General features: G+C 46.5%; 1 pseudogene; it reads right to left on the reverse strand.

Annotated features, from left to right (window-relative positions):
- Nucleotides 1-99968: 99968 nt before the first annotated feature.
- Nucleotides 99969-101321, reverse strand: LOC144753989 (keratin, type I cytoskeletal 18-A pseudogene; annotated as a pseudogene).
- Nucleotides 101322-144179: the final 42858 nt, after the last annotated feature.

Below are 144179 nucleotides of genomic sequence, written 5' to 3' on the forward strand. Positions count from 1 at the left end.
CTATTATTGGATCTGTTGCGCCGGGAAACCCTTTGTTGGGTAGCTGTGCGCCCTATAAATGTAATAAATAAAATAAATAAATAAATACATATGGGAGACCTGGGGAGGGGGGAGTCTCCCGAATCTATCGTGCCCTAATCAATAACAGCCCTGCGACCCCTGGAGGAGGCTGACTGGAGAGACGCCTTGATGGCCCCACGCACCATGACGACGTCCTCCAAGTTGAGGCTGGTACAGATGAACTACCTACACACGTCCTACCTCATCCCAGAGAGACTTTTTCAGGCCCATTTGAGAGCCGCCCCAGATTGCCCTAGATGCGGATGCTCCCTGGCTGATTTTTTCCACATGGTGTGGACATGCCCGGGACTGGAGAGGTTCTGGAGAGGAGTGGAAAGGGAGTTAACACAGGACTTGGATTGGGAGGTCCCACATTACCCACTCCGGCTGCTCCTAGGGGTTTTTGATGGCCTTGATGGCAATAGATCTGATAAGCGCCTGCTAGGGACGGCGGTAGCCGTGGCCAAGCGAGATATAGCTCGTCATTTGCTCCGAGACTCCCCTCCAACGGTAAAGGGCTGGAGGAGGGAGGTGGACTGGTGCGGGGTCCAGGAGGAGGCCCTTTGCAAATCCCGGGGTGCGCCAGAACAATTTACCAAAATTTGGGGGAAATGGTTTAACCTACTGCCACCATGAGCGTTGATATTTGTTCTGTGTCTCGCTCCATTGCAACATTTGTGCTGCCGGACTGGAACATGGCTCAACCTTCTATGTACGCTGCTGAATGTTTTCACCTGTATCTAATAATTGCTGAGCTGCCTTCGTTGATTTTCCTTGCTGTTTTTGAAATGCCAATAAAGTTGATTATCAAAAAAAAGGAGTAGTAAAAGCATGGGTGTCTGCAGGGGGGGCAAGGAGGGGTGCTCTGGGGGGGGGGGGAAGCACCCCTCCTTGCCCCCCTGCGGACGCCCATGCCATGCGCTATACAAAAACTACAGAATAGAATAGAATCTCCTGGTTCCTTTTTGCAAGTCACACGTGTACGAGAGATACAAAATGGATTCCTGCCCCACACAGACTAACTATCCATGTCAAACATGGCTGGGTCGAAGGCTCCGGTTAAGGTATACTAGGTAGGCCTTTAGTAGGTGAGGACACTGAGCATAGTAGTTACATCGGTATGCCTCTGCCCACAACCTCCCCCCAACCAAATGACACACAGACAAGCATGTTGGGATGAAGAAGTTGCAGGTTTATTTGTAGTACAAATAACAGAATGGGTTAACTGACAGGCGACCCCCTACACCCCGCAACCCCTTGTTGCAGGGTGCCTGAAGTTGAGCCAAAGAAGGGACACCAGGGCCATAGCCCGGTGTGGTACTTGGGAGGAAATCCTCCCACCGGCGGACCTATCGTCCAACCGCCCCGCCCTCTGGACAAGGGAGAGTCAACTCACACCTTCTCCATCCAGGCGGGGCGTTATCGGCGAGCCCCCGGTTGCTCAGGCTTACAACCGCCCTAAGGACTAACGGGGCGCCGTCGAAACCAAGTCCCCAAGAAGGGCCCCCTGGATTATGTATGACTCAGCACGGTGGGTTTCGCACTGGGGCTTCAGGTCCTGTTCCTGCGCCTGTCCTGTATGGGGATCGCCTTGTAACTCCTCCTGCAACCTAGAACCTAGAAAACATAAATACATTGTTAATAACCCCCCCTCCCCACTTCCCCCCTTTCAGCGGGTGAGCGGCAGGGAGGGTAGCTGAAAGCGCGAGCCTCGCGTCCGTCGGGAGGGGGTGAGAGGGGGGGGGGGGGCTGGGAGTCCTAAGGACCCTAAGGCTGGCGAGGAGCAGCCCAAGGCACGACCGGCTAGTGAGGTGGCAGCAGCAAAGAGGGCGCAAGGAGGGAGGGGCTCCCCATATATCTTGTCCCAAGGGGGACGGCCTAACTCTCAATTGTCCCCGCCCCCCAGCACCTCCCTCCACAGGAATGGGCGATCGGCTCCCCACGTCCTACTACGGGGTTTGCCCTCCTAGGGGGGGTCCCCTACAGGGACCGCGGGCATCCTGCATAGTAGTTACATCGGTACGCCTCTGCCCACAACCTCCCCCCAACCAAATGACACACAGACAAGCATGTTGGGATGAAGAAGTTGCAGGTTTATTTGTAGTACAAATAACAGAATGGGTTAACTGACAGGCGACCCCCTACACCCCGCAACCCCTTGTTGCAGGGCGCCTGAAGTTGAGCCAAAGAAGGGACACCAGCGACCATAGCCCGGTGTGGTACTTGGGAGGAAATCCTCCCACCGGCGGACCTATCGTCCACCCGCCCCGCCCTCCGGACAAGGGAGAGTCAACTAACACCTTCTCCATCCAGGCGGGGCGTTATCGGCAAGCCCCCGGTTGCTCAGGCTTACAACCGCCCTAAGGACTAACGGGGCGCCGTTGAAACCAAGTCCCCAAGAAGGGCCCCCTGGATTATGTATGACTCAGCACGTTGCGTTTCGCACTGGGGCTTCAGGTCATGTTCCTGCGCCTGTCCTGTATGGGGATCGCCTTGTACCTCCTCCACAGCCCTGGGCGTGGCACCCGCTGCGCCCAGAGCCCCCACTACCTAGCCCTTAGTCCTCTTCTATCTGCATCCGGCTGTTTCTAACGCCTCCCCTAGATCTAATAGGAATATTGCCATGCCTACCTTGGACAAATGTACCCCGTCAGATTCCCAGCAGCCAATGGATTTAGCGTGCAGCAAGCCGTGTCTGATGAAACCTACCCCTCGCTGTTCACTGAACTTGCGCATCGCTGCGTTTACGCACCTACGGGTGACCTCTAGTGCCTCCTGTGATATCGCCCCATGCCAAATTGGTCTTGGAGTTATTTCTGACCATAATATGTTGCATTGTCCCAATTCGGCGCTCATAATGCTCAAGTCTTTCCTCATTGTATCTAGCAAACGCCTCTTCCCCAACGTTACCAGGTCGTTCCCCCCTAGGTGCACCACTAGGATGTTTGGCGTTCGCCTGTTCTCCCTCAATAACCTACGCAGCGTCGCTAGAAGTGCCACCCAGCGCATCCCGGGGGAGCCAAACCAAGATATATTAGTGTTGGTGAAGCCGTGCTTCCAGGTGTTTGCATTCACCCATCTCGCCAGTCTCTTGACATAAGAGTGCCCCATCACCCATACCTCTGTCCCTGCAATGAAGCACAATAGGTTGCAAAATTTTAGTTTATTTAACACTTCAAAGCACTGCAAAATAAAACAACCACCAAGATGTGGCAACTGCAATTTGTAACACACATTGTATCATCTACTGCCATCTAAGCATGGCCTACGTATTTATTCTTCTTTGTTTACACTTTGTAAACCATTGTTCTGCTAACCGGGCGTATTACACTCATTGGTCTCACATATCTCTTGTAGCAGTTGGAGTCCCACCTCCCTACTCTCCTAATCGCCTCGGCTGGGAGCCCTTCCTTGAAGGCTGTGGTAGCCGCACCTATCCTGAAAGAGTGGGAGCTGAACTTGGCCCCTTTTGTTGTGTAGCCTGCTAAGAATAGGCACCCCTGCATCACATGTTCCACATGATATTTCGTGACCGGAGAGCCGTCCAAATGTATCAGTAGTAACCCTTCTGTAAGTGGACGGCAGGACAGGAAGGCGGCCAGCAGAGCCACCGGGCAGTAGCTGTCGTTGCCCAGGCGCTGCAATGAAATGCTCCTACCCTTGCCTGCCTGGTCTGTCTTTAATGATTGTAAGAAAATCTCTACTGATTCCGCTGTCAGCCGTACATCCTTCATCAACAGCGCCCTCGAGTTCATCTCTTTCTTTGAGCGAGCTACCAATTCACCTATCCTAAATGCTCCAAATAATGCTAGGCTGAATGTCACTGCAAACAGGGCTGCTTCGTATGTAGAGAGGGTGACCGTTGGGAGGGCGTCTATCATGTTTCTTAATGTCTCGTAGTCTATGGGGGCCCTTTGGTCTGCCTGTTTGGGCATCACTCTCGCCCAGCCTTTGAGCGCCGCCCTAGTTGCAAATAATGTGGTTGGGTCATTCTGACCTAACAGCCGGGCATCGTGCCCGATGGCAGATAGGTGACCGGCCATCCACAAGTGGCTCTTCCCCTCATCTTTCGCCCAGGCCATAAATGCCTGCACTTTTTCAACCTGTCTCGAGGCCTCCTGCTCCCAAGGGCCCATGATGTCGCAAAACGTTTTCACACAAGTCTGATATCTTCTCATAGTCCGGGGTGCCAGGGACATCTCGTCTAGTTCTCTAATGCGCTGCGCCACCGCAGCAGGTGCCATAGCTGAGCCGGGAAAGGGGTCATCTCTTCCCTCACTCTCGGCCAAGCCTCTCGAAACCGCTGCCAATGGAAACGTGAAAGTGCGTCAGCAGCAGTATTTTGGACTCCTGGGATGTGCCTAGCCCTACATTCCACGTTATTGTACAGACATACTTTGACAAGTTCCCTAAGTAAGCATAACACAAGTACACAAGAGGCTGACTGGGTGTTGATGGCCTGGACCACCGCCATGTTGTCGGACCACAGGACCACCCTTTTTGCAGTTAACAAGGCAGGCCAAAGGTGGTAAGCCACTACGATTGGGAAGAGCTCCAATACTGTTATGTTGGCAGTTATCTTCTTCTTCCTCCATGCATTGGGCCATTCCGCAGCGCACCACTCCCTGTCGAGGATTGCGCCAAAACCCTCCCTGCCCGACGCGTCAGTAAACAACGTCAGCTCCTGGCTGCTTGTCCAGGGATCCCTCCATATCACGGAGCCATTAAACTGATCAAGGAAGTCGCCCCACAACTTCAGGTCTTCTTTGACCCCCAAGCACAACCTCACTTGATGGTGTCTGCGCTTTATTTTTGCTGCTGTCCTGGCTAACCTGCACGCAAAGGCTCTACCCGCTGGAATCACCTTTGTGGCGAAGCTTAGTCTTCCATGAAGGCTTTGTATGTCATCCAGTGACACCTTATCCTGACCCAGTACCACTTTGATCTGAGCTGCCAGTTCGGAGACTTTGTCTGCTGGAAGCCTGGCCTCACCTGCTTTCGTGTCTATTTCTATGCCTTGGAAAACTAACACCTGCGCTGGCCCCACAGTCTTCCCCGGAGCTAGTGGTACTCCCAGATACGTTGTCATTTCCTGAAATTTCGCCAGCGCCTTCGCGCAGTCTAGTGTTTCTGCTCTGCCTACAAAAAGGAAGTCATCCAGATAATGGGTCACGCTCTCAACCCCTCCCATCTCTTGAAGTACCCATTGCAGGAAGGTGCTAAAGGCCTCAAAGAATGCGCATGAGATGGAGCAACCCATGGGCATGCACTTGTCATAGTAATATTCATTGCCCAGCCTAAAATCCAGCAGGTTTTGGCTGCTGGGATGCACTGGCAGGAGGCGAAAAGCTGACTCAATGTCAGCTTTCGCCAACCAGGCCCCCTTACCAGCTCTACGTACGAGGTCCATGGCCACATCGAATGAGCAATACGAGACTGAGCACACCCCTTCCTCTAAGTTGTGATTGACTGACTCCCCTTCGGGGTAAGACAGATGGTGTATCAGCCTGAACCCCCCAGGCTCTATTTTGGGCACTATCCCCAGGGGAGATACAATGAAATTTTCGAGCGGTGGTTGTGAAAATGGGCCAGCAACCCTCCCCAGCTCTAGCTCCTTTGAAACCTTTGCTCTCACCACATCCGGATTGTCCTTTGCTGATTTCAAGTTCTCTGCATCTTGAGCCACGGGTACCCCTACGTATGGTATAACAAAACCTTCCGCAAACCCTCCCAGGAGCAGTTTCCCGTCCAATCTGTTGGGATATTTATTCAGCAGGCCAATCAATCGGTCCAATATTATCGGTGAGGGCCCTTTCACTGCGCCTAGCCTTGAATCTAACAGACTGGAGTGAGCAGCGCTTGGGCAGTACGGGGCTGGTGATGACTTGGCAGGCAGCGGAGCAGCGCTTGGGCTGTACGGGGCTGGTGATGACTTGGCAGGCAGCGGAGTGGGGGGGAATGGGTGCGGGAGGGGGGTATGTTGTTGACGGCCCTGTGTTACTTATTCTGCCAGGACCCGCCTCTCCCCCCGTGATGACTACCTTGCTTGTGTCCCTTGGGCGTCCTGCATGTTCCTGCCTGGTGCTGTCCTCCACAGTTGCTGCATGTATGTGTAAACTTGCAGGATCTCCCCCAGTGGCAGTGCCCGCTGTTAAACAATCTGCACGATCCTGCCGATGACTTCCCGCCTCCCCTTCTTTGACCCCTCCCCCTTTGGCCCCCCCGAAAGGGCGGGATCCTTTCTTCTGCCTGGACTGTTGTGCTGCTCTTTTCATTTGACCCTACCTGTGCTTCTCCCCCTTTACTGTTCGTGGCTACACCTTGTAGCGCCCTGGACCCCATATGGTCCATCCACAGCTGAACCTCTTTGTGACATTTTTTTCCTGAATTCCCTATCGTACTCTAACAAACCTACACCTCCCCACTTCTACGCCTCTTTATGAATTAGTCTCCCGTACTGGACTAACGCTGGTCCCTGATCTCCAAACTTCTCCATGATAACAGAAGACAGTATCGCAAATGCTTCCAACCATGTGTCAATGGTTTTTTCCGGCCAGGGCTGAAACTTAACCTTCTTGTCATCTTCTTTCAAACCCGCCCTGCGTACATCCGCACCTTGCTGCCCTAACATGAGTAATGAGAAAATATCTATGAACTCCCGTTTCCATATTAATTCTTATGCTGCTAGCGGGACCTCCCAGGCCAAGGAGGATCGGCCTGACAACAACGGAGCGTCCAGCACCACTTCTTCCTCATCGCTTGGCAGCGCTGGGGAAGTGGCTGGACTCGTGGGTGAGGGAATCGTTGTATTCGCAAGAGGCGTTGGCACCACCAAGGGGGGGGGGGGACTGTGTTCAATGGCTGAGGTGCCGGTGTAGCTGGCTGCGCTGGAATAAGGGGTGACATGTGAGGTGTGGCAGGTAACGTTGGTAGTGCTGGCACAGGCGCTGGCAGGGCTAGAGGCAAGTTGGACAGGTCAGTGCCCTCAGGCCCCCCACCGGCCGCTCCCGATGAACCCGGAACTGAAGCACCGTTCCCCCACACATTGGAAGGGACCCCCACTAGCGCCGTGCGACACATTTTCCCTCATCTCCTTCATAAACACTTCCAAGGTAGACATGATCTTACCAAGATTTCTTCTAGTGGCGTATTCCACCGGTGGTTGCCTGATATCAGGCAGGTTTGATGGACCAGGCACCTCATGTACCACTGCAGGCAAGTTTGAAGGACCAGGCAACTCATGCACTACTGCGACAGTTGTTTTTGCACCGCCTTTCTTTTTCGACGGCGGCGGGAATTCTTTGTTCGTAGGAACCCTCAACCTTTTGGACGCTATAGCGTGTCCCGCACCATTTGTGTCATCATCATCCAGTGCAATAATGTCATTGTTAACACAGGAGTTCGCCGTGCTGCCCTTAAGTAAATCAGTCGCCCATGCCAGGCCATTCGTTTCCACCAGTTGTAAGAAGATCGCCGCGTGAGCCGCTTGTGCGTCCGAAACCGACCCTGATCCTGCGCCAGCTGTTCTCCATTCTGACATCTTGCCTGGCCTTATTCCCTGCAAGAAAAATTGTAGTAACCATCTGAGCGAATCTCCCGTGGATCCGTAGACCCCTAACTTCATTCGAACTACTGGCGTTCTATTTATCATTCTCATACTTACTTTGCCTACACGGCTTACGGCTTCGGTTATAATTTTGACCTCACTATTCCACGAATACGGGCGGCGACGACGGCCGTTTGCCACGCTCCTGTATTGATTAATATAAAGATCATTTAAGTGTAGCCCCACCCATCGTCCCGTAACTCCCAGAAGACACGGGGAGACCAGACCATAAACACCGGTCCCCCGGTCGCTGTCAGGGACCCCTCTTTTTCTTAATTCAGCGCCCCCCCATTTGTTTTTCTTTCTTACCTTCTGGTTGAGGAGGGGGGGGGGGCACCGTGCTCTCGCTGCTTTAGTGTATTGTCAATTCCTGTTTGCCTGAAAATGGGGAACACGCATTATACATGTAGCTAGGCGACTTTCATGGCTCAATGAATAGCGACAAAAACGCTTTATTTGGCAGCTAACCTATCATCGTACCCCCCCGATATATTTAAAAGCTGGAGTGCGGCCGGCTGAACACTGGCTATGAAGGCGATGCCATCCCACAACCCCAGGCTATTGTAGGCAACAACGGCCTGCACCGCATCTGTAGGCCCTCCCCGTGACAGTGGCACCTTTGCCTGAGTGAACGCCCCACAATGACGCCCCATGCCTGCTTGCTACTGTATTCCGTTCCGTGCAAAACCGCATGCCTCCCTGCTGCTGCTGCATTCCGTGCAGTGTGTAACGAGGTCCCGCTACCCTTCGGGACATTGACGCAGTTACCAAAACCGCACCCCCCGGCAAGCAAGCCCCTGCTTTACGAAAAGCGATATTCTGGCCCTGCTACCAGGACTGCTTGCCGGGCGGAAATGCCTGCCAACCGGAAGTCAGCATCACGTTTATTGTAAAACATGGCGTGCCTCTGTCACCGCCCATAAACAAAGGCTATACGCAAAGCCTACTATTGTAAAACGTGTTCGTTACACTAAGGACCTCTTAAAATAACACGGTAACCGGAAGTCAGCTCCACGGTGATTTTAAAACATGGCGTGCCTCTGTCGCCGCCCATAAACACAGGCTATATGCAAGACTTATTATTTGTAAAGTGTGTCCGTTACACTAAGGGCCTCCTAAAATAACACGATGTACTTTACTGTTGAAAAGGGACATTTAAACTATGACTTCTGGTCCCACATCCCTACTTGCATGTATTCAACGGCGATACGATAAACCTAAACCTCGCCGCCCGGACTGCTCCGTCCTTGAGAGGCTTAGACTAGTAAGCAAGCTACTGCACGTTGTGCTCACTGCACGTTGCGCTCCGCCGCTGCTAAAGTGCACCACTAAATCACTAATAAATGTTTTCGCGCCCAGCCCGGTCAAAGTGACCGCGGAAAACGCAAACGCAGCTCACGCTCCTTGGCCCTTCACCGGTTTGGCCTGCTACTGCCGACGAGCCCGCTTTTAACCCGAAGGTTAACCCGGCCATAACCTCTGCTCCGCCCGCACACGCAGCCAGTAACCCCGTACAATCTGCCGCGCGGATTTGGCCCGGCTCAAGTCTTCAACGGGCCATAACCTCTGATCTGCCCCACTCAAAGCCGATCCCCCGGTTCAGATACGCAGCGAGGGTGATCTCCGGCTCCAATCCTAACCCCCGCCATAATCTCCGCTCCACACAACACTCGGAGCCAGTCCCCCCGTTCAGACCGCCACGTGGATGCGGCTGATATCCTAAGGCCCCTTATTACCCCGCACCGGCTGCCAATAGACACAATCGGTGGCCCCGACCCGCTACAGCCCCCATACTACACAAATTAAACGGATCTCCAGACTCCCCCGTGGTATAGCCAAGGAGCCCCTGTCGACTCGGGTTCTACCCAAGGACAGGGTCCGGGGGGAGGCCTCATATCCGCCTACCTGAATGTGAGCTGAAAGCGCGGGCCTCGCGTCCGTCGGTGGGGGGGGTGGTGAGTGGGGGGGGGCTGGGAGGCCTAAGTACCTTAAGGCTGGCGAGGAGCAGCCTAAGGCACGACCGGCTAGTGAGGGGGCAGCAGCAAAGAGGGCGCGAGGAGGGAGGGGCTCCCCATATATCTTGTCCCAAGGGGGACGGCCTAACTCTCAATTGTCCCCGCCCCCCAGCACCTCCCTCCACAGGAATGGGCGATCGACTCCCCACGTCCTACCACGGGGTCTGCCCTCCTAGGGGGGGTCCCCTGCAGGGACCGCGGGCATCCTGCAATTCTTCATGGCGAGGAGCCTCTACCAGTCAGTTACAAGCACTGCCATCAGTCTCTATCAGTCTGGTGAGATGACAGCAGTCTTTGGGTAACCCATCAACCCCCAAAACCATGCTCCCGGGTCGCCCAGCATTACATGGGAGGCTCCTGCCATGCACATGCATGGTTGTCACACGCATGTTGTCAGCAATTCAGACGATGGTGATGCATCCAATGACTTTCCTAGCAGTCTGAGGCAGAGGAGGCTCCATGCTCTCCTGAGTCGTGCAGGGGACATTCCTTTGTGACAGACCTCAAGGTTTCCCACTATGAAAAGCGGAAGCGCCAGGAGCATTGGAAGTCAGGCTACAGGAAATGACGACATAAACAGATTCAAAAACACAGAGCGATCAGAAGTTATTTAAAAAGTTTCACGCTGAAGGCAGACCGAAATCTCTCCTGAATCAGACCAAAAGCTCTCTTGATCTGAGTCACAGATATCGTATCTGCAGTAATCACCCCAGATCACATGCACGTCGAGTCATTACACTTTTCAATCCTAAAAGATCATTTAAAATGATGTTCTGACTCACACGTGGGTCATGGCCATGCAGCCTGCATGCTTTCAGGAGAAACTATGATAAACCAGGGGACACCATAGAATGCAAATCAAATTCCAGAACAAAGTATGGGAGAAGAAATGGGGTGCTGGGTGAAAATAAAGAGGTGAAACAACACACTCTAACAAGCATTGACAAAGCCAATAGGTCTCGCCTATGAGGTCCATAGCACCCTGGCTTCGCTGCGTGGGACATTTCATGAACACTGATTGTTTGCTTACAGCACTTGCTGCTACACCACTGCATCTTCCCAGGACCATAAACAATTTGTGTCACTGTTACCTAAGTGGACCACCTTAGACCAAGGCAGCCCTGCGATGGCTGATAAGTTGCAAACACATTTTCGTAGAACATTTAATAACCTTCTAAGGTAACTTTGAACTTGCTGATCAGAGCCAGGAAGAAATCAACTTGTAAAACAGTAGTTTTCTTAAAGTTGTTTGTTTACAATATTGCAGCTAGAAAAAAACATAGCTGTTGTGGAAACTCCAGTTTTGCAAGATCCCTTTCCAGAGGCACTGCATCAGTAGTGATGGCCATGCAGAAAAAAACATTAAATCCCACCAAATCCAAGCAAAGGACAGGCAGTATGTGGTCAGCCAGTCTCCCATCAAACTGTCGAGTTATAGAAGATTAGCCAAGAAAAATAGACCAGATGAAGGCTGGAAAGATCTCAGTGGTTTGATGTGTCTGTTCTGCAAGTTACAGGCTCAAACCCCAGCAGAGCGGATTCAGTCTACCACTTCTAATGAAGCTCGGATGCTCTTTAAACACAATCAAGGGTTTATTTGGCATTGGTCTGTGTCCCGCTAAATTAACACCAGAGCACTCCAACATTCTGTCGATTGAATGCTGAATTGAACAGGAGAGCTTAGGTCTGTGGCTGGAAGCCTCAATTGAGCTGTGTGCAGCACTATACCAGCACCTAAAACCCTGTGCGGGTTTCACTCAGGTAAACTGAATGTGCAGCTACCTCCAAACAATAAGCCTGCAAGAGCCGAGGGTTAATCTCTGCGGCTTGTGGCGCTCAAATGTCCACACAAACATCCAATTAATTTCTCATGCTTATTCCAGTGAACCGGAAGTGCACTGACACTGGTTAAAGATGAACCTGATGAAAGTACTGTTTTAATTTCTAGGCCCTGCCTATAATTTTCCTACATTGATATGGGATTGTATTGTGAGCGATCATTGTAGGTGTAATGTTACTAGTTTTAAATAACTAGATGAATGGGCAGAAGCAGCAAAATACCTGACGGGTAGGACACTAAGCTAAGTACAGATTTCTAGCTTAAGTGTTTTAGGCCGCGCCCTTTATTACATCGGCCACGCCTCTATAAAAATACAAAACAGTTTTTTAATCCCACTTAAAGCCCTAGTGTTTGGAAATAACAATGGTCAGTCTGCTCGGGAGTGGGCTGACTAGTGACTGTCATTGACCTTCTGAAGCGCGAAGTGCTTTTCGAAACTCGTAAGCCACCACCCCTCTGAATACTAGCTTTGCTTTGTTAATATTTCATAGAGATCTTAGACTTGCTAAAACCTTCAAATAAAAATCACCGTTTGAGGAGTGGGGCTTGGGGGGAGTCTGTGACTTCTAAACAGCTGATAACCCATGACCTCTCCTCTGCTCTGGGCATGTTCACAGAGCCGCAGAACAGACATCATTAGTAACATGCAAAGCGCATTGCCAGCACAGTAATTCAACCAAGTACTAGCACTTTGAATTGCGTGACTGAATATTTTGAGGGAATGCGATAATAGCAAATATGCATTAGTGCTGAGTGACCATTGGCAGGGCTGTGGTCGTACCGGGAGCACTTACCTCTATATCCCACACCACTCACGGATCCTCGACATGCCAGCATGGTGAACTATGAGGAAGTGAAGCTTATTGCACTAAGCAGCCATGCCCTGTACTCAACAGTGCTCACGAGGAAACAAGAAGGGCCGGACTGGGAACTGAAAGTAGCCGTGGCAAATTTTTCCAGACCAGCCCCCGTCCGGCCTGTAGCGAGTAAGCACAGCGAGCGAGCCCGACAGCTTTTAGGGGGGTTTGGGGAGGTTCTCCCCACAAGAAAAGTTTGGAAAAAGACAGACTAAAATGGTGAATTTTACAGCACATTTTTCATTACATATTCAATTGTATCAACTTTAAAAACACAGTAAATAGTAGATGATGACCATAAAGAGCACCAGGTTACCCACCAAGTCATATGTACCATTAGACCTTCTTTCAGAGAGCACCAAAAATAGACGCAAGCAGTGAATCATAGAGAATAAAGTAAAAATGAGACCAGCCCCCCATAGTGTGTAGCGAGCAAGCGCAGTGAGCAACCACTACTAGGGGGAGTTTGGGGGGTTTTCCCCCAAGAAAATTTGAGACAGAAAGGCCAAAACAAAGCATTTTTCAACACATTTTTCATTACATATTAGATTGTATTAACTTTTAAAGCATAGTAAATGATTACCTTATGGAGCACCAGGATACCCAGTGATAAATCACAGACATTCCTACAGCGAACACTAAAAAATGAAATGTCGAGCAGGAAACATGAATTTAAATATAACCAATGTATTCTTCATATAAAATAGCATGAAGTCATTTAAAAACACACTTAACTTCACAGAATTGTGCAAAGGTTCATAGTAAAAAGTGTACAAGACAATGTGTACTTCAACCCTTGTGGTACCAACACTTTTGCAAAGAGCTGCTACTCTTTAGTGCGACCGGCAGGTCACTGCCAGGGTGTAATAACTGTGATAGGTCAGTGACTGCACTTCTGAGGTGAATGCAGCAATATAGGACAGTGAGCACCCACTTTATTTATTTTAAACATTTGCTAACCCATTTGCAGCAATGCTGTGTGTGGGCTGAGGCATTTTTTGTTTGCTTTTTATAAAGAATGACTGATCTTTGTAGCGGTCTGGTGCAACTGCAAGATTTGGGTGCTGATAGAGCGCGGGTTCAACTGCTCAGGATTTTACCATACTCACCTGGGCCCAAAAAAACATACACACTTTGAACAGGTAAACCTACACTTTAAATCAGTAATTTTAATTTTAACCTTTTAGGACCTATACCTTGACTTACCAATCCTTGTCACCGGTACCTAGAGTCCTAAGGGATCAAGGGAGTTAGCATAATAGGCAGTAAAATAAACATTTGCACTAAAATAACCACAGACTTGAGAGATTTTAACACTTTATCTAAATATTTTCTTTAAATATCAAAGTCCAGACTACGTTAATGAGAGCCTGATCAATTAGAAAGAATAAAATCAAAGTAAGATGATGTGAAAGTATCATGAAACGTTTCTTTAAGCATTGAATTATAGGAAGGGTAAGAAGAGGGAAACAGCACAATGACATGCCCAGGCAACTTTATATTTACCTAGAATGGTGTGAAGACCAACCGTGGCCACGGGCTGGGATAAAGGACAGGACCCCCTATAGTGCAGGTGCCAACAGGAAAGAACAGGTGCAGACAAGAATCAGGATAAGTACGGACCAAATTGGATCAGGACAGGACCACCATAGGTCAGGACGGGCACCCACAGCTAAAGTACAACGCCAGCGTCACACCTCTCTCTGCAGCTAACAGTCGGACCCCGATTGGGTTAGCGAATCTTCTCCCTCAGGAACCCCGATTGGGTTATCAAACTCCTTCCCAGAACCCCGATTGGGGTATCGATTCTTCGACAGAGTGCTCCGCCAGCACCTCTGCTCCCGAATCTTCTGACAGAGTGCTCCTCCAGCACCTCTGCTCTCGATCGCCTATTGAGTGCGTTGGGTCAGTGACAGGTCAGCTATTCGGACAAGTCGGACAATCTAACTAACTAAGCCTACCTTAGATATACCATTTTCCAGGGCAGTGTACCACCCCCCAATGTTGCAAATGTGTGAGTTCCCTTAATTGCATTGGTCAAAAGACGAGGAGAGGTCATCACACCATACCAGTCATGAGGTCATGCTCTTTAATATTCAAGTCAATGTTCCCGACTGATATTTTATTTTCCCATGCACTTTTATTCCACCCAGCAATGAATGTTCCAATAGTAAATAGAATGTATAATTTGACATCCTCTTGAAAGTTCAGGAGGTCGAGTTCACATGAGCATCTTCTCGCAAGTCAGGAGTTGGCATGGATTCAATGCCATGGCTTGTAGACTCTTGAGCTCTTCTGCGCAGTCGCAGGATTGCAAGATGGAGTGCAGCAAGATTACATCAGGCCCAAATACGAGGTAATAGCAAAGTCAAAGAAAAACAGTTTTAGAAACTTTTATAAATGAATGCCCTGTATACCACTTATCTCTACTCATACCCATTACTTTGTTTTAACTACAGCATTAGGGATTATGCAGAACGAACAACTTAGTAAAAGCAGGAATGCAAGCATTAACGCATGAGAACATAGAGCAGCCATCTTTAGTTCTAGTGCGCAGAAGCAAAGTTTTCCCACCAAAGCAGTAAGTACGTCATGTCACGTGAGTATGACAGACGCATGTGCAGAAAAGTTCCCGCGTTGCGGCGGCCATTTTAATGCATTAGAGTTACGGTTAGTAAAAGCACATATGCAAACTTCCCTGGCTTACTAGAAATGTTGTGTTTTGCATTGTTAATAAGACGAAACATGTTCATTAGTGTATTACAGTTTATTTCGAGATGGCTGGGTCCAAGCAAGTCGCTTTACGTGCAGAACCATGCTCCATCAGTGCCCTTTGGGGTGAGTTGTCCTGCCATAAGGGTGCACTCACTAAATAGTTCTTGAAAAGGGAAATGTCTGAATTTCTCAGTTCATTGAGGAAAAAAAGGCCCATAATAATAATATATATTTTTTTAAAGTAACAGAAGACCAGTTAGGTTTCCCCTGAGTGAGGCAATGTACGTTTTGCCAATTAGTTTTGCTGTGTATGTATTCTCTAATGAGTTCTAGTAAAGGCCCGAGTGATGCTTTAGCCGAAATATAGCGAAGGCTCTCCGCCTCCTCCTGCCCCCTGCTCACCACATGCCCTCGAGGTCCTCCTGGATTCCAGGTTGATGCATGTAGCATGTTTTGACCTCTGAGGTGTGGTGATGCCTCATGGCTGGCTAAGTTATATGGAGGGTCGGGGTCCGGAATAGCCGCTCCCCGAGTCATCAAACAGAGCCTTCCTGGCCTAGAGCCTGGGGCCAGCCACCACCTCGCTCCGCCCCTGCTCACAACAAACAAAAACACTACGCTGCGGAACCGGGCCGGGGCATAGCCCTGCTGCCCCTCGTCGCATTAGGCCCTTTTTGCTGTTAATTCATTTCTCTGGCCTAGTCGCGACACCCCCATACGGTGCAGCCCAGCGCCCACCACCCAGTGGTCGAAGTGGAGGAAAAAAGTAGGGGAACAGTGGGCGATGTTTCCTATTTCACTAACCGGTTACAGCTTATTACGTTATTTAATTTAACCAATGGATACACATGTTTATTTAAGGTTTAATATTAGTTATTGACATTAAAATACATTCACAAAGTGGGATACGTTTTCAATCATAGAAAGTCCCAAATATCCTTAAAAATGGAATCGCAAGCCTTTTGTCTCCCAGCCGTGGAGTTTCTGTCATCAGCACTTCTCTCTTTTCCACAATTGCAGTTCAAACATGAATTGCAAAATATCCTAGTTTGCAAATGTTTTCCACATAATTATGGCTCTGTCATATTTGCCACATAATACATCATCTGCTGCATAATCGGATGATTTTAACTAATAAATTGTTTATACCTCAAACGTATCAAAAGAAACTGTGAGGAAGAGGACGCAGGGCTCACCTTCAGGTTGCTATGGAATGAGCATTCCGACGTCCAAAGTCAGCGGAATGCATCTTGGAACTTAAAGGACAACACGAACCGCCAACAAACATCCAGTATACTGTCTATTCACAGAGGGACTACGAAATGAGACCAGAAGTGGGCGGAGTCAAAGCCGGAAGTTGTTTTCCCGCTCCTATGATAGGAGGGCGAGACAGGAAGGAGTTGTCATGAGCCAATTGCGAAGAAGGAGCGAGAGTGAAGGTGGAGGAAGACGGAGACTACCGAGGACCAGGCGAGGACGACGCGGAGAACAAGGACCATGCGGAGGCTGAGGAGTGCCGTGGTGGAGACGAGGATCCTGACGAGCGGTGGAGCGAGGAGTGGTGGTGCCCACCGGAGGAGGCTGGAGAGCGGCTGCAACTCAGGAGAGTTACGGCGGAGCCGGTGAGTGCTGGCGTCGTAGGGTACAAGGGGGAGGAGGAGGGGGAGCGGGAGGTGTACACGGGGTAGGGCACGGGTAGCGAATTTGCGGACTCCGCCTCTGAAGTTCTCGTGTGTGGCACGTTATTTCCATTCCCTGAAGAAGTGGCACTTTCTAGGTACAGGCACTAAGCGCTATTTGCACCTTCTTTTTCCTTTCTCGGCACATGTCCGACTACGGACTATTAAGGCACTATATCCCCTGTTATGTCAAGCCCTGTTCTGTTAAAACTGACCCTGAGCACTCCCTTGCACCGGACCCCTAAGCAATTCCAGGTGTGGTGACTGGTACAACCTAAATACCTGACTGAACAGAGTAACTGACGGCTCCCATTTCTCTCCTCTCCTCGAGCCTCCAGGGAGACACCATCAAGACCGAGGAGGAGCCGAGAACATCTACCTCAAAATCCCCATCCAGATCAAACAAGAGCGAATTTGGAGAAGAGCAGGAGGAAATACACTCTGAACAACTTGACAAACCCCTCCCTGATAATAAAAAAAGTTATTTGGGAAAATATATTCAACCTCCTCGCCTGTTTATTAAACCTGCCTTCCCACAGTTACTAAGAAATGTGACTTGTGCTGCTGTGAAGTGGAGGGCCCCATGAAAAGATTGACGGGTCACCTTTCTCACTGCTGCAGTTGTTTGTTCCACTGGTACTAATAAGTAAAAATCTTTGCAGAGGCTGTTACCATGTGTAAAAATGTCAAAATAATAAAGTATTAGAAAATTTACAGCACCACCTATACCCATGTAGGGTGTCAGAGAGATTTACATCACACATTTTACACAGAGACAATCAATCATACGTGTGTAAATCACTGTATAGGAAATGTTAAAAAAGAAAAAGGACTACAAGGTGTAGGAGTCACATAACAACCATACTGGTAAACAGCATAGCTTAATAGTAATTGGTCTGGAGAAACACAAACTCAGAATTTAAAACGTAATACCATGGTTGGGGGTTCTCTTTAATAATCAGAATTGATTCCTACCCAAATTAACGCTTTTTGTAACATTAGGATAATCAAAGACTGGGGAAAAACCATAACACTCTAATTTATACCTTGCAGTTTGCATTCAGCTCTTACATGACAGTTAGTAGCTCACTGTTCTATGTTAGGATTTTAACTTATTAACTGCAAGTAACAATAGGGCGAATCTGGCAAAAACAGGAACCCACTGACCTATTTACATTATGCAAAAACAACAATTGATGAACAGAATGCATAACAATGTCATGCATTCACCCCAGTACAGAGAACTGGGCCTAAATCCATTGTTTTTTTTGCTCACCATGCCTTTCCAGTTTGAACCCAGCCATATGCAAGTCAGTCTTGACCCTGTGCCCAATGGGAACAGTCCAGCCCTAACTGCCAGGCCAGGTCCTCCATGAACTGGAAACAAGCATCCTAGGACCAGTTTCATTTGTTGCAGTTACACTATTTACATTATGTGCACTTTGTGATCTGTATGGTAAATGTTCTTAGCACAAAGCACATTAACCCTCTTTCCATGAGTCAAAACGTCCACTAAACTAAACACCTTCTGTCTCTACTAAGAACATGAATCACTGGAGTTATAATGACATTTTTATTGTTGTCGAAAATTGTTGGAGGCCAGGAAGGAGGCAGCAAGTGCTTTAAAAACCATATTATACTTGCAAACACAACGCCCCCACCTAAAGTCAGCGCCAGCTGCGGTCCGTGTAGGTAAGAGCAGTGGGTGGTGGGGCTGGGTAAAGGGGGATTTTGAGGAACAATGCAGAGGGAAAATTATTTATTTTTTAATTTTCCCTCTTCATCCTCCCTCGAAATCCCCCCTTATTCGGCCCCTGTGCCCCACTACTGTTACCTGCACGGACCGCGGCTGGTCAGCGCCTGGTGTGGTCGCACTGCCCTAGAGCTACCCTGCTCAAGGGTCGTGTGACCTCAGTGACAGAGTCACTGTCACTCTATGGTGTGCTGCTTCATAGGCCTGCCTGCAAGACTGAAGGTGAACTTCAGAATGAATTGTGGCGGACAGTCCTTCTAGGTTAACCCACACTTGCCACTGCTACAGTCCTCCTGCTGGTGCTAAGACACCAGGGCTTCTAAGGTCTTGTGGGGCCTTCAGAGGTCGAGCATGGGAATGTGCTCCCTCAGGAGAATGGTCTGGTGGACTGGTCATGAAGGCTGAACCTGGTTCTCCAGTTCCAAATTCAGCAGATCTGACCATAGTGAACACCATACTGCCCCACTGAGAGAAACTTGTACTGCACTGACCCGCTATAAACACCTGGATGTGACTCAATTCAAATCACGCACTAGACAAGACCAATATGCTGCATAAAAACAAAACTAACAAGATTCTAGAAAAAGCAAACACTCATAGGGAATACAATCTATACTACTATTATAAAGAGAGAACAGAAACATTTTGGCAAGGTAAACTCGGGAACCACAGCGCCAATCCACACACCCAATACATTGTTGTAATCCTCAGGGTGTGTAGATGGACATAGGCTGCATTAAAAAAAAAACATAAATTACAAAATTAAACTTTAAAAACAAAGTAGTCCCCTAAAAGTAGCGCCGGCCGCGACGTAGCGCTGGCTGCAACCTAGCGATGTCTGCAACGTGCGTGATGACGACAGGCGGGGAGGAGCGGTGACGAGCAGCGAGGAGTGGCGGTGAAGTCCGGAGCGCGGGGAAGAGCGGCGGCTCAGGTAAGGCAAAGGCAAAGGCGAGGCCGGAGGCGGGAGGGAGGCGGGAGGGAGGCGGGAGGGAGGCGGGAGGCGGGAGGCGGTCTGGGCAATGTCGGGGCGGGCGGGGCCGGGGCGGGAGTGCACCCAAGCCTGAAATGTTGCCCCCAGCCCCCTTCTGCCCCGGGCAACGCTGCCGCAATCCGGAAATGCTGCCCCCAGCCCCCTTCTGCCCCAGGCAACGCTGGGGCGGCTGCTAGTATTAAGTAAAGCATGTGAAATATAGAAGGAAACATGGTTACCTTTTTCTTTTTACACTCATTATTCAGAAATTAGCGAGTGCTTTTGCCTGAAAAGTTAAGGCCATGACTACAGGGCATAGAAGGGACCCGTTTCAATACCCATTGCTTATATCCTTACAAAACATAAGCAGTATGGTTTAAAAAGACCATGTTTGTGATTTTGTTTTCCAATTCACCCATCAAGCAGGTATTTCAGTTCCTCCAGAAATAGTGCACTTTCCCACCCAGGGTAAGCAATGCTGAGAGATGTGAAAACAAAAGTAGCGCTTCACTGGCATTCACTGTAAAGTGGCATTAATGGGTTTAGGTGTGAATAAATCAATATGGCCACCTTGCAACCACCCTGTCAGGCTTTAGTTTGTTAGTTAGTTAGTTATTTTTCATATTCTGAATGTTTTCTCTCCACACTGAGGCTGCACACTTAGAAATTGAAAAATGTCAGAAAACGTGATGTTTACAGCAAACGTGTTTTTCTTTTTTGGATCCAATTCCCAGGGGAGCAAATAAACGAAAGGAGGAAAGAGAAGGTAAAGCCTGGCTGTTCTTAATGCAATGACTGTCTCTTACTCACACAGGGGTCAGTTCCACACTGGCCAAATCGGCCCCAGCAACAGAACCGGCCACCTGTCACAAAACCGGACCCCACCACCTCCATCCTACCGGGGGATTGCCCGATGCCCGGTTACCAGTCTGGCCCTTGAAACAAGACAATGATCTGAAGCGCGGCTTCCCTGAAGCGGGCGCCCTGTTGTTATTCAAATAAAACCCATGTGGAATCCAAAACTATATAAACACATTTTTTACAATTTAAACAGCAACATGTGCGGAAAGTCAGAAAGCAGTAAAAATGTAATAGTAAGGGAAACGCAAGGACATGTGTGAACACAAGCCTAAGGCAGACCCTAACAAACAAACAGTGCCAGGAAGGAATGTACGTTAAAAAAAATTTAAGACCGCGTGTGACATGGGCAGTCGCAGGGAGAATCTAAAACAACAAAGAGGCGGGAGTAACTAAGCATGCTGACCAAACAGAAGCATGCCTTTCTAAAGGGCAGGGAGGGAAACAAATGAAAAAAGTGGCAGGGCTTCACCCCACAGTATACATTACATCATGCCTCGCAGCGCAGCGCATACGCTGCCCAGGCTCAACTTAAAAAGGACACAGCAGGCTGGTAATTACTCCTTAAAAGAGAGAATGCAATGTTCTTGTATTACATTTAATTGGTATTTATACGAATGTGTGTGGTATTTCTGTGATTCAAACCTACTCAAGAAATAGAGAAGGAATATAGCATGTTACTACGCACGCTATTACATTGCGTTCTATTACAACGCAGTCATTGTAACGACCGCGTTGTAAAAGCACCGCAACGTAATGGCAGCATTGAATATGCTGTTTCCCGTAGTGAAGCACTGTACAGGGTCAAAGACAAAGCACAAGGGAAAAGGTGATTGGAGAGGAAGCTTGGTTCTAAGTGCGTGAGCCTAGTGCTTTCAGACTCTTCAAAACTCGAGGCGCAAAGGCAACTTCTGGAAGGGAGAAAGGAGAAAAGATGCAGTGACTCAGATGAGACCAAGAAATAGAAGCAAGAGATACAGGGGCATATTTACAAGCCCCTATCGCCACAGGAATGTCACTTTTCTCAACATTGTGGTGGCGATAGGGCCTTCGCCTGTTTCACAAGGCAGCGTTAAGCCGCAGCCTTGTAAATAAGGCACCCTTTCACGCTATACTTAGCAATGGGTGTTGCAATGAGCGTTGCGCCGCAACACCCATATTTACACGGGTGGTGTAAATATGGGGCCTTTGTTGTTAGAAGGATTGTCTTTGTGCTAGAAGGGAGACCTTCCTGCACAAAAACAATCCCCTGGGGCATGTTCCTCTTTCTATGTGTGCAGCAGAATGCAGCACGCACAGAAAGAGGAAGTAACAAAGGGGCAGATGTATCATCCGTATTTTTTGTCGCAACCGCTGCGATTCGCAAAAAAGCAGCGTTTGCGACAAATAAAATCGGCAAATGCGAAGTATCAAAAAATCGCACCGCTAAATTAAGGAATCGCAAAATTTGCGATTCCTTAATTTTGCGCAAGCATTTAAGGAATCGCAAATTGCGATTCCTTAAATGCTATGTATGTAGCATTTAAGCTTTGCAAATTTAGGCTAAGAAATCGCAAATTACCACCAACTTGCAGTTGGTGGTAATTTGCTAATTCTTTTAAAAATGCACTTTTTTAAAATTCTAAAGGTACCAAGTGACGCTCATACATGCCCTTAGGGCATGTATGTGTGCCATATGCGCACACATGTCAAATTCAGGGGTGCAGCAGGGTGTCCTTAAGACACCCTTGCACCCTTGAAATTATTCTCAATTTGGGATTAGCAAATGTCGAATCGCAAACTGAGAATAATTTCACATTCATTCCTATGGGCCTCCTGGCCCATAGAAATGAATGGGAAATGATTCCTTAATTGCGATTAGCAAATTGCTAATCGCAAATAAGGAATTTTAAGAAATCTCTAAAAAAATAGCAAATTTCTACATACATCCCAATTTGCAATTCTTAAATAGCGATTCCTTAAAAATCGCTATTTGGGAATCGCAAATGATGGGGATGATACATCTGCCCCAAAGAGAAATAGAAATATTTTTAAATAAAAATATTTCTCCTGGTGACGCCTCACCTAGGGAGGCAAATTCACAGGTTTACCACTCATGATGAATCTGAGAATGCGCCAAAATCAATGGGTGGTGTGTGAGAACACCCACAAACCACTCAAGGAACTTCTCCCTGTGGCAGAGCAAAGCAACGCAGCGACTTCGAGTGCATTGCTTTACTCTGGGGGGCATAATTACTAGAAAATAATGCAGCACAAGTTATCTTTCTGAGCCGCACTGTGTTATTAGGAAAGTGCAGGAAAGCGTTGTTTTTACAGCATAACAATGCTTGCCTGTGCTTTCCTCTGTGCTGGTGCACAATTGGCTACCTAGCGCTAACGCAGGCACCCTTGCACCAAGGAGCAACGGTGCCTGCATTGCAGGGATGATTGTTTTTGTGTGGGAAGGGACACCTTCCTGCACAAAAACAATCATTGATGGCGTTTTCCTCCCTCGATCTGTGTGCAGCACCCAAAGAAAGAGCAAAAAAATGAGGAAAAATAAAGGTTATTTCTCCTCGTTGTGGAATCAGACGCATTCCCAGGTTTACGAAACCTTGTAAATCTGGGAATGTGTCAGAATCCACGGGTGTTGCTTGGGAACACCCACAGCAACACCCAACGAACGCCCATTTCAAGCAGATTTATGAGTGAATGGAGGCAATATTTACAAGGCCATGAGAAGCCACGCAGGGTGTCTTTACGTAGCCTTGTAAATATGGTGACGCTTTGCGCGCCACCTGAGTGTCAAAAAAATTGACGCTCCGTCGGCACTAGCGGCTTGTAAATATGAACCTGGATTTATGAAGCCACACAAGGCCACGTTTGATAAATCAAAGTTAGGAGTTGTTTTGCTCTTGCGCTCTGTTGCGTGACGCAAGGGCGATGCAACTCCTACACATATATGCACCTACATTTACTCAACCCTGCAGTACTGGGAAACATTACACCTGCAGCCTGCACACAGATCACAACAGCAAGCGTGCAACCCACTGAGCGTGACAGTTTATTGCACTCAGCACAAACTGAACTGTACACAGGTACCTAATTACTAGATGGCATTACCACCAGTAATGCTAACTTTCATCAGCACCAGAAGAATGAAAGGTTAAGTTTTCCCCATCAGGAATCAAACCTGTTATGTGCAGACGAATTCCTGCAGCAGTAGGCGCGCAACCCACTGATCTACCACACGGTATATGGAGATCCAGACATGGATTGAATGTGTGGCTTGAGTAGAGTATGGCGAGATAGTGAAGCCTCGCGCCTGGCTCGAGCCGAGTGCTGAATCTGTCCCAGCTCGATGTCCTCTTAGAGCCCCGAGCCAAACAACGAGCCGAGCCTTTCCCTGACAGCGTCCAACCCTGTGTCTCTCACTGCTCCCAGTGCCCAATTTAATGGTTAACTAAGAAAAACAAGGGGAAATAGGAGCCCCCATAACACAAACAATTTGGCAGAAAAACATCTGAGCTGCATTAAATCCAGACATTCAGCCGGGGAACGTCACGCACAAGAGCACAAACACAGTGAAGTTGGTGAAAGGCCTTGTGCTCGGTGTCGGCCATGGCCCTTTCCCTCAGCGCCTCCAGCTGCTGCACGTGACGCAAGCAGCTCGAGCCATGTTTACTACCTGTCCAGCTCTGCAAATTCCACCCCTCCCCCAGCCGCCATCTTGGTGGTAGAAGATGAAGGAGGCCTGGGGGGCTGTAATTAACTCTTGGTGTGAAGAGTGCGTGATAGACAGCAACGAGGTCATCCCCACTGCCCCGGGCGTGGGTGCACCACCTAATATGTACTTGTAGGATGTCACTGCCCAGGAGCTCTGCAGCCAAAGCCCTCACAGAGACCCACAGAAGAGCAGGCCCAAACCGGTCCAGCCAGTTCACACCATCCGGAGCATCGAGGGTGGAGAGATCCTGCCACTGGGGGGATCAAGTGCAGGAGCACAGAGGATGTGTCATCTATGGGGGAGGGGAGAACGTGGTGTAAAAATGTCAGGTGGTACCCATTGTAAAAAAATATCGTCCGTCCCCCCACACATTGAAATCATTAAAGAAAATTGGAATAATAAGATACTTACAGTTGCAAGTGTAATTTTTTTATTTTAAAAACCCATCTTTTTGCCATTTTGTCACCCCCATCGGTGATGACACCAGGAGCGGCCCGCACCCACTGCATCCTCCTTCCTACACCACTGGCGAAAGTAGCTTAGTGTGTTTTCAAGTAATTAAATGAAATTATAGTACAATTCGGGGAAATGCAAACCCATCATTTTGTGCTCTATTTTAGCTCAAATGTGTTCTTGCAAGAACACATTTTCGGCATGATCGAGGACGCGTTTAAACAAAAGCACTGGGTCCCGCAGGCCCTTGTGCTCTTGTTTCACGCTTTTGCAGAAAATGGCAGGAATGCCTGTTAATTACGCAAAGTAGCCTGATGCCATAATTTGGGGAATTTGACAAGCATAATGTGAAATTCACAGGAATTATGCCAGTGTTATTAAAATTTTGCCCAGGCCTAATCCGAGCACTGGATGTCAGCTTTCACTTCTATGGCTATGGACTGCCGGAGGACCCCCACCCTTCCGTTAACCAACATAACATTATTAACAGGACATGAGAAGGCTTTCTTTGGAAGGCGGGGGATCTTTCGACCCCCGGCCGTATTTATTAAAATATACAAAATAAATCAAAATTGAAATAAACAATATTACAATTACGCAGAAAATTTTACAATTGATATATGCAGGTATTCAGATGGCTAACCTTAACATATTTCTAGTACAAGGTATTTCCTATCCAAAACTAACATATCAATTCACATTATACATTTGTTACTTTACTGCGTACCTATTTGGGCCTACGGCAAGGTCAATAACTGGTGTCAGATCCTTATCACTAAACCACGCTCTCCTGAAGGAGTGCGCATGCGCAGGAGGGCCCGTTTACTGTGGAGGCATGTCCCCTCCTCCATTACCCCCGTACGCCCAATTTAACCATGCCCTCCCGTAGAGGTGCACGTGCCCAGGAGGGCCCGTTTACCGTGGGGGCACATCCCCTCCCCGGTTACCCCCGTACGCCCTATTTTAACCACGCCCTCCCATAGAGGTGCGCGTGCGCAGGAGGGCTCGTTTACCGTGGGGGCACATCACCTCCCCGATTACCCCCGTACGCCCTATTAAACCACGCCCTTCTGTTGAAGTGCGCATGCGCAGAGGGCCCGCTTACCGTGAGGGTACTTTGGTCCCCCGGTTACCCTGTACGCTCCATTAACTCCATTAAAAGAGGCCCTTGCATCTCTGCGCCGTTTACTGGCGTCATTGTGCACATGGGGGGTGGCCAAAGAGCCTAGAGAAAGCGTGACTGTCTCCCCCGCACCCATGTACCCAACAGGCTGTACCTGCCCCATAAGTTCTATTAGAGACCACTTGTCTCTCCCTTTGGGCGACCCCATTCGAGAATGGTGCCGCTTACCTAAGGACCTTAAATTAACTGCTCACCAATCATGACCTTACCGCCACAGGCCAGCGTAGTTGACCGACTATCTGCCCCCCCCACCCTCCTACACTGAAAGGTCATGCCCTAACCTTAAATCCTCAAACCTAGCCCTCATATGTTTAGTCCAACTATCAGGCCCTACCAACTTGTTGCAAGATCATATCTTCTACCTATACTCCCTTTCGTGGGCAAGAAATGCTCTGCAATGGTTTCAACCCCAGACGTGTACCACAGACCCCTCTTTCAAGAATCACGACTCCCCCCAGATGCACCCTGGGCTACGGTCTACAATTAGCAAGCCTCACTACTGTTGTTACGAGGTATTTGCTTCCATGGGCACAATATGGCATCACAGACTCGCTTCCCCCCTTCGGGAGATCTGAAATGTCCGCGCCAGGGTGTACCCAGAGTACGGACATGTCGACCCCCCTTCTACCCAGGCGTCCGGGTGTACCTGTTCATTCAGCCCCCCCCCCACAAAATGCATGCTAATTATGCTAGGGCTGACTGATACAGGGGAATTAAACGTGCTGCCATAGGCCAACAGATGGGCTTAATTGAATGGCATTACGCTGCGCCCGATAATACATGGCGCTCCTGACGCTGCCACCTACTGTCTGTGCATCTGAAAAGGCTACCCGTCATTGTATGTCTACCCCCTACTATGGGAATCCCCAAACGCGCTGTGTCTACTAAAATGGCAACTGGGAGCTCGGGCCCCGGTAAGGGCAGAGACCAGCTTCCAGACAAGCGGTGCTGAGGTGTTGCATAGGCCTATTACTCCTGAGTTTGGCCAGGCTGGCCAGGCACACCCCTGTGCACTGCCACATCACTATCGTTGTCCCTACCGATTGTTAACCTACGAAAAATATTATGACGATCACGGTGGCCCTGCGAGCACAGGCGCCGTTACTGTAGAAATACTGTTTCCTGATAAGGAACATACTGCCATCTTATGTGAAGCAACATCCCACTACATTACTGCGGCCAGCCAAATCTAGGGTTAACACACAAATAAATAATCAACCCAGTGTTGGCACCTCTTGAGTCCTTGATCGATCGCCCATCACACTCGACGTCGTTGCCTGCCATTCCTGTACCTGACATGCGCGTCCCTTTGGCTGTCCACCTGTTGCATTTGTTGCGGTGTGGAGCACTTCCCAGATATCCGCCATGGACCCGGCCATACATAAATGGAAAAGACAAACACAAATGATTAGTGTTTCTGGCTTCCTGACGAAAGCTGCAGCACACATGCCCGTATTACATTGCCGACACATGCTAAGCCTTTCTAAGATTAGCACCAGACGCAGACCCATAGAGCTTGCAACTGCAAGTGGTTTAGCATAGCATCGGTCTGTGTCACATGCGGAGTATTTGGATTAGTGTCACACATAGGGTGTCCGGTAGTATGACTCTTATTAAAATAGTAGACCTGGGGTCCACAGTGAATACAATAGTGCCTTCATGACTCCTTAAGGACGATACACAGTGTGAAGTGCAGTGACACAGCGCATTCCTTGTTACTAAAATTATGCTGCAGACAAGGACATTTCTAGCCAGGCCCATGCTTTAGACCCAGACCCCGAAATTCTTAAGTACCGCCGTACTGTGCGCAGGGATACCCCTAAACGGTATGACACCATGGCCTGAGGTGTACTGCTTTGACGTCATCATTGTTGGGAGTGTACCTGAGTGACCCTCCCCGCTATTTCTCTTCCCGCCACTGTCCCTAAGATTACACATCACAGTACCCTAGTGGGGGATCTAATCCTATCACTGCATCTGCAATAGCACGGAATACATATAGGTGGCGTAGCCCTGTCCTCTGTTAGTAATAGTGCGTCGGCATCCTGTGCATCATCCATGCCTCTAAACCCACACAACATTTTTCTAAGGCTTCATCCTAATCAAGGCAAAGTCTGACATGATGGGTTAAGCTTGTGCTTGCAGTACCTGGGGGCTGATTGAAATCAGGCTTTCAATGTGAGCACCTAGCCTCGTAGCCATTCCATCACCCTCAGATTACCTTCAGACCCCCCCACTGAGGAAGCTTAGTATTGCACCAGTCGCATGCTTCGCGAAACTTTCACATTAGGCTTACAGTGACAGTGCTTAGTAAAGCACCAGCCAGAATACATGGGGATCCCTCCTTTTACCGCTGCAAGCGATTCACAGACTTGCCCAACCTCACCTGAGGTCACCTAAGGAAAAGCTGATGCCACAAACGTTTGGTCAAACTCAAAGCAGAATCCCTAAAGCATATCAGAGTTGAGCATAATCGCACTTTAGTAATACTTAAATAGTGCTGAAGCTAAAAACTTTTATATTGGAAAACTGCAAAAGGGGGACATCACCAGTTATATTCCCGCTACCTAATTGTGAACCATTTCAGATATGAAGAAACTGTGTAAAAGGGGAATAGAGGTCAAATGTAGATCAGAAGCAAAATGAATAATCGGTCCAGCCAAGGTTACATTGCTCCAAAGCGAGGCCCTAAAATTCCTCAACACCTATCCCCTTATGTATTTCACTCTGGTAGTGACTCCTCATAAACAGTTCCCGAAATAAGCACTTTCCTACAAAATCACCTCTGCTTAAGATGAGCCTGTGAATGCCATATCTAAGATTAAAGGTCCTTTACTTACCAAAAAAAGAATCAAGAGGACGCAGGCATGTGGCCTCGCTCTAACACAGCGCACGTATGGTAAAATTGCTTACCGACAACAGTGCTAAATCTCATAGGAACCCAGCTGCTGGTATTTATTTATTAATGTAAGGGTTCACTTCCCGCATATATACATCACACTGAATTCATTCCTATGCCCATCACGGTGTTATTTGCCTTTGAATGAAATATTATCATCCCTTAATGGCTTTCCGCTGTAGTAACAACTAACGTTAAGAAGGTGCAGCGACTGTATACGACAAAACTGGGGTCTAGCCTATTGTGCTGCACACTTTAGTCTTTCTGTCATTTCCCCCAGCTATATATTACAAATATCATACCTGTAGTCAGGAATATTGGCTTTGTCAGTGGCTGATCGCTGCCTAAGATAAATCAGCAGCAACCATGACTTGTAGATAATGTTGAAAAAAGCTTACACCTGAAGCCCTGGGGACACAACGACAATATTGCTGCTACAAGTATCGTCCCTATAAGTCCGGACTATTGGCTTTGTCAGTGGCTGTTTGCTGCCTAACATAAATGAACAGCAACCATGGCCTCTAAATAATAATGAAAAACGCTAACATTTGAAACCCTGGGGATATCACGACAATATTGCTGCTACAAGTATCATAACTATAAGTCAGGACTATTGGCTTTGTCAGTGGCGGTTTGCTGCCTAACATTTATGAGCAGCAACCTTGGCCTTTATATAATATTGAAAAATGCTAACATTTGAAACCCTGTGGACACCACGACGATATTGCTGCTACAAGTATCATACTTATTCATCAGGACTATTGGCTTTGACAGTGGCTGTTCGCTGCCTGCGATAAATAAGCAGCAACCATAGCCTGTAATAATATTGAAACCCGCTAACATCTGAAGCCCTGGGCACACCACGACAATATTGCTGCTCCTAAGTGTCAAAAAGAAAGTTGAAAACTAAATGGAACATCACTCTTGAAAGGACTTCCCTCCCTCTACAACGCTCCACCCGCACATGATGTGTCTGCAGCCCAGGGGTCCGACAGAGTACCGTTTCGAGGCCCCCCTTTACCAACCAACTACACACGTAACTGTCGGTGATACAGCATCAAAGAGTAATGCAAATTTTGCTGGATTGCGTTTTAATTCTATTGTGTTCATGCATTATACTTTGCTGAAAAGTTGCCCATTTCGAACTGTTCAAGTGCATTTTCATTAAAGCACACTACACCTATTACTTAAAGCCAAAAGAGGAGCGCTCTGCTCAGGATCAAGTAAATGGCAACCATAATCGTAGTTACACCACAGATGAGTTAAAGACTAGCAAAGGAAGCCACATGTTTTCGAGCGCTGAAAGGAATGTAATTATAAAATCCTTTCCGAAATTGTCTGACATGACCACTAGATGGTAGCAAATGCAGCTAGATCTAGACTCCTGTATTTCGAAGGATCTCAAAACCTGTTGCACCGATTTCCTCGGTATGCATTCAGTTCGCTGGGTTTGCAAATAGCTGGTATTTTCTTCCCACTAAATGACATGCTTTCAGCAAGCCATATGACCTAATGCTAAAGCAAAACAAGAGGCTCAGTAATGTGCCCTTTTAAATACAGCATTTTTATTTATTTACTGCGATTTTATATAGCGCGAACTTTACCCGAAGGCGCCAGAGCGCTTTACATAAGAACCAGTTGCAAAACATAAGGACTTAGGATTACATGCGTTACATAAAAGATACAAACAGAAAAATTGCAAATGTACAAGATGTAAAGTCACACAAATAAGAGACTGGTGATTATAGTTATCTCTATATACATAGGGAAGGGATATAAATGGATATACTCTAAGCGTCACATAGGAATGGTAGAGAGTACAAAGGTCTACTGCATATACTAGTGATCAGAGTTATCTCTATATACATAGGGAAGGGATACAAATGGATATACTCTAAGAGTCACATAGGAATGGTAGAGAGTACAAGGTCTACTGCATATACTAGTGATCAGAGTTATCTCTATATACATAGGGAAGGGATACAAATGGATATACTCTAAGAGTCACATAGGAATGGTAGAAAGTACAAAGGTCTACTACATATACTAGTGATTAGAGTTATCTCTATATACATAGGGAAGGGATATGAATGGATATACTCTAAGAGTCACATAGGAATGGTAGAGAGTACAAAGGTCTACTACATATACTAGTGATCAGAGTTATCTCTATATACATAGGGAAGGGATACGAATGGATATACTCTAAGAGTCACATAGGAATGGTAGAAAGTACAAAGGTCTACTGCATATACTAGTGATCAGAGTTATCTCTATATACATAGGGAAGGGATATGAATGGATATACTCTAAGAGTCACATAGGAATGGTAGAAAGTACAAAGGTCTACTGCATATACTAGTGATTAGAGTTATCTCTATATACATAGGGAAGGGATATGAATGGATATACTCTAAGAGTCACATAGGAATGGTAGAAAGTACAAAGGTCTACTGCATATACTAGTGATTAGAGTTATCTCTATATACATAGGGAAGGGATATGAATGGATATACTCTAAGAGTCACATAGGAATGGTAGAAAGTACAAAGGTCTACTGCATATACTAGTGATCAGAGTTATCTCTATATACATAGGGAAGGGATACAAATGGATATACTCTAAGAGTCACATAGGAATGGTAGAGAGTACAAGGTCTACTGCATATACTAGTGATCAGAGTTATCTCTATATACATAGGGAAGGGATACAAATGGATATACTCTAAGAGTCACATAGGAATGGTAGAGAGTACAAAGGTCTACTGCATATACTAGTGATCAGAGTTATCTCTATATACATAGGGAAGGGATACAAATGGATATACTCTAAGAGTCACATAGGAATGGTAGAGAGTACAAAGGTCTACTGCATATACTAGTGATCAGAGTTATCTCTATATACATAGGGAAGGGATACAAATGGATATACTCTAAGAGTCACATAGGAATGGTAGAGAGTACAAGGTCTACTGCATATACTAGTGATCAGAGTTATCTCTATATACATAGGGAAGGGATACGAATGGATATACTCTAAGAGTCACATAGGAATGGTAGAAAGTACAAAGGTCTACTGCATATACTAGTGATCAGAGTTATCTCTATATACATAGGGAAGGGATACAAATGGATATACTCTAAGAGTCACATAGGAATGGTAGAGAGTACAAGGTCTACTGCATATACTAGTGATCAGAGTTATCTCTATATACATAGGGAAGGGATACGAATGGATATACTCTAAGAGTCACATAGGAATGGTAGAAAGTACAAAGGTCTACTGCATATACTAGTGATCAGAGTTATCTCTATATACATAGGGAAGGGATACGAATGGATATACTCCAAGAGTCACATAGGAATGGTAGAAAGTACAAAGGTCTACTGCATATACTAGTGATCAGAGTTATCTCTATATACATAGGGAAGGGATACGAATGGATATACTCTAAGAGTCACATAGGAATGGTAGAGAGTACAAAGGTCTACTGCATATACTAGTGATCAGAGTTATCTCTATATACATAGGGAAGGGATATGAATGGATATACTCTAAGAGTCACATAGGAATGGTAGAAAGTACAAAGGTCTACTGCATATACTAGTGATCAGAGTTATCTCTATATACATAGGGAAGGGATATGAATGGATATACTCTAAGAGTCACATAGGAATGGTAGAAAGTACAAAGGTCTACTGCATATACTAGTGATTAGAGTTATCTCTATATACATAGGGAAGGGATATGAATGGATATACTCTAAGAGTCACATAGGAATGGTAGAGAGTACAAAGGTCTACTGCATATACTAGTGATTAGAGTTATCTCTATATACATAGGGAAGGGATATGAATGGATATACTCTAAGAGTCACATAGGAATGGTAGAGAGTACAAAGGTCTACTGCATATACTAGTGATTAGAGTTATCTCTATATACATAGGGAAGGGATATGAATGGATATACTCTAAGAGTCACATAGGAATGGTAGAAAGTACAAAGGTCTACTGCATATACTAGTGATTAGAGTTATCTCTATATACATAGGGAAGGGATATGAATGGATATACTCTAAGAGTCACATAGGAATGGTAGAAAGTACAAAGGTCTACTGCATATACTAGTGATTAGAGTTATCTCTATATACATAGGGAAGGGATATGAATGGATATACTCTAAGAGTCACATAGGAATGGTAGAGTACAAAGGTCTACTGCATATACTAGTGATTAGAGTTATCTCTATATACATAGGAAATGGATATGAATGGATATACTCTAAGAGTCACATAGGAATAGTAGAGTACAAAGGTCTACTGCATATACTAGTGATTAGAGTTATCTCTATATACATAGGGAAGGGATATGAATGGATATACTCTAAGAGTCACATAGGGGTGGTAGAGAGTCCAAAGGTCTACTGCATATACTAGTGATCAGAGTTATCTCTATATACATAGGGAAGGGATATGAATGGATATACTCTAAGAGTCACATAGGAATAGTAGAGTACAAAGGTCTACTGCATATATTAGTGATTAAAGCTATCTCTATATACATAGGAAATGGATATGAATGGATATACTCTAAGAGTCACATAGGAATAGTAGAGTACAAAGGTCTACTGCATATACTAGTGATTAGAGTTATCTCTATATACATAGGGAAGGGATATGAATGGATATACTCTAAGAGTCACATAGGGGTGGTAGAGAGTCCAAAGGTCTACTGCATATACTAGTGATCAGAGTTATCTCTATATACATAGGGAAGGGATATGAATGGATATACTCTAAGAGTCACATAGGAATGGTAGAGAGTACAAAGGTCTACTGCATATACTAGTGATTAGAGTTATCTCTATATACATAGGGAAGGGATACAAATGGATATACTCTAAGAGTCACATAGGAATGGTAGAGAGTACAGAGGTCTAATGCATATACTAGTGATTAGAGTTATCTCTATTTACAGAAAAGCAGAGTTCCATTAAGTGGGGTCGGAGGGGGGATGCAGTCACATCACCAAGGGAGGGACAGAGAAGGGCAGGAAAGTGAGACACATGAGAGAGGGAAGCAGATAGTAATGAGTAAGACAGCGAGGAGTGTGTCAGAGGCAACAGGAGAGACAATAAAAAGGTCGCTAGGACAGAGGGGAGGTCAGAGATCGCTAAAATGGCATCTGAGCTTGAGGTGGGCAACTCGAGAATGGAGCGATGAATGAGGGTAACTCCCTCCGATTCATTTTTTAGTAATCATGCAGGCAGGAAATAACCTAAGGTACACAGATGTTTTCCTATGACTTTTCGAGTGCCCAAATGAAAACCTTAACTGCAGTCAAAGCATGCTCTCCACAACTGAGCTGCATCCCCCACCCCACAAAAGCTGTCATGTTAATTTGTTATGCCTTAAAACATGTTAATGCTAATCTTTTGCTTAACACGAGCGCGTGTGTACCCACCGCATGTTTTAACAAATTGGACCGACTTCCTCTAGGCCCTACTATGATCTTCAGAATAGCACCAACCTCAGGGTGCTCACGCTGGGGGCGCAGAATGTGTTACTGTATTTAAAACAACATTGCAGATCGCACCCCGATCGCGCACTGCGTTCAGCTGTTCTCCTACAAAGGAGACTGCCCCCACCAGCGCCGTTCAAGCACACATTAATTTACCATTCGCGCTGTTCCAGGCGCTGTCCCAAGGCTCACCGACCGTCCCGCTGTTTCCCGGGGCACTTCCCACGCACGATGACCACACCAGCCGCACTGATCTCCGCCATTCATTCACGTTGTCCGGGGGTACTCCCAAGCAGAACTGTAGACGCGCCAACTGCGCTGTTCCAGACATGCTCCTACAAGACAAAGAAGATATTGAAAAAAGGTCCCCCAACGCGAGGCCGCCGAATTCCAAGACCTCCGTCGCGACGCCGATCGGTTTCATACACCTGAGAAGACAAAACGGAAAAATTCATTACAGCCTCCTAAAGGCTGGAAGAGGAAGGCCGTGGAGCGCAGGAGCCCAAAGAGGCCGACTCCCGCGCTGCATGGCCTTTCTGCCCCGGCCAGGCCGGATCTAACCGGCCTGGCCTGTTTCCTTGGTGACCCGGAAGTGACTCAATCACTTCCGGGTCACCAGCGAACCCGGGGGCGAGTGGGGACCGGTGCGCCCCGCCATAAGTGCGGTGGGGCCGATGTCGCCCGCCTTTCCATTCTCTCTCCCTTTGACCCAAACTCAGTGCAACAAGTTGTCTTGCTTCAGTGCATTGCGTGAAATGTTAGTAATGTGGCCTTCATTGTGTATCTCTTTCTCTCGCCTGTTTTGCATCAAAGGTGATTGCTTTGTGTTTAATTCTTTGAGGAAGGAAGAAAGTCTACTCTGCTTTAATTCTGATATCCACTGCTCCCGCTGACTTAACAAAGAGTCCAGTTTCAGAGGATGTCAACACCGAAGGCAATTACAGGCACTAACAAAGCGAAGGTCTGGGAGAGCCTAGAAATTACAGTATGTCACATGACACCACATAACTTAACGTGTATATGTAAAGTGCACGTTCACCCAGAAGGGTATCTTGGTGCAGAAAAACAGAGGTTTATTGTTACACAACTCAAACGTACTTAATTTATCAGCCTCAGAAGGATGAAAGGCTGAGTGGACCTACTGGGGTTTGAACCTGTGACCACAAGGTCAAACACAGGCCCCTACAATGGACGCATTAGTCCAGTAAGACACCAGACCAGGAAACAGTGGCGTAACATAGGTCCCCACAAATATGACTCTTTACTACGCATGCGAAAACATCGCATGCCATTACAACGCGGTCGTTACAACGACCGCGTTATTACCACGTGAACCAGTACATCGCAAGTCATTACAACGACTTGCTGTAGGGGGCGCGCTGGACTTAGGAATAGTATTATTTACTATTCCTACTCCAGTTTGGGCAAAAGCAGGAAGGTGTTGGACTGTAAATCCAACACCAGCGCGCCCCCTGCATCAAGTCATTGGAATGACTTGTGAAGTACTGGTACACGTGGTAACAACGCGGTCGTTGTAATGACTGCGTTGTAAAGGTACCGCATTGTGGAGACAGCATTGTAAACGCTGTTTCCCGTCCCCACAGCCCCTGCTGCGCAGAGGGGGGCAAACTCTAGGGGGCCCCCTCAGCACAGTCCTCTGGCCTGAGAGCTCCTGATTGAGTCCGGAGAAGGCCCCTCCATGTACCTTGAAGGGAGGCCCCCTCAAGTTTTGCTACGCCACTGCCCGGCAAGCGGAGTGTACAAGTGAAGTGCAGCACTCAGCTGTAGAGTCACAGAGATTCCAATGTGTGTGGACGTTTTACCCCTTCTACAAGGGCAGCAGTTCGGTAGGGCTGCTCATTAAGACCTTGTAGAGTTCTGTTAAGGCGCATGAAGAGAGGTGTATAGTCAAAAGAAAGTTTTGTTTTTTTACAACCAGATTTTATTAGTTTTGTAAAACAACATTGACATACATGAATAGTATTCTCGTCAGATATTGTACATATTACTAAACATACCTACCCTATGGCGTGCTTTATGTAACATCCCCTGTAACAAAACTGTCCCCCTCAGCCCCCTTGAGTTGCGCTTAAGTTAATGTAATGGGATCTCTGGGTGTTGCTAGGTGTTTATAAATCAAGTGTTTAATTGTAATGAGTTGAAGCACCTGCTGTCTCTGGTCCTACTGTTCTTCTCTTCCCCTCTCCTGTTCCAACACTGCCGGTTGTGGGTAGCCCATTTTACTAGATCCCTGTTTATCTGCCTTCAGCTCACCTACGAGGTTTTCCTATGCCCTCGCCCTATCTATTTTACCTATCCCTCTGCTGGCTTCCCTGAGCAAAAGTCTGCCCTCTGCTCCCGACCACTTTTCAAGTTCTCTTCTCCAAGTCTCTATCCTTGGTCCTCCCGGTGCCATCCAATTCCTAACTATCTCTCTCTTAGCCAGAACGTAAGTGAGATCCTGAAACTTCCAGGTCGTCATGTTTTTGCCCGTGTGTGGGAACCATCCTAATAAGAAATGCTGTGGGGTTTGTGGGACCTCTTTGTCAATGAGATCGCCGATTATCTTTCTTATCTTCTCCCAAAAGATTTGCAGTGTGGGGCAGCTCCAGAACATGTGAATGATATGTACCTTCCTCTCTCCGCATCTTGGGCATGCCGCAGTCTCTGTCCTAAAGTATCTCCTAACGCGGAATGGGGTGAGGTACGCTCTATGAAGTATATCAAAATTAATTAATTTAAATTGCGCTTTTCTAGATGCCTTTGGGGCTCGCTCTAGTATCCTGTCCCAATCCTTCTTTGGGATCTGCTTCCCCAGGTCTTCCTCCCACTGTAACCGTTGGCGCTACTGCGGCTTCTGCATATCTTGGCTCATCGCCTTGTAGAGGCACTAGACCGTTTTGATCCTTCCTGCTCATAACGCAACGTAACTGCATCCTGCCAGTGCCAGGGGTTCTGTTCCACCCATGCCCCTGTGATTTCTAATCCTTTAAGCCCCATATTTCAGGAACTGACCTCCTGGCAAGTTAGATGCCGCTTTTAGTTCCTCGAAGGAGAGTAGTGCAGAGTCTTGGTATAGGTCCCACATTACTTTGAGACCTGCCTCTTCCCAGTCTTCTAGTCCCGCCCAGTGTTCTCCTTGGGGCAGATAGCAAAGCATTGTTATCGGCAAGTCCGGGGAGAAAGGGATCTTTGCGCCCACCCGCCTCAGGTACCTAGCCCAGCCGCGCAACACCACTCTGGTTTCCGCTGTGTCTCCCGATGGGTTCCTTCGTACCTGCAGCAGGATCTTTGCAAGGGTTGCGGCATCTGGCGCAGCCGGGTACTGCTCCCTATCCGGGTTTTGCTCCGCCGCTAGCCACTGAATCAGCCAGTAAAGCTGGGCGGCTATATAATATCCCTTGAAATCGGGGACCCCCAGGCCACCCTCCACTAAGGCGAGCTGTAGGGAGGCCAGTGCTAACCTTCTGCACCCAGCTTCCCAAATAAAGGATATTATCATCGAGTCAAGATCATTGAATGTTGCCCACGGGATCCACACCGGGAGAGCCCCGAAATAATACAGAAGCCGCAAAAGTGCCACCATTTTCAATGCCGCTATCCGCCCAGCTACTGATAGTGGCAATATTTCCCAGAATTCCATCGCAGATCATAGTGATCTCATCGCTCTACTCACATTACCCTCTTACAGATTAGCTGAGCCGTGGTATATTTTGACTCTAGGTACGGCAGGCAGTCAGGTTCCCACTTCAGCGTCCCTAGATCAGGTGGTGGGGGGGTATTGGGCACCATTTGATATAGTCTTGATTTCTGCCAGTTGACTTTGAGGCCGGATATACTACCGAACTGGGCCAGCATGCTCCGCGCCCCTCTCAACTCGCCTGCTGAATCACTGAGGAATAGCAGAAGGCCATCTGCGTATAAAGCTATAGAGTGTTTCACCTCCCCCACCCATAGGCCATTATATTCCTGTCCACTCCTTGCCCTGCATGCCAAAGGCTCTATGGTAAGAGCAAACAGCAGCTGGGAGAGAGGGCATCCCTGTTTCGTGCTCCTCTCCACCTTCTGCCTGGGTGAGATGGTTGTCCTGGTACATACCCGGGCCATGGTGGTCTCATATAATACATTACCAAAACCGGGAGGATGAGGGTCTAAGGGACGGTTTTACGACCCAACAATGCTACTATCCCTAGGAACAGTCACTACAACAACAAATAGCAAGGGGTCAGAGCAAATGCAAACTAAGTTAAATTCATATGTGGTGAATAGAGGGCAAAACAAGGGGTAGAACTACTAATGTGTTGTGAAAAATACACATAGGGTCTCTCATCTCTGTGAAAAGATTCCCATCAGTCACCACTCGAATCCGCCCTTCATCATCTGGGATCCTTCACTCATGAAGGTAGATTATGAGACCCACTGTGGATTGGCAGATGTTTGTAGAGCCTAATCCTACATGTGATGCCCAGTGTGAGGAGAACACATGATGTATAGTGTGGTGACTGGAAGCAGTGCTCAAAGAAAAAGTGCAAAGTGAAGTTGAGGGTAAGACTATAAAATTAGGTAAGGAAGGGAAAAAAATTATTTATTAAGATTCTCTTCAATCCTAAAGTAAAAATAAAAAGAGTGCATAGTGGTGTAAACAAATAACCACTAATAGGGATGTTAGGTCGACATGTTTCTGCAGACTAATCAGATCCACGTGGTATCTAGCTGCTTCCTCAGGACCATTACCGCTACTGCTTATGAAAAAATAAGTGAAAAGAGATAAAATATCACCTGAGATGTAGTGATAAAATCCTTCTCCTGACTGTGTAATTCAAACCAGGATGTAGATCCATACCCAAGGAGACACACATATAGGGAAAAATGAACAAAGTGCATACAAAGTTGGATACAGAACACTGTAATGAAACAAATCTTTCTAATACAGAGTGATCTCATTTCATGACGGAAGTGTGGTATCTTTCATTTAAATATCACACACATCTGTCCTCAGGCACAAATATTGTAGCTGCTCACTTACCAATTGAGCAGGAGAGAAAAGTCCCACCTCACCTGGCTACAGCGCAGGTAAAACAGGGCACCGCTCTGAGTAGTGAAAAAACAAATGAAAAGAAAGTTAGGACACACAAGGTGTCACTCGCTCCCAATCAGAGCTATTAAGTCCAAACAAAATTAAGGAAGTGCACTGTTGGAGGTTTGTACAGTGTTGTCACTTTATAGTAGAGCCAATACTAAGGGTTTAACACCATTCCTCTCATTATCAAAGACCGTTGTATGGATCTTATATGTGAGCACTGAGATAGAGTATTCCAGTGCATCTGGTTATTAGAACCGTTCATCGTGCCTTCGCTGCAACCCGACACAGAAACTATATTTGGAGGTCAGTTATGGCGTATAAATACTAAATGAACACATTCCAGCCTCAAGCCTCCTAGTTTACAAAGAGAGCGTCCAAGACGCATTCTGTAACTACGGGGACGACAAGCAGATAGGTATCTTGTAGTTGTGAGAGCCCTCTAGTACTCACACGTATCTTCCGCACCGTCTACCAAACAACCCAAAAAGGCAAGAGATCTTAAGCCTAAACGTTAAGCGGTTAGTGCAAGCGCTTACCTGTCCGTCGGTACCCTGGGCGTCCCTCTGGGCTGACGTGGGAGGTACCGACGCGGCGCGCAGGCACACATTATATTTCCTCTTCGTCGGCGTCTAGAGGGCGCCCGGATGACGTTAATCAACACGCGACGCGCGTAGTATCATGGGAAAGGTAGTTTTTAGTGAAAAAACTACACGTTTGTGTCATTAATCGACCATTTGTCCATCGTATTTTAATGTGTCAATTGAGTAAGGAATTATAAACAAACAGCTCTATCTCATGTATCGCACTCTTGTGCTCTGAAATTCTTGTTTTGACTTTGCGTGTAGTCATCCCTACATGCTGTTTGTTGCAGGGGCATGTAATGAGATAGATTACATTTTTAATACAGTAATTTCTACTACAGTGGATCTCCTGTACATCGAAATGCTATATTACTACAAATGCATTGATCCATGTATTTTGGTACTTTGTCTCTTGGAGATATCAATAGAGCGACCCCTGGCTGATATAGTCTTCTCAGGGTGCCATAGTTGCCCTCTTAATGGAGGTGAGAATCGATTTTGAGATACATTACATAGAGCTGTTTGTTTATAATTCCTTACTCAATTGACACATTAAAATACGATGGACAAAAGGTCGATTAATGACACAAACGTGTAGTTTTTTCACTAAAAACTACCTTTCCCATGATGCTACGCACGTCGCGCATTGATTAACGTCATCCGGGCGCCCTCTAGACGCCGACGAAGCGGAAATATAATGTGTGCCTGCGCGCCGCGTCGGTACCTCCCACGTCAGCCCAGAGGGACGCCAAGGGTACCGACGGACAGGTAAGCGCTTGCACTAACCGCTTAACGTTTAGGCTTAAGAGCTCTTGCCTTTTTGGGTTGTTTGGTAGACGGTGCGGAAGATACGTGTGAGTACTAGAGGACTCTCACAACTACGAGATACCTATATGCTTGTCGTCCCCGTAGTTACAGAATGCGTCTTGGACGCTCTCTTTGTAAACTAGGAGGCTTGAGGCTGGAATGTGTTCATTTAGTATTTATACGCCATAACTGACCTCCAAATATAGTTTCTGTGTCGGGTTGCAGCGAAGACACGATGAACGGTTCTAATAACCAGATGCACTGGAATACTTCTATCTCAGTGCTCACATATAAGATCCATACAACGGTCTTTGATAATGAGAGGAATGGTGTTAAACCCTTAGTATTGGCTCTACTATAAAGTGACAACACTGTACAAACCTCCAACAGTGCACTTCCTTAATTTTGTTTGGACTTAATAGCTCTGATTGGGAGCGAGTGACACCTTGTGTGTCCTAACTTTCTTTTCATTTGTTTTTTCGCTACTCAGAGCGGTGCCCTGTTTTACCTGCGCTGTAGCCAGGTGAGGTGGGACTTTTCTCTCCTGCCCAATTGGTAAGTGAGCACTACAATATTTGTGCCTGAGGACAGATGTGTGTGATATTTAAATGAAAGATACCACACTTCCGTCATGAAATGAGATCACTCTGTATTAGAAAGATTTGTTTCATTACAGTGTTCTGTATCCAACTTTGTATGCACTTTGTTCATTTTTCCCTATATGTGTGTCTCCTTGGGTATGGATCTACATCCTGGTTTGAATTACACAGTCAGGAGAAGGATTTTATCACTACATCTCAGGTGATATTTTATCTCTTTTCACTTATTTTTTCATAAGCAGTAGCGGTAATGGTCCTGAGGAAGCAGCTAGATACCACGTGGATCTGATTAGTCTGCAGAAACATGTCGACCTAACATCCCTATTAGTGGTTATTTGTTTACACCACTATGCACTCTTTTTATTTTTACTTTAGGATTGAAGAGAATCTTAATAAATACTTTTTTTCCCTTCCTTACCTAATTTTATAGTCATACCCTCAACTTCACTTTGCACTTTTTCTTTGAGCACTGCTTCCAGTCACCACACTATACATCATGTGTTCTCCTCACACTGGGCACCACATGTAGGATTAGGCTCTACAAACATCTGCCAATCCACAGTGGGTCTCATAGTCTACCTTCATGAGTGAAGGATCCCAGATGATGAAGGGCGGATTCGAGTGGTGACTGATGGGAATCTTTTCACAGAGATGAGAGACCCTATGTGTATTTTTCACAACACATTAGTAGTTCTACCCCTTGTTTTGCCCTCTATTCACCACATATGAATTTAACTTAGTTTGCATTTGCTCTGACCCCTTGCTATTTGTTGTTGTAGTGACTGGTCTCATATAATAGCCATAGCCACGCAAGAACTCCCCCTCCCAGTCCCATCCAAGACAACACTTCATAGAGGTAAGGCCAATTAAGGCTGTCAAAGGCCTTCTTAATGTCCACTGCGAACACCGCCACCTCTTGCCTGACAGCCTGCAGCCACTGAATATGTATGGGTGTGTTTCGCCCCGGAATAAACCCTACTTGGTCTGCATGGACCAGTTCTGGCATGTGGGGGAGGAGGCGCACCGCCAGTATCTTGCTTAGGATTTTAGAATCCATGTTCAGCATGATTAGGGGTCTGTAGGCTCTTTCCCAGGTTTAGGCACCGGGACAATGAGAGCCTCCCTAGTGCTCTCCAGCTGTACTCCCGCTTCTTGGGCCTCTTGGTATAGCGTAACTGGTCTGGGTGCCAAATCCTCCACATATACTGTGTAAAATTTGGCCGGTAGGCCATCTGTGCCCGGGGTCTTATTCCTTGCCATACCTTGATGGCGGCTCGCACCTCCTGCTGCGCAATGTCCGCTGCTAACTCCTCAGCCTCCTCAAGGCGCAGCCTCGCCATCTGCAAACCTGTAAGGTACTCCCTAGCTTCTGCATTGTCGCCCTCTAGTGACCTTTTATATAACCTCGCATAGAAGCGGGTGAAGACCTCATTGTTCTTTGCCTGTGTGTAATGCCTAACCCTTTCCTCGTCCTCTATTTCCACCAGCGGCGGGCTCCTGCTCACCAGGTTTGCCAGCCATGCCAGCACGCGCTCCTGATTTATCGCTCTCTGCATGAGTGTGCTCCAGTTACTTCTTGTAATCGAAGCATCTAAGCCTCTCAGTCTGTCTTGCCACTTCCTCCTTGGCCTCTAATACTGCTTGCTGGAGCTCTGGGTGTTCAGGCCATCTACGTTCTAGTCCACTAAGGGTCACCTCCGCCTCCTCAACCTCTCCCAGTATGGTGCGCCTAACCCCTGTGGTGCGTGTTATACATTGACCTCTCAGGACCGCCTTGAAAGAGTCCCACTCTGCATTTGCTGCCGCATTCGCTGACGAGGCCATCCCCTAATTGGCTGCAAAGTAGTGCACAATTTCGCCCCATATCTCTTCCCGGAAGACCTGGTCCTCTAGGGTGTGCGGCCGGTGCCTCCATGTGGGGATCAACGGTATAGGGTGCATCTATTTCAAGGACAGGACCACTGGATTATGATCCAGTATCGTGTGTGAAAGATATTCTGCAGCAACAACGTGTTACTGGATGTCTGTATGCATAAGAAGGCATCTAAGCACGAGTGTACCTCATGTACCACAGAAAAATAGGAATAATATCTATCTCAGGGTGCAATGTCCTCCAGGCATCTATAAGTCCTCAGCTCTGTCTCCAGGTAGTGAATGAGTGTGAGGCTAGTGCTGTGGAATTTTAGATCGTGAACTAAACATCATCTGCGCCATCTTGTCCATTCCTCAGACTCACGTATGAACATACACGACAGCCATTTTAGGTACCATGATCTCCCTGTTCACGATCGATCATCAGCGCACTTCCCTGACCCTGCAAGCCTCCCCCATGCACTCTGGCTGACCCCGCATGGCCACATGCTCCACATGCGTAAGTCATGAACCCTCCTCTTCCACATGACTCTGTCTCTAGGAATCACACCCCGCGCCTGACCAACACCTCCTTCCGATTATCCACACCGATCACACTGATCCTTTCCTTCCATGAATACCTCTCCTTTGATGACCCCTTCCTCTGAGCCCGATTGTCTGTACGAACCGCTGGTCATCCCTTGGCCTGAGGGTACAGTTTATTGCCCACTACTGCATGCACTCGACCCTTTTCAAAGGAGCTACTATTGATCATGACCTCCCCACCCCTTGAGATTCGATCAGGCGCACACATTCCAAAGGAATCGGCGAAACACTCAGCTGCGTGATAGCCCCCTCCTGTTGTATGGGGGGTGAGGACCTCTACTGTAGCCACGTGTTGGAATGAGCCGGAACTGGGGGGGGGGGGTACCGAGGATGTCATCCTCATACTTCACAATGTCTTTGTTGTAATAAAGAACGGTCACATGTCATAAACCAGTGTATAAAAGACCAGGTCTCAGAGAAGCTGTCAGAGAGCACCTCGAGACGATACCTTGTTGTCCGATCTGATGTGTTCTGCTCCGTCGGAATAAAACGTGTTTCCTGTCTTCCTGTCTCCAGCGCCTGCCTCTTTATTTGATAATCTTTGTAAGGTATTAGAGGCGTTTAACGCCGGGCAAAATTACTGAAGAGACATCGATTAAATTGCCTGACCATTTTTGCTGATCTTCTTCAATTGGCGCCCCACGTGGGGCCCATCAGCGACACGTGGATCCGGTGGGAGAGGTCCCAACGACAGAGTGAACGACTGCAACGATCGGAAGAGCTCCTGTCCAATAGACCCTCGTCTGACAGCCGATCATCTGAACTTCACTGGTTCCGAGCAGACCTCTCCCCGAGTGATCTTCGGTCCTGACTGGGAACCATCAGGAGTGCCACGGTAGCAGCAGAGAGTAGAGGACGATCGGGCGCTGGAAGCGGAAGACAAGAAACTGTCCATGCGGTCCGGGTAAGGTCGTGTAACACGACAAACTAAGAAATATTTGATTGTTTGATTGAAAATACTAGTATTACTCTCCGAATTGTTGGTTCTCTTGGAGATTCTCTGTCTGCAAACTAAGAGGGATAAAAGTATTCTCTCTTCCTTTGCATGCAGCGAAGGGTAGGTAACGCAGGCTTTTGCCCCCGTTGTAATCCGTCGTGCCTATCTTTTCTCCCCCACTGATTGATTGTTTGCCCGAACAGTGTTTGTTCGAGGATTGTTTTTCTCGAGAATTCTCTGTCTACAAACGGGGAAGGGTAAAAAGTATTCTGTCCTCCTTTGCGGATAGTGAAGAATAGGTAGTGCAGGCTTTTGCCCCCGTTGTAACCCGTCGCGCCTATTTCTTTCTCGCCACTGATTGTTTGATTGAACGAACATTAATTGTTCGATATTGGTTCTCTCTTTGGGTATTCCCTATTTGCGAATACTGCAGAATAAAAATATTCTGTCTAGTCTTCGCGAAGTAGTGAAGGATAGGTAGTGCAGACTTTTGTCTCCGTTGTAACCCGTCATGCCTATCTTCTCCCCATTGGTCAGTAGTTGGATCAACCCGGACCGCTTATTAGAGATGAACCATCCAGCTCCATTGGAAGGCACCCCTAATAAGGACATGTTCACTAAACAAGGACTAGTCGCCATAGCTTATAGTAAACTATGGCATAAATATACGAAAAGGGACCCCAAAAATCAGTGGCCACTGATAGGTTCTTTTGATGATCATAAAATAAAAGCGCTAGAAGCAGCTGTTAGAATAAATAAGGCAACACCCACTATGCTCGATAGTATCGGCATGTGGCGCAAAGAAGCAGAGCAACGAAGAAAAAGAGAAGAAAAAAAAATAGGGAAAGAATTACGAAAGGCAGCCCACCTGGCAGCGAAGGAACTAGATGAAGAGATAAAAAGGAGAGAGGAAGTTAGACAAACGCAAGAATTAGGGTCGACAGGCCAATGCCCTGTTAGGACCCCCTCTACGCTCTACCCAGAGATGCCCTCCAAACAACGGGCGAACGACGAGTTACTGCTAGGTCCTCCGATCATCTACATGCCCCCTCCTTATGCCCCCTGCCAGCCACTGGCACGGCACCTACCAGTCCTGAGCACGGGCGAGGGTGACTCTAGCGCTAGTGCCCCGGCCCTTACGGCCTTCGCACCAGCCACATCGGTAACAACATCAAATGAACTTGAGACTAGCAAGGAACTAACGGCAAGACCAAATAGGTTGAGCAAAGACGAACGGGATGGGATTGATAAGATAGCAAAGACACTGGTAGAACGGAAAGAGAGCGAAGAATATGCGATGGATATGTGCAATTCACATGCCGGTAGCCACAAACGGCATTTCATTTTACGGTTCAGCTTCCACACTCTGAACGCATATGAGGATAGGTATCAAACTAAGGGTCCTGCTAAGCTGACGACTCTATATAGAAAGATCGATGTTGGAGATGGGACTGAGCATGACGTGACGGACCTCTTCATGCAAACGCTTGAGGTCTTCCGCCACATCACTGAACAGAAATCAGAGGTCAAGCTCACTGTCTCAGTCCCGGATGAGCCCCCATTAGAAGTAGCCAACACTATGATGCCTATCAGAGAAGCCGCCCCCTACTGGGTTCCCCCAAGAGGTCAGGGAACAAACGACGATATTAACCACGCAGATGCAAAAGGGAGGGTTGTGTACAACTGGGTTTATCAACCATGGGATCGACAAGATATTTTAACCTTTAGGCAAACCCTGCCCGATTTAAGAAAGAACCCGACAGCCTTTTATACCGAACTAAGTACAGCCTTAGGCTCGACCATAATGACTCTAGCGGACATTGATTTGTTTTTTGGGTTATGTCTGCCGGCTGACGTGTGGAAGCAAATCCGGAAGGCCAACCACACAGATCTGTTTGGACATACCTGGAATCAACTCGGTGAACTAGATAGGCAGCGAGAGCCCGGTAAGAAACCTGTAAAAGACATACTGGAACTCCCGGACAAAATAGTGCAGAAGTTAAAGACATTGATCCCAGAGAGAAAGGTAGACTGGTCGATAGTCACGGCTTGCCGTCAGAAACCCCAGGAAGACGTATCAGAATATTTCTCCCGATTTGAGACAGTGTTCTCCGACTACAGTGGCCAAGACATGACCACCGCAACCGGACAACACCTATTCGTGCAAAACTACGTAAAGGGGCTATTACAGGAGGTCTCCCAGAAGTTACAGACAAGCGAGAGTAGTTGGGGGGCCTCAAACCCTGCAGCTATCCTTCAGATGGCTCAGTATTACGAACACCAAAAGAACGAGAACGAGAGGGCAACTGAGAAAAAGAAAAAGGACTTAAAAGAACGAGTGATGATTGCTCAATTACAGGGAGTGACTCGAGGAAGGGAGCAGTATAGGAGAAATTACCGGTCAAATGCCCCTAGAAATCCACCCCCTAGAGACCGCACACCCACACCTGGCGCTCCACGAACAGACCTCGATGAGAACCAGTGTGCGTTTTGCAAAGGATTTGGCCACTGGAAGTCTCAATGCCCGGTCCTCCGAGAAGCGATTAAGAATAACGAGACAAGGGACATGGCAAATGGCCCCAGGGCAAGAGGGCAGGGACGAGGACACACCCACGACACCAACAGTAACCAACCTGACAGACCGAACACATTTGACCGCCCCCGACAGAATCAGTGCCAACAGTCCGGCTGCGACAATGCTCACGACTTTGCATAGGACTGCCAAGGGCGAGGGAGGGATCCAGTCGAGCTCTGTGTTGACCAGCAAGGTCCTTACGTCACCGCTAAGGTCCTGGGTACAAAGTCTCCATTTTTGGTAGATACTGGAGCGACACGTAGTGTATTATCAAAACGACTGATTCCAAGGGCACCCTTGTCTGGCTCACACATTACATCGATAGGTTTCGATGGAACGCCCTCCACTAACCCCCTGTCTGTACCTATCTCCTTTGACCTATGAAACAACCCCACGGACACAACATTTCTGCTCTACTCCAACTCCCCTGACGCCATTATGGGTATTGATCTACTAAAACATTTCCGAGCTACTATTAGGTGTTCCCCAGATGGAGTCCGAGTCATCCTGTACGACAACCCGAGCATGTCCATACCCTACCCCGCACGACATATGTACACCATAACAGATGCCGACCTATCCTTGCTCGATACCCTACCCCTGTACTTATGGGCCAGAAACGACTCGGATGTAGGACGAATGATGATCGATCCTGTACATATAACTGTTCGACCAGATGCAATACTCCCGAAACTCCCACAGTACCGGATATCGCCCGAAGGCGAGAAGGCATTGGTAGCGATTATTCAGTCCCTGGTAGATGCAGGAGTGGTAGAGGAAGTGGTTAGTAATGTTTGCAACAGCCCTATCCTACCCATTGTTAAGAAGCAAGGTGAGGGAGATGAGAAAGCGTACCGCTTCATCATCGACCTGCGAGAAATCAACAAAGTGGTAGTGCCACAGTACCCCGTAGTCTCAGACATCACCACCATTCTGACCCTCATCCCGTCCACTGCCACCACCTTCACCGTTATTGATCTCAAGAATGCATTTTTCTCTATCCCATCCATCCAGACAGCCGTTATCTCTTCGGCTTCACCTTAAAAAACCGTTCGTACCGATTTTGTAGAGCTCCTCAGGGCTACACTGAAAGTCCCAGCATCTACAGCCAGGCCCTCAAAAGACAGCTGGACACCGTCCAGCTACCAGATGGAGTGGTGTTGATCCAATATGTCGATGATATCCTTTTGGCGGCCGACACCACTCCTCTTGCAATCGCAGCCACTATCCAACTATTGCACTTTCTTGCGGAGAATGGCCACAAAGTCTCCAAGAAGAAACTGCAGTTCTGCCAACCTCAAGTAACCTACCTAGGCCATCTCCTGTCCAAAGAAGGGAGGAAACTTACACCCGACCGAATCCAGACCATCCTAGACACCCCCATCCCAAGAACACAGAAGCAAGTCCGTTCATTGGTGGGCCTTACCTCTTTTTGCCGACAATGGTTGCCAAATTTCAGTCTCATCATAAAACCCCTACTTTCCCTGTTGGCCAAAGATGTTCCTTTCCCACTCCCTTGGACCCCCGAATGCCAAACGTCCTTTAAAGAGTTACGGGATGCCCTTTGCTCGGCACCCGTCCTAGGAACACCAGATTACTCCAAGCCCTTCTCTCTCTTCACTCACGAAAGGGAGGGATGCGCATTGTCTGTTCTAACTCAGCCCATCGGCTTCAAACAACGCCCTTGTGCCTACTTCTCTGCCACTCTCGACCCAGTCACCAGAGCTTTACCTGCCTGCCTCCGAGCAGTAGCCGCTGCTGCTGTCTCTATCCGTCAGAGTGAGGGAATCGTACTTTCGAACTCTCTCACGGTGGGGGGAATATATCTAGAAATACAACATCTACACTATTGAAGTCGCCTCCCATTAGGGTAGTTTCAGTCAAGTATTGCATCAGATAATGATTCAGTCTTGTGATGAATGCTGGTTGTTCTGAGTTGGGGGTGTAAATACTAACTATACTTATCTCCCGGCCCTCTAACCGCCCCCTGATGGCCACATAACGACTCTCCGGATCTACCAGCGAATCTGTTAATTGGAATGGGACCCCTGCTTGGATCCATAGTAACACTCCTCGTGCATACACCAAGTATGTTGTGTAAAAAAGTTGACCCCTCCACTGTCTCTGTACAGCCTGTCCGTCTTTCTGCGTTAAGTGTGTCTCTTGCAATAGAGCTATCTGGGCTCCCTGCCTTCTGATATATGAGAGGACTTTATATTGTTTCGTCATTGTGTGCATACATCTAATTTTCCATGTCATGCATTTGTATTTCTGTAAATCAGCCATTGGGTTACTTCACAATTCTCAGCCCTCCTCCCTCCAAACGCGTTGTCAACAACCTGCTCCCCCCGCTCATTCCCATTCGGGTCTTTGTGCTCTGCAATTCAAGGTGTGTCCCCCCATATCAATAATAAACATTCCCCTGAACTCCGATTTCCTACTAGTGTTCTAAGTCCACAAGTGACTGCTTGCAGTTCAATCAGTCCATTGCAAAGAGGGGAAGGGCGTCCGTCCACCGCTGTCCCAGTCTCTGCGGCCACCTTTCAGTTCCAGGGTCCCAGAGGGAACCCCGGCAGTGCCCTCCCGCATCAACCCCAGTACCTTATCATTTGATCAGGTGGTTCTAGTGTCTCTCCAACCCTGCTTACAATTGTTCCCATCCCTTTCCGTCTAGGCGATGTCGTCCGCCGTCTGTGGCGATACGTCCGGGAGTACCACACACTGCGCCTCAGAGTCACTAGACCCCTGCTCCGAGCCAGAGTCTGCTGTGGCTTCGTTGCCTTCCGGCGGTACATAGTTTCTTCCTTTGCCGCTCATCAGTGCCACCATTTGCATCGCGTTCCGACGTTCCTTTTGCACTTCCTCTTGTGTGGGGGCTAAGGTCTCCCTCCGGGCCCGGTAGCCCAGAGAGTGGTTCTCTAGTCTTCTTCTGGTCTCCGTGTCTTGCAGCGGTGCCATTCCTTCGTTCTTCTCCAGCCAGTCTGACGCCTCCTTCTGGGTCCTGAAAAACTCTGCTCTACTCTCACTGGTCACTCGTAGCTTTGCGGGGACTCGGTGCGCCCTCTCTAAGGCTTGGCCAGCCATCTGGTTCTACCTCTTCAAGCAGCCATTTTTCAAGGTAATCCACCATGTTGCGGCCTTCTATTTTTTCCGGCAGACCAATAATTCTGAGGTTCTTACTGCGTGATCTATTTTTAGCATCCTTGGCTCGGAATTCCAATGTGCGCACTTTTGTCTCGAGCGTTGCTAATTGCTGTTTCATTGTCACTATGTCCGGGAGGGTTTCGGAGACATGCTGGCTTTCCCTCCTGCCATGCAGTTCGGTTATGTCTCTGTCGGCAGTGTGAGCCCCTCCGATGGGGTCACTACAGTCATTGGTTGCTATTTCAGTGTAGGGCACGTTATCAGAGACGCTGTAGTGTAGTTCCTATATTCCCAATAGGCTCTGCACATTGGAATAATATACACTATATATTTGACATGGGACTGAGGTCAATATGTCTCTATCGAGTATACTAAACTTAATTGTGTGTGCCAGCTAACTCAGAGGTCACTAGAAACTTTCTCGAGTAAACAAGAAGAGATTAGTCTCTGACAACCGCATAAACAAGACAACTTTGTTTCCCTTTAGAGTCGGAACAATATATTCATAGTTGTGGAAACAATAGATAACCGTTTTACTCAGTCAATCGTACACGCTTAGTTTCTATCAATCAATCAATCAATCATACCATTTGCGCACTACTCACCCGGGAGGGTCTCAAGGCGCTTGGGGGGAGGGGTATGCTACTGCTCGAACAGCCAGGTCTTGAGTTGTTTCCTGAAGGCGAGATGGTCCTGGGTCAGCCGAAGGTGGATGGGGAGGGAGTTCCAAGTCTTGGCAGCCAGGTAAGAGAAGGATCTTCCTAAAATTAGTGAGACGGGCATTTCAATAAAAGGGTTCATTGAACAGTCTTATTTCTCATGCAAGAGATATGAACTGCTACAATCGTAAGACAGAATGCGAAGTATAAAATGTACAGCGTTAGCAGTAAGATAAAATAATACTGTAATAGCATGTCTTGTAGCTATGACATATATTCATTAAAATACATACATAAATAACAGGCTAAAATACTCATCTGGTGCTTCTAAAATAATCCTACCCCAGTGTACCTAACCTAAGTAGAGTACGAGGGAAGAAGTAGGTGCTGTCTTAGTCTGGTTTAGTTATGCCAAGAGTTTGCCAAAAGTTCCTCTAGGTTCTAATCAGCTCCATACCTTAGAATGAGAGTGGTTGGTATCTCTTTCCGGGACTTGATCTCTAACACCCCACAAGGGGAGCCAGAAACACTGGAGCTGGATTCTCGGTGAGGAGGATGACAGCGTCTGGTCAGTGCGTCAGTTGGGGACTTGACTTCCTTTGGGACTTGCTGTGGCGAGCCGCGTCGTGCAAGTAGGTAGCCGAACCGCACCGTGGTTTTCCATAGCAAGTGAAGGTATATTTATATCTTCAAGGTGTTTAGGAATGCCAGTATTGACGTAAAAGTCGGGCATAAGAACGTCATGAATAAACCCCTAAGGAATAGATGTAAATGTAAATGTACAGGAATTTATATAGCGCAAATCACCAAGCAGTTTCTAAGCGCTTGCTTAGGGAACCCGTCCTGGTATTCCCCTGTGAGATAACCCCGGCAGGGTATCCGCAAGGTGAAAGCCAGGCATCCCGCCGCGAGGGGCCGTTGTGGAGATTAAGCAAGCTATTGCCCAGAGTGTGAACCCGTGAATCGAGTAGGCACCGGAGCGAGAATTGTCGAGTCCATGGACATTTTAGGACTCAAGACCCCGCCGAGCCGGGAATTGAACCCTGGTCCCGGGCTGACTTCTGCTTCCAGGTCTGCCTCCTCTAACCAGTGAGCCACACTTCTCACACTTCCAAATGTTCATGAATTAGAAATGAGTTCTTGGAGAAATCAATATCCAAGCAAGGGGAAGTCCTAAAGGCTTAAGAGTCTGGTTTTCCAAGAACTCGTTGTGACGTAGATGAACGGATGTAAGTAGCCATTCCTGTATTTGGTTAGCATGAGCAATGCCTAAATAAGGGCTGGATTTCTATGCCTAAATAAGGACAATGTGAATCGCACCTATATAAGGGCATGTATCAGGAAATTCATATGGAATCTAAATCGACACACAACACTCCTAGTGAGTGCTGCAAGTGAAACGGAAAAGTAGACCAGACCACAAAGCATGAGCAGCTGGACACTCACAAAGAAAGGATGCAGTATTAGGGCCATGCTCCAGGGAAGGGGGAAACACAAGTAGAGGAAGTGAAGCTGGCATGCACTGACCAAATAGGAGCTAGCAAATAATAATGATGATGAAGCTAACCAATAGTAGGCAATGACTGGGATGTAAGCCCCCTTTAAGGCAACAAAATGTCTCATAAGTGACAGCACATGCACTGTCTCAGGCGAGACCTAAAAATCTGAGCTAATAGTAAGGATCCAGGGACTAATGCATGCACTGGGAATGAGCATTTTTATATGGAGGAGGATACAGAAATGGGCTAGTGGAAGATGCAGGCATTTAGCGAATGCCTCCGTTACCCCATGTTTTTTGGAGAAGCCGAGCAATGACTTTCATTGTCCACCAAATATGGCAGTCAAGCAAACCATCTCAGAAAGGTGGCTTTGCGCTGCCCAAGGCAGGTAATGCACAGATGGCCAAGTGCTGTGCAAATGTCATAACATAATAATGACTAATACTGACATTTTAATAGTATTGTAAGCTAAGGAACATTGCATGACACTTATTACAAGACAGTTTGATATTTCTTCAGTGTGATTGGCTTCCTTAGGCAGTCCACAGCAAAATCATCTGTTGCATGTGGAAGGGGGAGTCTTCTTTTCAAGATGGCTTCTGCATTTATCTAATTGTCCCTGCTATTCATACAAAAGCATGGTTCAGTTGTAAGGGAAGCATTCCCTAAGTGGTGGAAGAATACACCCAATAGTGTGAGAAAGAAATACTCTTGTGGGTTGATCCACGAAGTGATTGGCAATACCTCAAGCCAATGGCGGATGTGCCCTCATCTGTGAAGCCAACGGCTGTGTTAACGCGGGATTACTGGTTACTAGTTACCTTACCAGATCCCAAACCAAGTCGAACTGGATCGTTGGTACCTGTCATTGAGTAAAAGGCAATCTAACAATAGGTCAATCTTTTAAGAACTTATACCACTCTAAATGATCACTGACCAGGATTAAGTTTTGAAAATTTAATATACAACCAAAGATAACTGAAGATACAAACTTCTCAAGATGAGATTCAAGAGATATACTGGTATCACAATGAACATGAATTCTTTGAATAATCTGAGTCTACAAAACAGAATAATGAGTACAAGTTCAAAGATCATTAGGTTTGCAAGGATCGATATAAGTTGCAACCTAAGAGTCATTACAGAAAAGAAAATTCAAGTTAGTCTGTCCCTACACTAGACTAAGTGACATCCCTACTTAACAAGATCTTTACCCCAAAAGGTGTCAGCCGTGGTGACTTCCTAAGAAGATCACGCACTTCTCCTTTTCTCTTCTCTGATAATGGGTCTCTCCTGATCAGCCTATCTGCCTACCCATCCGCTTCCTTAGGCTCCCAAAATCATCTGCTCTACTCTCCTCCCGGGTCGCTTTCCCTAATACAAAATCACATTTCCGATAGGAACGCCCCTTGGGACGCCCCTCACGTGGTACATCTTTGCGCGGTAAACTCCATGATGGTACTCTTCAAGACCCTCGTTAAAGTTGACCTTGGTTCCCAGGCTTCTTCTCCAGTGCGCCGATACCCCCTGAAATTCCTGAAGACTCCTACAGGCCTGCGCCAAGCGCCACTGAACAAAGCTCCATTCATTTCGACTGATTAGGACCCCTCGCACCTGCATACAGGCCATCCTACAGTGGGCCTCAAATTCCAGGCTCCCCCATATCTATAGGTCGTAAAGCAAATGGAAAGCACAGTACTTGGCGCCTCTCGACTTCTTCTCTAAGAAGCACATTTCAGATCAAAGGAACATCATTATCAGTTCGAGCCTACTTGATTTACATGAAGCGGGTCCCTGCACTCTGAAAACATTTAACTTGATTTAAACAGCATTCTTAACTAACATACGTTTCTTAAAGTACACATCTATAAAGCATATATTTCAAAACTAAATTCGATAATACATTTTGGAAGAACCACGTTAACCCCACCTCACATTATTTTAGCAGCACGTTTAGATTTTCTGTGAATTGCCATGAGGCCTACACAATTGAACTGGTTTGCAAGGTTCCACTTAACTCTTACATGATTCCTTTAACATGAGAACGTGAGGTTTTCATATTCATTCCAACATTTCTACATTAGTCTCACACTGTTATGATTATTGTTACCCTACTTGAACACTCTATACATTTCACTACTAAATATAAGACACTCTGGTGCAAGGCATATGTTAACTAACTACGTGCTTGTAAATATGGTGCACTTATACATTTTTTTCTCAGACTAGTGCTCTCTCAGTCCCCCCTTTGATGACCTTCAGGGGTCATCACCATCAAAACACCATCACAAAAATGTAGGACTCTTCAAAGTGAAGTCGTGGCAGTGCCCCTTCTTTTCATTGTCTCCAATGCCTTCAGACTCTTATATTGTGTATCTTGCATCGCTGTCAACCTTTTCTCCTGTTCTCTCATAGATCTCTGCAATCTGTTTGCTCTATACCACTGATACAAACGCACCAATCCCCACAAAGTGATTACACAAATCACAATTATGATGATGGGTTTCAGTATGTACCAAACGATACCCTTTCCTAGGTTGGCAAACCAACCTCCAACTTTACCCATTCCATGACCTACTTTTTCCCACACGTTTATCTTTGTCAGATCCTCAATTTCGTGGTGTATCGCAGTGATGTTTCGTATGTACTTTTCTAAAGGTTTTGAATTGTCCGGAATGTAAGTGCAGCATTCCTGGACCTTCAAAGCCTTACAGACTCCGCCCTCTTTGGCTAACAGAACATCTAAAGCAAGTCGGTTCTGAAGAACCATTGCCCTTATCGATTGCATCTCACCCTCCACCAGCATTAATGATCTAGCAGTACTGGCAGATAACCTATCTACGACTGTAGCCAATCTCCTAATTTTGATGTCATTCAGTATCACTCCTAGGATAGGGAAAGCAGCACCGAATACATCCCCAATTACTTCTGCTGCACCTAGCCCTCTCTTCCCTCTAGTTGGTATTCCTTTCTTTGTCGTTTCTAAATTCTCAACATGATATATTTTGGGGAAGACAATTGCCAGATAGCATGATCCGTACCAATTATCTGGTAGCTTCACATAGGCATTTCTTCCACATACAAAATATACATTTGGAATTGCTTGCATCTCTTTCAGAAAGTCTTTGGAGTAGTACTCCAATTGAAAAGCATGTTCACAACTGACTTGACCTACATACAGATTCTCATAATAGGAGTAACTCCTGTGAATGCACAGTTTCCCCCATTTCTCCTTGTCTAAAGCAATTGGACCAAAGCTACCCTTTCTTTGGTGTATCCTTTCTTCCTTGGTCCAATCTGTTTCCCATTGCCCTGAAGCCTTTAGAATGTTCTGCCTCCTGTATCTAGTATCCACCTGCCCTATAAACTTTTTCTCAATTTCTGACACTTGACAAGTCAAATTATTTCTTCGGGCATGTGAAGTATCTAACGTTTTCCATGGAATGAACCATTTGTGTAATCTGTCTTCGCTCTTGTAATAGTCCCACTTGTTCAGATGCTTGTAATTTGGGACCTCTGGCAATGTCGAGTCAAAGTTCGAGAAATAATACTCGAACCCCTCTCGTCCATAGAATATGCTTAACAATAAACTACATGTAATTCCATATGTCAATGGAAGATGATGGTATCTGATACCCTCCTCCACCGAAGCTGGTAATTGCATACAAACGTAGCAATTCTTCGCCTCCATGACATCAATGTATTCGTAAAGCAATTTGGCATAAGCATTTGACCTGAAGTTTCCCTGTGATTCGTCTGTGTGTAATCTTTTTATTTCCGCATCTAACAACGCTTTGTCTTTATCATTGATGTTTCCCTTACTATTAACAGTGATTGTCCTCTGTGTTGACACTCCCTTGATTTCCTTAACTGCAGTTGCATCTCTCTCGTGTCCCACTATATATGAAACAGTAACCACTAAAACTATAAGTGAAATCACCACCCCTAAAAGTGTGCCAACTATACATTTTGCCCTGCGGTTCGGGTTGCCAGCTTCCATGATCTCAAACAGTGTAGCTTTGGATGTTCTTCCAGCATCAACTTCTCCTTCTCTCCGAACAAAAACTTTCTTTCAAACAATGTCTCTCTTTTGAACACTTAGAAGCTGACAATTTGCTCCGAAAAACAGTTTAAAAGTCCTGTAGGAAATAGATAACCCTAGCCCTTCTCCATCCTCTAAAAGGGAGACCCTACCATTTTCTTCTTCCACTTGGCGCTAGGTTATCTTACAGCAATATTTACAATTCCTTTCCAAAAGTCTTTTATCAATCAGAATCTATGTATGTTGCAAGGAGTGACACTACGTCTTCATAAATGTCCATACGAAGAAGTATTCCCTCAAATATTGGACAGTTCTCACAACAACACGAAAATTCGACTGTCTCTAGGATTATTCTCCTTATTTCACTCTGGACAAGTGGACGAACAAAATGAAGAGTTAATGTCTTTTCGATCTCCACTCCTGGTACTATCAGTTCTACATACACAGTTACAAAGGGGTCCGTTCTGACCAGGATCACCTTCTTCACTTTCCCAGTTCTACGCCCCTTTGAAGACATTTACAACAAGGTATTAGTCCAAGACAATGAGTGTTCCAAGAACTTCCACTACTCGCTCAAGCATTTCCAGTCGAAGAAGAGTTCCCTCCAACACTGGATATCGTGAACAGCAAACCGGAAAATCATCTGTCTCTAAAATCAATTTTCTTATTCCGCTCAGGAGAGGAGGATAGACGATGTTGAGTGTCAGCAGCCTTTCGGTCTCCGCTCCTGGCAGCAGGAATCTTATTTGCACTGTGATGATCGGATCAGTTCTGATCAGGCTCACTTCCCTGACCCTCCCGGTTCTGTGTCCCACGGACATCTGCAACGAGGTAGGTCCAATCGGGAGTAGAGTACCTTCTGCTAGGCACTCGCACCCTCCTTGATCTTCTAAGACCTTCCTCTGCTTGATCCTGGGTATCTTCTTCTGGATCCGAGTCTTCGGATATAGGAGCAAGCGTTTCTTCCTGAGCCGACCTTAGACTTAGCCTCCTTCTTCTTTCCGGCCAAGTGGCAGCTCCAAGCCTTGTTCTCCTATTTCTCGTCCTCACACTCGGTTCTTGGTCGCTCTGGTACTGATCTGTGTCTGAGTCGTATTCACTGCAGCTCTCCCCTTCAGTTGCGTCTTCAGTCTCACTGCCGTCCTGTCTTCTCTCTTCTTCTGGATCCGATGCGTTCCCACCTTCTTCCGACACCCCCTCAGCTGATCCAATCCCCTCTTGTGACTCTTCTTCCACGACTGAACTTTCGTCTGGGATAGGAGCTGTTTCTTCTAGAGGTGCTGGAACTCTTCGAGTATGGGATGCATGGATCCAATTTGGCAGCCCTCCGCACTTCACCGCGGTGTTCGTGATCAGGATTACCTGAAAGGGCCCACGCCAGCGTACATCTAGGCAGTTCTTCCGGACGTGCTTCTTGACCAGCACCCAATCCCCTGGGTTCAGATCATGACACAGATTCCTTGATGCTGGAACTTCAGCCGCCTGCACCTGAAGGGACACAGAATGGATGGCGTCAGACAGTCCCTTACAATAATCCAAGATCAGATCATCTGTGATATTCAATAGGGCAGCAGTTGGAACCGTGGGAAGTCTCATGGCCCTCCCCATCAGAATCTCGTGTGGAGAGAGACCTGTCCTCCTGTCAGGTGTGCTGCGCATGCTCATGAGCACTAAAGGAAGAGCATCTGGCCAACTCAAAGATGTGGATGCACAAACTTTAGCCAATCTATTCTTCAGAGTGCCGTTTACTTGTTCCACAATCCCTGAGGCTTCTGGTCGATAACTACAATGCAGTTTCTGATCGATCTTTAATGTGGAGCACAACATCTTCACTATTTCGCTGTTAAAATGTTTTCCTCTGTCCGATTCCAGAGAGGCAGGCACCCCGAAGCGCGGTATCAGCTCCCTGAGCAACAATTTAGCTACTGTGAGTGTATCGCACCTACGTGTAGGGTACGCTTCAACCCATCTGGAAAATATACATACAACCACCAACACATACCTAAGGCGGTTAACTCTTGGCATTTCAATAAAGTCTAATTGCATTCTATTGAAAGGCCCCCCCGACCTCCCAATGTGACTCAGTGTGACTGGTGTTCTTTTGCCTACGTTCAGTTGTTGGCAGGTAACACATCGCTTGCATACTGATTCTGCTGCTATTCTAAATTTTGGGCAATACCAAGTCTGCCTAAACACTCTCATCATAGTGTCTCTTCCTAGGTGTACTGGACCATGTATTTCTCTTGCCATGGGATTAGCTAATTCTTCAGGTAGCACAGCCCTCCCATCTGCCGAAACCCAAAAATCCATTTCACTTTGCACACAACCTGCTATTTCCCATGCCTTTTTCTCAGTTTCCGGTGCTTTCTCCTGCATTACCCTTAAATCCTCCCAAGTGTCTACAGTCTCTAACATCATGCTTAATTCTGTCTTTTCTTCAGCACCATCAATTTCCACTTTTGAGAAAGAATAATCTTGTTCCGCACAATAGCGTGCGACCTCATCAGCGTACCTGTTGCCTTGTGATACAAAATCTGTATTCTTAGTATGAGCTACACATTTTACTATTGCTATGGCAACTGGACCTTGTAGTGCTTCTAGCAACAATCGCACAAATTCTCCATTTCGAATGGGCGAACCAGAGGAGGTCATGTAACCTCTCTGAGACCACAACTGCCCGAAATCGTGAACCACACCGAAACCATATTGGCTGTCAGTGTATATGGTGACTCTCTTTCCGTTTCCTGCTATGCAGGCACGAGTTAGGGCAATGATTTCTGCTACCTGTGCGGAATGTACTCCTTCCAGGCAAGCGGCTTCCACAACTCCAGTAATGGTACAAACAGCATAAGCTGCTCTCAACCGACCAGTATCGTCTCTTAAACATGAACCATCGACAAAGTAAATCTCATCAGGGTCAGACAACGGTTCATCCACAATATCTGGTCTGGGTTTCGTGCATAGTTCAGTCACATCAAGGCAATCGTGGTCTTCACATCCTTCGCCTTCTATTACAGTAGGTAATGGCATCAAAGTAGCAGGATTCAAGACAGAACATCTCCTGAGGGTCACGTTCTCCGCGGCAAGGATAACTTGCTCGTAGCGCGTGAGCCTGCTATTGGTCAGATGCTGCGTCTTCGTCCTGGTCATTAACAATTCTACAGAATGCGGTACGTACACCACTAACGGGTGTCCCATCACAATACTCTCACTCCTTTCAATGCTGACACCCGTTGCAGCAACGGATTTGAGACATCCGGGCAACGCTGCGGCTACCGGATCTAATGTAGCCGAAAAGTATGCAACTGGTCTACGGGCATTTCCGTGGGTCTGTGCCAAGACTGACAAAGCACATCCCTCCCTCACACAGCAATAGAGTGAAAATTATTTCTCGTAGTCGGGCATCCCCAGAGCCGGAGCACGACACAAGTCGTCTCTCAGCTGCAAGAACGCCACTAGGCATTCGTCATCCCATGGTACCGGATCACTCACCTCCTTGTGCGTCAGTTTCTGTAAGGGTTTTGCTTTCAGTGAAAAGTTAACTATCCACTGTCGACAATAACCAACCATTCCTAGAAACATCCGAACTTCTCTCTGTGTCGTAGGCGCATTCATCTTCATTATTGCCTCAATCCTCTCTGGGGACACCTTGCGTTTTCCCTTTTCTAACCGGTGCCCCAAATACTGTACTTCTGTCAGACAATACTGCAACTTGCTCGGAGATACCTTATGTCCATTTTCAGCTAAATGGTTCAATAAGGCAATGGAATCTACTTTACAAGCTTCCTCAGTCTCTGACGCAACAAGTAGGTCATCTATGTACTGGACCAGAACCGAATTCTGCGGCAGTACTAGATTTTCGAGATTCTTCTTCAACAACTGGTTGAAGATGGATGGGCTGTCTGTGAATCCTTGTGGGATTCGACACCATGTTAAAACGCGATCTTCCATTTTAAAAGCGAAAAGATACCTGCTCTCTTCATCCAATGGGATTGAAAAGAAAGCCTGGCAAAGATCTATCACTGTGAACCATTCTGCTTGACATGGTATTTGAAACAGTATCACTGATGGATTCGGTACCACTGGACAACATGAAACGACTATATTGTTAATTTTTCGTAAATCCTGAACTATCCTGAACTTCCCGCTAGGTTTCTGCAAACCCATAATCGGGGAGTTACAGGGACTACCCACGATTTCTTTCAGTATTCCCTGTTGTATCATTGACTCGATCACAGGTTTTATTCCTGCAAACATTTCTTGGGACAATTTGTATTGAGGCGTTCTGGGAAACTCGGCATTTGGCTTTACCATTATTTTTACTGGTTCTACCCCTTTAATCAATCCTATTTATTCTCCTGTGAAGTCCCATACCTCTGACGCTACTGCATCTCTTAAGTCTTGGGGAAGATCCTCTACTGTCAGAGTAGGATATAGCTCTACACAGGATTTTGAATTGGCTACCTTGAAAGTAGCATCATCGTCTGTAGTCTGTACCTCCACTCCTTGCGGGGTGCAGTATATTGTGCAGTTCAATTTGCACAACAAATCCCTTCCTAACAGACATACAGGACTCGAATCACAAACCACAAACTGATGTTCGTTCATATGGTTTCCTATCTTCACAGACACTGGTTCTGTCAAGGGACTAGTCAGCCTTTTGTTTGCGACTCCTACCACCTGAATTGTTTCCCCTGACATCGGCAAGTGTGGAACCACCGCTGACCTCAGAGTTGATCGAGTAGCTCCAGTATCCACTTATCCACAGTATCCGTTGTAGGACACCCTGCCACTTCTGCCTCAACAAACGGCCCTCTCTGATCCACCTCTAGGACTGCCCCAAGGGTACAGTCCTCTTCTCCACTCACTCGTTGTCCTGTCAATGGATCAATATAATAACACTTTTCTTCCTCGATAAAGAGAGGCATTTGTTTAAAGACCTTTCCCCCGGTCGCTATTTTCGGTGGCTGTGGGAACTGGGCCCGTGGAGCCGAAGTCCCCCCTTTGGCCACCTTGCTTCCTGGAACTGTCACCTTCGGAGCTGGAACTTCTTGAACCTGCTCTTCTACTTCTAGCTCTCCATTTTCAGGGTTAAAGGGACACTCGCGTCGCCAATGTCCCACCTGGTGACACAAATGGCACTTTGTCGTTTTCTTTAAAGTGGCAAAGTCTACCCTAGGTCTCTGCCCTTCTTCATTATCCTTGTTCTGACCGTTTGGCTTTCGTCCCATTCCCTGCTTCTGCTGTCCACCCTTCCCTGCTGACTGCATCTGCACTACCATCAACTTCTCCTTTAGATTCTTTGCTTTAGAATCTATTTCGTCACTGCAGTATCTCGCATATCGCAAGATCTCATCTAGTGGTTTGTTCTGCCAACAGATTAAATGTTGTTGAATCATCAAACAAATATCAGGTCTCAACCCCAAAACAAACTTCGACACAAACTGCCCTATATCTTTGGGATCCATTACATCGAGTCCACTGTATTGCTTGAATGTTTTCAACAACCTCTCATAAAACTCATGAACGGTCTCCTTTGGTTCTTGTCTCGTTCGGTCTATTTTTACCCAATCTATGTCCTGTGGTGGTACCTTATCTTTCAGCCAAGCTATTACCCTTTCATACTTTTGCATGACAATCTCGGACGGTCCATTAGTCCGAGCATCCCTCACTGGTTCAGTATTCGGCCATTCAACACTAGTCTTGCATGATGTCCATAAATCAGATGGAACCACGATGTCAAACAACGTGTTCAAATCAATCCACAATACTTTCGAGATCTTTACAAACCTTTCTACCTGCTTATACCACTCTACGGGATTGTCCCTTAACTTCGGAAATGAGTTGGTAAATGCAGCTAAGTCTCCTCTACTCCAGGGCACATGTACATAATTTCCGTTTGATATTTCTCGCAGAGGGAATGCCTCCATCTGCATTACCCTTCCCTCTGGGGTCATCACACTTGTACTCCGCCTAACAGTGCCCTTCTTCGACCACCTCTCTTCCCATTTGTCCAGTTCTCTCCACACCCTTATTCCTGATACCAATTCTCTTATGTTTGTTTTTAATCCGGTAGTTCTCTTCTCATCTAGGTCTTGGTCCGAGTACTGCAATCTGTGGTTACTCTGCAATGCCCTTGTCCTAGATAAATCTACGGCGTACCTGTCTGCCAAATTGGTCAGTTTCTCATGAAACGCTCTAGCTTTCCTAGTAATATCCTTTGCCATGAACAGCAGCTCATCTTGTTCATACAACTCAATCCTTTCTAAAGGCACTGTCCCTTCTATAATCTCGTCTAGATCGGATTTTAGACTGGAGACATCAAGCCTTTTAACCTTTATCGCAGCCTTTAGTACTTCGGCTCCAGATGCTCCTTCCACATCCCTCCCCTCCCAGCTCCTAGTCCTGCGCCTAGGCACTGGTGAGTTATAGGGAGTCCTCCCCTGCTCCCATCTCTCTAGGTCCCATGCCTTTCCATCTTCTCGGGGTGGATGGTGAAACACTCCTTCACGCCTCATAGCCCCACGTTCCCCATCCTGTCCAGTTTCACGGGATGCATGGTAAGATATTCCGTTACTCCCTCTCTCTTCCTCTTGCATCTGTGACCTTTGATCACTTGATGTATGACGTGATCTTTCACTGTTCCCTCTTTGCCAGTGCTGTACACTTTCCCCAGGTGCGTGATGAGTGCACCTAAACCTCTCCCTGTATTCTTGTGTTCTTTGGTCTCCCTCAGGTTGCATGAGGCGAGACCTCTCCTCACACTCCATACTCCTACCATTCTGCTCTTGCTGTCCCCTCTCATTCATAGGACATGTAACTCCTCTATTCTCCTGACTTTGACCTTCTCGGCCCTGACTGCTTTCGCTAGCCCCGCAATGAGATACAGTCCCGTTACCTCGACTTTCCCACTCGGGTTCTGTTCTTGACCTATTACTCGGGGTTACTGCGGACCCATCCCATTCTCTCAAATCAGCCCTTAATTCTGTATAGGGTTTTGGCCGTGGTCCCCTCAGGTCCATCGGTCTTCTCTGACCTCCCTGTCCTGTGTTGGGACCCACAGTCGTATCGAATGGGGTGCTCCACGTTACCGATCCTGGCAATTGCTTCCATGCATTTGTCGTGTTATTCCTCCTTTCCATCTCTATTCTTTCTCTATCTAGCCGTGTCTGTTCTTCCTCTCTCCCATTCACTGGGTTGTAAATCGATACTATGGGTCCTATGGTAACAGGTACTTGAAGAGCATCTGGTAATCCAAAAGACTCAACCTTTTCGGTGTTTGGCGTCTTTTGTACCACAAACCTTCCCACTACACTCTGTACTGTACTAGGTTGAGGTGTCTCCCCACCTTTGATAGGTGTCCATTCCGATATAGGGAGTGGTGTATACCCCTCTTTGGCATTCCCATCTTCCCTTGCGAGCCCTCTATCTTCAATTTCCTCAACTCTCGGAGGTGGTCTGTCTATCAATAATCTATTTATCATATTGTCCTCCGACTCGCTCTCCTCATCCTCTTCCATGAGGTTCCTCCCACCTACCACCTCCCTCATTGGATACAACTTCTCTACCTCTATAGCCTGTACCCTCCACCTCTTTGTCTCCTCGTCCCATTTGGAATCTCGCACTGCTCTTACCGATCACGTCAATCTTTGTTGACGCCTGTCCAAATTTCTATCCTGTGCCGCCCTAATCCATGCATTAAGGGCCTCAAACTGGGTTGGTCTAGGTGAGGGTTTCAATGAAGACATGGTTGCTTTTAGCCGATGTAACACCTCTAGCTTAAACGTTCCGTACTTTGGGAACTGCATTTCCTCATTTCCTTCCGTAAGCTTATTCCAAGCCCCAATCCATAATATCGTATGCAGCCCCACATTCGTTGCCATATAATGAGCTGGTGTACCCTCCGGCGGTGCCTCTTCCCCGTAATAATGTTCACTTTTTTTCTTTTAAAAATCCCTTTCAAACACTTAAAACACTTCATGATTTCTCTTTTCTCCGCGTTTGTTTAGTTCCTGATGACAATCTCCCAATCACCGTGCTGTTCTCGCTAACTGGCCTATCCGAGCGCGGCTTTCCTCCGACGTCACTCTAGCCGCCCAACCAGAGCGCGGCTCCAGCTAACGTCACACCAACCGCTCAATCACAGCGCGGCTCTATCCGACGTCACCCGTCCCCCTTCGCAGCAGTTCCCCTCCTTTTTCAGCTCGTCTCCTCGGTCACGCATGCATCTCACTCATACTCTGAAAAATGATTACTTCCGTCCAAGCGATCATCTTTCTTGACTGTACGCCCACAGTCTTTCCTGTAGTTGTCACCTTAACTTGACGAAATGTCTTTTCCGTTTCCAGACAATCGCCTTCTCTGATAGGTTACTCACACGCAGTAACTTTCGACCAGCGTCCGTTACTCATACGTTCACTCTTACACTCCCCCTATCTCGGTCCCACGGCGGTCAATGGTACCCCGTGACCTCCGTACTATGGTCGACAACTACTCTGGGTGTTCGATACACCCAAAACCACTTAAGCTCTGGCCTGAACTTAAGATTTCACCAGTTCACCCGTCTACCAGGTAACCAGTTTACCAGGTTGCACGCGCTCACAACCTTCTCTCATTCACACTACAGGCATTCAACTCCGCAAGACATTACGATACAAATACAACACAAAACACCGCAATCTGTTCACGCATGACCCTTGTTATACTCACTCTCCTCCGATACTGCTGCTTTTCTCGCACCGTCTGCACCTTCGGCGCACGATTCTTCCGCTGCTCGTCTCTCGATGTCTAGGGGCCTTGGGGTAAACTAACCTCTCTAGATTACCTTCCTCAAGAAGATAACCATCCTATCTGCTACCAACTGTTAACGCGGGATTACTGGTTACTAGTTACCTTACCAGATCCCAAACCAAGTCGAACTGGATCGTTGGTACCTGTCATTGAGTAAAAGGCAATCTAACAATAGGTCAATCTTTTAAGAACTTATACCACTCTAAATGATCACTGACCAGGATTAAGTTTTGAAAATTTAATATACAACCAAAGATAACTGAAGATACAAACTTCTCAAGATGAGATTCAAGAGATATACTGGTATCACAATGAACATGAATTCTTTGAATAATCTGAGTCTACAAAACAGAATAATGAGTACAAGTTCAAAGATCATTAGGTTTGCAAGGATCGATATAAGTTGCAACCTAAGAGTCATTACAGAAAAGAAAATTCAAGTTAGTCTGTCCCTACACTAGACTAAGTGACATCCCTACTTAACAAGATCTTTACCCCAAAAGGTGTCAGCCGTGGTGACTTCCTAAGAAGATCACGCACATCTCCTTTTCTCTTCTCTGATAATGGGTCTCTCCTGATCAGCCTATCTGCCTACCCATCCGCTTCCTTAGGCTCCCAAAATCATCTGCTCTACTCTCCTCCCGGGTCGCTTTCCCTAACACAAAATCACATTTCCGATAGGAACGCCCCTTGGGACGCCCCTCACGTGGTACATCTTTGCGCGGTAAACTCCATGATGGTACTCTTCAAGACCCTCGTTAAAGTTGACCTTGGTTCCCAGGCTTCTTCTCCAGTGCGCCGATACCCCCTGAAATTCCTGAAGACTCCTACAGGCCTGCGCCAAGCGCCACTGAACAAAGCTCCATTCATTTCGACTGATTAGGACCCCTCGCACCTGCATACAGGCCATCCTACAGTGGGCCTCAAATTCCAGGCTCCCCCATATCTATAGGTCGTAAAGCATATGGAAAGCACAGTACTTGGCGCCTCTCGACTTCTTCTCTAACAAGCACATTTCAGATCAAAGGAACATCATTATCAGTTCGAGCCTACTTGATTTACATGAAGCGGGTCCCTGCACTCTGAAAACATTTAACTTGATTTAAACAGCATTCTTAACTAACATACGTTTCTTAAAGTACACATCTATAAAGCATATATTTCAAAACTAAATTCGATAATACATTTTGGAAGAACCACGTTAACCCCACCTCACATTATTTTAGCAGCACGTTTAGATTTTCTGTGAATTGCCATGAGGCCTACACAATTGAACTGGTTTGCAAGGTTCCACTTAACTCTTACATGATTCCTTTAACATGAGAACGTGAGGTTTTCATATTCATTCCAACATTTCTACATTAGTCTCACACTGTTATGATTATTGTTACCCTACTTGAACACTCTATACATTTCACTACTAAATATAAGACACTCTGGTGCAAGGCATATGTTAACTAACTACGTGCTTGTAAATATGGTGCACTTATACATTTTTTTCTCAGACTAGTGCTCTCTCAGCTGTATTAGATTGACCCAAGACCCCTTTCTGTATATTCATATGTATCGAATACAATTTGTTCGCTGTGAATGATTACAAGTGTCGTTAGCCGTATAACATAATTACCATCAAATCTAATGAAATAAGTCCTCTAAAGAATGAGGTCAAACTGCAACAAAAAATAATCAGAGACTGTGCAAGTGAGCAATGTAGGCCTGCTTTGCATAGCCAACCCTTGTTGCAGTCATATATATATGAGAGTGGAAGGCTGAACATACTTAAATATCATGGAGACAATGAGGCGATATCAGAGCCAGAAGGCCATGATACTGAGGTAAGCCAGGGCAGCCTCTGTGATGAGGGCAAATGGGCGGGGCTTACAATGCTTCCTGAAATTCTTTGGTTCAAGAGCCTTAGTAAAGGGGAAGTCCTTGGCATGTGCCTAAAGGTCTGCAACTTGAGCATGTTCAGCAATCTTTACATCCTGAGCCACTGAGGCAGAGCTTTAAGTGGGCCGGGTCCTGCCGGTGCTGAGCAGTTTTTAAAAGGGGGCCTCGAAACGGGTCTCTATTGGACTGTTTTGTGCCCTGGCACAGGCGGTCCATTTTATTCCGACTGCAGTGACAGCAGGCACATCATGTGCACGTGCTCACACTGCTCACTTCTCACTTGTGGAGAAGTTACGGCACAACGTCATGCCAGGTGAGCGTTGCAGGGGAAGAGAATTCCTTTAAAGAGACTAATTTTCTCTCAGGATTTCCCTTCTCTATTTGAAACGCAGGAGCAGCAACATCGTCTTGGTGTTACCAGGGCTTTAAGAGAAAGCTTTTTTAATTTTGTACGAGCCATAGTTGCTGCTTATTTATCTTATCCAAATAACAATCATTGACAAAGCCCATAGTCCTGACTTGTTGATGGTATGATGTTACTTGTTGTATCATATCTCGATGCAATGACAGAAACAGCAAAATACCAGTCGGGCGGCATTCTATGCTAAACCCAGATTTTTAGCTTACATGTTTTTAAGCCCTTAATTACATCAGCCTCGCCCCTTTGAGAGACCCCCAGTTTTTTCATTCCACTTAAAGCCCTGCACCAAGGTATCCCTACTTAGAAGGTTCTGTAACTCTGACACACTTGCCCTTAAGGCTAATGTTTCTGCCCCTCCCACCTAAACTTTGCTCTTCCCTACCCCACTTAGGTGTCATGTATGACTCATTGGATGTGCCTACAGGGCCTCAGATCACAAGACTTCAGCACAGACAAAAGCCTGAGTGTAAAGGCATGAAGACACCTCGCCCTGCCTTGAAGCACCCCCTGTCACGCCTGCTCCTGAGAAATCAGAGATGCATGCCCTCCAAATCTAGGAAGAGGATGGTAAATTAAATGTTGCCTAGCAACCCCTGCAATTCAACCTTCACGGTCTCAGGCAGTGCTTAATTTGGGAAAGAAAAAATGTAAGGCCCACAGTTTTCCCCCAAAGTCTGTCCCCGGCGCAGTTGAACGTTCCCTCCATCTACCACCACCTCAACACTCGGTGCTCCTTAATTTCACTCTTGTAGATTCTGTTTGTTCGCGGCGATCTCCGTTTGACACTGTTTTCCTGTCTTTCCCTTTCTCCCCCCTCCTCTGCTTCTCTCTCTATTACTTAGAATCAAAGTCTGATGATGCAATGTAAATCCCAGAGGCCAGAAAATGAGTGCACTGCAATCACCGGCTCTCAAGAGTAAACAAAGAGGCGCCAACTAACAATCCAAGGCCGAAGGAAGTCAAAGAGTCGTCATGGTGAAGGTAAGTACTTTATTTATTACAAAAGTAATAGGGCAGCAGGCAGCGACAGAGGACACAGCCGCTTTGTATTCCCTCGCGACCGCCAGCCCCTCCCTTGCAGTTCTAGAATCCCCCAGTCACGCACGCGACGTAGCTTCCGGAATGGGCGGGCACGGGCCAGCGCCAAACAGGATGGCACCCACCTCCTCTTTCCCAGATAAAGTAAGGGCACACGTCAAGAGATCCAAGGGAAAGAACAGCTAAACCCATTGAATATAGACTGAAACCAAAATAACTAAACAATATAGGAAAAAAAACAACGGGAAAATCAAAGACGTCATGAAACACTACAATAGCTGAATACATAAACCAACATGTAAGATGAGAAGATAAACTACTTCCAATAAATATATAAATAATTTCACGATAAAATCAAGGGACCCATTAGGATGGCGGGCGGATTGCCCCTGCCTGCCCGGAAGTAGCCACCACTGGCCCGGCGGGGGTGATCCGCCCGCCTTCCATACCTAAAAGACCCCCTGCCATATTAGGATGGCTGGAGGGTCCGAGGCGGACGGAAAGACCGTCCGCCGCTTTTCTGCCAGTCGACTCGTCGACCGGGCAGAAAACATGTATAATATGGTGGCGGTGTCTGCAAGTCACCGCCATCCATATTATGATGATTGCGGAGAACAGCCCTTCCGCCATGGAAAGGTATGCGGTTTCTGCATGTGGGGGCCGTTGCGGGCCCCCAAAGTGTTGGGGGGGTGGGGGATGCACTTGGGGGGGCACCTATGGTGTGATGTATTCCTATAGGTCCTGAATCGATCCCCCTATTCCTGACCCTATTCTGGTTAACAAACCAACAAGTTAACTAGCAGTCAGCCCATGAGGCAGAAAACCCCCATGATGCAGATACCGTTATCTGACGCAGTCACACTACGGCACAGGAACGTGTTATCTGATTAGGTCATAACGCTTGCGATCTAATTAGACAAGCGATATTCCTCCAGCCCCTGATAAGGCATACGGAGTTCTCATAACAAATCAAACCTATGACAACCTGGGCAAAACCCTGCGGCCATTGTTTTGATTTCACCGAGAACTTCAGCAAAAGAATGTGCTAACGAGCAAGTCGTATGACATCCTTATTGACGTATCTATGTCCATCCTTACGTCAATCTCGGCACCTTAAAGGTATAAATATTACCAATATTGCCCTATGCAAACACACGCGGTGGTGACGAGACGGAGCAGCCATACTTGCCGAAGCCCAGAGCAGAGCAGACCCCGCTGGCGCAGCCCCGCCTTCCTGACGCGCTGAGAACGAGACGCGCTGCTTTCTCCTGCCGAGAAATCCAGCACCGGCGCTTCCGGGTAGCCCTCGCAGGCAGCCTGGAATATCGAGACCAGAGAGAGAGATACCATCCCTCATTCATCCTAACTTCCAGGTACAAAACTGAATAACCCCTCACAGAGAATTCTTTAGTTATTCACTTGGCAAAGCAAACTTAACTTAAACTGTAACTTTCTATTCCTGCCCACGCATTAGACTTAGGTCAGGTACACGGGGTAGGCGTATTTAGAAACACCAGTTGAGTACGTTTAGTCAAATGTATATGTGTATGTAATATATTTTAATCATTTTAAACCTTCATATGGCTTAGAAACCATATCAATGTTTTTACAGTATTATTTTATACTCCTGCTTTTAATGTATGCACTTTACTTAACTATAAGTATTGCAATAATATCAATCCATTTCTCTTGTATGAGAAAAGAGACTGATCCATAAATAACACCTTTTTATTGAACACGCCCGTCTCTTCCTTTCTCTACAATCTGATGAGACTAAGAATGCACGTACTGACTGAGTAAAATAAATTGCCTTTTGTTCACACGACTCTCGAGATATACTCTTGATTAGGGGAGAGCAAAGTTGTCATGTTCTATGGTTGTCAGAAACTAAATCCCTTCTTGTCTAATCAGGGGAGTTAATTCTTTCCTGAACATTCGAGAAAGTTTCTAGTGAACTCTGAGCTAAGCTGGCAAACCCAAAACTTTAAGTCTAATATCGACAGTAGTAGACCTAGTTAACGTCTGGTCTAGGCCTTTACTATTGAAGGTATTATTCCAATGCGCAGAGCCTATTGGGATGATAGGAACTACACTACAATGGTACCACCCTTGCATTTGTATGCACAAGGTGGCAGGCACCGCGCGATGCCTGTCACGTTGTGCATGCAAATGCAAGACATGCATTTCTTACTTTGCAGCGGGTGATGCTGACAGCACCGCCCGCCCCAATGTAAGAAATGCGGGATGCGCCTGCATCAGTGTGGTTTGGGCATCCTAATTAGATTGGCGGGACTGCTGCACCTATGGTGGGCAGTCCCAAAGTCCGCCTGCCATCGTAATAGTCTTTGAACATGAAAGGAAAACATTTTACTCCTTGCCTATGGATCTTTCCCTGTGTTTGCACATTTCGTTCCTTTGTGAGACAAGCTGTTATGCTGAGACTTTCCACGTCAAGAGCACAAGCATCCTTAGCCTTCAGCACCTGTTCACCATTCCACCACTGGCCATTCTCCAGTCTCACTGCACAACTATAAGCACTCCCTTCCTCCACTCTGTGTCCAGGACCAAACCTGACTTGCCCCTTTTAGACTACAGTTTTGGGCACTTTAATATGCACATGATACCCAGAAACCCATATTCTGTTTTTGGTCCTCTTGATTACATCACAATGTAAGAAATTTGGTGGTTGGTTGACATAGCTGCCAAGGTTTCAGATCGGTATGCGTGACATTTTGATAATTTCGGTGTAATTATGAGTGACATTTCAATGACTACGAGTGACACTTTCTCACAAGCAAAATCAAGCAATGAAGATGAGGGAAAAATATGAAAATAAATTAGAGCAACAAGAAAATCGCAAAACTGCTAAAAAGCACTAGAAATGCATTAAGCCTCAAGCTGAGGCGCAGAGAAGTCTCAGGCACAGCCGGCAGGTAGGGCACTGTAGTCAGGTGCAAAACACACATATGGCTCAAAGGGCTTCAGCCCCCCAAACACCACCTCCCCCTGTTGTGTGTGTCAGCCAGGCTGAGACAGTTTCACGGGCACACACACAGCCGCACCTGAGTACTTCACAGGTCTTTAAAAGACTATTTACGTAGGCTGACCAGATTCTCAATAAAAAAAAAAACGGGACAGTTCATAGACATAGACGTAGGACTACAATTTGCAGTAAACGTTGACATAAAAGTAGGACTATTTGACACCTATCATAGACATAGAAAAAGAACAACGACAGCCACCTCCACAGACACAGATGAAGAATTAGAGACGACGAATCAGATGTGTGACACAGACAACAATGGATTTTTAAGCTAACAGCATGTGCATTATAGGATGTTGGGTTTTTGTTTTAACAATTCCAAGAATGGCCTCCAAACTAGTAACTTGCAAAAATAGCTGAAAAGCTCATTCCATGCCAGAAGTTGAGAAGGGAAAGGGAAAGAAGGAAGAAAAATGGAGAAAAAAGGCACTCTGGTGAGGGAAGGGCTGATGAGGTTGTCCTGTCCGTGTCTCTGAGATGAGGGGAGGGATGAGAGAAGGTCTGTCTGTGCCTCTGAGATGAGGGGAGGGCTGAGAGAAAGCCTGTCTGTGCCTCTGAGGTGTGGGATGGGGTGTGACTATAGGCCTGTCTGTTCCTCTGTTCCTCTGAGAGGAGGGAGGGGGGACGGGGACTGTGGCATTTCTCAGGTACTAGACTAACTCTAAAATAGATGCAGTATGTTACTCCTGATGTCCGCTCTGTCCATGCTGTTGTCGTACGTAAGTGTCCCCTGTTGTGCAGCTTACAAAATACCTCTAGGCACTGTGTATGAATCCATTCTTTGCTGTGATTAACCCATGACATCACAGGGCTCAAAAACACTTCCCAGAGTGCACTTTGGTGAGTGTTTCTTCCTTACAAGCTAGCATTTCTGGTCGTTTGGTAGAGCCGTCCAGCACCCAGCTTCCTCCCAAGTAGGTGGTCTGAGTAGTGCAGAGAAAGGTACTACAGCACGGACGTGTTGTTGGTCACAGTAAGGAGAGCTCGCCTCTGACCCTGTGTATCTCACCCAACCATGTCCCGGTCCCGGGCTTAGCTCCGCCGATAACATCGCCCTGCACTTCCTGACTGGCCGGGCTTGGCTCCGCCGGTCGGGACCACACCGGGACTACAGCCCCCAGCAGCCTCGACGCCAGGACGCCGCCCCCCTCATCACCCAGCGCCAGGAGGCGCATAAAGCAACGCCTGCTGCCGAGGACTTGGTGGTAGTTATCGGAAGGGTTTCCACGCCGGCCGAACCTACCTTGCTCCGCTGAGGCGTCCCAACAGTCTCCTGCTTCCGTGTGGCGGCCGGGCTTAGCTCCGCCGATAACATCGCCCTGCACTTCCTGACTGGCCGGGCTTGGCTCCGCCGGTCGGGACCACACCGGGACTACAGCCCCCAGCAGCCTGGACGCCAGGACGCCACCCCCCTCGTCACCCAGCGCCAGGAGGCGCATAAAGCAACGCCTGCTTCCTCGTCCCGCGATGACGCGCGCAGGTCGCGCCAGGCGAAGCCCGGGCAAAGGGCGGGCCCTCTTAGGCCCTCAGAGGTCCTCAGTGGTCGGGCGGGCCTCCCCTCTGAGTTGCTACATAAGGTGAGCTTGAAACACTAATACTTACAATGGGGAAACGAAACATTAGTACCGTGACACAGGCACCCGAGGGATCTTCAGTTCTCCCGTCTTCATTTGAAAGCATGTTGGAAAATGCTTTCAATATGGTAACAAATGAAATTGCCTACACCGAGAGGAGAATGTCAATGGGTCTCGCTACCACACAACTAGAGCAATCACAGGCACATTCCAATAATGCCCTCCCACTTTCACCTATGGTTACAATTATGAAACCTACCCCACTTGTCAATTTGTTGGTACCGTCGTCGGAGGGCAGTAGTTCTACCATCGTTATTGACTCTTTACCGAACCCTGTTGTACAAACTATTATTGTCCCCTTGACCCTAAACAGCAAGTCTGGAGGTGAGAAAAGAAAAAGAGGTGCCCCGAAACTAACAGCAACCACCTCGTAATAAGAGCCAGCCGACCCCACAGAGCATGTGGTCCAAAGGGAACAAGGAACTATCAGGGGGGGGTACTGACACTAACGAGCCTACACAACACGATGACGTGGTTCTGGTTGTATCCCCAAAAATTATCTTGAAAGAAGGACACATTTCTGCCTGTACACAGACTGAGTCGTTAGCTGAAAGTATTATCCAACCAAAGACTAATGGAAATCTTATTGAGACCATTGTTGATACAATTTTTAAACAAATGGAAAGTCAAATGATCAAACAGTTTAATACTATTTTAAAAAGACTGGATAGACTGGAAAACCTTGTAAAAAAGGAAGATGCAAAAAGGAAAGGGGTGATCAGTCTTGATCTAATGAGGGGAGATCGCCCATTGAAAGATCTGGAGTCTGCCAGTAAGGTTATTATGGGTGGTGGGCCTAATATTATCAGCAGTACCACACTAACGCCTACTGCTGCACCCAGGAGTGACACCGTTGGGAATACCCAAACTGCCACGAAACCACAGCACACCTTGGCAGTGGCAGCCGGGTCCTCCTGTTCCACCAGTACGGTTAGCGGCACATCTAAGGGCGGCACCACCCCAGCTATTACTAAATCAGGAGTACAATCTAAAACTGGCCCTGTTAAGGGACAAGCTGCCGCCACCAGGCCCATAAAATCCCAGGGACCTGCCCTCCACCTACCCCCAGACGCTTGCCCTTATGTTTTAATCTTAGCAGGCGTACCACCACTTATGGAGGGCCAAAGAGAGTCTTGGGTCCAGTTGAATAACAAATGCATAGACTGGCTGTGTAAACATAGAGGGGTAGGTCACGACATCTCGAATGAAATCCTGTCAGCAAGCCGAGTAAGCTGGGTCGGTTCTCTGTTTAAGAACATAAACGGTGATTGTATCGTAATTAATTTTCGTCACCCAGGTACAGCTAAATATATACTTAGTAATAATAACATCTACTCGGGCCAAACAACGGTTATAACCCCTCTATCATTAGGTTACTTTTATAGGCCCCCTCATTGATCATTTAGCCAAGCTCCACCACCATATGGAGTAGTGTGGCTCACTGGTTAGAGGCGGCAGGCCCGAGAGCAGAAGTCGGCCCGGGACCAGGGTTCAATTCCCGACGCGGCAGGGTCGTGGACCTTGGTCAGCGGACTCGATAATTCTCGCTTCGGTGCTTACTCTAATCAGGGGTTCCACTCGGCAACTCTGGGCATTAGCTTGCCTAATCTCCACAACGGCCCCACCAATTTCGGGGATGCCTGGCTCCACCTTGGGGACTCCCAGCAAGGGACCATCCCACAGGGAAAGCCAGGACGGGTTCCCCAGAGTTATACAGCGCCGGGACGCCCCGTTGCTGGGGCAGCTGTGCGCTTTACAAGTATACTACATTTACATTTACACATATCCACTATTTAATAGATATAGTGCACTATCTGAGCTGGGCACCTTGGACTGACCACTATCACCTATCCCTTCTGACATAGCAACTAACAACCAGCTGAATGTAATTGACCCTGTGGTAGAATTGCCCATTTGCTCCAATGTAATAGTGTCTAATGGGTTAGGAATCCCTATGTTACCATCTAAACATTTAACATCCCCACAGGGCACCATTAAGCCTATACCATCTGATGACCTTACCCTCCTGAGTTGGAACATCGCCGGTCTCAATGCAAAAATGAAAATTAAGGAGTGGATAGATTGGGTTAGCAACTTCGATGTCCTGATGTTTCAAGAAACCTGGTGTACCAGCCCCCTGTTTCTTGAAGGATATAGTTGTTGCAACCAAATTGTACCCACCCCGACCATGGGCCGACCTAGCGGGGGCCTATCTACTTGGGTCAAGATTATGTCAGGAGTAAAGATTGAAAAACTGCCCATTGATGAGAAGGATTTTCTGGCGATGACAGACACTAGCAGGATAAAACTATGCTTAATTAATTTTTATAATAATGATTTCACAACTCATCCTAATGCTAAGTTTATAAGATTATTTGATTTTATTGATGAAATTGTTGATGGACATAAATATGGTAAGTTTGATGGTATTTGTATAGGAGGTGATTTTAATGCTCACATTTATCCAAGAATCCCTAGTTGCAAAAGAGGAGAGGAATTGCTTAACCATTTGTCCACCCGTGATCTAGTTAATGTTATGGAGAAGGCAAACATTACCGTGAATAATGAACCTGAGGCCACCTATGTAGGGCGTGGGAGGTCTACCACAATAGATTATGTATTTATATCCTCTTTGTTAGGGGACCTTTCATTAAAGGCTGAAGTTGCCAGTGTTCCATATAGTGATCATTATCCGATTTTAATTAGTGTTAAATCCATTAAAAAAACAGGGGAACCAGAGAGAAATCGGGGCACAAAATCTAACGGCATCCACAGATAAACTCAGGGTGGTCTGGAGGGGGATAGATAATAAGGGGGTTTTAACTCGTACCATTAAAAAGCACCCCTTATTAGTGTCTGTTTGTCTATCCACCGATAGTCCCGGACATGATATTGTTGAGGCCTTCACAGGTCTTTGTATAGCTATAAAAAAGGAGATTTCCAAACCAGCCTTAACCACTAACCATAAACACCCAAGGTGGTTTGACACTTCATGTTCCAAAGCTAATCGGGCACTAAGGGCTGCCCTCACAGCGGATCCACGGGATCAGTCTGCAGTGAGGAGACTGAGGTCTAGCTATAAACGCGCCCTAAACATAAGATCAGAGGAGTTATTAAAAAACCATTGGGATTCCCTCGTGCGCACAGCGTCGCTGAGAGATGTCACCGGGTTCTGGAGCGAAGTCAAGAACTTAAGATCAATGGGAACAAATATCACCCCCATAAGTTGTAATATTCCTGGGGATGTGTGGGTTGACCATCTTTCAAAAATCTATGAGGCACCACTCAATTCCACAGGTATTGTTCCCCCCCTGACTACATTGAACATCACTATAATGGAGGTGGAAGATGCCATCTCAGAAAGTGCGGGGAATAAAGCTCCAGGGCCTGATGGTTTATCCATCGACCAAATTAAATCAGAACCTGACTTCTGGGCTCCTTTATTGTTTAACATCTTCAATAATTTAACACATACTCCAGTCCCAGTAACATGGTCAAATAGCATTATCGTGCCTATTTTCAAAAAAGGCGATAGATTAGACCCCGGGTGTTATCGCCCGATATCTTTAATAGACAACACCTTGAAGATCTTAGGTCGGGTCATCTATTATTATTATTATTAGGTTTTGTAAAGCGCGTAGTCACCCGTAGTCACCCGTAAGTATCCCAGTGCTAAGATCTACAATAGGATCAGAGCTTGGGCAGAGGATAATGCTATTTTGCACCCATGTCAGTTAGGTTTTAGAAGCAATGTGGGAACTGTGGAGCAATGCCTGAATTTAAATCTATTAATGGCTAAATACACCATTGCCAAAAAATCCCCTTTTGTATCTAGATCTTATGGATTTTGTTAACCGTTCTCGCTTATGGTCTCTTTTGTTGAATTATGGTTTAGACGAACCCTTGGTTTATTTTTTGGCCCACCTACACAGTTACTTGAAAGCACGAGTTCGTTTGAACAATGATGGTGAAGTCTCCGGTGATATTTTAATTGGCAGGGGGGTCAGACAGGGCTGTGTTCTGGCCCCCTTGCTTTTTATTTTGTATATAAATGAATTAAGTAGTTCTGTGTGTAAGTTAACAAGTGATGTTCCGAATGTAAATGGTAGACCATTTCCCGCCCTTCTTTATGCGGACGATGCGGTCCTTATGGGCCGCACACCCAATGCACTGCGAACCTTAATTTCAGGATTTGTCATGTATATGGCAGATCTTGGCCTTTGTACAAATTTTAATAAATCATTTATAATGTGTTGTGGCCCCAAAAAACATAAAATTAATCAAATTTTGATGGGGAATAATGTTTGAAAAAGCACGTGCACTTTCCCATATCTAGGCCTGCTGTTCTCTGATTCTGGTTCATTACAACCTCATGTTGCCCTGGGGAGAAACAAATTGGGCAAAGCCATTAGTTCTATAACCTCCCTCCGGCAACCTAAATATGCAGAGATTATTATACCATTGCTACAAATCTATAAGACCCAATGTTTACCCACCGGAACCTATGGTGCCGAGGTGTGGGGATACTCGAACTGTACTAATATACAGTTCGAGGAGAATAGATTTTGCAGGAAGGTTTTGGGGGGGGTTATTTCTGCCCCAACTTACGCATGCCACCGAGAATTGAATCTCCCGTACACAGAGGATTTTATAAGATCTAGACCTGCCCTGTTCTGGCTGAAAATATGGCTGAATCCAGCAGCCTCTTTGCCCCGTGACATTATTCTGGATTGCCTAAAAAGTGAGCGGGCCAATTATATACCATGGCTCAGGGCAGTGGAGAAAAGCCTAGTAAGTGTGGAGCAGGGGCACTTATTTACATCTCCCCAAACAATCGACCGCTCACACAAGAATTTAGTAAAAAAGGGCTTTGTACAACCTTTACAGTAATGAGAGGGAAGAGAGCGAGTTTGTAAAACCAGCTATTATAAAGTATATATCGCTTTTGGCACCAAGCGACAGGCCTTACGATATGCCTCAAGGTTATCTGTGTAAAAAGCTGGGCAAATGGAACAGGAGCCTGCTGTTCCGGTTTGGGGATGGGAGCATCAAAAATCTATTATGCTTCCCGTTAGGTTATAACAAAAACTTGGAAAACCTAAGCTGTCCCTGTAACCAAGGCGGGAAACAAAGCCTTTTACATTTTACGTTTTTTTGTGCCTTCTATGTTAAATACACCAAACATTATTTAATTCCATATATTTTCGAAAGACTGCCTTGATGAATTTTAGGGGAGAAGCCAAAAACCTACCTGCTGCTGACACTGCAAGCTGCATTAGCGAGGAGCATTTCCTTGGGGTCGCGGGCCACCTGGTGAGAAGCCGCCACCGCCGAGAGTCATCTGCACACAATCTACACGCGCCGCCGCTCCGGGACTTCAATTCCCGGCAGCCTACGCGGCGGCGCGCTTTCCACCGACGTCAGGGCGCCAGGAGGCGCACAAAAGCGCCGGAGACACCGGCGGAGCGGGGGAGAAGCCAAAAACCTACCTGCTGCTGACACTGCAAGCTGCATTAGCGAGGAGCATTTCCTTGGGGTCGCGGGCCACCTGGTGAGAAGCCGCCACCGCCGAGAGTCATCTGCACACAATCTACACGCGCCGCCGCTCCGGGACTTCAATTCCCGGCAGCCTACGCGGCGGCGCGCTTTCCACCGACGCCAGGGCGCCAGGAGGCGCACAAAAGCGCCGGAGACACCGGCGGAGCGGGGGAGAAGCCAAAAACCTACCTGCTGCTGACACTGCAAGCTGCATTAGCGAGGAGCATTTCCTTGGGGTCGCGGGCCACCTGGTGAGAAGCCGCCACCGCCGAGAGTCATCTGCACACAATCTACACGCGCCGCCGCTCCGGGACTTCAATTCCCGGCAGCCTACGCGGCGGCGCGCTTTCTACCGACGCCAGGGCGCCAGGAGGCGCACAAAAGCACCGGAGACACCGGCGGAGCGGGGGAGAAGCCAAAAACCTACCTGCTGCTGACACTGCAAGCTGCATTAGCGAGGAGCATTTCCTTGGGGTCGCGGGCCACCTGGTGAGAAGCCGCCACCGCCGAGAGTCATCTGCACACAATCTACACGCGCCGCCGCTCCGGGACTTCAATTCCCGGCAGCCTACGCGGCGGCGCGCTTTCCACCGACGCCAGGGCGCCAGGAGGCGCACAAAAGCGCCGGAGACACCGGCGGAGCGGGGGAGAAGCCAAAAACCTACCTGCTGCTGACACTGCAAGCTGCATTAGCGAGGAGCATTTCCTTGGGGTCGCGGGCCACCTGGTGAGAAGCCGCCACCGCCGAGAGTCATCTGCACACAATCTACACGCGCCGCCGCTCCGGGACTTCAATTCCCGGCAGCCTACGCGGCGGCGCGCTTTCCACCGACGCCAGGGCGCCAGGAGGCGCACAAAAGCGCCGGAGACACCCGCTTCGCGGGACGCGAGCGGGACGCCCGGACGAAGCCCGGACAAAGGGCGGGCCGTCTGAGGCCGTCCGAGGTTGGCCACGGTTGGGTTGGGCCAGGGACTTTGCCTCTATTTACTCCATCTCCAACGCATAAGGCAGACCAGGCTCACTAAGCTCCAGGTAATCAGTAACCCCACTATTTGTAGTACTTACTTTTGTCTTAAGTGGTTTTCTGTTGCCAAATGCCTGCAAAAAAGCAACCCACATCTTCTAATACAATGGAGAACTATCTTGTACAAGTTGTGGCAAAAATCAACACTGATAGAAGGACCTCACTGGGTCTGGAATCACCTCTACAATCACCACTGGTAGATATTGAGAACGAGGACTCATTTGCCTTGTTAAATAATAGCCTCCTTGGTGGGGCACATGCCTCCCTCCAGGACTCAAATTGTATTTAGCCTAGCGGCATTGTTGCTAATAGAGAAGAAAATAGTGACACAGATGTACCAACTGTGCTTTCCGTAAATAGCGAGTCTGCTATTTCTACTGCTCCCCCCATCCCCGCACCTAGGGTTTCAGGGGGTAAAGGGAAAGCCATACAAAAGAGAGGAGGCTTAAGGTCATCCAAAAACAAAGTCGCGTCGCCACCTAGGAAATCTACCGATGATGATGAAGAGGACTTGACTGGGGAAACTTATGTGACTCTTTCCGACGATTTATTGCAAAAACTTTGTTGTCTGATGGATACAAAAATTAAAGGGATGGTAAAACCCCTGATCAGTAAAATTGACAAATTAACTGCTGAGGTAAGCAAACTGGAAGGTCTATTGGGAAAAACTTTAGGGGAGGTGAGAAAACTACCAGAAGTCATTTCAACATGTGTCCAGCCTTTGATGAGTGAAATTCAATCTAACCACTCTAATGGACCGACCTCTGTTGTTACACAAAATCCCCCGTTGCCTTTACTGGCAAACTTATCTGATAGGCCTCCCGGAGATGTTTCATCTGCTTTACCTTATGGGGAATCAAATACCACGAAAGGAGCATCAGAGCTCGTCGTTGAAGCCTCACCATTAGTTCTTGTTCTTGCCAATGTACCCAAACTAGCCCCCGGTGATGCTGAGTCGACTGCGTCATTACTCAATAAATCGTTATCATGGCTAACTAATAACATGGCCATAACACCCTGGGGCAAGGAGCAACTTGCGGAAGAACTGGTGAATGCACGAAGGGTCGAGTGGATTGGGAACAGGGCAAAAAAATTCAAGGGGGATTGTGTTGTACTTAACTTCTCTGACCCCGAGGTCCTGCCAAATATTTTACCAAACCTCCACCCGCCCCAGAAAAGATTTACCCCTATTGTTCCTCTGACTTTAGATTTCTTTTATCCTAGGAAAGGTAGAGGTCCTAATTGCAGCACTCTCAGAACAAAATGGAACGTTGTAACCAAGAGGGGCAGCAAGAACTCTGATCTTGCTGAGTGGGGTCTAGGAGTGGAAAATAGATTCGCTGCACTCTCCAACCTAGACGCTTGTGATTGACTATCATGCACCTCTACCACCGTGTCGCAAGTTCCTATGGCTGCAAATTATTTAGTGGTTTCGAGTTGTCCTAAACCATTACAGGATGTGACAGACATTATTGTACCTAGTGCTGGTTTAGCTATTGCAAATCCTAATGCAACTGGCAATGTTGATCTATTGTTAACAGGGTCGGATCATTGCACTTGTTCTATAGCAGCGAACACAACTGGGAATTTATTGTCTTGGAATATTGCGGGGCTTTGTTCTAAAATGGATTGTGGTATATGGTCTGGTTTTGTCAGCCAATACGATGTCTGCATTTTCCAAGAAACCTGGGCTGTAGATCCCGTATTTGCTCTTGGTTATTTGAATTTTTACCTCCCAGCTACTAAGGGTCCCAAAGGGCGACCGATGGGGGGACTTACGATATGGGTGCGCCAGGCTCTCATGGTTGATGTGAGAAACATTGAGCTTCATCAAAAAGACATTCAGCTCATTCGATTAAAGGGTAGCTCATCTACCTCCATGGACATTTATAATATATATGCCAGGGGGGGAAATGCAAGAAAATCTGAGGTCCTTTTGTCTTTGTACAACTTATTAGAAACTCACTCATCAGGGAATAATATATTAATAGCCGGCGACCTAAATCGCACTTTTGAGCCTTTAGACACTGGCGATGTACATCTCGGTATGGAAGAAGACACCCTATGGGATATCCCCGCTCTCACTACAGTCCCAATAACTCGTTGGACTGAGGACATTCTTGGTCTAAACGCTATGTGTTTTGAACATGGGTTAAGGGCCTTGAATGGCCGGACAAAGTCTGACAGAATACCAGCTATGACTTTTAACAATGGAAGAAATAAGAGCCGTATTGACTACGTAATATGTAGTATGTCTCTATGGCCAAAGGTCATTGATATGGTTGTGTCGGAAAGGTTAGAGAGCGATCATGACCCTTTATGTGTCCTTCATAACTGGTGGAAGTCCGACACCGTCTTAAATACCTGTGCTGAACCTCTCCCGCCATTGATTATACCCACTAATGATATGCGCAGGCTGAGGTGGACCAGTGTTAAAACTGACCTGCTGGCTTTGGAAAAAATAAATATGGCAACTGATAAGGCCACTGTGGCCCTTGAGGGTGTGGTCGGGTTACCCCCTACCCAGAACATAGTTACTCAGGTCCACAATGACCTTTTCAAAGAAATACAATACCACTTTTTAAAACCGACTAATAACAAAAAGCCAGGGAAACTTAGGCCAGCCAAATGGTATAACCAAGACTGTAAGGGGGCCAGGGCCCGTTTATGGGCCGCGATTAAAAATAAAAACAAGGAGGCCATTAGGATGGCTAGGGCACAATATAAATCCTCCATAGTTAAGGCTAAAAAAGATTGGGATGAAGCCCATTGGAATATGTTACAGAGCGCCAGTGACCAAAATAACTCTAGGTTATTTTGGCATATAGTTAAATGGGGCCACGACAGGATTGAAGACGCCTCTACAAATAACGTCCCCCAGGATGCCTGGGTTAAATTTTTTAGTGAACAATATGCTTCGAGCGACCCGGCTACGGATAGCGTAGGTGAACCCCATGCCACGATGGAAGCTGACACCTTTACGCAGCACGAAATAATGATGGCACTTAAAACTGTCCATCATGGTCGTGCTCCTGGCATCGATGGCGTACCTGCAGACGTTTTTTTAAACGATACTGCAAGGTGGTCTAAATATATTCATCTGCTAATTAATCACATTGCCAGAGGTGCAGATATCCCTGTAACATGGAGGGGTGCCGTTATCATCCCGATATATAAGAAAGGGGATCGTGCTCTGCCTAGTAATTACCGCCCGATTAGTTTGATCGATACTGTTCAAAAGATAGTTGGTCGCGTAATTGTTAATAGGCTGCTTGATTGGGTTGAGGATAATAACATCTTATCCCCCTTCCAGGCTGGCTTCCGCAGGGCAACCAGCACTGTGGACCAAGTCTTCCGTCTTCAGCTGATTCAGTGGAGGACCGTGGTGCTAGGTGGAGGCAGCCTGTATGCAGCATTTGTTGATTTGCGGGCTGCCTTCGACCTGGTCCCAAGGTCAAAACTGTGGGAAGTTCTTGTGACACTTGGGGTCCCCGGGGAATTATTGTCCTTAATCATGCGGTTGCATGAGGGCAATTATGCCAAAATTCGCTGGGGTGGGTATGGTAATGACACCGTTGAATTCCCAGTTGAGCGTGGGGTCAGGCAGGGTTGTTCAATGGCGCCTACTCTGTTCACTCTTTTTATTAACGGTGTGGTTTCTTCCATGCAGTCCCAGGCAGTGGATGCTCCTTCTCTTGCAGGTGAAAAAGTTCCAATTTTAATGTTCGCCGATGATACTTTGATTTTATCAAAAACACCAGCTGGGTTGCAAAAAGCATTGGCAATATTTGATGATTTCTGTGTAGCCCATGGACTGGAGGTAAATGGGTCCAAGACAAAACTCATGGCCTTCAATCCTTACAGAAATTTTAAATCTAATATCTCGTTGAGTGGTCGTACCCTGGAGGTTGTTAAATCTTTCACCTACCTAGGGATACATATTTCCAACGATAACAGGTGGCGGTCTCACCTTAATATCGCTACATTAAGGCACAAGCAAATAGTTGGCACAATTATTAAAGAGCAAAGGAAATCGTTCACTAAGCCCATCAAACCACCTCTGATAATCTACGAGGCAAAAGCAATAGGGTCTGCCCTGTATGGTACGGAACTATGGGGGTACGAAAACCTTCAGGAGCTCCAAACCTCAGAAAATAAATTTTATAGGAATCTGATAGGCGTCCCTCAGAGCAGCCCGCAATTGCCTCTAAGATATGAATTAGGTAGGAGAGCAATTTCTGACAAGGCCAAACTACGCCCGATTTTATATTGGCGTAGGCTTTGGACCACGCCAGAGCTCTCTCACTATGCGAATGGGTTTAAAGATGTTGTCACATGTGACTGCTACAACAAAATTAAATGGTTTAAATCATTGAAGATTGCCTTGTTCGATATAGGACTCAATGCTCTTTGGGTCGACCCAGCTGGGGCCCTATTCCCTTCTAAATCCACTATAAAAAGTATCTACTGGGAACATGTTGTTAACAAAAGTATGCTTAGTTTAAATAGTGGGTCTATGACCACTAGCTACTTAGAGACCAAGTTGTACCCAACTTATGAAATGTATTGGGATTACATACTAAAGCCCATGGACAGGAAACTGCTTTTCCAACTGAGGGTTGGTTCCTTGCCTTTATCCAATTTAACATCTAAATGGAAAGCAGGGGGCGCGTCAACCTGTCCTGTATGTGGGGTAGGTAATGAGACCCTTGGTCACTTTCTGTTCTCTTGTTCAAGGTACTCTATTCCTAGGAGAGTTTGGTTGGCTCCAATGTGTAGGAACCTAGGTACAAAAAATAGCATGGTAGCATTGCGGATTTTAAGAACTACATCTGCTAACTGGATTATTATTGCCATTGCAAAGTACCTGGGGTGGGCTTGGGTTATAAGACAGAGAACGATTAGAGGGCAATAACTCATTCTGTTGTTTACTGGAATTGTTAGTACACGTCTATTCTCTGCAATAATTTATGATATATTCAGAGATTGCTAGGCTATAGTCTATTCTCTGGAAAAAATGATTATTTGGACAGAGACTGCTAGACTTGTATCTATCTTTTATCTTCTACAATATATCTATTTTAATGTATCATCGGTTGAAATTTTATGATATATCTTTTTTTTTTTTTTTTTTTTTTAAATTGTTTATCTAAGATCACTATCTTGGCACTTTTTCATAACAATCCTGCTTTTGATAATTCTCTTCCTATGTATTGTGTTTTTTAAATATTAACTGTGTGCTTAAGTCTAATATGACGTTGTAAATTTAATTGTTTTTTATTATATGTATGTTTGTCTGCTTTTATGAGTAATACTCGAAATAAAGCACTTTGAAATGAAATGAAATGAAATGAATTTTAATTCAGCTTTTGGAGATTTATTGATGTTAGACTCTGACGAAGTAATCTTCAGAGTCAGTTGCTTCCTTAAAGCTGCTATTAAATCACGAGTATCAATGAACATGGTTTGATATGTTTTGCACTATTTCTGCCTAGTTTTGCACATTGCTTATTTGCACAAGTAGTTGCCTTTTTGCACATACCCTAGCCATCGACTTCACATTGATTTTAATTGTTGTGAATTTTAGCTTAGGTCTTGTATATTCTCTGAAATTATCAGTTTTGCCTAATATGTGAATTTGATATAATGTACAATGATAGTTAATTATGTCATCTTTTATTAGCTTTTAAATGATTGAATTACTGTGTTTTATGGATGATTGTTGTGTTCTATATGTACTTTTATGGATGTTTTCCAAATCCGAATAAAGATCTTTGACTTGACTTGAAGGTGCTCTTCCTGACATTGTTGACATGTGCTATCAAGAATAGTTCAGAATAAATGGTTATTCCTAAGTTTCTTACTTCTCTTGATGTCATTTGAGGGGCCCCGAGTTCCTTAGGTCACATAGTGGTTAGGATGATATTTTGCCATTGTACATTAGTCATGATCGATATCTTTTCAGTGTTGAGCTTTAGGTAGTTACTCATCATTCATGCATGTATGGTGCTAAGGCAGTTATCAGGTTCTGAGCTGTAGAGATTGTCTAGGCCATCCATTTTAGAATAATTTGAGTAACATCTGCATAGTTGTAATGGGTGAGGTTGAATATAATCAGGACCAGTTAGATGGTTATGTGGATGTTAAGATGGAAGCTGAAGGACATCACAGTTTTGGGTATGAGAAACTGATGTGAAAGATGGTAGATAGGCTACACTTTGTCTCTGAGCTAAGAGGCAAGCCACTTGCGAGCATTTTCATGCAGATAGTTGTAAAATAGAGTATGCTGCCTTTGGAGCTCATCATCTATCTGTTCTTGGGGGCTTTTTTATGTAATATATGGCTAAAGGTAACTGAGGTCTGGTATACAGTGCATGCACTTCAAATATTTGGAAGGTCTGATGCAAATGAGAGGGTGTATCAGTAGCACATGAAATTACACCACTATGCCTTTCTGCCTCAATGGAATCAGCTGGACTATATACAATACCATGTTATCTGGAGATGGCCGAATCAGATGCTTTTGGCTGAAAGTTGGGGGCAGAGGAGGGTCAAGAGTCTGCTGTATTAGAAAGTGATGTAAGATGTAAAATGTTAATATTTTTATATGTTAATACATTGTTTCAAACAAACAAAATCATAGTCTGCAGACTGATCAATACATGCGTTCAGGCATTTAAGCAAAAATATGGCTCACCTGCCCCATCCCAATTGAAGTAAAAGACAATCCGGGGTGTACATCAACTATTTTCTGTCACTCATGTCACATGGTATGGCTGTGGTCGAGGCTGGTTTATTTCATGTAGGGGTAGTTGTCCAACTCTTTTCATATATTACCTTTCCCTATAGACTTCACAAACCATGACACTGGTATTAGCTAGAGTGCACTGTGCGGACGGTTTATACCTAGATATTCCTAAACACCTCACGAAAGGATACAAAGCAGCAGCACATCGATGAATAATTCAACAATGGCACTGGGAGGAGTCTCTCTGCACCCCCATTATGGCTGTATTTTTCCAGTTGGAGGGGCATTTTTTTGCTCACATGCTTATGCACCAATTCTGTACAACACGCAAATTGCAGCTCCGTGTTAAGAACCTTTCTGTGAGCGTGTCATCGCTGTGAATGGATAGCCTCTCTACTCCTCAGTATCTGAGTGCATTGTTCCCAAGGTGATTCAGAATCTTATCTGCTAAGGCCACCCTATTTCCAGTCCCATTGGACCAGTGCCAGAGTGCCAGAATGTCAGCGTTGGAGGTAAATCATTCTTGGTTCAAGCCCCTAAATCTTGGAACAGCATGTCTAATCAGGGATCTGTAAGATCTAAGGGAACCTTGAGTAAGGCACGGGTCCTAGATCATATACAAATGTGGCAAATCACTTCGATCCTAAAAACAATCACTTGAGCATGATGCCCTTAACAATCTACAAATGTGGAAAATCACTTCGATCCTAAAAATAATCACTTGAGCATGATGCCCTTAACATCTACTAGAAAAGGCCATTACAGTCTGCATAGTCACCCAATTGTTGTTTCACATCCAATCAAAGAACCTCAGAGTAGAGAGAGAGGGTGGAGAGAGAGAGAGTGGAGAGAGAGGCAGTGGAGAGAGAGACAGTGGAGAGGGAGACAGTGGAGAGAGAGTGGAGAGAGAGAGTGGAGGGAGACAGTGGAGAGAGTGGAGAGCGAGAGAGTGGAGAGAGAGTAGAGAGAGAGTGGAGAGAGAAACAGTGGCGAGAGAGAGTGGAGGGAGAGAGAGTAGAGAGAGAGTGGAGAGAGAAACATTGGAGAGAGAGTGGAGGGAGAGAGAGAGTAGAGAGAGAGTGGAGGGAGAGAGAGTAGAGAGAGAGTGGAGGGAGAGAGTGGAGGGAGAGAGTGGAGGGGGAGAGTGGAGAGAGAGAGTGGAGGGAGAGAGTGGAGAGAGACAGTGGAGAGAGAGAGTGGAGAGAGAGAGTGGAGAGAGAGAGTGGAGGGAGAGAGTGGAGAGAGAGAGTGGAGAGAGAGAGTGGAGAGAGAGAGTGGAGAGAGAGAGTGGAGAGAGAGAGAGAGTGGGGAGAGAGAGAGTGGGGAGAGAGAGAGTGGAGAGAGAGAGTAGAGAGAGAGTAGAGAGAGAGAGAGTAGAGAGAGAGAGAGAGTGGAGAGAGAGTGGAGATAAACAGTGAAGAGAGAGTGGAGAGATCGTGGAGAGACAGTAGAGAGAGTGAGCGAGAGAGAGTGGAGAGAGCGAGAGTAGAGAGAGAGAGAGAGTGGAGAGAGACAGTAGAGAGAGAGTGGAGAGAGAGTGGAGAGAGAGAGAGAGTGGAGAGAGAGAGAGTGGCGAGAGTGGAGAGAGAGAGTGGAGGGATTGGAGAGAGAGAGAGAGTGGAGACACTCTGCCCGAGTAGCCGAGCGCTTTATAAGACCACCAATAACAAAACATAACATAATGAATGGACCACCACCTATGGTAGCCTGCTGGCAGACTAAGCCCAACCTTTAACTCCACCATCCAGTGTTACAATGTCAGCGTTGGAGGTAAATCATTCTTGGTTCAAGCCCCTAAATCTTGGAACAGCATGTCCAATCAGGGATCTGTAAGATCTAAGGGAACCTTGAGTAAGGCACGGGTCCTAGATCATATACAAATGTGGCAAATCACTTCGATCCTAAAAACAATCACTTGAGCATGATGCCCTTAACAATCTACAAATGTGGCAAATCACTTCGATCCTAAAAACAGTCATTTGAGCATGATGCCCTTAACATCTACTAGAAAAGGCCATTACAGTCTGCATAGTCACCCAATTGTTGTTTGAAATCCAATCAAAGAACCTCAGAGTAGAGAGAGAGGGTGGAGAGAGAGAGAGAGAGAGTGGAGAGACAGTGGAGAGAGAGGCAGTGGAGAGAGAGACAGTAGAGAGGGAGACAGTGGAGAGAGAGGGTGGAGGGAGACAGTGGAGAGAGTGGAGAGAGAGAGTGGAGAGAGAGTAGAGAGAGAGTGGAGAGAGAAACAGTGGAGAGAGAGTAGAGAGAGAGTGGAGGGAGAGAGTAGAGAGAGAGTGGAGAGAGAAACAGTGGAGAGAGAGTGGAGGGGGAGAGTAGAGAGAGAATGGAGAGAGAAACAGTGGAGAGAGAGTGGAGGGAGAGAGAGTAGAGAGAGAGTGGAGGCAGAGAGAGTAGAGAGAGAGTGGAGGGAGAGAGTGGAGGGGGAGGGTGGGGAGAGAGAGTAGAGAGAGAGTGGAGGGAGAGAGTGGAGGGGGAGGGTGGGGAGAGAGAGTGGAGGGAGAGTGGAGAGAGAGAGAATGGAGAGAGAGAGTGGAGAGAGAGAGAGTGGAGAGAGAGAGTGGAGAGAGAGAGTGGAGAGAGGGAGTGGAGAGAGAGAAAATGGAGAGAGAGAGTGGAGAGAGAGAGAGTGGAGAGAGAGAGAGTAGAGAGAGAGATTAGAGAGAGAGAGTAGAGAGAGAGAGAGTAGAAAGAGAGAGAGAGTGGAGAGAGAGTGGAGAGAGAGAGAATGGAGAGAGAGAGTGGAGAGAGAGAGAGTGGAGAGAGAGAGAGTAGAGAGAGAGATTAGAGAGAGAGAGAGTAGAGAGAGAGAGTAGAGAGAGAGAGTGGAGAGAGAGAGAATGGAGAGAGAGAGTGGAGAGAGAGAGAGTGGAGAGAGAGAGAGTAGAGAGAGAGATTAGAGAGAGAGAGAGTAGAGAGAGAGAGAGTAGAGAGAGAGAGAGTGGAGAGAGAGAGTGGAGAGAGAATGGAGAGAGAGAGTGGAGAGAGAGTGGAGAGAGAGAGAGTAGAGAGAGAGAGAGTATAGAGAGAGAGAGTAGAGAGAGAGAGAGAGTGGAGAGAGAGTGGAGATAAACAGTGGAGAGAGAGAGTGGAGAGATCGTGGAGAGACAGTAGAGAGAGTGAGCGAGAGAGTGGAGAGCGCGAGAGTGGAGAGAGAGAGAGTGGAGAGAGACAGTAGAGAGAGAGTGGAGAGAGAGTGGAGAGAGAGAGTGGAGAGAGAGAGAGTGGAGAAAGAGAGTGGCGAGAGTGGAGAGAGAGAGTGGAGGGATTGGAGAGAGAGAGAGTGGAGACACTCTGCCCGAGTAGCCGAGCGCTTTATAAGACCACCAATAACATAACATAACATAATGAATGGACCACCACCTATGATAGCCTCCAGTGTTACTTATAACGGCTGTATTGGTGACAGTGGCGTAACAATAGCCCCACATTTCCTGCAGTATGGCGGGTCGCTGGCCTGAGAGCTCTAGACTGGCCCGGAGAATGGGAGGGAGGGCCCCTCCATGTAGTTTGCAGGGGGGCCCCCTCAAGTGTTGTTACGCCACTGGGAATCAGGCTTCCCTTTAATGCTGTACATTTTCCCCAGTAATAAATTAAGTAAATACCAGCATTTGTAAAGTGCACAGCTACCTCCGGAGAGGTGTTCCGGCGCTGGGGGCCGTTGGGAAGATTAAGCGAGCTATTGCCCGGAGTCACAAGGTGCTGGGCTAACCTGCTGCTGGCACCGGGAATCGAACCATGAACCCCTGTGTTCTGGAGTCAGCCGCCCTGGCCGCTGCACCACACTTCTTCCGATTTGTGGGTGGGGCACAAGACCCTGAATTTAATCGGGGGGCCAGAGGGGAGTTTAAGAGTGGGTTTAAGGCAGTCCTGCTTAAGGGGTTTGAGACACATTCTGGATGCCTGGTTCTTTAGTCTTTGGAACCTGGTAATGAGTTTCTCAGGGAGACCAGAGTAGAAAATGTTACAGTAGCCTTGCCGTGCCAAGATGGAAGCTCTCACCATACTCTGTTCAATAAAGAGATGGCTCAACACAAGGAATTCTTGACTCAATCTAAGATCAGTAAACTGCAGAAAGACATCAAAACAGCCTTACAAGAAAAGGTCTATCCATACATAACGGATACGGATTATTCTCAAAACGCACAAAGTAGCCAACAGGTTCATGGACAAAGGGAAAAAATATTCCAAGAGAATTGGTCATTCAGCTCTGATGACTTCAGGAGCAGTGAAGAAAGTTTGACAGTCACTCCAGGGGCCCTATTACAGATAGGGCTCACTTTCCATACTTTCGCCAAAAGCAGGTGTGCCGGGTGGAAACAGGAAAAGGGTGCCCTATTAGGAAGAATGAGCAGCCCTCAAGACAGGTGCAAACTTGTGCTGCCCCCATGGCATCACATTCAAGAGAAATGCAGCGCCGTTGTTTAAAACCTGGTCCGTGTTTCTCCGTGCAGGCAGCAACCCGCCTGCACTTCAAAGGAGGATCAGAGATTCCCTTGTAGGTGGGTGCAGTGAATGACTGTGCCTGCCTGCAAGGGGATGTCTGGAGGGTCCATGGGGCACTCTTTCTCCCCTCCAGTTTGCTGCCTTTAGGAGGCACACTTTCAATGCGACACCCCATTGTGAAGCACATTTAGTGTGTCTCCTCAAGTCATGATTGCCTCTGCTCCCAAGTCAGTATTATTTAAATAGAAAAAGGAGCAACCCAGTAACCCAGGGAACTGGGCTGGACAATAACTAAACAATAAACTGGTCTCTATGTGGATAGTGTATACCTTGAGTACCACTATACTAGTGTTATTTTAGGGAGAGTAGAAAAAACCTCTCAAATGAGTAAAGTTCAGTTATGCGTTTTAGTGCATTTATTTACACATATCTCATATATAAACATGTTGATCAATTCACACAGTATTATATAATACTTATGTAAGGTGGTCCTAAAGAGTGACAATGCAGTGAGAGTGATATATGGTGATTGAAAAGCGCATTTGTGCTATGAACAACATATATACATGTGGCTGGTAGGGAAAATAGATTGTTTTGAAGTCCACACCCATGATACAAGTGCTGACATCCACCTTAAAAAACACAGTCCACATATGTTATTTGTTGACGTTTTCACCCCTCAACATAGGCATTTAGAGCGGGGTCAGCAGGATGGGAATTATCTAAAACGGAGACACCTAAAAAGTAAGAGATGCTTGTGTCAGTATATGTAAACACATAGGGGGTCATTTGGATGTCCGCTCGCCATCCTACCGTGGAATGGGGCCGCTCACCATTGGTGCGGGGGTCCCGTTCGTGACATTAGGATGTGCCCGCCACACTGGTGGGCGCATCCTGCATTCTTGCCATTGCGTCGGGTGGTGCTCTTAGCATCACCCGCCGCAATGCCAAGAAGGCATTTCGTGCACTTCCATGCACAACGTGGCAGGCACCCAGACACCACCACCATGTTAGCTGTTTTTCCGCCCAGTCGACACTTCGACCAGGCGGAAAACTGGCAGACGGTCTTTCCGTCCGCCGGGGTCACCCCCCGCCACATGGCTGGCGGAGGTTTTTAGCGGGCGGATCGCCACCGACATACGGGCGGTGGCGATCCTCCCACTAACCTAATGACACCATAATGCTGACAAAAATATACCCACAGGTATCGTAAGAATACATTAGAACATTGGAAAATTTGGAGCTCCGTTGTAGACAATGGATAGCTCCGTGCTTCCATGGGCCGGTAAAGGCCCGCAGAGCAACATTCCTATGTTTTACAAAGGCCTCTTGGATCTTGAGGGGATTTAAATCCCCTCCAGCTTTGAGAGGCCTTTGTTTCATTTATTAGAACATTCTGCCCTCTAGTGGCAGAATGTTCTGATAGCCTTATAGCCCTTCGTAGCAGGGTTATACTGGCTATTAAAGTCCCAGTCCCTTGTTTAAGTCCCTCGCCTTTGGCTCGGGCTTTTAACTCGGGAGTTGGCCTTTAATAGCCGGTATAGCCCGTTGTGGCAGGCTATGAGGCTATATTACGTACCAAAGGATTACGGCATAAATTCCTTCAATCAAATAAATGTCAGACAGTTTGTCCTGGACCACCTTCAAAGTAGATATTTGGCATGCTGGAACGGAATAACAAAACTGTTACACAAAGGAGTGGACCGTGATTGGGAGTTCATTTACAGGCAAGGAAGACCTGTGTTACCTACCCCTAAATGTCTTGTACATTGAAGGTCCCATATATATATGGAAGTGTCACACAGTTCCTAAGGACAATTTCAAAATTCAGCTTGCGCACACTAAAAATGAAATTTTAAAAGCAGCCAATAATATAAATTAGCTTGGACTGATTGGCATTACACTCTATCAAATGGTATTTAAACCTACCAAGGTATTCAAAAATGGTAAAGCTGGATATGAAAGTATAACGTGGTTGCACCTACAATGGGGGTGCTGAAATTAAAAAACAACTAGTGAGTGTATTTCCCAAAATGATCCAAATATGCAAACATGACATAAAACATACAATTTAAAAAAGCATCAAATTGCTTCAAGTAGACCAGCACGGGATGGTATCAGGTCCAACACTTCTAAATGAAAAACAAATGGGTGCAATTATTTCGACAGTGCAAACACCTTCTGTTGTTGCTAATATTATCTTAATCTCCATGGAGATTAACCACCGAAGTGAAGTCAGAGGCTCCCTTTCAAGAGGAGTTCTCTATTCAGTTTGTGTAAACTGAAAAGAAATAATGAAACTCATTGTTAAAGTTCAATTCCATGAAAGACTAAGGCAGAATCTTAGCTTTGCTGCCAAAGGATTGCACACTTACTGTTAATGAAATGCTGCACGTGCTCGTCACCTGGATTCCGAGCACGAGTGCCGAAGGGCGCGTGTTATTTGAACATGACCTGCTCCAAAAAAACATGCACGTAGAGGTGACGGCTGTCGAAGTGCATGTAGAGGTGACGGCTGTTGAATCGCATGTAGAGGTGATGGCTGTCAAAGTGCATCGAAGATAATGTAGTTTTTCTTAAACGAACCGAGCAAAATGCTCGTTATTCTTTGTAAGAAATACGGATTTAAATCATAAACCAAGATTGTATGTTGCTCGGTGTATTTGTGCGATTTGAACTAGGGGCCATATGTATGAAGCTGTTTTGCGATTGCAAACACTGCGAATCACAAAAAAAGGTATTTGCGATTGCAAAACAGAGGTACCTAATGTATGGGACCCACAGCGATCGCGAAATTGCTAATCGCAAAATTAGCGATTAGAAACTTTGCGAGAAAACGATTCTGCGAATAAATTTGCGGAATCTCAATCACAGCCACGCTAATAGCGAAAATCGCTAAAATGAAATCCCTAATTGCGAATTCACGAAACGAAATACATAAAAAAATCACAATTTGCGATTTCCCGAAATTCGCAATTTTGCTAATTGCAATTACCACCAAGTGAGAGCAAGTGGTAACCAGGTGCAACCTATTTAAAGAGGCCCACAATGCCACAGGTCTTTTCCACGGTAGCTGGGCTGTATGTGAAAGCCAGGAGGCTGTGAATCAGAGCTGCTGCACAGAGAAGGAGATGCCAAGAAAGGATCTTCAGACCACGCATCACCCTGTCCAAGCGGCCTGTGGATGAGATCCATGTGAACTACAGTGTTGGACCTGGGCCTCTTGGCAGGGTCATCCCTAAACTTTTTGCCTTCCTCCAATACTCTCTCTGACCTGTTTTTGTTGGTTTAATGACTCTGGGCACTTTACCACTGCTGACCAGTGCTAAAGTGCATATGCTCTCCCTGTATAAAGTATAACTGTGTTTGGTATACCTGATTGGTTCATTGGATTTACTATCAGTCCCGAGTAAAGTGCACCAGGAGTGCCAGGGCTTGTAAATGCCAATACTGCTAGTGGGCCTGCAGCGCTGGTTGCGCCACCCACAGAAGCAGCCTTAAAATGTGTCTAGGGTCTGCCGTTGCAGAACCTGCGTGCAGTCTGGTACTGTCATGCTGGCTGGGCAAGTGCACACACTTGCCAGCCCCTAAACCTTCCCTTAACTTCATATTAGTCACCCCTATGGTAGGCCTGAGGGCAGGGTGCATTGTAAGTGTAAGGTAGAACATGCCCTGATGTGTGTGGCATGTTCTAATAGTGAATTACTGCCAAATTCGTTTTTCACTATTGTAAGGCTACCAGTTCCCTTCTAGGCCAGATGGGCTGCTGGAATTATTACACTCTATAATCCCAGCAGGCTCAGGGAACATGGTAGAAATTAATGTTTAGTATGCCTGAACTCAGAATAATAAAATACTTCTTTTAGTAAAGTTTATTTTAATATCCTGTGTTTGCAAATGCTACTTTTAGAAAGCTAGCATTTGCTTGTCTAACCATTTCAGCCCGCCTCTGCTTTTGTGTGTATCTGACTGTCTGAGTTGTGTGAGTGACAGGGCTGGGAGTTGACAGGTTGTGAATAGCAGGATGACACCTTAGTGGGTGGTGGGAGTTTCCCCTGAATGATGCATCAGGCTGTGCTCTGCCCCCACAATGCTGGCTCCGCCCTCCTGGGGAGCGACTGATGACTCAGCCTGCACCTGGCCCAGGAAGGACCGAAGCTTGTCAACAAAGTGCTCAGGCTGCCCCTGTCCTCACAATGCCGGCTCCGCCCCCCTGGGGAGCGGCTGATGTGCCTGCCCTCACACTGAATGCAGAAGCAGAAGTACCCACCACAAGTGCTCAGGAGCTGAGAGCAGTTATGCAGAGGCCCCCCTGGCCTGTAAGAACAAAAGAAACTGTGTATAAAAGTAGGAGCCCTGCTCCTTGTAAATCAGAATCCTGTTTTACCACAAAGGACCTCTGCCCGACTAGAAGGAGAAGAGACGCTGGAAGGACTGGCCTGCTGCTTGCCTTGCTGAGAAAGGAGAGGAAGAAGACTTGCTTTAAAGACTTTGCTGCTTTGTGCTCTAAACATTCTCCAAGGGCTTGATTGAGCTTGCCCCCTGAACTGAACCCCAGGACCAGTGGGTTCTCCTGTGCTTTGGCTCGTCCCCTGCCTGAGGCCGAGTATTTCCTCCCGCCGGAGGTGAAGTCTGCCCCCTCTAGCCCCCTCCTAGGGCCGTGGTACTCGGGAGCCAGCCTGCCCTCTTGCCCTTGAGAGCCTCGCTCCACCCGGAGTCGCTCTCTGCCCCAGGGCTAAGGCCGGCCGCTCCTCTACCCCTGCCTGCTTCACGGAGCCCTTGAGGAGACTTCAGCCCCTCCCGCCGGAATCCCGGGGACTCGAGCAGCCTGTGCCCGGGCATCTAATTGCACCCGGCTGCCCTGCCTTGCTCTGCCCCCCAGGAGAGGCCGCACCGCACTGTGAAGGGTGCCTTGCCTCCCGGAGATCCTTCGCTGTCAGAAGGGACCCCTCTGCACTGACAATTCCTGAAAGAAAGCATTCCTGAAGGTGCCTTGGCCCCAGAGGCTCCTCTCACCCTTCCCTGCTCCTCACTGCAGCCGGGAGCCCCCACCTCTGGAAAAGGCCCGGGGCTCCTCTGATCGCCTGCTTGCTGCTCTGCTCCGAGCTCAGCCCCCACCTCGGGAAAAGGCCCAGGGTTTTTCAAGCCCCTCTCTGGTCTCCATTCCAAGCATACCGCGAGATGCGTGAGAGTTGGTAGGGGCCGAGTCAGTTTCACCCTTGAAGGCAGGAGAGGCGCTGCGAGGCGCTCCGAAGGCTGGGGAGGGTCCCAAAGCCCCAGAACAGAGAGAGACTATCCTTTGGAAGGGGATAACAAGGAGAGAACACTGAAGGACCTATTTTTCTGAAGGAAAGCAATTGAATTCTTTTCTTGGAACAAACAAACAACCATTGAAAGCTACAACTAAGAACCTTTGCCTATTTACAACCTGTGGTGCTACAAAAACGTTATTTGGTCTTGTGATAAGTCTGTTGAGTTACATATATATATTTTTTACATAAAGAAGCGTATTTTTATATATATTCACAGCCTGGTGTCCATTTGTGGGGGGATTGGTATATTTTACTGTGTGTGTGATTACAAATGCTTAACTGAATAACGCCTGAAGAATAGCCTTGGCTGCTCACGCCACGCACCTAGAGGGTGAGCAAGGGTAATTCTAAGGGGTCATCCTTTGCCCTGACTTAGAAGAGAGGGTCCCTGCTTGTCACAAGTGCATACTTGCGCCAACCAGAGACCCCCAATTCTAACATACAGGCTGGATGAAGACAGCATCCTGGACTTAATAGCAGAGCTCAAACCCATACTTGAACACCCCACACGCAGGGCACACCTCATCCCCACCCATGTACAGGTCCTGTGCTCACTGCACCTACTGGCATCAGTGAGTTTCCAGGGGGTGATAGCCACAGCAGGAGGGGACTCTTCTTCCACGCGGACCTTGATGCAATGGTACAGAGGCTGCATCACCATATCCAATTCCCCAGCACGCTACAGACACTAGACCAAACCAAGCAGGAGTTCTATCAGATTGAACAATTCCCCCACATCATTGGCCGCATAGATGGGACCCATGGGGCTATTTCCCCCCTCTCAGAACGAGTTTGTGTTAAGGAATCACAAGTCCTACCATTTCCTGAACATACAGGTAGTATGCAATGCCAAGCATATTATCACTGACATCGTACCAAAATACCCAGGCAGCACCCACGATTCATCTTTCGCCACAATGGGACTCACAGACGACTCACAAATAGTGAATTTGGTGATGGCTACCTACAAGGTAAACACATTGGTAACAAGGACACACCAGTGAAGCGCAGCAGTTGCAGGACTGTGTTTAACCTGATTCTTCTCACCCTACAGGTGACAGTGCCTATGCTGTCCGTGACTACATACTGACCCCGTACCTGAATCCTGCCACCGCTGGGGAGCAGAGGTACAGCAGTGCCCAAACAGCCTTCTACTGTACCATTGAGAGGACCTTTGAGATACTCAAGAGCCGTTTCTGCTGCCTACACAAGAGTGGAGGGGTACTACAGTACAGCCCCGAGACCTGTTGCAAGATCGTGGTTGCATGTGCCCTGCTGCACAACATCGCTACCAGGAAAGGCACCCCAGTGGAGCTCACTGATTCAGAACCATCTGTTGAGGAGGGGCCAGCTCCAAGATGCAGGCCAGCCGGTGTCATTGGCGTGGCTGCCGGGAGCCAGAGATGATCACACTGAACTATTTCCAGGTGAGAAATTATTACACAATGCAACAGATTGTTGCAAGACTGTGTTTTAATTTCCTTACATACAGGGAATTTCACATTACACAGCCTGTGTTGCACACTATATAGTTTTAAATGTCCAGCACATGTTGAACACACAGTGCAAAAAAATCATATTTAACATGGGTCTGTGTGCAATGGGTTAACTCACCCATTGCCATGTGTTAGTCAGGGCACCTCAACGTCGGCGTTGACGGCTTGTAGCCCCTCACTCAGAGTGCACAGTGCCCTCTCCTGAAGCATTGCCAGCCCTATCCTAACGCACACTACGGTTCCTGTCCTGTGGGAGTGGTGGAGTGATGCTGCTGTGGCTCGATTGTTTATCCTCCTCCAGTGAGCTGAGGGCTCCTGTGCCCGCAGTGGCTGCTGCCCGCAGCTGGTCCACCGCACATGTGACCTGTACTAGTCCCCTGGCCACCTCCTTTCTGCAGTGTGCCAACTCAAGCTGCATGCGGATGCAGCAACGTGAGGTGGCAGAGGACAGCCGGCTAACAGCCCTTGTATATAAGTCCAGGCGTGTGTGGAGTCACTGTCTCTCCCTGCGACTGGCTGCATAGTCTTCTCACAGCTCAGCACACAGTGCCTCCAGGACACCTGTCAGGCCCATGAAGCCCACCCTCATTTGCCGCTGAATTGATTGTATTGTCTTTGCCTGAAGGTGCTGTACCTCCAGCAGGTGGCCCTCAAGCCCTCTGAAGACCGTGTCCTCTCCTGCGGCTGCTGTGCTTGTGGACAGACGTGCCCTGCACCTGGTTGTAATAGCTGGAATGTGCAGGGGACTGTGCTCTCTGTGTCAGACTTGCCCTACACTTGCTCCCCATCCTCATCTGTGTCGAGTGTTTCTGACTCCAGTGGTGGCAATGGTGCTACTGCGATGCGCCGTGGGCGATTCTCTGGGATCACTGGGCTGCCTTTCTCGTCCTCTTGCCCTGACACTTCCACCCTGTGGGATTCGTCCTCTCCTCCTGCCATCAGTCCCTGTGTTTTTGGGTGTGCTGTGGACATAAATGCACACATTAATTTGGTGTCCTGTCTTGCTATTGTCATGCAAAAAATTACACTGTTTGGAGTTACATGGGTCCTAGCTGTCTGTATTTTGCCTTTCCTGATACACACATACTGATTGACCCTTGCTGGTTGTCACTGCTCCACTGTTTGGTGCATGTGACTACATCTCCCATAATGCATTGCTGTTTGTGCTTGTGTGCATGCACTGGACTTGCATTTCTGTTGGGTGCCTGGGTCTCTCCTGGGTATGTGGGTGAAGTAGGGAGGTATCAGGGGTGTGAAGGCCGGCTTCTTACCTTGTCTGGGGTCTGGGGGTTTGGAGCTGTGAAGGTCTGCCACGCCACTCACACTCTCCGGCAGCAGGGTCCTCTCGACCAATTCCTCCAGTGGCATGGTATCAGTGGCCGTGGACATCCCACCACCGGTCTTTCTTGCCTCCTCCAGCCTGGCAGCAACCTTTTCTTTAGACCGCTGGCACATGTTGTGCCAGCGTTTTCACAGGTCTTCTACGCTGCGGTGGGTAACACCAATGGAGTTGACCTTTTCCTGGATGTCAGCCCAGATTCTGCGTTTGCGGGTCTCTGGCACACGCAGGGATTTTTTTCCAAATAGCAGCTCATGGCTCACCACCATCTCCTGGATGAGCACCTCCTGCTGCCTTTCAGAGAACTTCTGTTTTCTCTTGCTGGTTGTTTCCCCCTGCTGCTTATGGTGTATGTCCATTTCTCCTGTCTCTGTAGCAGTGCACTGGTGCCTCAGCCCTCCTTCCAGCCTCTCACTCTGCTTCTGAAACTCAGGTGCAGCTTGGGTAGTCACACTTCCTGGTTGTGATGTCATCAAGCTGCACCTGAATTTCGATTCGCCGATTTGCGATTCCTTAATTGCGATTTCGCAATTAAGGAATCGCAAATTTGGTATTCGCATTCAAATCTGTGAATTTTTGGGAATCGCTAACTTTTTTTTTTGGGCTATCATAATTTATTGGCAAATAGAAGGGCCGGAGGTAAAAAAGTTGCAATCTATTTCTTGAACATTGTCACCAAATCACAGCTTCACTTTTTTCAATGCATGGTACGGGAACGTCAAGGGCTCGGTTTAGGACTTGATGACTTTTGTGTTGTTGCTCTCAGACACCACCTTCCCATCGACAACCTTCTGTGTGGTGGTGATGACATTTTTCACCATCTGTGTGGTGGAGGCAGAACTGCTGGTCAGGGCATTCTGCAGGGTAAATTCATCATCACCATCCAATAACCGCCTGTAAGTCTCGATTTCTGCCTCCAGCTTCATCTTAATGTTGAGTAGGGACTGGTACTCGTGGGACTGCCGCTGGAGGTTGTTGCGCACCTGGGTGAGATCTTCCTCCAGCCGCAAGAGGATGTTGTTGATCTGATCCAGCTGCATTGCATAGCGTCCCACTGTATCTCCAAGGCTGTCTTCTAGGTTAGCATTCAAACTTTGCATGGACTCCAGCTCGATCTCCAGGCCTTGGAGAGTCCGACGTAGGTCTATGACCGTGGTCCAGGAGGACTGCAACAATTAATTTTCGTGTGTGACCTGGACTGTGAACTCTTCCACCTGGTGCTGGAAGTTCTTGTCTGCTTCCTCCCTGTTGTTCTGTGCCAGCTCATCGTACTGTGACCGGATTTCAGCCATGATCTTGCCCAGGTCCTGGGTTTTGGGAGCATCTACCTCCACGGTCAAACCTGAGCTGGCAATCTGAGCCTGCAAGTTGTTCACCTCATCCTCATGGTTCTTCTTCAGGAAGATCAGCTCCTTACGCAGGGACTCAATTTCATTCTCAAGGTTCAAACTGTTCATGTTGGTGTCATTAATCACCTTCCGAAGTCCAGCAATGTCCATCTCCACCGATGTTCTGATAGCTTGTTCGGTTTCATACTTGACTCGGAAGTCATCAGCTGCCAGGTGGGCGTTGTCGATCTGCAGGACCAGCTGGGCATTATCCACGGTGCTGTCATGAACCTGCAGCCTCAGGTCCTCCAGGGACCGGTAGTACAGGCTCCAGTCCTTGGTGCTCGGCCCCTTCTTCTCCAGGTATTCCCGGATCTTCACCTCCAGGCCCTGGTTGGCCACCTCCAGGCTGCACACCTTGTCCAGGTAGGTGGCCTGAGGGTCGTTGAGGTCCTGCATGGTCTCCTTCTTGTTCTGGCCCCCCCAGAGCCGGACAGGCTGCAGCTGCTGCTGGACCCGTCGTAGCCCCCATTGCCCCCGCCGTAGCCCCCGTGCCTCCGCCGTAGCCCGAGCTCACGGTGGAGACTCTGGACACGGACATCCGGGCGCCCTGGCCCCCGCGTGCATGCTGGCAGAGCTGCCCAGGGGCCCAAACCTCTTAAACCCCTGCACGCTCTGGCTGGAGCCCAGCGGCCGGTAGCTGCTGCCCCCGGACACCGTGGTCGAGTACATGACATTGGAGGAGCAGCTGCTCATGGTGCGGAGGGAGTCGCAAAGGGAGCGGGGACGGACGAGGAGGGATGCGTTGCCGGGGGATGTTGTGGGAATTGCTAACTTTTAGCGTAGTTTTAATTACATCGGGTGATTCTCAAAATGCAATTTGCAAAAAATCGCATTTTGAAAATCACAAATTCTGAGTTTGATACATATGGCCCAAAGTATTTTATGCAGAAGAAAAGCCATAGGAAAAAAAAACTATCCTACCATTGCATAATACATTGTATTCTTCCGTGTTAGTTAGATCCCATTGTTCACCACACTCGACATTTCTTCAACATATCAAAAAGTATAGAAATTACCAAGTTGCAGAAAGTAAAGAAAACCATTGAAAGAGAAACGTTGAAAGACAAACTTTGTAATTACCCATTAATAGCACTGTCACAGGTAAAAAGACCACATACTTAGTAAACCATATAACCACATTCCTAAAAAGGTACAGATAATTATAGAAATCATATGAAAACACGATTAGAAAAACAATTAAATAAAAAAAATTATGACTTACATTTCACAGTTCCCATAAACTGCAAAGGTCTCAATTGTTCATACAAACGAGGCCTGTCTCTAATCCCCAAGAGTATTTAGGCCTCGGGTGATCGTCCATCCTGAATAGTTCCCTTTTTGAGAGAAGGCCCACCTTGTCTCCTCCTTGGGGTCCCAAATATATCTGTTTGATTACTTACCATGTTAGGTCTTTACTGTTATGATGGTATGTTTGATAATGTTCGACCAGAGGTGCCCCACTGTGCTACTCTTTACTCTAGTGCTGCAGAATTCTACATTTCACTTTCAGAGTGGTTGGTCTGACATACAAAAGTGCACAGGGACACCAAGTAGCGTAGATTACATCCTGCGAATTACAATTGCTGAAACTTGTCAGAACTACAGCCACATCCTGATGAGTGAAGTCACTTGTGTTTAAACTGACTTTTACACCCTGTACATTGGCTACATTTGTAGTGACCCACTACTACTGGGAGTAGCCATGGTGTGTTTAAATTGGCTCTAGGTGGTTGGGGTAGAGCAGCCTTCACCAGGGCGTCCTTAAGGTTTTTTCTGTTGAAGGCTGCGCTACCCAAATTTGACGCTTTTGTAAATAGTATGTTTTATGCTGTGTTTGCATATTTAATAATCATTTTGGGAAATAAACTCACTAGTTGTATTTTAATTTACAGCACCCCCATTGCGGGTGCAACCATGTTATACTTTCATACCCAGTTTTACCGTTTTTTAATGCCTTGGTAGGTTTAAATACCACTTGATAGAGTGTAATGCCAATCAGTCCAGGCTTATTTATATCATTGATTGCTTTTATAATTCCATTTTTAGTGTGCGCAAGCTGAATTTTGAAATTGTCCCAGGAACTGTGTGACACTGCTATATATATATATATATATATGGGACCTTCAATGTATAAGACATTTAGGGGTAGGTAACACAGGTCTTCCTTGCATGTCTAATGAACTCCCTATAAGGGTCCACTCCTTTGGGTAACACCTATGTTGTTCCATTTCAGTACGCCAAATATCGACTTTGACGGTGATCCAGGACAAACTGTCTTACATTTATTTGATTGAATGAATTTATGTCCCAATCCTTTGGTATGTAATATATCATTTCAATACCTGTGGATATATATTTGTTAGCATTATGTGTTAACATATCCTGACACAAGCCTCTCTTACTTTTAGGTATCTCCTTTTTAGATAATTCTTGTCCTGATGATGACCCCGCCCTAAATGCCTATGTTGAGGGGTCGAAACGTCGACAAATAACATATGTGGACTGTGTTTTTTAAGAATTTTGATGGTGGATGTCAACACTTGTTTCATGGGTGTGGACTTCAAAACAATCTATTGTCCCTATCATCCACATATATATATATATGTTGTACATAGCACAAATGCACTTTTCAGTCACTATACATCGCTCACCTTGCGACATCACTCTTTAGGAGCACTTTGTATAAGTATTATAGAATACTGTGTGAATTGATCCATACTTACTCATTTGAGAGTTTTGTTTCTACTTTCCCTAAAATAACACTATTGCCTTAGTAGTCAAGGGCTACACGTCAGAAATATGGCGCAGGTGCAAAGGCAAAGAGTATACCTCATTTGCATGAGGCCCCACCCCCATGCAAATGAGGGAACACCCTCTCTCAATAGCGCCATTGCTATCTGTATTACAGAAGGGGCTGCATAAGCATCTGCGGCCCATTTCGTAATACCGGAGTGCCCCAGGGGTGCACAAAGCAGGCGCAAACCCTTATTTTGCATCCCCAGGGCACTTCTGTACTTTGGGCCAAAGTGACTTTCCACCCACAATGGGCCCAATGCCGCCACCGTTCGTGTTTTGGTCCAGTATATATCTTCCGCCGAAATATAAATCCCATAGGATGTAATGGGATTTATAATTGTGAAGAAGTGTGGCTCACTGGTTAGAGGAGGCAGACCCTGAAGCAGAGGTCAGACCCGGGATCAGGGTTCAATTCCCGACGCGGCAGGGTCTTGAGCCCAAAATGTTCACAGACTCGATAATTCTCGCTTCGGTGCCTACTCGAATCACGGTTTCACACTCTGCAACTCTGCGCAATAGCTTGCTTAATCTCCACTACGGCCCCCCGCGGCGGGATGCCTGGCTTTCACCTTGGGGATGCCCAGTAGGGGTTATCTCACAGGGAAAAAAGCCAGGACGGGTTCCCAAAGCAAAGCGCCTTGAGACCCTGTGGTGATAAGGCGCTATATAAGAACCATTGAATTGAATTGAATAATTGTGCGGACGCGACATTTGCCACCGTTGTGACGGAGTAACCTGTCTGTCACAATCTAAATCAGGCCCTAAGTTTTGTAACTCCCCCGAAACTGGATGCCTGTGGCCTACAATGCAAGCTCGTGTAGTTATTGTACTAGCTCAGATTAACTTTCTATACCTGTGTAATAATTCCAATTGATGACGGAATGTTAACCACAGGTTTGGGGAAGCCTTTGAAGATTTGCCTCTCCTCCCAGAAGTATTCCATCAGAAGTCAATACTTTACAGAAAGAAGTTGAAACGCCTGAGCAATTAGAGTTGATTATATCTTACCTATTCCATTTAACTAACTTTATATTGATTATTCATCAGTGCTTTCCCTTTTGCAATCACAATTTCCCGGTCAACAGCGATGCAGGACAAAAACTTAAAAAGACATGTGAAAGTCCTGATGTTGAATAGTGTTGAACTCTGCACAGAGGACCAGGGGTGCAGGTGTACAGGGGAGCTTGTTATCCATAACACAAAGGAGTTTGGCCAATCTTAAATGTAGCCTCCTTGGAGGCGTGGCCGTGAAGCCCAGGCACCTGCACAGACTGAAAGAACCATTGACATTTGTGGTCATGAAAGCAGCTGATCAGCACCAAAAATGCACACAATGGAACCTGAATACATTGGTTGGTGAACACACAGCATATTTATTATTTTCATGAACCAACTAGAGCTGGCCCTGCCGGTCATCTCCTTGAAGACTCAGCTGAGCAGATTAAGAGCTGAGGTGACTCATTCATGTGTCATGATTTTCTCTTTGTTAAAATGCTGCTTAGGACAGAACAGGAAATAAATGCCTTTCTGTGAACTGAAACCACTATTTATGTTTAAAGACACTATTTGCTGACCTCTGAGTAAACACATTAGCAGCATAACCTGCTCTCTGAGGAAAAGGCAGATCACATTAACAGTTGACAGATTTACATACTGCATGCAACTCATTTAACTATTTATTTTATAAAAGGAATACAACCTTTTCTAAATGCAGTACTTTTCAGAAAGTGACTTTTGACAAGTAGGTGGCTTTGTGTGAATTTTTCTGCAGTGTGATCTTCCTTCTCTCAATGTTTATGAACTCATAATATAATACTGTTCAGATTATTTCCAGCACCCCTTTACACAATCTTCAGTATTGATATGTGCCTGGGCTGCTCTTTAAGAATATACTAATAACAAGGCTGCCATTTTAGTGAGCTACATAAGCTTATGGGTAGGAGCAGAAAGCTTTCTTTTATGTGGAATAAAACTACTCATCCTTCTGGCTTTACAAAGGCTGACTTTAATTTATCTCATGCTAAGAACCCTTCTTTCACTGAAGTGACCAAACCTTATAGTAGTGTTGTTAAACTGTCTACACACCCTTCTTTGAGATCCAGCCAAAGCAAGAAAGCCCTGTCTCTCAGCTGTGCTACAACAAATAAGCAACCAAAAAAAGATTCACCTTCTTTTGCTTAAACTCCTGATAACCTATCCTTGGATGTCTTATAGAGGAGGTTAGCGCGTTCTGTCCTTTTATGGAGGAGACTAACAAAGCACTAGAAAGGCTAGATACACATGGTCCATTGCAGAAAGGAGATTCTCAGAAATGGAGCAAAGAATTAGCAGTGTGGAAGATGAAATTCCTAAAATGGTCAAAATGGAGAGGTAAATACTTTTACTTAAACTTCAAGTTGAAGAGTTAGAAAACCGGAAATAACCTAAGGGCTTAAAGTGTTCCGGAATCATCAGTCAAGTCAAGTCAAAGTTTTATTTGCATAATTAGTTAAAATTGTTACAAAATTCGCATAATAAAATAACGATACAAAGTTTATTAAAATTTGGTAAAATTATTGTCTCTCGCCTTTTGTTTTGTTTAGGGACGGGTCCTGTGTGGTCCTGGGGTTAGGCTGGCCCTGTTTGCCCACCAACTGGATGGTCCTCCTGTTCTGTTGGTTCTAAAGGTTTTCTTGCTACTGCCAAGAATTTGACTCCACGGCATGCTAAAATTATATTGGAGTCACCGAGCCAGCTTGTGATTGCGTGTCTACAGGATCGAATGTTTAGAGCATTGAAGATGGGTTTCAATAAGAGTCGTCTCTGACTTATCAGGGCCGGACATAGGCAGAAGAGGTGAACAAGTGTTTCAGTTTTGTATCCACAAAGGCGACATTGATTCGTCTGGTGTGGTGATTTCCAGGACGGTAGTAAATCCTCTGTGACATGCATCCCCAACCGGTAGGCTGTAAAAGACTTTTTTAGATGACCACTAAAGTGGGATGTTAAATATGCGTGTATTTTTGGGGTTGTGAAGCTGTTCAAGATGGTCCAGGCATGCCGCCGTTTTGCCAGTAACTCTTTGTCCTCAATAAAGGATTTCCATTTTGCTGCCGCGTTTGCTAGTTTTTTTAGACTTAAAGTATCTGTCCCTGATTTCCAAACGACTTCTAGCTCTAACTTTTCCACGCAGAATGTCAGATACTGTCCCCAATTGTTCATGGTTTCGGTTTCCCCCATTTTTTAATTTCCTCCCAATTTAGCCAGTCCAGGGAGTCTGGGTCTGCAGATCTAAGTTTGTGGCAGAAGTTCACGAAGCCGCTCATGCTCCGGAATTTCTGATTTTGCAGTCCAAATTCAAGCCTGACTTGTGCGGCTGAAGCAGATTTGGGAAGATTGAAGACCGCTTTATAAATTTTAATTTGTAATTCATTTAAAAGGTCCACCTCCTTGCCACACCACGTGACTAAACCATAGGATAGGGTGGGCATAATCTGTGCAGAATCATCAGAAGCAGGTGATTTACATAAATTCCTGACATAATTTGTTTCACAGGTATTGGCAATCCTGAGTTGTTGAAAGTTAATATCCAGCGAGCTCATGGGATGGGGAGGAATGTTATCAATACCAAAATACCCCTATGCCCAGATGCATACTAATTATTTGTGTGAAATATACTAATCTTTTAAAAGTGGTTCAAGCTGCAAGAGAGAAAACAAACGAATTGGAAGGGCCGGAATATTTTTTGTCTCTCTAGATGTTGAAAGAGCTACAGCTGCGAGATGCAAATAATATGTGGAATTGAGACATGCTTTAATAAAGATTAATGCTAGATACGGCCTTGTCCAACCTTGTTTTTTCAGTCACACATAAGAATAAAACTGTTATTAATTCTGACCCTCCTGAACCTAAAGAATACATCTCTAGTCAGCGAGATGATGAAACGGATATTTCTAAACAGGGAATAGTTTAAATATTCTTCTGTTTATATATTCGTATTTCTTTTGTAATAAATGACTGTGTTTGTTCTTCTCTATATGTAAAAAGGGTAGGACGCCGGCTTTCTATATAGTGCGCTAAAAGTACACTGTGCAGTGAGTCTAGTGAGACCCAGCTTGTTATATGGAGGCAAAAGTAGATAATACTAACGCTCTATATGTGGTAGTGTGGGCGAGCAGTTAGGCTTATCAGAAGGTAGTGCTAAGCATTTGTTGTATTCACAGAGGCAATAAATGAGAGATACACTCAAGGATAAATCCCAGAGGGGGCGTGGCTAGCAGCCAAGAGAGATGGCTGCTGCCTGAAAGAGCTCTCGCTTATCCACAGACTTTTAGCAGCCATCAAACCCCGAGTGCCCAGCATAGAAAGCTGGGGGCTTTGTCCTGACCCTCCCCCCACGCTGCAGCAGCGTGTGTCCCGGTGTGGTCCAGACGCGGCGGTGAGAAAAGGTGGAACCTGGTCCCGAGGAGCCGGGGAAAGTAAATGGTGGCACCTGCCCGGGCCACCTGGTGGCGGTGATTGTGTGTCCGCCCCGCGCTGCCCCCTGAGAAGAAGCAGCGGTACAACGGGAGATCCAGGTGAGGAGGAGGGGAGCCAGCAGAGGCGCGCTGGGTGCTGCGGCACCTCCCGCAGTGCCTTGTTGGATGTACGGCGGTACTGGAGAGCGCGAAAATTGAGGCCCCGGCTTCTAGGCCTGGAAAAGACACCGGAGGGAAGTACGCGACGGCACGGAGTGGATCGGTGGCGCCTGGCTCGCCGCTGCGTTTCCCTCATATTAGAGAGCAACTCGCTTGCTGACAGACGTGAGAGAGAGAGGGGCCGGCAGAGATAGAATCGAACCGCCGTTGCAGTGGGACGCCGGAGGTGCCCCGGCGCTTGGGGCCGCCAGAATCGAGGCCCTGGCTTTTGGGCCTAAACGAAGTACCGAGGGAGGCCGGTGAAAGGGATGTTGCGGTGTGGGTAGGGAACTGCTCCGCGACCTGGGGTACATGTGTGCTGCGGAAAATAAGGGGCTTCCACCCCTCCCCCCAGAAACCCCTCCCCTCCCCCTCTTTTTCTGGAATAACGAAGGCTACGAGAGAAGGGCCCACTGGGATGTTCTGGGCTTAACTGCTGGGGGACCTGGGAAGGCGTCCCCGGGACACTGATGTATGCCTGCATGGAAGAGGCAGCAGCAGCCCACTGGTTTATTAAATCACTAGATGTGTAGATGTGGAGCCATAAGACTCCTATGCCTGGAAATAGTGCCCTCTGATAAAAGCCCCCTGGAGGTAATTTGAAAACTCGGTACTCACCTTTAACAGTGGATGGATCAATAGACATTTATATACAGGTGGAAAGGAGTATTGGGTGCAAATAATTGACCAAACTGTCCGGCCGGGAGTCAGTGTGGGGCCCATGATGGAAGAGCCCGGAATTGTGCTGCATCGCTCGCCGGCCTGTCCAGGGAGCCTCTTAGTTGCTAAATCTCCTTCAAAACGTTGTTAATTTCTGTAGACTCTCTTCAGAATTAAGAAAATACTTGATATTTTGTTTTATTACATTGCAATTTCTATATGTTTATGATACTCTATTAGACCTATATTTTTCAGTGACATCCATTTTCTAGTTCCTTCTCTAGTTCCTTCTCCTTTTGCTTTATGTCCTCATTTTTTGACTGTGTTTACTTGCTTAAATAACAGTTGTGAATGTTAAAGTACTTTTTAAATAGTTTTTCATGTTATTGGGTTTCTGGTTTTCTATTGGATCACCATTATGGGACCGATTACAATGTCGGGCTGAAAGCCTCCTCCTGACAGTCGGATTCTCCTCGACCGTGCCAGAGCCCTTCCGACTGACCCATGTTGGTTTACAATCCCTCAGACCGATTACGATGTTCGGGGTTGGAAGGTAAACCACGCGGGTCATTCCAAATCAGTTCTGACCGGCTCTCGGAGTATTCATGTTGATTGGAACCGCATCGTACCCTCCCCCATGGAAATTGTTTCCAACCTCGTATTTACAATGTCGATTTCCAACAGGCAATCCATGTCAGACTGTCCGACACAGAAAGGCTGTCCAGAAGTGACCGGGCCCCCCTTCATCCTGGGCCTCCGGTTCTGGGCCAAGGGAGTACCTAAGGGACCCCCCCTGTAAAACCCTGCACTCTGTGGCAGGCACCATGGGGGCAGGGTTTTCCACACACACACCATTTCCCAATAGGTGCCTGTGTTATGGCCGGTTGTTCGTTGGAACCCAAGCTCACATAGGAAACACATTCGCATTGTAATGAGGCGGGTGGAACCGCTGACCGCGAGTCAGTCGGTCCTAATTCTGGGCGGAAATATTCCGCCCAATATTGTAACGAGCCCCTATATGTTTGATTTATTTTAATGTTTATTCTTAATAAAATAGAAATGTATGAAACAAAAAGTTTCTTCTGCCTCCACAGTGGTGTATGTCTAGCCTGATTGGTGGAAAGCAGGTACACATTCGTTTGTTTGTTGCCAAAAAAAGGTAGTTTGGTTTGTAGTCTAAGGTCAATGATGCCCTTTCTATTCATGCTCCTTAAAACAGTGTCAATATAGCTCCAATAAGCAAATGAACACTTTAAAGCAAACATTTTTAGTGTTGAAAAAACAACTCAAATACAATACTATATGTGGGGGAGGTGTGTAGCAAAAGCTAGATTACACTAATGAAGATATAATGGAGAGGGTTGGATGAGAATATATAAGTGTGACAGATCGAGTTATTTATTTATTTTTATATCACACACATTTACACAGTGATCTGGAAACATCTGAATCACATCAACGGGCTGTTTTTCCTGATGGCCATCTTAAAACTGAGCAGGTATCCTGTCCTTGCAGTGGCTTTCACCACATGCACATTGCAGTCTGTGGGGTTATAATGATAACCATGTCTGAAGCATGAATGAAAACCGCTTTTACACTGGATTTCTGAGGCATCGGCCTTGATGCAAACATCTGTAGGCATCAAAAATAGCTCGCTTCTTAGTTGAGCAAAACCAGTGTCTCTGATGACGTGGCTCTTGTGTTGACAACAAATGCAATTAGTGCACCTCCAATCAGTGACGGCTGGCATGTCCCGAGGGTGGTAGGGCAGGTGGCAAAAATTAATATATTAAAAAAAATTAAGCTACATTTAAAAATTAATATATTAAATAAAATAAAGCACATGTACCTTCCTGCACCAGGCGCAACATCCTCAATCGTCTTCTCTCCTTAAGGCAGGATCCCAAGCCAATCCTGGTGCTGCTCTTATGCTCATGAGAGCAGCGCCTTGATTGGAGGGAATGGCCTCTGTCGGTGCTCCCCAGCGCCCTGGGGTTCTGCACTTGCTCTAACCAAGCTGTCTTCAGAGGTATAAAGTGTGCTTCTCTGGCTGGCCATTGCAAGACAGCTGGCCAAACAGACATGCACATTTTAAACAAGTGCAAAAGGCAGCCCGCTTTCCTCCCAGCTGCAGCTGCCATTCAGCAGCCCCACCCCATCCCGACACTCCATTCGAGATGGGGTGATGAAAAATAAATTGCGAATGAATTACATTCATTTTATTTTTCATGAGGAAGATAAGCTGACAGTGAAGATTGAGGCAAGTGCACCTTGCATTCCTCGATCATGCTCCCGCCATCAGAGCCTCAGTGCCTGGGCACCACTCTGCATTCACCGGAAACAACCTTTAAAATGCAGTCATTACATCGCACGACATTTACAACACAGTCATTACATCGCAACATCCTTTACATTGTATGACATTACAATGCAGCCATTACATCGCATGTCACTACATCGCATGTCATTACAACGCATGTCATTACAACGCATACCATTACAACGCATAGTACCACTACACTATCCAACACTTACCCTACTGTTGCACTCACTGGAGTTAGAATAGTAATTTTTAGCCTTACACTATCCAACAGTTACCTTAAATGCAATGTAATGGTTTACGTTGTAATGCTATATGGAAGGTGTTGTAAATTGTAGTGTCTAAAAACGTGTTGTAATGGCATGCGATGTAAAATATTGTGTTGTTAAGGATGTTGCAATGTAAAAACTGTGTTGTAAAGGCATGCATTGTAAATGTATGCGTTGTAACGTCATACATTCGCATTCACTCTTAACAACTCTGTAAGCATGGGCGGCAAATCCGTTACGTCCGTGGATTTTTCGGATTTTTGGTGAATACGCAATCCGTGTATTTTACGTATTTTCCACAAAATCCGAAAAAATCCGCAGATGTAACGGGTTCAAAAGTTGAACCCCCACCCACTCATGTAATGGCGCCAGCAAGCTGCCAGCGCCGTTGTAAAATAGTTACAAAGTTAGCTTGCACAGGAACCACTAGATAAAACGAAGCAGGTGCTGCTTTATTTTATCTAAGTGCTTCCTGTGCAAGCTAACTTTGTAACTATTTTACAACGGCGCTGGCAGCTTGCTGGCGCCATTGTAAACACACACATGGTCTGGAACTAGTTGAAGCTCAAATGCAGTGACTCATTCATCAGCCCAGAAACAATCGAGAGCGTCGTCGAGGCTGGGCAATGTGCCTTCTTTATCGAAAGTCAGCTGTGATGCTGGATAGAGGCCTTTGCATCCTTGACTTTCACGAGCACAATCCCTGTGCTGTTCCTGTGACCTGGAGTCTCTGTATCTTCATCTGCTGCTCTGATCGGCCTCTGACCTTTTATACACACAAGAGGCATGTGCAGCACAATCCCTGTGCTGTTCCTGTGACCAGGAGTCTCTGTATCTTCATCTGCTGCTCTGATCGGCCTCTGACCTTTTATACACACAAGAGGCATGTGCACTCGCATGGAAGCCCCGTCCGTTTGGCCATGAGTAGGCACATTGTGTTCGCACGGGTTTCTGCACGTTCGCGAGCGTTTTGTACAATAAAACCCTCGCGAACTTGCGGAAACCGGTGCGAACACGCAAAAAAAAAATACGCTAGGATCCGCGGATTTTGCGTATTGTCGCAATCCGCAAATCCGCAAATCCGCAGATCCGCGGATTGCCAATACGCAAAATCCGCTCATGCTTACAACTCTGACAGTCTGGGCACCGGTGGTACAAATGGATGGTGGAGGTTGACATGCATGTTGGTGAGCTTGGTATTGTGAACCACAAACGCTTACTGCTGCACTAAGTTTGCAGAAAAAAAATATCTAACGGAAAAAAATATTACAATGAGAAAAAATGTTGGGTGATGACGTGTCACTTTGGGAAGAATGTCATGGGATGCAGAGGGCGGCTGCCGTCAGTCATGATTATTGGAACAGACTCATGCTGGCGGGCTTCCCCTTGAGATGTCTTCAAAGCGCTACTGGTGGGCTCACACAACTCACAAGCACAGGTCTTGTGACTCGACATGAAAGGGCATGTCAAGTGACAAAAAGTTGTCAGAGAAGGAACCCAAGTGAATCAAGGCAGATGTTACAATTCAATGCTTACCCAGCTAAATAGAAATGGAGCAATGTAACTGGCTAATATCTGTCAGCTAAGTGGATGAAGAGGTGAAAGCAGTCTTGAACACATCCATAAACATCCAGTGAAAATGAGATAAGCAAATGGCAAATATTAACAAAATTAATGGGAATCTTTAGGAATGATGCAATGAGCCCTATGTCTTATGTTCATGTTATGTGCATGTGTACTATGCTATGTTACATGTATCCCCATGGGGAGCCCTTGAACAGAGTGGATGGCACCTACAAAGGGCACAGTCAATGCTGCACAAAATGGCGTTTGCCCTTAAGGTCGCCTCCATCCTTGCTGTGGGTGTTACAAGCTGAACATAAACTGCACCTAGAGTGCACATAGAGCGACTCAGGGTTTGCAGGATTATGGCCATGAACCATGTAGGAATCTGGTGGCTTACTGGGATACACACCAGCTTATTCTCCCAGGGCCTTAGCTCATGTTCTCTCTTCCTGTGTTGTGCTGAGGATTACACAATTGTTAGACCCTGGGCTGATGTAATGCACATAGTTGGACAATTTGACACAAGCCACGTCCTTTAAAACCCCTTGCTCCACAAATGTCTGAGAAGGCATGCTCTGATTTACTGTCAGTCTGTTCAAATCTGCAAAGCAGAGATACAGTCTACCACCTTTAAAACATGTATATTTACCTATTAATAAGTCTAGATTCACATATTGCTCTATGGTGTCCCCTCTTTTTCTAAAACCAAAGTGTGCCGGGGAAGGTATTGGGTGTTCACTTGCCCAATCTTCTAGTCTCATTAGTAACACTTTATTTATCAGTTTTACTGAGTAATCTAAAAGTGATATTGGTTGATAGTTCTTTGTTTCAGATTCAGAATGCACTACAGACTTTTTGCTGTTTTGTGATTTTTACTCTCATTTTAGGCGTCATTATTAAAAATCACTTCTGCTTGCACAAGATATTAGATCGTATATTGTTGCCCTGAAATATCTGCTTGATTTAAATGACTCCAGGGCCTGACTTAGATGGATGGCAGCTTTTTAGTAATTTTAAATATGTACTTCTGGTGGGAACATTTATGATCATAATCATTTGTTATGTTAATGCTTTTCATTAATAATTTTAAGTGTTTTATTGTGACTGCTTTTATGGTTGGTTTTTTACACACTGAATAAAGTTTTGAGAATTGAATTGACTGTCAGACCGTTCAGAGTATAAAGGATGTTTGCCTTTTGGTTGGCCTGATTTTCCACTAGTTCCCTGAAGAAGGACACACACTTGTCCGCTTGAACAGTAGCCTGTACTTCATCTGGACTTCACAGGAAGAACCTGTGCACCAGCCTAGAGAGACGTCTGCATGACCCAGTGTGTTGTGCTTTTAGTTGAGAATGGGAGGAGGCCTAGGTCTCCGAAAGAAGCCCTGCTTGCTGTTTCCTGGAAGGAGGAAAACCTGTCCTGCCAGCCATGAAGAGAGGAACAGGCCCCTGGCTATGAAGCTCCAGTCACCAGGCCCATCTAGTACCAACCTGCATGGATGACGTCTCCAGGAAGGGAGTCACCTGTAGCTATGAGCACCTTGGAACCCAGCTTGCCAAAACCTGCCCAGGAGCATCTGAGAGTAGATGTGGTGACTGTGCATTGTCCCTGACTCATCTCACGCCTTCACTATCTCTGATCAGCCTGAATCTCCCTTTTCCAGGTAAGGTTGTATTCTTCACCCAAGGTATTGGCATTGAGTATCATTGACGGGGACCAGTGTCCAAATTTCAATAGCATTTTATCTCTTGCCATCCTTAAGATATCATCATTAGAAGTCGCAGTTGAATCCTAATCCTAAATCCAAAAGCCTACTGCCAAATGGGGTCTCATGTGTGCCTGTGGTCCTGTGAGTGCCACCACCACTCTACATGCTGGCCAGTTCCCCCTCCTGAGTGGACATATCTGAGGATGCGCGGTAGGTCCAGCACCATTGGAGTCCAGTTAGAATGCCCGCTGGCCTCATGCTAATGTTTCTCACTGAGATACCAACTACCAGACCCCTGTATTCCTGCTAACTGGGGATTGATACTGTGTTATGTTATGTTATATATGTTTATATAGCGCACGGCTGCCCCAGCCAAGGGGCATCCTGGCGCTGGCTGTTTATGTCCAAAGGAGGCTGCTGAAAAGTAGACTGCAAGTGACACAACATAACTAACGGAAAAGGTGAGTTTTTATAGCTTTTCTGAAGGATAAAAGATCCTTCATCCCACGAATCTGGGTTGGAAGATCATTCCAGAGCTTTGCTGCCAAATATCTGAATGAGCGACCGCCCATCCGACTCAATTTAATGCAAGGTACAGTGGCCAGATTCTGTCGTTCCGACCGTAGAGTGCGCCGAGGAACGTAAGGTAAGAGGAGTGGACATAACATGGGGGGAAGCAAGTTTCAGGATTTTAAAAGCAAGGCATAAGGTTTTTAAATGAATCCTCTTTTCTACAGGGAGCCAATGTAGATTCTTAAGGGTAGTAGTGACAGATTTATGGCGAGGAAGGCCCGTCAAAGCTCTTGCAGCGGCATTTTGAACTCGCTGCAATCTGCTTTCTCGGCTACGTTAGCTCCTATGGTGAACGAGCCTTGGGTCCCCTAAAGTGCCTTCTCAACTTGGGTGGGTCCACAGCTCCTGTTTGAAAGGTAGGTTTAGGGTTTCTTCAAATCTGGGCTGTTTTGGCTGGACACTCCGCCACTCGGGCTCACCTACACTAATTTGCGCAACTTTGCACTCAGAGCCAAAGATAAATTCGGGCTAATGGTCGACGGTTATTACTAACTTAGTACATTGCATTTCTGTTTCTAGCACTTCTAGGCCATCAAATTTCCATACTAAGCAAATATGACAGTAAACCACAGAGCTCAAGAATCTTGCCAAGGTAAGCAAAACATAAAATAACAATGCCCATTGAGTCCCTTGAATCCAGCCAGGGAAGCACTATTTTAGTATATTAGTGTTTGCGGTTGTAGACCGAGACCTAGAAGGTGCTGGGACCTTCTGCTTTGTGTGTACTTCCCTACGTCTAGTGCCCTGCATTTCCCAACATATGAAAAAAAAACTTTTTAGCTGTGGCTAAAAACAGCTTATATGTGTGGGAGACATCATGTCATCAGTTCTTCAAAAAAGTACAATAGGAATAAGAACAGAGAGAGAGAGAGAGAGAGAGAGAGAGAGAGAGAGAGAGAGAGAGAGAGAGAGAGAGAGAGAGAGAGAGAGAGAGAGAGAGAGAGAGAGAGGGGCAGAGATAGAGATAGAGATATGTCGACAGAGAGAAAAAGAGAGTGAGAGAGAAAAAAGAGAGAGAGATAGATAGAGAGAGAGAGAGAGAGAGAGAGAGAGAGAGAGGGGCAGAGATAGAGATATAGAGACAGAGAGAAAAAGAGAGCGAGAGAGAAAAAAGAGAGATAGATAGAGAGAGAGAGAGGGAGAGAGAGAGAGAGAGAGTGGACCTTGGATCTCCTCACTTTGGCCATTGGCTGTTAGCAGCTTTACATGGTGTATCATTGTTTGGTAAGGCTATGGACAATATTTACACCATTTTTGAGAATGGTTATATTGTTCAATTTGTCCCATTAAGCTCTGGTGTCGATTAAATCAAGCAGTCCTTTTGTTCGACCGCAAATGAATGCAGAGTATAGCTTGTAATTGAAACCATTGTATTTACTTTGCTGCCACAACATGTTAGTTGTTATTTATGTTTTTTTTGGTTAGGAAACATGTGTTGGTTTGGATGCCTTAGTCTTAGCCTATAATAAAGAGACAACTTTATTCAGTAATTGCTATTGCATGTTTGTCTTACTCTGCTGTCACAATAACATGCTGTCGAATGTAAACTGAACTCAGACAAGACGGAAGTCCTCATCCTGGGACCATCGCCCTCTGCCTGGGATGACTCCTGGTGGCCCCCAGCCCTGGGCACCACTCCCAAGCCAACAGACCACGCACGCAACCTGGGCTTCATCCTGGACTCCTTACTCTCGATGACCAGACAAGTCAACGCCGTCTCCTCATCATGCTTTCACACCCTACGCCTGCTTCGCAAGATCTTCAGATGGATCCCGACTGAAACCAGGAAGACGGTCACCCAGGCCCTTGTCACCAGCCGACTGGACTACGGAAACACCCTCTACGCCGGAACCACAGCCAAGCTACAGAAAAGACTCCAACGAATCCAGAACGCCTCCGCCCGACTCATCCTGGACATCCCCCGACGCAGCCACATCTCCGGTCACCTGAGGGTTCTGCACTGGCTCCCCGTCAACAAGAGGATCACATTCAGGCTCCTCATCCACGCACACAAGTCTCTCCACGACCTGAGCCCCAAGTACCTCAACGACCGCCTGACCTTCTACACGCCCACCCGCCAGCTACGGTCTACCAGCCTCGCCCTCGCCGCCGTACCACGCATCCGAAGAGCCACCGCCGGAGGCAGATCCTTCTCCTACCTGGCGGCCAAGACATGGAACTCCCTCCCCATCCACCTTCGGCTGACCCAGGACCATCTCGCCTTCAGGAGACAAGTTAAGACCTGGCTGTTCGAGCAGTAGCGGACCCCTTCCCCCAAGCGCCTTGAGACCCTTCCGAGTGAGTAGCGCGCTATACAAGTGTTATGATTGATTGATTGTTCACAAAGTGGGGAGCATTCAAAGGCTTTCTGAAAGATAAAAAGTAAATACTGACCATTTTTCAAAAATATGTACTATGCAATATGTTGCTATGTTTGGCTTTTATGTCCAGCACTTACGTTTAAACTTCGCTTTCTGACTCATTTTAATCAATGGCATAGCTAGTGCTTCTGGCACCCGGGGCTATCCCTCAGATTGCCGCTCATGGCCGGTAGCAGAAGGGGGGAGGGGCTGCGGATAAAACGACGTATTTGCTCTGGAACCCAATGGAGTCAACTGTGTACGTTGGCTCTATCGCGCCAACAGCCTCCAGCTGATTATTGATATATAGAAGTTCATTTCATACAATGCCTAGTGACTTGGAGAAATCCCACACTGCTTTTGTGTTCTGACATTCTTGCCATGTTTGTTTTCCCACAATATAATATCATTGGAGACAGAAGCAGCTTTTAACGGGCAGGGCAAATTATTTTTAAAGGTCAAGTGCTAATGCGGTCATAATAAGAATGAAAAAAAACCTGAAATTCTTTTGTCACTCGTAAGTGCTAATAATGATTGCAGTGTGCTTTACAGTAAACAACGCCCACAATAATAAAGTACAGCTACTTTTTGACACAGGCAGGCACGAATAGTACAGCATAACTTTACATCATAACATTAGACATACTCCATTATTCCATCTCGATATCATGTATTTTAAACCTTATTCCTCATCACCACATTCAGGGGCATATTATCAAGGGTGGCGATAGGGAATTTTCGCCGCTGTAGCGGCCGTTTTTGGCCGCTAGGCGGCGATAATTCTATCGCCCTATTAGCAAGCTGTCGCTAACAGCAGTTAGCGACAGCTTTTAGGTGATAGCGAGCGGTTTGGGGCCCGCTTTGCATGTTGGCGATATTTATCGCTAATGACATGCAAAGTGGGCGTACCCAAACTGTTAGCGACTGAAAGCAGTTGTGTGGAATTTAGAGATAACAGAGCCAGGAACGGGTGGGCGATACCACAAGTTGCTAACATCGCTATCGCCTATTAGCAAGGCAGGCGTAGCGATGGAAACATTCAAGTTTTGCGCGAATATCTCCAAATACTAACACCTGCCCAGACCAGTTCTTAGCCATAATGGGAGGTGGATAACATGGCTAAGAGCATTTCGTCGCTAATGCGTGAATATCGCTGTATTTTCAGCGATATTCACGCATTTCGCCGCTATCGCCGGAAAATGTATCGCTTTGGAGATAAACGTTGCTAATAGCACGTTATCTCAGCGATAAATTCCGGCAATGCTCAGCAATAAAAAAATGGTCGCTAAGCCTATTTAGCGATAAATATCGCTACTTGTTGGTAATATGCCCCTCAGTACCTTCCCCATTTCAACTAAAATGTACCCGACTTTTTTAACTTCACACTCTCTCTCATCTCTCTCTTTCGTTCTCATGATCGCTCTCACATTTACTCGCTCCTCAGGTCTTACTTCCCCCTCCCCCATCACCAGCAATCACCTCGGCCGGAATGTACACACCTAAAATGGGAAATGAATGCCAGGTAAACTCATCTGTGGGAAATATGTTGCGCTGCAAGAAAACTCAGTTGGTTGATTCGATCGCTTCAGATGTCTAAGTCTGTAGCGGAGGGTCACTGACTTGAATCCTTGTTGGCGCACTAGGGGAATAGCGACTTGTATTTATGGTGCTATAAGGGCACAGCCTGTGACAGAAAGCACTGAGTATGTATGCAATTAATTTTAAATATTGTATTACACACGGTATAAAACAGACTGCACGCAGCATAAGATAGTTTGTCGCCTGTAGGAGGCCAGTGACATGGTTGTTTGCCACACTCATTTCAGACACATTCATTAACACACTTGCACAAAACACTGTTGCTGCATAATGTGTGTGTAATGGAAAATTCTCAAATGCCCTAAATAGGGATGAGTAGCACTATGAAGGAATTAAATAAATGTGAAAAAGGGGCTATGGAGAGATGAAGGGCAGTAATGAGGGCATCTGTAAACAAGGAAGACTTTGGAGGCTACCAACAGAGTTTGTTGACCCACCAGCCACCAACGCTCAAAGCGGCCCTGCAGCCGAGTGACATTTTCATCATTCTGAAGTGCCACTCTCGAGAAACGAAGCAATGAACTTTAAAGATGAAACGTACACCAAATAATAAACTTTAAAGATAAAACGTATACCAAAAAATTTAACTTTGAAGATGAAAGTTAAACCTGCTTTGAACGAAGCCAGCCTTACCGTGCCGTGCACCCTCACTCCCTTGCTGCAACTAAAGATACCAAACAAACCTATCCTCGATTTTACTGCTGCTGAAAGAGGCCCTTGGTCTGAGGTAGTTGGTATTGGAGCCATGTCAATAGAACTCTTGTGGGTAATGTTCAGGGGCAGCTCTGTCACTAAACACCAGAAGATGTTCACTCATTATCACTACAGCCGGCTCATTTGCTGATTCAGTGAGCCATTGTAAATGCTGTTTTTTGTACATCACAGAAAGTGTGATTGAGATATATGTGCAATGTCAGATTTGAGGGTCAGAATCCTCAGTCCTGTGATTATGTGAGGTTAAGTCTTAGACGCAAATTTGGAATCTCATTTCCTGACAGTAAATCTGATGGTCACATTCTGTAGCACTGAGCGGGATTCATGTGGGCACAGCTCCTTTGACTGTCACATTGTCCATCACAGGAATTCCGATATGTATTCTCTGAAGCCTCCTGACAGCCTCCAAATATTACCACTACCCTCACTGTCAAATTTCGGGCACAAATATTTCTCACATGCATCATTATGCATAGCTGCCAAGGTTTCAGATTGCTATGTGTGACATTTTTAGAATTTCAGTGTAATTATGAGTGACATATCAACAACTATGAGTGACACTTTCTCGCAGGCAAAATCAAGCAATGAAGATGAGGGAAACATATAAATATTATAAATTACACCCATTTGAGTAACGAAAAACTATAATAAGATCTTAAAACTGCTGGAAAGCACCAGAAATGGATGTGCAGACATATAGCTAGGGGTCACAACCCAGCCGCAGTCTGTTATTTATTTAAAAAATATATATATTGAGCAGTTTAATACAAAATCAATTCGTTTATTACAGCACTGCGCGCAGCGCCACCCGCTATTATTAACCTGAGGCTGAAAGTAAGTTGCATGGCTAGTCTGAGCAATTTAACATTACAATACAATGAGGCATGATGGGGGAGGGCAGGCCTCAGGAGAAGAGGCTGACTGAGGTACACATAGCCTAGATATCTATGCTGTATTATTTCAAAAAGACACTTCGAGACACTGAGCAGTAATAATCCTAAAGCTGAACGTAGGATCTATCCCCAGCCAGACTCCCTCTTTGCATCTGGCTGTATCCCTGGCTGGGAATAACCCCTAAAATCATGCTCTAACCTGCCTCCAAATTATGTCTGACAAATACTAATAATACTCTACAACCCTAACTATACTTGGCCACAATATATGAGAGGCATATCACAATACAACAATAGAAAAACGCGAGAAACCCAACAATAACAGACAATAGGACAACCGATACTCCCTCCTCTCTCTGCCTAGGAAACTCCCTAGGCACAGCTGGATACCACCTCTGGTGTCCAGTAGGAGGCAGCGCCCCACTGGGTACTCAGGTCCAGTGGCGCTGAGGTGAGTAAGCTAGACTCAGACCTGAGTTCATTGACCCTAAGAACTGGCGCCCTGAGAAACTGTTGCAGCCACAAGAGGAGCAGCCCAAGTGGCCACAGCCTCCACGATATCTTTCCAGCACAAGTAGGATGTGCAATGACTGGGGTGCTATTACTGCCACCACCTGAACCTGGAGAGCAAAACTGCCACAGTTCTAAAATGAGGGGCTACCTACTACAACCCAACCCCAATCAAGACTCACCGTTGTCTGTCGAGTCTGGCAAAGCGTACCAACCTCTGCTCCAGTCAATGGGAAGTATCTGTGAAGGTCCTCCAACCAGATCGGCCGGGGACTCTCTGTTAGCAAGACAGGGGGGTGCAGTAGGTTTCCCTCCTTAGTACGCCGTCAGCTAGGTGCTGCCTGGCACCAGGGAGTCACTGCGGGTAGGGAACTTGCAGAAGGAAGCCGTCACTGGCCAGGTGGGAAGGGTATCCGGACCAGGAACTAAAACGTAGAGCAAAAACTGCACATGTGAAGAAATCTGGCAGAGACCAGCAGCAATGTCAGAGGTCAAGAGCCATGCACGGAACAAGAGGAGAAAGCCTGTCGGCACACATTAGCGAGTGCTGATGTTAGACAGGAGTACAGTCTTCAGCAGAATGATGACAGACTGAAAAATAAATTATGAGAGCCACGAAGAGGGCACAGTGGAAAGTGATAAGTACAGTCACAAATACAGCCATTGGTATTTCCCACAAGCTGTGGAAACATAAGATATATACGATGCCAGGGCACAGGCAAACTATCCTTGGCATGAGAAGAGGAAAGGCAGATGGAGAGGGAGAGCGAAGAGCGACGGAGGGTCGTTAGCTGGGGACCATTCAAATGTGCTGAGAGAGAGAAGAAGAAGCAGGAGCCAGAGATATGATGAAGTCAACTTACGGGCAGACAGTTTCCCAGCATCCAAGGGAGGCGGAGTAGAGAGAAAGACAAATGGAAGAGTTATTGAACCTCAGGTCTCCGAACTCCGATGGATGCTGGAGTCCAGCAGCCAGTCCGTCAATTCATCATTGATCCAGGAGCCGCATTTTCACACCAAAAGTAGAAACTGAAATAATAAATAATACCACACATACGACTCTCTGTCAGCACAAAAGATAGCAAGGTTTATTCGAGACCAACAAACAGTGGATTAACGTGCAGCACGGAGACATCAGCAAAGTCACTGAATGTCCAAAGAGGTGACGTGTCTGAAAGTTTTTATAGGCCCAAACCGCAAAGGATGTAGCATCATAACATACGTAGCACAAATTAAGCATAGTTCATTTGACCAATTAGCAAGGGCCTAAGCAGTTATATACCATTTAAGGTCCGAAACATACTGTTGCTGACCAAGTGACCCAAGCTGGGACTTTCCTTTGTAATGTAAGATACAAGTCTGATGCTTTTCCAGTTAATAATTGCAACATAATAGTAATGATTGCAAAATGAGATATGCTGAAATGTTCATGCCTAAGCAAGCATCTTCCTTTGCCACGTATCTCTTTTGAGCTAGCCTTGCATTACTAAAGCTGTTTCTCGGAAGCCAAGGTACAAGCATTTTGGTGCAGTGAATATTATGTCAACTTAACATGGCCTGGAAGCTTACTGCATTTGGTATCATAAAAAAAGATGGCTTCTACACTGACTGTGCACCAGTGAATGCAGCCGGTGCCTGTGCGGGGGAGCCCGACTAATGCTGTCCTCAACGTTCGGCCTCATGGAGCCATAATGAATGCATTGCTTGCTGCAGCAGTACTAGAATAGAAACGTTGTGCGCTCTCCGAAAATTTAATTAATTGTGATATTCTGACTGACATCTAGTGGCACTGGCTGGTTAACTTACAGTGTTCCTTCCTTTTTTTTCCCACAGGCTGAGGCAGCGTGACTCTACCGGTGACTAAAGGACCTTAGCCTCTCATTATGGTCTCTTGAGTGCATGACGCAGCACTCTCCTTCATCCAGTGGCATTGTGTCGGCCGAGCCGGCCCGGGCTCTGTTGATGTTCGGAAATAATTTACAGGCCTGGCGGCTTGACAATTTCAATCCTGGGCCGGCCTCACAGCGCAGGCAGCCCGGCTGTTCAGGACAGGTCTGCATGACGTGCAACTGTTAGCCCGTTCAGCTCTTACCTCAGGATCTCCTGTGTAGACTCCACAGGTGTGGCACTGGAAGGGCCCCTACCCTAGGGGTTGGCTCTGCTGCAAATCGCCCTGCACTCTCGAGACTTGAGAGGGCGTGGTTGTGGCTTGCGTCACGGCTGCGCTTTCAGCGCGGGGGCTGGCCAAAAATGATGCCCAGGGCCATCATTGGTAGTGCTTTCGCGTGCTACAAGATTGACAGCCCTGGGACCCACATACACAGTACATCGCGTACCGCATCACCACCGCTATGCTAGGTGGTGCGTGCGCTGCAGCATTTGCAAGCAGGTGCACTTGCACGAACATAACAAGGTTGTGGCCACCGAAAGTAAGAGCGGACTACAAATGAAAGAGCAGCAATTGCACAAACTCCACGTGTGGTACGAAACTCTAAATACTACCGCTCTAAATGTCACTATTTTGATCCCACTTATAGGTGCGTCATGAAGTTTCAACAATTTGCCTAAGGCAGAACTACTACCCTGATATAGAGTCTTGTAGTGGATACAGTTACGAATCTCAAGCCATGCGATCAGTACCTAAGTTTGCTGGTCATGGGTATCCGTTTTACACCCTAATGCATTCTGGTAGTCGTAGTGCACATTGTTTTTATGGAACCAATGGTACTAAATCAACTGAAGGCAATGCTTAGTAAAGGAAAAGTGCAGCACTGATAACAAGATGCTTGGATGACGTGCAGCGAGGCGGAAGCCCTGACAGAGGGACGCATTTTCTTCCGCTGATTAGGAAAGTAGCACTTGTAGGCAGCTGTGTTCGAGTTTTAGAATATCACCTCTGCACGTCATGAGTGCAGTGCTGCGCGCTCAACAACCGTCACAGCCACAAGTGTGAGTGTGGGGGGTGCACTGTACATCACTCACTGTAGGGGCAGCAGCTGCGCGGCACTGATGGCCCATGGTGACGGCCTTTAAAATTTATTTGGGCACACTGACAGTGTCAGTGTCCCCAAATAAATTATAAAGGGTGCCGCCATGGGCCATCAGTGCCAAGCAGACGCTGCCTCGAAAACAGTGCCGCCTGGGGTGGACTGCCCCCCCAACCCCCCAGCTACTCCACAGATTTTAATTACAGTCTTCTTTGAGGCCACAGCTTAAAACTGTTATGCAGTCTAAAAAGCAAAGAGGCCTTTTTATTAATTGTTAAGGAAAAGCCGATACACATGCTTTCACTAATAACTCATTCTTTTCTGATGGATACTTCTACCTGCAGATTCCTCACCTTCAGAATATCCCAATATGTGACATTCAGGTCCGTCTCAGCATCGGGTACCACTTTGGACCTCCATGAGATCTGCTTGTGGTGCTTGGGGCCTAAGCATGACTCTTGTCTTACTGGTGTGTCCTCATGCATGTCAACAGGGGTGGCAGGTGAAGCTCGTGGTATACTGGAGCAAGGGTCAGCGTCTGCTTAGTGCTATTCGCTCTCCAGACCCAGACCAAAGCCCATATCTTCACCCTCCTACAAGCTGTTAAAAGAGAAAAAAGCTGAAGCACAAGAAGGAGCATAGGTAGGACCAGAGGTGTAACGGAGGCCCCAGCAGCCCCCGGGGTGCGGAGAACCCCAGGGCTTCTTGGTTTGGAGGGGGCTCCCTCACCCTCTGAGCCATTCCATTGAATGCCTTGCAGAATGCGTTCAAGGCATGCAATGCCATGGAATAAGAAATAGTTAAAAGCTTGAGAAAGCTACTTTGCTCTACCGAGCAGGTCCCCGCAATGTTTGTGTGGGGGGGGGGGGGCGGTGGGGGGTGCAACCGTTCAGGGGGCCCTCATTGAGCCCCTTCTGCAGGGGAGCTCCATCATTTTGTGTTACACCACTGGGTGGGAATCGGATGACTCCATGCCTAGATGCAGTTCCTTCTCCACTCCCCTCCTCTCCTCTCCTTGAGTAATTGAGTCTTACTCTGAGCCAAAGATTATCAACATCACTCCTGCCTAAAAAACAGTGCCAACCCTGGCTCTGGGTCTCTGCTCTGGAGCCGTCCCTTGCCCGGTATACACAGAATTTCTGGCACCTGGTTCTCTCCTCCTTGAGCTGAAAAACTGCTGCTCTCTCCATGGCCCCATCTGCACAGCAGTTAAAGATGTCGAACAAACCTTTAATTGGACCCTCTCCGCAGCGTCCCAGAAACGAATGCACACCCATTATGATGCTTATAAACAAAGAATGAAAACTGCATCTACTCAGTCATGCACTCACTCACAGTGGATCCGATTCACAAAGGCAAGTTTACACATATTGATGTACTCACAGGTAAATGTAGTCTTACACATGCAATTAACACTTTTAATGCTATGCCCCATTCCCGTGCACAGATTTACACCTAGGTGTCGACTTATATGTCTCCTCCCACTGAGCAGGGGATGGAGCTAAGATTAAATGTACAAGTGTAAAGTTACTACAAGTAACTGTTTACATGTAGGTGGAGATCTTCCTAAGAGAAAATATATGGAAAATTAATAAAGTTTATTTTCTTTTAAATACATACTAAATATATCTCAGTTCAAAATATGAATGTGAAATAACTTAAAATATTTTGCCGGGCTCTAATAAGGGTGCCCTGTAGTGCATATCTGGAGGCTGAGAGGGTACATTTGATAATAATCCTATGCATTTTATACCACCAAAGAAAACTGACACAAATCTACACAGACAACAAACAACCATGATGAGAAATTAACTGACGGCAACAGTGGAAATATCTTCTTGTGAGTTACACAATAGCCGGATCAGAGCCTTGACACACAGAGAAGAGATATTGCAGAGTAGGCTGGCATTCGCCGGAGGCCTGAGCAGCTGCTACTGGTACAGGTGACAACGAAGCGATGAGAAGTTGTCAGTGGCAAATGAGATTGAGAAGCCCACTCCAGGTGAGCTGCGGAAGATCTGGAGCCCTGATCTAACGCAGCTGCAGAGAGGTGGTCCTCCTTTGTGGCCAGTATGGATGCTATTAGGGAGGGAGGTGAACTGTGGAGATGAGCGGACTATAATAAATTAAGTATTAAGCAGAGGGCCACGCGGGGCAAAGAAATGCACCGCTTGATACAATGTGTGTGGTGTACAATTTGACATTGCAATTCAATACCACCCCAGGATGATAAAAGGAGAGATCTAAGATGTGTGAGGCCAGAAGGGAACCTAGGTTTTTATAAGCCATGTTTGAATTTGAAAATTAATATAGCAATAAATTGCATTAAATATAATGACATTATTTGCAATTATTATATATCAATTTAATTATTAATAATGTGTAACAACATTTTAATTTTTTTACTGTAGGTGGTAATTTTTTTTAAATTTAAGCTTGAGAACAATAATATTAATTTCATTTAGATACATTAAATAAAGATTGATTTAAAGTTAAGTGAATAGTACTTTGGCTTTAGTTCTACATTTAAAATTAATATATAACATTATTTTATATTAATATTTAACATAAAAATAAGTTTACAAATGTTTTCCATATTTAATAAACGTTTTTACTTTTCCTATACCTTACCTTGCAGATATCTCTGTCACTGAAGAATAGTGAATGTTTCCCTACACATTATCATACGGAGGTCTGTGCCTTAACTATGTAGATTTCTGTATGGTGAAGCATAGGAACCAGACTATACTTTACCACATGGAGATCGCCACCCCAACTACAGAGTCTCCCTATGGTAAAGTATAGAGAAAATTAAAAATATTGTTATAATGCCCACACGATTAATAACATTTTGTATAATTAAATAAAAATATGTATTATTTTTGAAAATATTTTTAACATTAAATTATTTTTACTTAGATGTGAAACTGTTAAATAATTTCATTTAATTTAATATGATTTCCAATGGGCTTTAAGTCGCTGCTTCCATCATTTTCTAAGGGAGGTTGCTGCTTACTAATGTCTTTTTTTATTAGTAATTTGTACTCATAAATTTGGGTTGATCCCCTTTTTCATGGGATAAAGATGTGTAAGTCTACACTTTTTGAGTAATATTACACTCAGATTTTGTGAACAGCGTAAAGTAGTAAAGATAATCAAAAGTTTAAGAGTAAAGTTACTTGTGTAAATTACTCACAAGCGTAACCTACTTTTGTGAACTGCACCAGGATGCACAATTCATGGAGGGACAACAAAAACACTTTTGGAAGCCATTAAATGGGCAGAAACTATTCAGAAAATATATCAATACAATGAAATAGCAAATAGGGAGATTGGCACTATGTAGAAGGTGAAAGATTGGGAATAACACTGGCTGATATGTTAGAGAGCTCGTAGGCTGCAGGTGGCATAACATCGGTCAATATGGCAGTTGGTTGTATGCAATATGGCGCGGAAAGCATATCCCAAGTATTTCCATTATTTTGTGTAGATCTCCATTCCTCAAGGCCCCAAACTGTGGAAGAGCAGATCATAGACTATATGGAAGGCTTTGCGTTTACATGGCTAGGGAGGGTTCAATGGGAAATACAGATGCAACCCATTACAGAAGAGTATAGTTACAATTAAAGACCTCCTGGGCTTTAAGGCCCGGGAATGGAAGGCCTGCAAAATGAGTTCTATAAATACTATGCCACAATTCTTGCACCACAGCTCTTGGCGGTATATAACAAGGCACTGGAGAAGGGAGAACTCCCAATAACTACGAGAGAGGCCTGATTAATAGCTATTATCAAACCATGAAAATCAACACAACATTGCTCTTCCTACAGACCACCATCATTAATACTGATACCGATATGAAAATACTAGCCAAAATAATAGCTGCCTGGCTCCAAGCAATGATGGCAAATTTGGTATTGCCAGATCTGCCGGGTTTTGTACCCATGCAGTTGACACATCCAATCTGCACTCTTGAATTTACACTTTTGCACTAGTTGGAACTAACAGCATCCGTGATGAGGTTAGATGCTGCCAGAGACTTTGACTCACTTGAACAGGAATACCTAATATACAAGTTTTATGGAGAATAGGGATGTCTGGTCCATTTCTACTATGGATTCAATTGCTTGCAGTAGACCCAGTGCATGAGTGCAGGTCAATGGCTTGATCTCTGATCCGGGGAGCTTAATGTGGGGCACAAGATATTATTTGCCGTGGTGACTAAACCGCTGGCATGCAGGTTAAGGCAGCACCACTCTGACAAGACGTTAAGCTTTGTTGATAGAAACCTGCTCATCTTGCTATATGAGGATGATATGGTTATATATGTCAGAAATCCCAGAGAAAGCTAACCCAAATTGTCAGAAAATACAAAACATTTGGATATCGCTTGGGGCTACATCTAATTGAAATAAATCCATCATATTACTCTATATTCAGGCCACAGGAAGGCTTTCTTTTGAGTATCCACTGGAGTGGGCTTTGGAACTAGTACAAAAGTTAAGGATCTGGATAGAAGGAGACCGAGAGGTGATTGTTAGGGACAACAATAGGAAAGCGATGCTGCACTAGAAACTGAAATAGAGAGGTGGATTGCACTGCCGCTATCCCCAGCAGGTAGAATCAGAAAAAAACTATAAAGATCATTCTACCAAAGTTCTGATACATGTGCAACAATATTCCCTTGACATTAAACCAAGTGTTTAAGTTAATACATGAATTTTAAGTGTTAGAATTGTTGGTATCACTATTAATAATTTTATAAAATATAGTTTGCAATTTTAAGGCATTTTGTATTTTTTTAAATGTTGTTAATAATTTATAGTGTCATAGCAGGTTGTTGGATTTGTAGGGGAATAAGGTGGGATGTCATTAAAATGTGATTTTGTATATGTATTTGGTAATTCATTTTTTATTGTTAAGTATTTTTTTATTGATTATTAGTTATGTAATCTTTTAAGAGTAATATTTCGATTTTAAAATAGTGTTTTATTTCTTATTTTACTTTTCCTATTAGTATTATTAAGTTAAATATTAGTAGCAGGTTGTTGGGTTCGTGGCAAACTAATCTGATTATAAATAATGAAAAAATATTGCTTAGTATTTTTAATTGTTTATTAATTATTTAATAGATTGTTAATTAAGTAAATAGTTTAATACTGATTTATTTAAGTTATATTTTAGTTGTGGGTTAATGAGTTTATAGGGGCACAGGGTGGGAAGTTAATTAAAATTAAATGTATTTAATTGAACGTTAAATATATTTTGGTAATTAAATATTATTTGTTTTATTAATTATGTACATTACTTAATTTATTCATTATTGTGTAACTGTTGTACTGTTTTATTTTTGCAATATGTGTTTACAATTTTCTTATGTTTATGACAGCTATTTTTTAATAATATTTAAGTGTTAAAAAATTTTATGTAAATTAATAGAACGTGTAGTCATAAAAGTAATCCTTTAGAAGTTCATCCCTTTCCCTACTGTTGCTTAGACTGGAGTAACCCCTCCAAAGTACAACACTTTCCGCACTGTTACTTAAGTTGGAAGAGGAATAGTAAATCTAAACCCTCTGAAAGCCAACACTTTCCCCACTGTTGCTTAGAGTGGAGTTGGAATAATAAACCTAACCACGCCGAATTCCAACACTATTGCTACTGTTATACTTAAGAGGAAGAAGATGGAAAATAGGCGCACAGACCATAGTATACAATTATTATGATTTGGAAATATTAGTGCGGTGCTCTATAGAGGAGGGGTGTCAACCCTGCATCCCAAAATTAATGTCAATAAATGAAAACAAAGCTCTGAGAAGAGCGCAGTCAAAATCCACAAGAATCATCGAGTAGACCTCAGGTTGTCCAAATCTTGCTTTAATCGAATAATAGTTCTTCCACCAGCCAATACGTGTTTTGTCTGTGGGTGAGTCACCTTAGGACTGTTACTATTCATGTGTGTTAACTGCAGAATAAGGAAATGTGCTTCCAAAATTATCCTGCCTCCCGTGTATGGGCTGTCGTTTCCATGTCTCCCTTCCAGACGGGTACGTCCGCGTTTGTAAAGTTAACACGTCAATAGGTGGGGACTTTGACCACTGTTAAGAGAGAAGATGGCTCTAAACAGCCCTGAGTAAGTCGTAGGGTGACTCACCCACAGACGAAACACTTTCTTTTTCTACTGTTGTTTAGATTGGCATGGGAATAGTACACGTAATCTTTCCAGAGCCCACCACTTTTCCTAATATCAGTGAAATAAGATGTGATTGCTGAAATTAATTGATATTTTGTGTTAATGAACTGTTTATATATATATTTTTTTTTTTGTTATATACATGTATGTATATCACCCAATGGTGGCTGTCACTGTTAGCTCTGCATTTCCATAGGAAATGGCTTTTTTGGTTTGCCAATAATTTTTATGCCATTCGATTAATCTTCAAGAAAGTTTCCAAAAATAGTGCTCTTTTTTGGTTAGCTCCTTCCTGGAAAGATTTGGAATGATCCATCAAGCAGGGGCACTGAAAAATGGGTGGCTCAAAATGCAAAATCTCCATACATTTTCCATAGACTTTTTTGGAACCCGATACCGCAAAACAGAATTACACCAAATTTGGCAGGAAGCTAGATTTTCATCCAGAAAGTGTGTTTGTGTGACTTGGTGTAAATCTGTTCAGTAGTTTTTGAGAAATTAAGGTACAGAAATATTTTTATATCTGGATAGTTGGGTTTATGGAACTCTTGCGAGAGTTCCGCAAGCACAACTTCAAAAAATAGATTGTTCTGATTCGCTGAGTGGGCTTTTTTTCCCTTTAACCGTCTTGCTCTCGTGGGAGTGAGGTACTCTGATTGGCCTGCCACAAAATGTTGTGGCGGCCATAACAGGACTCCGGAAACAATATAAGGAGGCAGGGTAGAGATAGCCTGTCCCCTAGCCCTTGTGTATGGGAGTCCCAGAGGACCAGGGCTAAAATTACAACCAAAAAAATCATTTTTATTTGTTGCAAACTTCCGTTACTCCATCCAGATCCGGCGCCTCCATTTTGGCATTGGGGCGTTGCCCCACTCATATTTTGTTCCCCTTTTCTCCCAATTTAATATATTAATAAACTACGAGACAAATATTTAAGAGTCCATTAGCAGTGGGCTGGTAGGAGCATGTATTATAGGTAGGTCCTCAATCCAGTGCCGGCCTGAGGGGGTGGAGCTAACGATATTGACACAGCCAGTCACAGGCAGCACCTGGGCCTAAATGTGCATGTCAGGTTTGACGGCTGCTTTCTCCTGCAAGCCCAACAAACGCACTATGAGTAGCCTCTCAGTGTCTTCAATGCCGCATTAGTGAGGCGGGGTAGTGACTCAAAGCCACAGCCCCAGTCAATAGCAGATGCAGCATCAGCTGAGAGAGACGTGGCAGTATTGATACTAGGGACCTCTGAACCAATGTGCTTGTGAAGTGAGGCAGCGCGGGGTTATAAGGGGGTTCCCAGGCCTTTTCCTGCAGTTGCAGCATGAAGCAAGAGAGGCCGCAGGCATTGTTTGCTAATACTACCGTCATGGCACGCATTTGAAAAGTGCTGAGTTCAGTTTCCCGCAAAAGGTACGTCAAATTGAATTAGTGCATTGGTGAACCGCGTGGCAAATAATGACATAAGTACTTTCAGCGGGAAACATCGTTAACGCGGTCACTACACCGCAATGCTGTTACAACACGGTTGTTATAACGACCGCGATGTAACCACGCTACGCCACATCCGGTGGCCTTTGTGAGTAGCTGTGTTGTGTTTTCTTCCTCAGGTTTCTCTTTGCCAAAGCGCCAGGACACCCCTTGGGGTAGCCGTGCGCTATAAAAGAGATACTACATAACATTAGAACGCAAGTCATTACATCGACTTGCGCTAGATGGCGTGCTAACATTACAAATAGTGTAGTTTACTATCCCAACACCTTCCCTACTATTAAGTGGGCTGGAGTTGGAATAGTAAATTAAATTTTTTTTTATGTTAGCACGCCATCTAGCGCAAGTCGATGTAAAGACTTGCGTTGTAATGGCACAGCGTGGTAACATCGCAGTCGTTGTAATGACTGCGATGTAACGGCATGCCTTGTAATAGCTAGCGTTGTTCCGTCATACATCCCTTTCAGCATCAGCACACGTTATCGGCGATATGAATCGAATTCCCCATTGCTAAAGACTACAGCTAACTGCGGTAATATATAATAAGCAAATGCACAAAAAAGTATGTTTAACCCTCGCCGGCGCAAAGTACAGTTTTTGTCTTCTAAAATTTTGATTAGAAAGACACAAACAGTGTTTGGCGCCAACAGGAGTTAAAAATAATGTTTTGCCCTGATATAGTATAACTGCGCCAGCCACTTTTCTTAGTGCCAATATCGGCAACACTCTCCCCATCACACATATAGCAATCTCCTGATGAAATAAACACACAAGACACATTTGTCTTGGAGAAAATTGCTGCAGGTTTATTTCGATACCGAAATATGCCAACATTGTGGGTCAACTTACAGGTGATCTAAGGGCAGGCAGCTCCTCTGCTGCCTGCTCACCTGAAGAGCCAAATTGCACTGTGGCACTGACCAACCAGTGCTTATCAATTTTGGGGGAGGGTTTACCCCTTCCCACCTGTGGATCGCCAGTCCACCCATCTACTCACACCCCTTGAGGGAGGCGGAGCGTTCCAGGCATACCCCGGTTCCTCAGGTTTACAACCACCCGTGGGACTAGCGGGGCGCCGTCGCTCCTCCAGGGTCCACCGCCAGGTTTTCCTGGGGATATTTGGCATTTGCACCCTTGTTGTGCTCCTCTGTACCTTTCAGCCTCTGGATCGCCCTGTAACTCTGCCACAGCTCTGGGTGTGGTCACCATCATTGTGGAGAAGTGTGGCTCACCGATTAGAGCGGCAGACCCTGAGGTAGAGGTCTGGCCCGGGACCAGGGTTCAATCCCCGTCGCGGCAGGGTCTTGAGCTCAATGTCCTCGGACCCGATAATTCTCGCCTCAGTGCCTACTCTAATCATGGGTTCCACTCTGCAACTCTGGGCAATAGCTTGCTTAATCTCCACACCGGCCCTAACAATGCTAGGATGCCTAGCTTCACCTTGGGGGTGGCAAGGAGTGGACACCTCACAGGAACAGGCCAGGAAGGGTTCCACAGCAGTATTCGTACAGCGCTTAGAGACCCCTGGGTGATAGGCGCTATACAAGTGCAAATTACCTTTACATTTACATTTACCATCACAACCAAGGCCCCCCACCAAGGCAGGCATTCTTACCTACCTCCTGTTAAATCCAGGGCCTAGCCCAGGTCCAGCAAAACAAGTCCATGCCCACTTTAGACAAGTGAACCCCATCCTCTTCCACACACCCTGTGGACCTGGCATGCAGCTGACCGTGCCTCATAAAGCCAAACCCCCTCTGTGCAGTGAATTTGCACATGGCCCTGTGAACTTTCCTGCGAGAGGTTTCCCCGGCATCCCCTGACCAGGCCCCTAGCCACCCAAACGTATGGGTATCTCTGACCACCATAACTCACATGCCCCCGAATGGTTGCTTAACTTTCTGGTGGTGGATTTCCATTCTTGCAGCAGAGTCCTCATACCCAAGAAAGACAATTCATTGCCTCCCAGGTGTATGACAAGCATGTTGGGTGGGGAGACACCCCACCCTAATCTGTTCCATAGCTTCTTAGCAAGCCGTTCCAGCGCATGCCTAGGAACCCCAACCAAATTCTCTCAGTGGCAGAAACCCATGCCTCCATTTCCTGCTTTTCCGCCCATCGTGCCACTCTACAAATGCACGAATGGCCAATCACCCAGACCTTTGACCCTGCCCAATTAAAGGAATGCAAATTTGCAAAACACATTTATAGAGCGCTGCACCCCATTCTATACACTACTCAAGCTTGCACATAATTTACAAACAATAACGCCGAACCCCACAAAGCATCTGGTGCAACACAGGGGTGCCTTCTGTATACTAAAAATGCGCCTGTACATAATACCCTTAACTTGTCTCCCGGCCACTCACCTGGGTGGCTGACGGACGGATGTACCTTATCAAATATTGGGATTCCCATCGTCTCACCTGCATGATGCACTCCGCTGACATGCCCGTCCTGAATGCTGTGGTTGCTGTCCCTATTCCAAAAGAGTGACTTCAAAAGCGCTTGCCAGGACCCGCATTGCCTTACATAGTTAAGCATGCCTTCATTACCCTTTTCTCTATTGGCTGGACTCCGTTGTATGGGAGTACAACGCTGTCCAAAGAATTATAATAAAATTAAACCACTACTTTTCTCTTGACCAGGCTTCTGCGTTCGCTGTGTACCATTCTGTGCAGTTCCATCAGGGGGTTGACCAAGCCACTGGTTACCCCCCATGCTTGGCGAGTTCACAATTGGGGTTATTGCTGACCATGTGCTGCACCAAGAGAAATATGGACTCCCTGGAGAGGGTCATTGAGCGGGCATAGGGGGAATCTTGTGTCTGATGCTGTGCCACCATGCCGGTGTCCCCCCCCAGAGTGGTAGCTCACCCCTGCACATAATTTCATAGGTTATACACAAGATTGTACCTAGTTAGTTTGCACACCTGTTGGTCCATGGTGCTACGCAAGATAGAACTTAGTGTGCTCGGAAGTCATACTGCACACCTTCACACCTGGTGCTCCAACGCGCCTCAGCTTGGAAGACTGAGCCCTTGTTTAACCCCCGTACTTGCTTATTCCCAAAATGTGATTTTGTAATAGTCAGAGTTGGTGCTCCACACCCATATTTTGAAACATTCTTGCAGTAACCGCACCTATTTTGGCATGACAAGTAACGCCACCCACCAGGCTGACTGCCTAGCGTATGTAGCCCATAGGCCAGTGTTTGCTTGAGGAATACCAATGTGTCAACAGGGCCAGTGCTTTTGGCTAGTGGGGCCCTCGGGGTAAATCATACGCACAACTTGCCTGCCCTTTATTTTTCCATTCCCAGCAAATACCTCCCCGTCTGAAAGTGATCTATTGATCCTGAGTCACCCTGCTGCTGTCCCAACCCCGGTGTGAGTACCCTGTGCCAAACTTTTGTTAATGTATACCAGGAAGCAGCAAGTGGGTGGTGAGAACGGGAAGACAGTCTGAACAGACTCCAATCCTATTCTAACTACAGAATTTGACTGGATGTAGTGTAGCAGTACCGCTGCACCCACCCTGGTGTGGATTACCTAGCACCTAGATTGGAAGTATCGCTGGGATGCAGGAGAGGAAAAGTAGGTAGCTTTAATACACTTTGGCAGCAAGAGTACTCCCCCAAATGTACCCCATACCTTACGGACCCTGCACCCTATAAGGGCAATTGCTCCTAGACCCCCTGGCTGGACTAGCTATGGGGCAGGCAGTCTCATAACCATGAGTGAAAGCGTCCTGAGCTACCCCCTGGTTATGCTGCAGGACACTCCAGTTAAATGGCCACTAAGTTTGCCCCTCCCCCGAATTATTGATACAACTGTATTGAAAAAATGTTGCATCATAGTCCAGTACCCTTGGAGAATTGTCTTTGGTGCCACACCCAGTCAGTACCTGCCCATTTAACCATAATAGAAGTCTTGCAGTACTGAATGCTTTCCAGGAGGATGGATTGGTAGACCCAACAGGTATTGATCCTGTGACCATGAGGTTGAAGCCACCACCACACCCAGTAGGTGAATCTGTCCAGGTTCTCTTTGCCCTGACCCTTCCTATACCCTTTGAAATCACTGTAAAACCTGCGAGTAGTCATGTGCCAGGCACCCCAGTAGGACCTGCCAGTCCTCATTAACCTTCATATCCTTGCAGCATAGCGGAACTCACTGCTGCAGAGGCCTAGGTGCATCCAATACTCGCCCCTATTGACATTAGTAATTATTTAAATTAATTGAAACAGTGTATAAGTATGAAGCGATGTACAAGCAAAATGAAAATATCGCACATACTGCAATAACTCATTTTGGACTTATCTGTCTGATTAAGTTGGTCGCCTTCGATAAATTAGAGTGACCAGTGCAAGTGAATCACATGGAAAAACGTCTGGATGGTAAGTGACCCCATCTGAACAGACAGCAGCTTAGTGGGTATTTCTGTACTGGAGCATGTGATTGTATGTGTGTTTGTGTTTTTGATAGTTTTCGTATTGTGTGCTTGTGTGTTTGTGCTTGTCTGCGTGTATGAGAGTCAGCGCATTTGTGTGTGCGTGTGCATGTCTGTGCATGTGATGGTGTTTGCATGTGCATGTATTTGGGTGTTTTTGTATTAGTGCTTGGGATTTTATGTGTGCTTGTGTTCTTGGATGTTTCTGGCTATGTGCATGTTTGTCTGCATCAGTGTGCATATGAGAGTGTGTGCTCACATTGGTGTGTGCTTGTGCATGTCTGTGCGTGTGATGGTGTGTGCATGCTGGATTTTATATTTTCTGGCAGCCGCTGTCCTGGATATTGGCTTTAACTGCCTGATGCCTGAACTTAGGATGGCCACCAGTGTACCAGTGTACCTTACAGTCCCCTGCCTGACCCCAATATGGCTTCCATAGTGGACACCTACATGTTGTTTTACTTCCCTGGGACAACAATTGGACATTGACCAGACCTTGAACCTATCCCCTAACCTGTCTACACATCAGGACTTGGAACCTGCGGAACTTACCCCAGACTGTGGAGACCTAGCGATTTGGCTGATGCCCGGTGTAGCTACCTTATAGCTAAAGAGGAGATGGGTTGTGGGCTCCCCCTCCCTGCCGTCATCTACCCAGCCGGACCTTGGGCAAATTTTCCCCTCGCTTCTACATCCTATCTTCCTCCTGCCCCTTTACGCTATCCACTTACCCTTCCTTGCTCCATTCACCTTGTTCCCTATGTTCTTTAAATCCTTTTCTTGATACTTATGTAACTTTTAACTGATGTAAATTGCAACACTATTGTCCCTCATGTAAAGCCCTCTGATTCCATCTGGTCTAGCCAGCGCTATATAATAACTCATTAATTAATTTTGTTCCCACTTAGTACTCTTTCTCTCTTTGTCTTCCTCCCTAGCTCCTATCCACTCAACCCTGATTCTCTCACCTTGCCTGCTAGTCTGCCTAGCCCCCTGTGCTTTGTGCGCTTTGACTAAGCACTCCTTCTCTTCTTGTTGGGGAAAGATCCAATATTTATACTCTGGAGTCTCAGCATACACGCTAAGAGAGTCCACTACGCCAAGGGAGTCACTCACAGCTGAGGTATGGTATGGCACCCCCTCTCCCCTTTTTGGGGAAGGATCCAGTATGTAGGCCTTGGAGTCTCAGAGACCCCTCTGTGAGAGTCCACTGCGTAAAGGGAGCCTCCCGCAACAGAACAGAGATAGGGAAGTGATCCAGTCACCCTTCCCCTCCTCTTTCCTTGCGGTGTCCTTCACCCTCCCCTCCTCTTTCCCGCCTTCATTATCTGTCTACTTCCCCAGCTCCTTCCCCCCTCCCCTAAATCTTTCCCCTTGACTGCTTTTCCCCTTACATATTTGTGCTTATTGTTTATCTTGACCTTACAAGTAACTATGTTGTCATGCTCTAATAACTGTGTAACCTTTGAAACGATGTAACCTGGAACTATGATCTGATGCTCATGTAAAGCCCTCTTATACCTCCGGGTCTAGCCAGCGCTATATAAAACCTTTAAAATAAAACTAAAATAAATAAAAGTGTGGGTGGGTTGCCCAAATGTAGCTTGGATGCGGTGGAATTATCCCCCCATGTGCAGCAAATTGCTGTACAGCTCTTTCCCCACTCCCCAGGTTGCAAATATTAGCAATGTGAGTGGACCAAATGACATCAGTGTCAAATCTTAAGATTCATAGGTTATGTTCAAAATGCAGCCCCCCTTCTGGAGTGTCCAGCAAGGACCCCTCTGCCTCCCTGAGTGAAAGCTAGCTACGTTACACTCAGCGCACATGCATGGCCTTCAGCGAAGCACTTGCATTGCGTGCTTTAACCACCGTGCTAAATCTCCGAGGACCTAATGGTGCTGATGGGTTAGCCGTCACACGGTTTGTTATCATCATACCAATGTATGCGCGTCTGCAGAGGCAACATTTGACCCTTTTCTCTTTGTACATGCATGCTCCCTGCTCAACTCCTTTTCTCCAACAGCGCGGAACCACTAAGTTAAAGCAGACAGGGAGGCAACTGCGCTCTACAAAAGTACACCACCAGACCGGACAACAACTGGAGGAACCCAGACAATGGCCCTTACTGGTCTGCACCCCACAGCCACCTCCCGTCCTCTCCCCAGGCACGCCGCACTGTATGCTCTGTGCGGAGGCACAGGCCACACTCAGACACCTCCAACTCTGGGATTCGGGCGAGCGAGACAGGAAGACTGACTGCCGGCGTGCTTCCCCACTTCCTGAATAGTCTTTTCCAGGATGTGAGGTTCCATCCGCCCCCGGGGTGCCACAGCCATAGTACCAATATCGGCCCACTCACCAGCCCTCTCGCAGCAACATGCATGTCGCATAAATAAGCAGACAAGACAACTTTTTTGTTGGAGAAAAATTGCTGCAGGTTTATTAGCATACACAAATGCCAACAAGGTGGGTTATCTTACAGGCGATCCAAAGGCAAGCCGCCCCTCGCGGCCTACCACCTGATGGGCCAATTTGCATCATGGCCTTAGCCAATCGGTGCTTAGCGGTTGTGGTGAGGAGATAGCCCCTCCCACTTCCGGTGAACCATTGGTCCACCCTCTTGCTCACGCCTCCCCCCTACGAGGGGCGAAGCATTCAAGCGACCCCCAGTGTACAGTTTTCCAACCGCCCGTAGGATAGCGGGGCACCGTCGCACCCCAGGGTCCACCGCACAGACTTCCTGGGGATATTAGGCCTCAGCATCCTTTGTGGTCCTGATGAGGGTACTCCCGGGTACCTTTCCGCCTCTGGATCGCCCTGTAACTCCGCCTTCAACACAAATAAGAAGATTAGAAAACGTTTCCCCCCACCCTGAAAGCGCTGGGTATGCGGTAGGGTGGGAAACAGCGTCAGGGTGAGGGGACAACGGACAAAGAGGCTGCCCTGTGGGCGGGGGATGGATATATACTAGTCCCCCACCCCCACCCGGCCGGAAGTGACGAGCAGGACCCCACAAGGATCTCCGAACACTGGGCTGCTCCGTGTGCCATCTTGTGGCACTATGGGGGCCGTTCTTTTATGGGTGTCCCCTGCGGGGACGTGTCGGTCGGCCTGCCTAGTGCCAATATCGGCCCACTCACCAGCCCTCTCGCAGCAACATGCATGTCGCATAAATAAGCAGACAAGACAACTTTTTTGTTGGAGAAAAATTGCTGCAGGTTTATTAGCATACACAAATGCCAACAAGGTGGGTTATCTTACAGGCGATCCAAAGGCAAGCCGCCCCTCGCGGCCTAGCACCTGATGGGCCAATTTGCATCGTGGCCTTAGCCAATAGGTGCTTAGCGGTTGTGGTGAGGAGATAGCCCCTCCCACTTCCGGTGAACCATTGGTCCACCCTCTTGCTCACGCCCATCACCGTACGAGGGGGGGGCGTTCAAGCGACCCCCGGTTGTACAGGTTTCCAACCGCCCGTAGTATAGCGGGGCGCCGTCGTACCCCAGGGTCCACCGCACAGACTTCCTGGGGATATTAGGCCTCAGCATCCTTTGTTGTCCTGAAGAGGGTACTCCCGGTTACCTTTCCGCCTCTGGATCGCCCTGTAACTCTGCCACAGCCCTGGGTGTGGCGACCGTCGCAGCCGGACACCAAAGAGGCTGTGTCCAGCCAGGCTGCGGGCCCTTAACCCCTGCCGCTACTCTGCAACACACACAGTGCCACAGGGTGACAGGAGGAAAGACTGGGGGGAAGGGATCGGGCCCCTGACCTACCAGCCACTAGGACTGTGCTCGATTGCCACTCCCCGGTCAGAATCCCCAGAAAGGGCATGGCATGCGTGGCAACCTACAGTAACACACAACCTCTGAGCTACAGCTCCACATCCCTGAAAGTGGCGAGACCCAACCACTTGAGAATGCGGTGCCCCAGAGGACCGCACACCCGCGAAGATAGGGGCATGACTCACACCAACAACAGAAGAACTGACCACAAGACCGGGGATCAAACCAGCAAGCTGCCGATGCCAGACCAGAAACGGCGTGAAGGATTGCCGCAAAGAAAGTGCCAGGTGGTCGGGTGAGCAGGGCCGGACTGCCCATAGCAGGCACCGGGCAATTCCCTCGGTGCGCCTCATGGGCGGGGCCCGTTTTGGGCCCCTGGGGGCCGTATTTTGGTACAGAGCCGTTTTTGCAGCATTGCTGCAAAATTGGTCCTGTACCAAAATCGGCTGAAAACCGGTCCGGCAAAGAGCTCGGCGGCACCTCCAACCCCACCGAGTGGGGAGGGGGGGTGCAGCCGAGCACTTTGCCAGAGCCGGTTGCGGTTCCCAGTCCGGCCCTGCGGGGGAGGGACTTATACCTGGCTCCCCACCAACTGGTGCGGCGGAAATGATGCAGGGCACGCCTGACCCAGAGGGGGTCCTAAAAATACTATACTGTCGCCGTGTGCCATCATGTGGCACTTCTTATTGGGGCCCCCTGTGTGGACCGTGGGCAGCCACAGTCTTGCTGCATCCGGTGTTTGCTTGCAAACATTTGCTGGAAATGGAGAACGTTGTTCTCTTCTCTCCAATCTCCTTTGAGGATTACCAAAATAAAACGGAACTCAAACAGGTGGCACCCAGGCCAGGTAGTTGTTTTTGCACTCGGTGACAGACAGACCATGTCTGATCTCTGTGAAAGGCTTTGGTGTGGTCACGAGTGTAAAGCTAAGAGATTTCATTTGAATGAATGCTTGGAAAGGTGCCTGGCATTTGTCCAAACCTGGGAACTCCTGATTGTTGCAGCTAAAATCTCTGTAAATGAATGGTTTTGTTGCTGGGAGGTCATAAATTGTGAGCTGGAATGTGTTCCTCCCTGGTGATAGCTGCCTGCTGAAGTGTGTAGAGTGAAAACAGAGGACGTGGTCTGAATTTTAGTTGTGAACATTCACATTTGAAGCAACTTTGGGGCATATTACCAAGGGCCTTATCGCCGCTTTAGCGGGTATTTTTCCCGATAAAGCGGCGATAATGTTATCGCCCTATTACCTAGCTGTCGCTAACACCAGTTAACGACAGCTAATAGGCGATAGCGGGCATTTAGGGGCCCACTTTGCATGTCAGCGATAATTATCGCTAATGACATGCAAAGTGGGCGTGCCAAGATGTTAGCGACTGGAAACAGTCGCTAACATCGCTATCCCCTATTACCAACTTTTGGAAATAATCGTGCTAAGCGTGATTATCTCCAAAAGCTAACGCCTGCCCAGAGCAGTTCTTAGCCATGTTATCCAATGGTAGGTGGATAACATGGCTAAGAGCATTTGCTCGGTAATGCATGAATATCGCTGACTTTTTAGCGATATTCATGCATTTCGGCCTATTTTTATCGCTTAGGGGATAAACCTTGATAATATCAAGGCTCCTAAGCAATAAAAATTTGCGAAGCTCGGCAATATTATTTTGGCCGCTTTGGCCGGTAATATGCCCCTTAATTATTAATTAACAATTAGAAACATAAAGAAGGCAAATTCTGTTGTTTCAGATGTGAATGTCCCTATCTAATATCCAAGACCAAGTTTTCATTTTCAGGGCTGTGTAGCACTGTGCATGTTTACTTTCTCTCTGCACACTCCTTCACGATTACATTCCAGCCCCACATCTATGACTCGTGAGTTACAACGGGGTGGACCCTAAGAACTCCCTGACCTAGGTCAGTTAATCAGGTACATGTATAAGTGGTCGGAGTCTGGTGTAAACTATAGGAACAATCTCAAAACATCACTCATTTATCAGTGAATTGCTTTCATTATATCAAAGCCACAAATGTCACTTGAAAAAGAACAGGTTCATATATTCGGTGCACATTTATTTAGCACATCTTGATTTGTAAACTGCGTAAATTTCAAATAATACGGTAGAGGATATTGCAATTAAATGCATTGACAATATAAACTTAGAAGCAGCACATTTCTAGACAATAGATGCATTCAAAAGTGTCAACGCGCTCAAGGTGCATAGAGAAAAGGTATTTAGAAGGGATGGGTGTGTGGGGGTAAAGGTGGGGACCGGGTAAAGGTGGTGTGACTGAGTTAAAATCACAGTGAAGAATGAGAGCCTTTACAGTCTATATACAGATCCAAGGGTTCCAAAATTATCTCAAACATAGGTTCCGTAGTCATCCATTATTGAGTCCTATGTTTGGAACAATAAACAGTAACGGTAGTCGACGTTTCGACCCCTAAAAGGTAAGGGTGATTCAGAACCTCAGGCTGGGGTCTTCATCAGGACGTGAGGTGTGGCAGGAGCGCCTATAAATAATGCGGAAATAATGAATGTATCTAATATTCCTATAGACCATTTGATGCACTCGAAACAAGGTGAAAAGTTACCTACTTCGCATGGGGCCCGTGTGGACCGTAAGCATTTGGACCTTCCAAGGTTCCTTTGTTGTGCGATAAGCCTGTAATTAAGTAAAAGGGGCATGGTTACAATGGGCTGTCCAACCTGTGGATGAGGCACCAGTGTAACAAACCATTTAAAAGCAAAAGGGGGAGCACTTACTGGGAGCTTTTCAAAAAATCTGGTTTGATTACGTCGGATTATGTGGCCCACTGGACCGGCCGGTCCGTGGTAGAATTCCGTATGTCTCTGAAAATGAAGTAGAGGATCCGTCTCAATATTGAGGATAGATCATTGTTTAAACGCTAAAAGCCGCAGTGGAATGCTTAGTAATTGCGCGGTTTTAGGCGTGTAAAATGAAAGGGCCATCATACCACACAGTCATAAGGGTATCCAATGGCCACTGGGTATCGGTACGATGTGGCATGGTGCGCCAGACGTAGTGTGGACCGTGTCTGGTTGATCGCCCTGGAGGGCACTCACTCACACCGCCGGTAATTGCAAGTGTAAGACGCGACTATTTCGGAATGCGTGGAGAGAACGAGAAAACGCACCCCCGGAGTAGAAGACTCTCCGTCAGTTGTGTAGCGCGTGGAGCAATGACCAAAAACTTTTTTATATTCCAAGATGATTTCTTCATGCAGATGAAAGGAGTAGCCATGGGGGCGGCCTTTGCCCCAGATCTGGCGATACTCTATATGAACGAGTATGAACAACACAGGATTCTCTGTCCAAACAATCCATACCATGAAAGGATTTTGGAATATCGTCGGTATATAGACGATATACTGATTATATGGGTAGGTGATAAGCAAGAATTGGAGGCTTTTACGCACTGGCTCAACACCCAATCAAGTGACATCCAGTTTACCAGCACATGCAGTAATGAATCGATTGACTTTCTAGATATAACCATTAAAGAAAGTGGAGGACTCCTTTTTACCACCCTGTACAGAAAGCCGACAGAAAGAAACACGCTGCTGCAGTACTCCAGCCATCACACCCGGGCGCTTCGGGATAACCTGCCATTCGGACAGTTCCTCAGGATTCGGAGGAACTGCACGATGAAGGATGATTATTTCCACGAATCGGATGAACTCATCCTCCGACTCACAGAAAGAGGATACCCGAAGAGACTGGTCAAAAGGGCACGGAAAAGGGCATGGTTCAGTGATAGAGACTCCTTGCTGACACCGAAGGTGCGCCAACCGTTGGAGGACAGGATGATTTGCGTGACCACCTACTGTGTTAAAAGCAATGCAGTACGCAGGATCATGAACAAATACTGGAATATCGTATCAGAGACCCTCCAGATGCCCAATCTACCCATGCATGCATTCAGAAAAGCAAAGAGCATTAGAGACTCTGTAGTTTGTTCCATGTTGGACAGCTCGGCAGCCCCCACGATACAATCAATGTGGAACCTGCCT

The sequence above is a fragment of the Lissotriton helveticus genome, chromosome 5_1 (genome assembly GCF_964261635.1).
Source record: "Lissotriton helveticus chromosome 5_1, aLisHel1.1, whole genome shotgun sequence".
NCBI classification, from domain to species: domain Eukaryota; kingdom Metazoa; phylum Chordata; class Amphibia; order Caudata; family Salamandridae; genus Lissotriton; species Lissotriton helveticus.